Here is a 121,896-nt window from a genome sequence, read left to right as displayed (position 1 = left end):
AATGTGTTGCCCAAAAAAAAACCTCAGCAGGGTGCGTTGCTGTGCTCCCAAATGTGTTGCCCAAAAATATACCTCCAGCAAGGTGTGTATCTGCACTCCCAGATGTGTTGCCCAACAATATACCCCCAGCAGGGTGTGTTGCTTTGCTCTCAAATGTGTAGCCCAAAAATATACCTCCAGCAGGGTGTGTATCTGCACTCCCAGATGTGTTGCCCAAAAATAGACCCCCACAGGGTGAGTCGCTGTGCTCCCAAATGTGTTGCCCAGAAATAGACCCCCAGCAGGGTGCGTACCTGCACTCCCAAATGTATTGTCCAAAAATAGACCCTCAGCACGGTGCGTACCTGAGTTTGTGTACCACACTGTGTGTCCTAAGCCCCTTCCTAGGGGAGTGCATAAGATGCTGAGCATTTCTAATGAACTTTTTTATAAAGCACTTTTATGTCTCAATTATCATGTCAGCATAGAGCAAAAGTTGTTTACAGCTAGCGAAGCCGGAAAAGTGTTCCGTGATGATGTCATCAAGACTGTGATGACATATATAACTGCCAGACAGGCAAGCAGTTCAGTTGCAGCCAGGCAGCCAACCATGTAGGTAGCAAAGGTAGGTAGTTGGTAAGGAAGATGCAGGTAGGTACAGTTCATACCATTTAATTTTGATATTTTGGGGGCCAATCTATGCCTCTGCATACCGCTATAGTTGTGAGACGTTACCATTGTTTTTTTTTTAGAATAGCTAATTTGTAGCTATCTATATGGATGGATGGACATACTGACAGAGATAGAGAAAGATTGAAAGATAGAGAGAGATGGATAGGAGATAGATAGGCAGGCTGACAGCTGCATGCGTAAATGCTATCCATGGTAAAGCATGTGCGGTGTGAATGCGGGGCGTGGTAAAAAAAAGAGGGTGGTGTTGCTAGGTAGATGAGACATGGGGCAGTGATAGGTATTAGATATGCAGTGAGAAGGGAGAGCCGCCAGCCACCAAAGGAAATCAACCATGTCAGACGTGTGTCGTCTGATGTGGCTTGCATGGCGTCTCCTCAAGAAGTTGCAGTGGGTAGAGGAGTATGGTAATTTTTACCAGAAGCCACTCCCTTATTGCTTCTTCGCCTTTTGGCTAAGATGAAGTGTAAAGTACAGTGGTACCTTGGTTTAAAAGTAACTTGGATTGAGAGCATTTTGCAAGAAGAGCTCAGGTTTTTCAAAATTGTAACTTGGTTTAAGAGCATTGCCTTGGTTTAAGAGCTCCCTGTACTGGGTGGGAGGGGCATGGTCTGCATAGTGGGGTCTACAGCACTGTACTCTTACCCAGGAAGTCTCCCTCACCTTCTAAATCATAGCAGATCCACTTTAGGCTGGGGCTTGCATCAGGGAACATAACTGTGGAGGTAATCTCTCCATAGCTGTAACCCCTCTCTCCCCGGACAGAGAGTGCTGCTATACTGCGCCCATATCTGCCCTGCTCATTCCTTCATGCTCCCTGCAGTCTCTATCAGCCCTTGTGTTTCCCATCCTCTCCATTCCTGCTATAATCTGCCTGCACTTACACTCAGCCATTCACACTGCTGTATAGTAAAGTCCTCCTGCACAGTTCTGTGATTCTCACTTCCTGATTGGCCCATGCTGAACACACACCCCTTCCCCATTGTGATCATGTGACCACACCCACCTCTGTCAGCAGACCTGCTTCTCTATTCTAGCCTGTTGTACTACATTACTGCATTATAGGAATCTGCAGCTCCATCCTTTATCTACAAACTGCAGCTGTTTTTTCATTCTCATGCACTTACTTTACATTATACACCACATGTTGCTTGGCTATACTCTACAGTAACCTATAATATAACATTTGCACCTTTTAAATGTTTGTTTTACTTGTTATTCAGAATATAAGATCATTATATTTGTGGTGTGGAACCAATTGTCTGCATTTTAATGATTCCTTATGCTTTGGTTTAAAAATTATTTGGATTACATGCACGGCCCTGGAACGAATAATGCTCACAATCCAAGGCACCACTGTATAGTACAATGAATGATTGTATCTGGGGACCTTGTGTTGAATGGATTTTTATAACAGGGAAATGGACAAGCAGCTTGTTCTGTCCTATGCACCCAGCTGGGTGTGTAGCTGTGCTCCCAAATGTGTTGGCCAAAAATACACTTCCAGCAGGGTGCGCATCTGCACTCCCCAATGTGTTGCCCAAAAATAGACCCCCAGAAGGGTACGTAACTGAGTTTGTGTACCACACTGTGTGTCCTAAGCCCCTTCCTAGGGGAGTGCATAAGATGCTGGGCATTTCTAATGCACTTTTTATAAAGCACTTTTCTGTCTCAATTACCATGTCAGCATAGAGCAAAAGTTGTTTACAGCTAGCCAGCAGGGAAGGTGTTCCATGATGATGTCATCAAGGCTGTGATGACATATATAACTGCCAGACAGGCAAGCAGTTTAGTTGCAGCCAGGCAGCCAACCAGGTAGGTAGCAAAGTTAGGTAGTTAGCAAGGAAGATGCAGGTAGGTACAGTTCATACCATTTAATTTCGATATTTTGGGGGCCAATTATGCCTCTGCATACCGCTATAGTTGTGAGAAGTTACTATTGTTATTTTTTAGTTAACATAATAAACAATTATTATTTACCTCTCTGCCTTAGGGCTATGTTCACATAATGTATTAATTTAATTAATGACTGTTCTTTTTAGGATGTCTGTTGGTAATGAAGTTAAAGAGGAAGTCAGAAAGAGAGAAAGCAGCAGGCAGGGGTGCTGTCCCTGTGCCTCCGCTGCACTCCTCTAGGGCAGTGCATCTCAATTCCAGTCCTCAGGCCTCACCAACAGGTCATGTTTTGAGGATTTCCTTAGTATTTCACAGGTGATATAATTATACTCAGTGCATCAGGTATTATCACTGGTGTTCTTCGTATGGGATATCCTCAAAACATGACCTGTTGGTGAAGCCTGAGGACTGGAATTGAGAAGCACTGCTCTAGGGTCCCGTTTCAGGCTGCAACCCGGCCTCCTCCAGAATGATAACAGTCGTCTCCCGTTGAAATCTAGCGCAGTTGAAGATGAATCGGCAGTAAATTATTCCGGAGGAGGAGGGACAGCCTGAAGCCAGTGTCTCAGACCCACCTATGTGGCGGCCATATTGCCGCGTGGGGAGCCAATGGCTTCTTACCCTGTTAATCAGAGCCTGCATTTAATTGCCAGCGCACATCAGGAGCACTTGCAGGTGAAGGGCCAGGACAGTCAGTACGCGACTATCAGTACCCGGGAGGACCACTGCAAGTGATGTCAGATGGGGCTCAGGCCATTACAGTGCCGGACCACAGGGCCACCTACTGCTATAGTGCTACGTCTTCTCCTGTCTTTTTTCAACCGTATTAACTATGATGGAAAGGGACTAGAATAGGGCAATGTAATGCAGATAATAACAAAGGCTTTCTTAGGGTGCGTTCACACCTAAAGGATCTACAAGTAGTAAAACAGAAGAACTGCATGAAAAGCTGCCGTGCAAAGTCGTATAACGCTGTGTCAGTATAACGCTGTGTGCCCCCCGCCCTGTGCAGCTGGTCTGCCATCAGTTACATAACATGTATTAGTACATTGTACATCTAATATATAGGATGAGGCTGCTGTACAGTGCCCGCCTCACAGACACAGCCCGCTGCGGACTCCCACCACTCCTCAGCACACAGTACAGCGGCGCCTCTCTACCAAAGAATCCTCGTTTCTGGGGGAAGCATTTAGCGGATGCACCGGAAGACACCCGGCGGCTGCAGTCCTGGGGCTGTGCTCCGTGAATAGTGACCCCCGTGTGGTGATGTATGAATCTCTCGTGGTAGCGATGGTTACTATGGCGATGAGCCGCTTCCTTTAGGCAGGACAGGCCACCCTGTGTAGCTGCTATGATTGGGAATTTGCAGAGCACCGTGTACAGCAGTGACCGCACCAGTGTGTATGAAGCCTTAGAGGCGTCCTGCTGTGTGGGTCACTACTCAGTACACATCTAGTGCTGTCACAGCCCTCCTATATAAGACTGTGCATATCTGCAATAGATACTGTGGTAGAGGGGATGTTCCTGTAACCGTATTACTATATGGGAGGGCTACCACATGTAACTCAGATGGGACCACAGCCAGACTAGACATTGTGAGGGGGACGTATCTGCTATGTGTGCTGGGGCGCCCCCTGCTGGATGCTCATTCTGGTGCAGTTTGCCTTCGGTGTCAGTATAGGACAGAGGGCTATGGCTGCTAGAGGGTGCTCCTCATCCCTTCTATCACATGAAAGCTCCCTATATTCTAAAATGTGTTTTCTATGGAGAAGGGTGGGGTAAGCTTTTTCCAGACTGCGCTGACGCTGGCTTATCCCTCAGGGAACAAAGGGGTGCAAAAATCCAGCACACCTGACCCAACATCTGTCAGTGGAGAGTCGCTATACTGTTGACTGAACCTGCAGCAAGCAGTAGGTTTGGCTGATTTTAATATAAAGTGTAGGGACACCATTAGTCATAGTACACATTCCCTCTAACCCTCTAAGTGGTTTCCTGTCTAGTAGGTAGGTGTTTTTTTATTTTATTTTGTGCAGTGAAGATAAAAAAGGTGCCTGACAGCGCCTGATCCCCTCTGCTCTCCACTTCTTCTTCTTCTTCAGACCTGTGATGTTCTATTCTTGTAGGAAATGTTACCTCGTCACAGTGATTGGCTGAGTGGGCATTTCCTGCAGGAACTAAACATCACAGGTACCAGGAAGCAGTAGAAAGAAGAGGAAGGGGGTATAGGGGCGCTCTGTCAGAATGGCATCAGCAAAAGATGAGGGCAGCATCCTGAGCCCTATTCCCTGCCTAGACAACTCCTTTAGGGTGCCCGGCTCCCTGGCATCCCACTCAGCCAATCATTAGCTGCGGCATGATAGCGCACTGATTGGCTAAGTGAGACTCCAGGGAGCGGGAGTGCGGGCAGGTAACGTATTAGCCCGGCAGCGGTATATTAAGTTGGAAGGGGGTACAGAAGGATAAATCCGCTGCGAGAATGTAAAGCCATAGAAAATGACAGTACAGCCCCCCCCCCCCCCCCGCTCGGGCAGCATCTGTGATAAGATGCTAAGAGCGGGGGGATATGCGCCGCGCTGTAATGACAGTGCCACACGGCTGATTCATTACAGCACCGCGCATTTTTTTCTGGAATAAATGCGACTCTTTTCCATGGACCTTGTCTAGCATTGCAGTTTAGCCTGAATGAGGTGAATTTGGTTTAGTGGATACAGGCAAAAGTCACAAAAGTCCCCCCAAAATCACACTAAAACTGGCAATGGTGCAATGGCCACAGAATTTTAAAGGGGTTGTCGGGAGCATACATTTTATTAAATATATATTTAGCTATGGCTGTTGTAAATATAAAAATTTGTCATACTCACCTACCCCAGTCCCCCTTAGTTCCCAGTCTAATGCCATCTTATTCCCTGCCTGTCACTACTACTTTTTCCTTGTGAGACAAGTCATCTCAGCAGAAATTACCCGCTTAGCTAAAAATTGGCTGCATTGGAGTCCATCTTCAGTCAGCTATTGGTTGAGTCGACAGTTCCTGCTGAGACGATTTATCTTTGAAGCAGCGAGAAGTAGTTATGAGTGGGAACTGGGTGATGTCAGACAAGGATATACAGGGAATTGTAATGGTATACAACAGAAGTTTTTTATTGCAGTACTCTCACTGTGTTTTAGCATATGTGCTGTTGATTCTGTGGTTGGCCACATGTTTTATTATACGCATCCGCATGTGGAACTTGAGCAGTTGAGTCTGAGACAGTATTCATGACACAACTGCATTGTATAGCTTGACCCGTATTAGGGTATCTATTAGAGATGAGCGAACCGGGTTCGTGTTCGAGTCGATCCGAACCCGAACATTCGGTATTTGATTAGCTGGGGCTGCTGAACTTGGATAAAGCTCTAAGGTTGTCTGGAAAACATGGATACAGCCAATGACTATATCCATGATTTCCACATAGCCTTAGGGCTTTATCCAACTTCAGCAGCCACCGCTAATCAAATGCCGAAAGTTCGGGTTCGGATTGACTCGAGCATGCTCGAGGATCGCTCATCTCTAGCATCTATGCATGTACCGATGGCGGTGTGCAAAAAGCCCCTCCACAGCCTCACAATAATAACCAGGACTAATAGCAAGCGAGTACATGTGGTTTCGCAGAGATTGCAGCTGTTTTCAAGACCATTCTTAGAGCTTCTTCAATAGAACTCGTAGTCTTGCTTATTAAAAAAGAAATTGCTTAAAGACACATAGCTCACATCAATAATATGTACCAACGCCAAGGGTGGCTGGTGAAATACTGAGGTTACATAGAGAGATACCATTCTCATCTGGCAGGCGGGTAACGGTATGATCAGACTAAATGGTTCCCAGATAAGAGATATACTGTGTAATACTGGGAGGTGATAGAAGCAGCTAGGTGCAGCACTTAAAAGGGTTATCCACTACAAAAACATGGCCACTTTTCCCCCTTCCTTGTCTCCAGATTGGGTGGGGTTTCAAACTCCGTTCCATTGAAGTAAATAGAGCTTAAAGGGGTTATCCAGTGCTACAAAAACATGGCCACTTTTCCCCCTCCAGTTGTCTCCAGTTCAAGTGTGGTTTGCAATTAAAGGGGTTATCCAGCGCTACAAAAACATGGCCACTTTTCCCCCTTCCTTGTCTCCAGATTGGGTGGGGTTTCAAACTCCGTTCCATTGAAGTAAATAGAGCTTAAAGGGGTTATCCAGTGCTACAAAAACATGGCCACTTTTCCCCCTACAGTTGTCTCCAGTTCAAGTGTGGTTTGCAATTAAAGGGGTTATCCAGCGCTACAAAAACATGGCCACTTTTCCCCCTACTGTTGTCTCCAGTTCAATGTGGTTTGCAATTAAAGGGGTTATCTAGCGCTACAAAAACATGGCCACTTTTCCCCCTACTGTTGTCTCCAGTTCAGGTGCGGTTTGCAATTAAAGAAGAAGTCCGGCCAAAACAATTTTTTAATATGTTATTACTAGGGATGGTCCAAACCTGCCGAGGTTCGGGTTCGTATGAACCCGAACGCTCGGCAGTAGACTCCCCCTGTCTGCCCGCTCCGTGGAGCGGGCGGATACAGTGGGAGGAACGCCTAGAAAACTGGGATACAGCCTATGGCTATGGCTGTATCCCAGTTTTCCAGGCGGTCCTCCCGCTGGATCCGGGTATCACTACCGAGGGTTCGGGTTCGTACGAACCTGAACCGAACTCGGTTCGGACCATCCCTAGTTATCACTTATGGAAAGTTAGACAAATTTCTAATGTACATTAATTATGGGAAATGCACATATAGGGCTATTTCCCTTAATTTAGTAGATCAGGGAGACTTCAGATTCAATAAAAAAACGTGACGTCACGAACTGGGGGTGTAATTACAATGGAGTGTTCGGCAGGGGGCGCACTATATATAGACGTTAATGAGTACCATTGACTTCTATATATAGTGCGCCCCTGCTGGACACTCCATTGGAATTACAATGGATGTGTATGTAAATGTAATAGACAGTATGTTTTTGATTGCATACATTTATGAAATACTTTGGGGAGCAAGTGTCCTTGCTCCCCAAAGTAATCCATAAATGTATTTAACCAGTACGTTTGGAGGGCACCGAGCAGGGAGGGAGAGAAGTGAATCTACCTCCCCCCTCTCTGCTCGGTGCTGCTGCTGCTGCTGCCATATATACACAGTACTACTCCCCCATTATCTGCTCATATTATGTGCAGATAATGGGGGAGTAGTACCTGTGCTATCCCCGTAACGAACGCCGCCGCACAGCTGCTTGTCCCAAGAGCTTCCCCCCCTCCTCCCAGCTGCTTGCCCCCTCCACCGCTTCCCCTCCTCCTCCCAGCTAACAAGTTCTTACTATCGCGCTGATCATCGCCGCCGCTTACCTCCTCTTTCCGCTGCTCACCACTGCTGCTCTCTGCTCGCACATACTTGCGGCCGGGGAAAGGAAGCACCGGGAGCGCCGTGCTCCCTGCGGGGTGGGGGTGCTTCCTGTCCCCGGCCGGCAGGCAGTGCGGACCGGGAAGCGGTATGTGGGAGCAGAGAGCAGTGGCGGAGAGAGGCGGTAAGCAGTGGCAAGTGACGGCGATGATCGGCGCAATAGTAAGAACTTGTTAGCTGGGAGGAGGATGGTGAGCGGCGGAGGGGGCATCCTGAAGCCCTTGTGACAAGCAGCTGTGTGGCGGCAGCTTTTGTTATGGGGATAGCACAGGTACTACTCCCCCATTATCTGCTCATAATATGAGCAGATAATGGGGGCGTAGTACTGTGTATATGTGGCAGCAGCACCGAGCAGGGAGGGAGGGGGGAGGTAGATGCACTTCTCTCCCTCCCTGCTCGGTGCCCTCCAAATGTACTGGTTAAATACATTTATGGATACTTAAGAATTCCATAAATGTATTCAATCAAAAACATACTGTCTATTACATTTACATACACATCCATTGTAATTCCAATGGAGTGTCCAGCAGGGGCGCACTATATATAGAAGTCAATGGTACTCATTGACTTCTATATAAAGTGCGCCCCCTGCCGGACACTCCATTGGAATTACACCCCCAGTTCGTGACGTCACGTTTTTTTTAGAGAATCTGAAGTCTCCCTGATCTACTAAATTAAGGGAAATAGCCCTATATGTGCATTTCCCATAATTAATGCACATTAGAAATTTGTCTAACTTTCCAAAAGTAATAACATATTAAAAAATAGTTTTGGCCGGAGTTGTCCTTTAAGCTCCATTTACTTCAATGGAACTGAGTTTCAAACCCCCACCCAAAATGGAGACAACAGTAGGGGGAAAGTGGCCATCTTTTTGTAGCGCTGGATAACCCCTTTAATTGCAAACCACACTTGAACTGGAGACAAGAGAGGGGGAAAAGAGGCCATGTTTTTGTAGCGCTGGATAACCCCTTCAACACTAGAAGGAACTGTGAGGTTCTTCATAACGGTACTATGAAATGTGGATGTCATCTGACAAGTCAGATAACAAACAACAGCTGCTGCGTTGTCATGATAAACCACCTAGACGAGAAGCACATTGACCAGACCACAGGCCAGGGTGTGCCTTCTTGGCACAAGATGTTTTTATATGAGTAAACTCTGCCCTATCATGCCTGGTACATTGTTATTTATCTGTTGTAAGGAAGTAAGAGGTTGTCCAGCAAAAATCTTTTTCTTTTAAATTAACTGGTTTCAGAAAGTTCTATAGATTTGTAATTTATTTGTATTTAAAAATCTCAAGTATTCCAGTATTTATCAGCTGCTGTATGTCCTGCAGGAAATGTTGTTTTATTTCCAGTCTGACACAGTGCTCTCATCTCTGTCCGAGACAGGAACTGTCCAAAGTAGCAGCAAATTCCCATAGAAAACCTCTCCTGTCTGGACAGTACCTGTCTCGGACAGAGATTTCAGAAGAGAGCACTGTGTCAGACTGAAAAGAAAACATTTCCCGCAGAACATATAGCACCTGATAAGTATGGGAAGACTTGAGATTTTTAAATAGAAGTAAATAAAAAAAATCTATATAACTTTCTGAAACCAGTTCATTTGAAAGAAAAAGATTTTTTGCTGAATAACCCCTTTAATTGAGCAAAACATTGGTGATCCTCCATAGCAACGGCCTCCCCATTAGAGCTATTCAAAGTGCTCCTATTTGCCACCAGCCAAAGTGCTCCTATTTGCCCCCAGCCAAAGTGCTCCCATTTGCCACCAGTCAAAGTGCTCCCATTTGCCACCAGTCAAAGTGCTCCCATTTGCCACCAGCCAAAGTGCTCCCATTTGCCACCAGCCAAAGTGCTCCCATTTGCCACCAGCCAAAGTGCTCCCATTTGCCACCAGCCAAAGTGCTCCCATTTGCCACCAGCCAAAGTGCTCCCATTTGCCACCAGCCAAAGTGCTCCCATTTGCCACCAGCCAAAGTGCTCCCATTTGCCACCAGCCAAAGTGCTCCCATTTGCCACCAGCCAAAGTGCTCCCATTTGCCACCAGCCAAAGTGCTCCCATTTGCCACCAGCCAAAGTGCTCCCATTTGCCACCAGCCAAAGTGCTCCCATTTGCCACCAGCCAAAGTGCTCCCATTTGCCACCAGCCAAAGTGCTCCCATTTGCCACTAGCCAAAGTGCTCCCATTTGCCACCAGCCAAACTGCTCCCAATAATGCCAACTTCCACATTGCCTCCTTCTTTAATACCTATGCATCTTCTAGAGCCTACGCGAGAGATGGGGAATATTCAGCCCTCCAGCTGTTTCAAAACTACAATTCTCATTATGCATTGACAGTCGAAACTAAAACTTCAGCTATCCAGGCATGATGGAAATTTTAGTTTTGCAACAGCTAGAGGGCCGGAGGTTCCCCATCCATGTCACCTACACTGATCAGTGCAAAGGAGCAAGGACAAAGCTATGTGCTCTGGTGCAGATCACAGGTAACGCTCTGCAGGTCACAACAAAATTGCCTTTCATGACATACTTTGCTTTCTGTTCTGTGAATTATTTACTAGTGGCATCAGTTCCAATGTCCTCTCCCTTATATACTATATGGCAGATATGCCATACTAGTGGGAGGGAAAAAAAAAATTTTTTTAACGTAAAGCACACATTTTATGAAGTGTCACACCATTAAAGCAGTTCTATAAATTGTAGGGTGGGGTCATCATGACACTTGTTTTTCTGGCACATCCCACAGATGCTTGATTGAATTGAGATCTGGGGAACTTGGGGGCCAAGTCAGCACCGAGATATAAATCTTTTTTTGCTAATATCTAAATGAGGCTCAAAAGCCCAGGGAGTATTCCTCAGCATAGTAAATGCCCAGGTAAATTCAGCTCATGTCCTCTTTATCTAGTTGCTGTTAGTCAAATAGGGTGGGTAAGCAGATACGGAGGTGGTGAATAAGAGGTCACAGGCTGGACTTGCCTGGGCTTTTACCGAACTGGGGAACACCCCCTGGGCTTTTAAGTCACATTTACACATTAAGCAAAAGGTTTATATCTCTGTGCTGGAAAGGACTTTAGCGATAAAGGTATGCCTAAGATCATAATAACTACAAGCCCTACCTGACCATGGGCTTATTTACACCCCTGTTTTCCTGCTGAGAGATCCTCTTTAAAGTTAACATGGTCTGGTGCCCACATGCCCATTGTAGTGGACAAGGGTCAGTATGGTCACTTTGACCACTCTAGGGCAGGCTGCAATATAGTAACTTTTTTGCACTTTGTGCTACAGTAGTTGGTCAGTGGGATTGTACCAGACAGGCTAGCCTTCTCTCCTGATTCGTCTTAAGGAGTCTTGGGGGCTCATGACCATGTCTGCGGTTTACCTCTCTTGGCCATTCTTAATAGGTAAGAACCACTTCATACTGGGAACACCCACAAGACCTGCCAGTTTGGGGATACTCAAATCTAGTTGTCCAACTTACATCCGAACAGGGCCGTATTTACCACTAGGCATCCGTGGTCTGGTGCCTTGGGCAGCACCAGGGAGCAGAGGGAAGGAAACAACTTTTTAAAACATTTTTTTTTTAGTATCCCACCTCATGTTCAGACTTGCCAGTAAATCTGGTGTCTTTTCGAGAGGGGGTGGTATGGCGGTATTGGTCAGGTTTGGTATGGCAGTGTTATCCAGTCACAGTATGGCGGTTTTGGTCAGGTCTGGTGTGGTAGTGTTATCCAGTCACAGTATGGCGGTATTGTTCAGGTCTGGTGTGGTAGTGTTATCCAGTCACAGTATGGTGGTATTGGTCCGGTCTGGTATAGCAGTGTTATCCAGTCACAGTATGTTGGTATCAGGTCTGGTATGGTGTTTTTTTCCAGTCACAGTGTGGTGGTATTGGTCAGGTCTGGTATAGTGGTGTTATCCAGTCACAGTATAGTGGTATTGGTCAGGTTTGGTATGGCAGTGTTATCCAGTCACAGTATGGCGGTATTAGTCAGGTCTACTATGGCAGTGTTATCCAGTCACAGTATGGCGGTATTGGTCAGGTCTGGTATGGCAATGTTATCCAGTCACAGTATGGCGGTATTGGTCAGGTCTGGTGTGGTGGTGTTATCCAGTCACAGTATAGCGGTATTGGTCAGGTCTGGTGTGGCGGTGGTAAATGTAACGCCTGGAGCTATTAGCTACGAATCCTGTGGTGAGAATTCCTTCAGACAATATGCAGACTGCTCTAACTTTCCGCTTTATCTGGTCGGTATAGACCCTCAGTATATTCTGCAGTGCCATTCCGGAATCTACTAATTCAATTATGTCTTTTTGGAGCTTACTGTCACAATGATATTAGCAATCATTTATACCAAACCAGTTCCCCCTGTCTGTACTGTATGTCTGTGGATGGTAGGGGAGAGATTTGGAGGAAAACCATGCTCTAGTGCTGCAAGACCAGAAGTGAGCTGAGGTCAGTCTGTGAGAGATGGGTCCTTGTGATTCTATCTATATACCCAGCAGGATGTGTATAATCAGAGATACTTTAATGCAATTTCCCAAGGGCACTTTGAATGTTTAAGGGGAAACAGGCTGGAACAAAGTTTTATGTTGTTAATGGTCACTACATTGCCAGTAATAGAAGTATCAAGGACAGCCTCCTCTCCATGACAAAGGAGCCTTTCAGAAGGATTTCTCTAGTCAGCATGTCCCTGCAAATGTTTCAGTTTTCATCACATCTCTGAACTATCTAAGAGGCCTACTTCTCCCTCAGGATGAAGGGAACCAAGGTCCTATATAAAGCAGCTGTATGGGTGTATTCACACTTTACACTACACTTATATATGTCAGCAAAGCAGCATAACAGTATGCCATGGTATACCACAGCATATTCTGGATTCATGTTCTATGGACCAACGTAGACTAAAAATGACTATGTTCGGTCCATTTCTAAGCGTATACAGTTTTTTGCAAGGCCACAGCGTCTTATAGCATGTGTCCAGCAGGCAAAGGTGATTGTTGGCTTGATAGCAGTTCCAGGACTAGCTGTTAGCATATGCCAGCTATGGCAGTGAGAAGATTTAGTGTGTTTGGTCTATGCAGATGCTTTGCATTGCTTATCATTACGTTTTTATGTTTCTCCTTAGTAACATGAAAACTGTTGTCTTTGTCGTAAATCTTTTTACAGTGCAAGGCCATATTGCCCTTATGGAGGCAGATGAAGACTGCCCAGAGCTTGTTCCCATCATAGATTTGGTACAGAATGAACAGTCACAGGACAAGATTCCAGTAACTATCATAACAGGTTACTTAGGTAAGTGCACCTTTAGTTCTAATACTTGGTACTGCAAAACAACCTTTCCTAAACTGAGGGAAAGCATTGCATTCTGGAACCAGTACTGCATTCTGGGAACTGCTCAACCAGGAAGTACAGAAACACAATACAGAACAACACCCTTCCCCAAACAAATGGATTTTTAGTTGTTTTAAAACTGGGATAGATAGGTAAGTAATGCTATGTATAAAAGTTTTTTTTTTTTAACCTCTACCTGGAGTTCCCCTTTAATTGACCCCATCTATACGTCCCCTAGGGGCACTTTAAAAAAGAGTAAAAGAAAAATCATTAAATAAAGTAATTTAAATTTCTTACATAATTTATATAATTGGTATTGTTGCATGTAGACAAGTCCCCACATCTCAGAAATAAATTTTAAAAAAAGTTTAGAAAGTTCCATGTACCTCAAAATGGTACTAATAACAACTTCAGATCACACAGCTGAATACACAAAATAAAGAATTTATAGGGGTCAGAATATGGTGGTGTAAAGCAGTTTGGTAGCAGATGTGGTAGTACTAGGTACAGTTTTTAGGTAGTAAAACATTACAAAAATGAAACCGTTCAAAAGTTGAGTTTTTACAATTTTACCCAACAAATAAGTTTTTGGGTTTCTCTGCAGTGAAAAAATAAAAATGTTAAATGAAAATTGGCTGCAACTACATTAGGCAGCTGTTGAACATCGCGTGCAAGTGTATTTTCAAACACACAGAATGCTTGCGACATGCACCCACCATCTCCTGACTCTGAAACTATACTACCAGAGACTAGCAGAAAGAGGATATGGCTCTCTTTGGCAACTTCATAGACACTGAAGAGGTGGTAGGCAGGTGAGTTCAAAACAAAAGCATTGGTGTCCCATTTTGGAGATTGTGGATTTCTGACCTGAGCATAGGGCACAAGTTAAAGGGCTAGTCCCCCAAAAAAAGTTTCTTTCAAATCAACTGGTGACAGAAAGTGCCAGTAATTTACTTACAAATACACAAGCTGTATTACCTGCAGGAAGTGGTGTACTCTTTCCAGCGTGACACAATGCTCTCTGCTGCCACCTCTGTCTGTGAAAGTAACTGTCCAGAGCAGTAGCTCCAGTTGGTTTGAAAGAACACATTTTGGGTGAACTACCCCTTTAATTTGACTTAAAAATACTCCTTTAATTGTAGAACTGTTGTGTCTGTTTTTCACACCAAACATACACTCACCGGCCACTTTATTAGGTGCACCATGCTAGTAACGGGTGGTCTTCTGCTGCTGTAGCCCATCTGCCTCAAAGTTCGACGTACTGTGCGTTCAGAGATGCTCTTCTGCCTACCTTGGTTGTAACGGTTGGCTATTTGAGTCACTGTTGCCTTTCTATCAGCTCGAACCAGTCTGCCCATTCTCCTCTGACCTCTGGCATCAACAGGGCATTTCCGCCCACAGAACTGCCGCTCACTGGATGTTTTTTCTTTTTCGGACCATTCTCTGTAAACCCTAGAGATGGTTGTGCGTGAAAATCCCAGTAGATCAGCAGTTTCTGAAATACTCAGACCAGCCCTTCTGGCACCAACAACCATGCCACGTTCAAAGGCACTCAAATCACCTTTCTTCTCCATACTGATGCTCGGTTTGAACTGCAGGAGATTGTCTTGACCATGTCTACATGCCTAAATGCACTGAGTTGCCGCCATGTGATTGGCTGATTAGAAATTAAGTGGTAACGTGCAGTTGGACAGGTGTACCTAATAAAGTGGCCGGTGAGTGTATGTTCCTCTATGTTCTGTAAACTAATAAATCTATCAAGTACTTTGTTACAGATACCCTGGTGTTGCCTGGATGTTTATAGTAAAACTTAAGTCTTCCCCTGATGTATTTCTGGAACACCTCCCAGATAGATCAAATTTGCGCAGCCCCCATTTAATTGTAGACACATGTATTTTGAACCTGTATTCTAGAGCTCTTTAAGACCTTTTTTAGAATCTTGTTTTCTGCTTTTGGGTGGGGCTTAAGGTAAAGGATGGAGATTGGCAACAACAGCTGTGGTGCTTCATGCCTACCTGGCAGAGGGGGGTAATCTACACTGGTATCTCCCAGCATGGTACAGAGCTGAGTGATTGGCTCCATTAAGCCTGGGTATTATTTCCATTTGAACTCTATTGTGACCATCTATATCTTGTCTGTCTTGTGTACTATTTGTACTGGTTGTATCAATTCACTTTACGAATCGCTTACAGGTGATCCTAATCCATGCATGCTTGCTACATACGTGTCATAGAATTTTAGTTTATGATTGCCATTTTGGCTTTGGTTCAATTTGCCTTGGGTCTTTTGCTGAACGCTTATTGTTGGGGGAAACGCATTGAGATTGTGAATTGCTTTTCCTAGCAGTGGGGTAGGTTTAAGATTGGACTGTTGTGTTTTTTTTTTTGTTTTTTTTTTTGCAGAAATCAGTAGTACAGGTGATTTTAAGAAACATTGTAATTGGGTTTATTAGACAAATATGCCATTATCTGCATTCAAAAAGACTTTCCCCAGGTCCCCCCCTCCTCCCTCCTCTCTCTCATCCAGTGCTTATTATCAGGAAATCTCGACTCGAAATCTCGGGCCCTGAAACCTATGGAGGGGGGAGGAGGGAGGAGGGAGGAGGGAGATTAGTCACCAGCAGAGAACAGAGAACAAAGGATTGCACAGTGGGAGCTGTGTGAAAGCCGGTATTCAGAGGTCGGAGAGGTCAGTGCTGACTTCAGAGGAGAGAGCCCGGTGATGTAGCTGTAAATTAACTCTTTGTTGTCCTGTTTTGGTGCCTCATCTCCCTCCACCCCTCCCCTCTCCATAGACAACCATGAAGACAGGGAGAGAGCTTCAAGCTGCTTTTTCATGATAAAAATGCATTTTTCGGCTAATAAACCCTATTACAAAGTTTCTTAAAATCGCCTGTACTATTGATTTCTGCAAAAAATGTAAACAACAGTGACACTTTAAAGCGAATCTGTACTCTGTGTCTGTATCTATAAATAAAGCTTTAAGAAAGGTATAACTGTAATTGCTAGCCCAAGGGTTGTGTATTATTTCTTTTGTTCTTTTTGCACATTATTTACTTGGACCACAGACTGTTATGAATTTTAAGTATATGTAATTAATTTTTATATCCTTCCTCTCAACATAGAGATTACTGAAAGCTACATCACCTCAGCATAGCGATAACCTACTGCCTATGGAGGGGGTGGCGCTATAAGGGGGAACATGATAAAAAAGCTCTACTTACCAATGGTGGCCAGTGAGCCTGTGACATGGTGCTGGGGGGCGGCACAGGGAAGGATAAGTACAGCGTTTTTATTATTTTCTCCCCTGCCTGCAGCCAATCTTTCATTTTTGGTCAGAGTTCCCCTTTAAATTTGGGTTAAGGGGACTACTAGGACCCTGTAGAATATAGACTGACTAAATCAACCTCAGGTTTTTCTGTCTGGTTTTTCTTTCATGAGTCAACTAGATGATCTGTAAGATGAAATCTGTAAATCTCGACAGCTTCTTATGTTATGCTGAATTTGTTATGTGCTTTAAGTTTGTGTATAAAACACCTCTTATCTAATCAAAGAGTCTAGAAGTTTACAAAACAATTCACAAGTGTCCTTTTTTTCTTTTTTGACATCTCATCTATCTCCACTGTGAGCACTATAGCAGGAACAGCTGGCAGTATTAAAGCTATTTAAGTTTTTTCCTAGCTTAAATTGTATGAGTATTAACAATTATATGACCAGTTACTTAGTGATTATTCCTTTTTTTTGTAGTTGCTATTGCTTCATGTAAAAACTATCAATAATTTTCCCTTTATTTGTTTTGACTTAAGTGATTCCCCTACACTTCCTGGTGTTTCAGTGTATTGTGGTGCAGCAGCGCATTCTTGTGGTGACTTCTGATATAACATGCTTTGTAGCTGACTCACTATCACTTGCTAACAGTAACTTACAATTGTTATTTTTTTAAGTGACTTGTGTATAACTCCTTACGTCATCTGTTAGTTAGCTGTGTAAGACTAGCTATTTCATGCAATTAAGCGGGTATGATTGGTATTTGGATGATATTCATGCATATTATTTTTCCTTTCGTATTCATTTAATGTCTTTATGTTTTAGGTGCTGGAAAGACAACACTCTTGAATTACATTTTGACAGAACAGCACAACAAAAGAATAGCAGTTATTGTCAATGAGTTTGGTGAAGGTAAAATATATATATATTTTTTGAGCATTATTCAGAGCATCATGGGGAACATCAATGATAGTACCACTTGTGTTTTGTAATTTCTAAAGTTAAAAAAGCAAACTAATATGGCCACCATTACATTTTCTAAATGGGTTGCTACGCTGTAGTATATGCCTACTTAAATAGGTATATTTATTTGGCAAAGTAATGTGTGTGGTGATAGATCCTGTGTCCATTTTCATCTCAGAGTGAAAAATGCCCATGAATAAAGTATAGTTGGTCCAAAAATCATTTAAGTATTAGGGAACTGTAATTAATGTTGTGGATCTTTTTCAGTGACCATGATCAGCACATGCAGGTAGCTGATCTTGCCGTCCAGGATCCTCCATTAGAGGAACAAAACATCTGGTGTACTTATTACAGTTTCTATTACCCTAAAAAATATGGCTCACTGACAGAATGTATTACCTATCCGCAGGATAGGTGATAAATGTATGATTGTGGGGTTTCGGACCACCAACAATATTATTAAAGAGGTATTCTTTCATAGGATATGCCATAAAAGTCTGAGTGTAGGACCGGCATCGATCTCAAAATTAAGGATTCCTAGTCCTCTCTAGCTTGGTTAACCCTAGAATGCATACCTGGGGCCTCTCAGGCCCGCTCTGTCAATTGTTTTACTATTTACTGCAAAAAACAGTGCTGCATCACACGCTATGGTTTCTTAAACTCCTGCATTACTTAAACAGCGTAGCTAGAGATACTACACCGTTTACACAACTCCCATTAACCTCTAGATGAGTCTTTAGGCTATGTTCACACACCATGGGGGAGATTTATAAAAGGGTGTAAACAGGGCCGGGACAAGGAGTTTTGGTGCCCTAGGCAGAGAAGGCAAATGGGGCCCCCCCCCAGTGTGGACTGTACACTATGCGGGGACAGCCAGGAGGCTATACTGTATGTGGGTCATCACAGGCTCTGCAGAGTATTACCACACTGCAGACTATATGGGAGAGTCCAGTATGTATACTGTACCCCCTGAATGTAACAGGACCGTGTATACTGTACCCCCTGACTGTAACAGGACCATGTATACTGTACCCCCTGACTGTAACAGGACCATGTATACTGTACCCCCTGACTGTAACAGGACTATGTATACTGTACCCCCTGACTGTAACAGGACTATGTATACTGTACTCCCTGACTGTAAATCACTGGTGTCAGGGGGATTAGCCTGTACACAATAAACAGAATATAAGTGTTCACCAACCTGTGGCTCCCAAGCTGTGGCAGGACTACAACTCCTATCATACTGTGACTGTTGTAGTTTTGGAGCAGCTGGTGACCCACAGGTTGGGGAACAATATGGGAAGTGCTGTGTATAGAGGATCAGTGCAGGGATATGGGGCAGCCCTGTGACCTAGGTGACCTCCCTCTCCCAGCATTCCCAGCTCTCCCAGCATTCCCAGCATTCCTACACCTAAAGAATGATGAGTCAGTCAATGAACTCACCAGACAGCAGCCCAGCAGTCGGTACAGCCTCCAGCAGTCAGACAGAGAAGAGGTCACATGGTGAGGAGGGTGCGGAGCCTCTGTAGGTCCTGGCAGGTCAATGATTTTTTTTTTTTTTTTTTTTTTAAAGAAATTGAAAATGCGCCCCTGTAAATTACCACTAGATGGCGCCCTAGGCCATCGCCTACCCTGGCCTACCCTTTGTCCCGGCCCTGGGTGTAAAATTTAGACTGGTGCAAACTACCCACAGCAACCAATCACAGCTCAGCTTTAGGCAGTGCTGAAAGGAAAGCTGAGCTGTGATTGGTTGCTGTGGGCAGTTTGCACCAGTCTAAATTTTACACCCTTTGATAAATCTCCCCCCATATGTTTTCGTAAAACCACGGCCGTTGTACAACGGCCGTGATTTTTACGGAAATATACATGTGATTGCTGCCTAGGAATCCCAGCCGGAGCGTATACACATAGTATACTCTCCGGCCAGGATCTATCGCGGCGCTGCAAACAACTGACATGTTCAATGAATAGCGGCCAAAGAAAACCCTGTCAGTGCACACTATGGAGCGAGTGGATCCAGCCGCTCGCTCCATAGCATGCAGTGGAGAGTTCTGAAGCGGGCTTGCACGGATGCGCCCGCATCAGAACTCTGCGGCCATAAAGATCTTTTCAGAAACCGGACGTTCCATGACCCAGCCGGGTCACGTAACGGCCGGTCTCATACGTTGTGTGAACATGGCCTTAAACTGCATAAAACTTAGGCTGGAGTGGGCCAGGAAATAACTCATTAGGTGCTGTGGACTTCTATGGGGACTTTCTTTCTCTGGCACCTACTACCTTTTTAGTTGCATATTGGCTATAGGATACTGTCTAGTTTTCTTAACACCTAACAAGCAGATTATGTTTATTTTAATTTACCGAGTTTATGCCTTCTTGACTTTGTATTCAGTTTGTTCATTTCTAGAATTGTACCATAGATGGGAGCCATGTGAAACTTTCATAGTCATTGGAAAATCTACCTGAATGTGTGCAGTGTGGCTCTCACAACATGTTACTTACGTTTCATAGTTCTTTTATTACGTGCTTTACAGGAAGTGCTGTGGAGAAGTCTTTGGCCATAAGCCAGGCTGGTGAATTGTATGAGGAGTGGTTGGAGTTAAGAAATGGATGCCTATGCTGCTCGGTAAAGTAAGTCATAGGAAGAAAAAATATATATTTGAGACCCCTTTGATATCTTAAGATTCACATGAGATTCATGTGTAATAGCTTGGTGTTCAATCGCTAGTATTTCAGAAAATAAATACTGTATATTGTGAAATAGATCACAGAATTATGACATTTATCACCTATTTTCTTTAATTTTATTTATAAAACCAAGTACTGATATGTATTCTGTTTTTCTAATGAGTTTTTTTTTTTTTTTCCTCAAAACAGAGAGTGTCAGCTTACTATTAGGCTTAGTGGCCAATGTGAAACACACAATTTCAGAATTATTTTTAATATACAGTAGGTAGTGACAAAAAGAAATAAAGAAAAATAATTTACAAAACAAATCTTAAAAAATAGGTTTAACATAAAGTTGGATACAAACAGATTCCTTTAGAATTTGTTGTCTCTTAAAGGGGACTTTCAGTTTATTGTATAGAAAAGCATTGTAATGTTTACAGTATGTCACTTATACATACTTTATTCTTCTATTTTTGATGATGACATAAGATGGCTGCACATAGAGCATGTGACATACATGTCCTCCACTGCACCTGCACTAGTTTCTTGTGTGCAGTGTATTGCTATGGAGGACACTAAGTGACATATACATCATGTACATCTCCATTTCAAGACATCTTATTGACAGGAGCCTCACAGAAAGACAGGAGCTGCCTTCACATATATATGGATAACAGGATACAGCACAAATGAAGTATGTCTAACTAAGTGACTGGGGTAATTTCTTTGTATAAATGTGCTCAAAATCTTTACTTTCTCATTACCTTGACACCACTGCTGCCATGGAGCCCTGCTCTCAATGCGCAGCACTTCCTGTGTTTGGCTGAGCAGCCTCGGGCCTACCCTAATCAGCTGCTGCAGTGGTGTCCTGTCTCAGCCAATGGCTTATGGTGACCCCAATCCTGGAAGTGCTACATGGCGAGAGCAGGACTCCATAACAACAGCAGAGGTGTGGAAAAGGGAAGTATTCTGAGCTGATGGACTTTTATTTGGTAGTCAACAGACAGACATAGCTTCTCTTCCTTAAAAACGATTAATTGCCGCAGACAGAAGAATGCAGTGTTTCTTAAAAAGAGTTGTTGAGACAATCTCTATAAATGCACAGTCACACATATAATCTACCTCTGTTTTGACAAGATATTTGTAGCTCTAACATGAACTGAAAATACAGCATTGTGAATGTACTCCAGGGTCTAGTCACACAGACAGGGTCTGCAGCAGATTTGATGCTGTGTTTCCATAATTACATTTACATTGATATCTGCTGCAGATCTTGTACGTGTGAATTGACCCTTAGTTTTTTTTTTTGTAATAAAAGTTTACAGTCCCATAGACTTGAATTGAGAGTCATGCAAATGCATAGCCACCTCTTCATTTAGCCCCGCTTGGATGTGGTTGCTTCATGAAATTTAGAGTTAGTGGGCATCATTCTGTCTCCTATAATACATTGATTGCATATCCTGTTATTATTTAAAAAATGTCTACAATCAAAAAACTTCAGAAAAGATAAAAGAACAACAACAAAAAAAGCCAACCTAAAGAACATTTGAGTCTAATAATAATCATACTTTCATGTGAGATGATCTGTTTTTGAATGTCTAGCTGCATGGAGTCATATGGAACCAGCAATCTAGTGTGTCTTTACTCCAGTCCTCAAGTATCTCCCCCCAATACTGGTGGCGATTACTGACCTACACTAGATATACAGAAGGAATTCTTGCTTCTCACGTACGTTTTGCCCTAGCTGCTTTATTATCATAATGCCCACATGAGAATTGTCAGTGCTTCTTTTATTCTTTATCTTCATTTTGTATCCATTCCTGGCTTCAGCTCATATAACTGATATAAAATCTGCCATAAAAACTGCTGTATATTGAAAATTCAAGGTTAATAGTCTTCAAACATTACATTTTTAAGGGACAATGGGCTGAAAGCAATAGAAAATCTAATGCAGAAGAAAGGAAAATTTGACTACATATTGCTGGAAACCACAGGTTTAGCAGATCCAGGTAATTGAATTAATCTTAGATTTTCTTGTAAAACTTGTAATAGCAGGGGCAGTACAGTATATGGCCATGTTTCTCAATGAACATTCTTCTGTCTACATTTCTCTATGGAGGAAATTTATCAAAGTATGCATGGGTGTACTTTGTCCACAAGGTGAAGATTATCTGTGCCTTTTCCCTAACATACACCCTGCTCACTTGATGGGTGGGTGGAGGCTGGCTCAACAAGGCGGGGAGGAGGGGTCCTCTCCTCCTGCACCTGATTAATGATGTTCTCCGCCTGCTAGTTGGTGTAAAGGATGGCAAAAACCTGCAACTTCTGTCAGGCCCAGGTCTGCTGGATTTACTAAGAGGTGTGTGCCTGTTAGTAAATCTGTCGGGGCTTTATTTAAGACTGACATATGGGTACACTGGTCTTGATAAATTCCCCCCTATGTCTTTACTGTATTTATTATTCTTTCATACACTTACTTTTATTTACTATGCAACATTAATCCTGAACTTTTGCAGGGCATGTAATATACAGTATGTAATCTTTGTTAGAGGCCACTTTTGTCTGCATTTAGAGATACCCTTTACTTCAAGTTTAAACTTTTAGGGTCTTTCATACGTTAAAGTGATTGTACCACCAGGCCCAGGCTAAAGCACTGGAGGCGGGATGACCCACCCCCAGTGGGAAGAAACCCCAGCCCCTCCATGACGTGACTCCATTAGAATCAATTGAACCCTATCATAGAGGGGCTAGGGTTTCCTTCCGCTAAAGGTGGGTCGGCCCACCTCCAGTGCTTCAGCCTGGGCTTGGTGGTACAGTCAGTTTAAGACACATCAGTTTAAAGTGTATCTTACATATGACAGATACACTCTAAAGTAGATCTGTTAGAATAAAGGTTAAGTTCTATTTTCATATATGGCTAGTAATATAGGTTAAAGCTGTAGTGCGGCGCTTAACAATTATTCACAAAATAACACACATTACAAAGTTATACAACTTTGTAATGTGTGTTATGTATGTGAATGGCCCCCTTCCCCGTGTTTCCCCCCCCCACCCACGCTGTATAACTTTGTAATGTGTGTTATTTTGTGAATAATTGTTTAGCGCCGCACTACCCCTTTAAAGGAGTTATCCAGGGAACAGAAAAGAATAAAATGAGGGGTCACATTGCTTCTTGTCTCCAAAGGTATACTTCCACAACATGCCAAGGGCAGAAGTGGAGTGCTGAGGAGCAGAACAGATAAGATACCGGTGTAAATAACTGCCATTATTTCAATATAACAGCCATTGTTTTAAAATAACAGCAAATATTTGCTATTAAATGGCGGCCATCCACTCAATTTCAACAATGTGTGAACAGAGCCTTTCTGTGTTTTTAATCCACTCCTGGTTTTGGTTGCAATATGAGGACCACAATACTGACTGAAATATATGTAGTGTGAACCCAGCCTAATGTATACCTTATTAAAAATAGCTGCTGTCATAGTAGTACAGACATAACCTGTCCTAGTACACAGCAGGCTGGGATGCGTTGTGACACAGAGCACAGGACTGCTAAAAGCTGTTCTCACTGCACTGCATGCTATTCACTAGCACATTACACTTCACATACATTTATCCTAATATTTAACTGTAAGATTGCACAGCTGTGTACCCACAGTTCCTCCACTGTGCCTGTTTGCCACTGAGATACTGGAGGAGCTCAGCACAGTCACAGCTGAAGGGCCACAAGGTTCTAGATGCTGGCGTTAATATTTTCATCAGTAGTGTCTATGTAGTTCTGCATAACCTTACAGATGGCAGACACAGCTCTACTAAGGAGGGATATGCTATAGTACCTTTAAGGGAACCTGTCACCCCCCGTGCCGGGGTGACAGGCTCCCGACCCCCCGTTAGAGCCCCCTATACTCACCTAATCCCGCCGGGTCCCGCTTCTGGAGGTGGTCGGGTGATGAAGATCTCAGCCGCTGCAGCCCGGTGCGCGCACTGAGAGATGAGTCCAACACCCATAGAGAATGACGGAGCGCTGGACTCTCCTGTCATTCTCTATGGGTGTTGGACTCATCTCTCAGCGCGCGCGCAGGGCTGCAGCGGCTGAGATCTTTATCACCCGACCACCTCCAGAAGCGGGACCCGGCGGGATTAGGTGAGTATAGGGGGCTCTAACGGGGGTCGGGAGCCTGTCACCCCGGCACGGGGGGTGACAGGTTCCCTTTTAGCAGCCTGCATCACCTTCTCCTCACTTCAGCTGAAGTTAGATGCCTGTACCCTGTTGCTCTATTACTTTGGGTGTGTTTGCATGTGTTCTTTTCCTGCAAAGTCACAGACATAGTGGAGGTGTAATTCGGCAAAGCTATAGCATAATATTGGGATAAATGTAGGTTGCATCCAGCAACCTACTCCTTTCCCAGTATAAAAAAGTGTAATGTGCTGATAAAGTGACAGCCAGAGCAGGGAGAACAGCTGAAGTGTGTCATGAAAAAAATCCTCCTTTTGTGTGCTAGGATGGCTAGCATCTGTATTAATTTGACTGTGGCCAATTTTAAATAAACTGTACAATACACCCTGGACAAGATTAGCAGGTAAAATATTATAAAAGCAAAATCCTAATGTACTAACATACTAATGTATGTTTAATATCTTAAAGGGAAACTATCAGCGGTTTAGAAGTATCTAACCTGCTGCTATCTCTCTATAGACTACGATACCGGATGCTGAGGTTAATGGTAAGTTTCTTACCTTTATGCTTGGTGCCATCTCTGTGCTATTAGCAGTTTATCTTCTATGCTAAATAGGCATTTTGATGCTCTAAGGGAGGGACAACCTCCCGCAGTGCCCCACTCTACCCCGCTAGGCCCGACCCTCCTAATGAATATTAACAGTGCGAGCAGGTTGGGGGTCGGGCAGATTGGTGCACTGGGGGCAATAGTCCCACCCCCATATTACCAAAACGCCTAGTTAGCATAGATAATAAATTGCTAATATCATGGAAAAGACACCTAGGATGAAGGTAAGAAATGTACCTTTATCCTTAGCATCCTGTCTGCTATAGGAAGATTTTAGTGGTTAGGTAAAGAGAAAACCTCTTTAAAAAAATCATGGGGTCAGCCATGTATGCATATTTATTTCAGTGCAGGATGGGGGATAAACTACTGTTAGGCACCCAGGGGAGCAGAAGATATTTTTTTCATACGATGCCAGTCTCCAAGGAGAGCCACCAGTAGAAACAAATGGGGTAGATCTCAGCTGAACACTGCAGCCTGTATGTTTTAACAATTTGCAGGGGTCTCAGCAACTGGAACCCAACCAAACAAAACTTCTGCACATGGGTGAATTTCTGTAATAATCATCTGTACCAATATGACATTTTATGTTTGTGGTAAAGATTTTCAGGAGTGATGAGAGTGTGTCATTCCTTCTCTGTGCAGGTTGGTGAATCTGGACCTGCCTCTTTAGCCCATTGTTTTATTAATTTAATTGTATTCTTTTGTGGTGATAAATATTAAAGAGTTGCATGTCCTCCTGGCACTTCTGTTACGGCTCATTCCAAACGGTGACATACGGGTTCCTAGCCAAATAATTGTCATGCTACAGTAATTCCTTTTAAAGGAATAGACATTGATTTGGCCCCCGTTTCTTGTAAAGTCCATTTCAGCCAAATTGGAAAACGATTAAGCTTTATGGGACAGAAATCAATTGGTATCTGGACACAATCAGGTTCTGTAGTCCTTGCAGGGAGCTGCTCAAGCACATGACAGGTATTACAATGTTGACACAAAGTGATGGTCTGAGGAGCACATGTGATCATGTCAGATAGACAGCTCCAGACGCCTCAGCGAGCCCCGTTACTATTGCCTCTCATCTGTTTGGACAGGCCTGTCATGCACGTGTTTGTGATTCTTTTCAGAAAGCGCTAAAGCTATCTGTGCTGTCAGTGTTTCTCTCCCAGTGATGTTTCTGCAAAGAGACATCCTAGAGCAAGTTATTTAAATACAAATGGCAGAGTTTTATTATTTACAAGAGTCCTAAAGAGGCAGCTGTCACTCAGATCTCTGAGAGCTAAGCTTATTCAGCGAAGCTGTAAGGGCAAACATTGGGAATAAGATAAATAGGCTTGCACCAGTATAATGCTATGTATTCATATGTGGCTACTGAAAGTTCTGTAAGAGCATATGGTTGTTTCTAGCCATAACCATTACCATGGACCTGCATTCATTTAGCTAGGAATATCAAGTGTGTTTTAAAGGGAACTATTCACCCCGTGGCCCCCGTTATAAACAGACAAACAGTCACATAAAGGTCAATATACTTACCATATCGCTCCCGGTCCCGTCCCGGATCTCGTTGTTGACACGGAGAAATCGCCGAATCTTCTTCTCCCGCCCATTATGGTAATGAGCTGAGATGAGTCCAACGTCCATAGGAAACGACGGACGAGTCCAACTTATTCATGAGGTCCTCTTCTCGTCGCCGCCCATCCACGCCTCCTGGAACTTGATTGACGTCTTCAGTCTTCAGTCTCCTCACGAATTCCCGCGCAGGCGCCGTTGCGAAGGTCTCGTCATCTCTTCTGCGCCTGCGCGGTAAACAGGATACGTGCTCTTGACGTTCCTGTGTACCGCGCATGCGCGAAGTCCAACACGTCACCAGCTCTGACAATCGGCGCACGCGCAGTAAACATTGAAGCTGTGGAGCGGCTTCAATTGTGAACTGCGCATGCGCCGAAAACGACAGTCACGGCGCCTGCGCGGGATCCGGCGAGAAGAGAGAAGACGAAGAAGACCCGGCGTCAATCAAGTGTCGGAGGCGGGGAGAAGGCTGGACTTCGGGCCGGCGGCGCTCATTACCATAATGGGCGCGAGAAGAAGATTCGGCGATTTCTCCGTGTCAACAACGAGATCCGGGACGGGACCGGGAGCGATATGGTAAGTATATTGACCTTTATGTGACTGTTTGTCTGTTTATAACGGGGGCCACGGGGTGAATGGTTCCCTTTAAGGGAGACTTAGGGTCCCATTACATGGAGCGATTTGTAACGATTAACGACTAATGATAAACTATCGCAAACGAGATTGTTTATCGTTAACCTGAACTCGTTCACCAAATTACGCAGAACGATAATCGCTAGTTACGATCGTTAAAAACAACAACAACATGTGCCAGAAATTTTGTGCATTTTTTATTAGTAAACTCACCCTATTGTTTACTATTAGTTAGTTATCCTGTGATGCACATGTTGGCATATATTAAGCCATGGGGGAAGGTAAGGTAGGAAGACACTTCTCTATGTGTTGGAATATAGTTAAACGGGGTACTCTGGAGACAAAAAAGAATCCTCTGTATACATGTGTATACATTTTCTTGAAAAGCATCTAAATTTAAAAAGGACATTTAGGTCAATGGCAGGAACTGTCCAGATTAGTAGAAAATCCCTATAGAAAATCCCTCCTGCTCTGGACAGTTCCTGACACAGACAGAGGGGGCATCAGAGAGTAGAGATGCCGAACCAGATTTGTTTTGCTTTGTATGATGCAAAATTAATCTGCGCTTGTATCCCTCAGGCTGGTCACTCCACACAGAGGGAGGATACCGCTCCAGGCGGTCCCCGGGTGGTATCCTCCCTCTGCATGGAATTGCCAGCCTGAGGGATACGAGCACAGATCAGTTTTGCTTTATACAAAGCTAAATGAATGTGGCTCACTCGTCTCTAGCAGAGAGCACCGCGTCAGACTGGAAAGAAAACACCACTTCATACAGCAGCTGATAAGTACTGGAAGACTTGAGATTTTTAAATTTAAGTAATCTGCAAATCTGTGTTACTTTCTGACACCAGTTGATTTGAAAGATCCATTCTCCAGAGTACCCCTTCAAATGTCCATTTTGCTTTTTACGAAAATGTGTACAACAGGACATACTTTTAGCATGGTAGTCTCTAGGTGACATAACTGTATGGCATACTATTGGTCCATACATCATGAGCATTACCCACCACCTATGCCACATATAAAGCAAGTATGTAGTTGGAACAGAGCTGAAATAATCAGACTTGATGTGCCACAACCAATCACTTTATATTATGTATGCTCTTAGGTGCTGTTGCGTCCATGTTTTGGGTTGATGCTGAGCTGGGAAGTGACATCTACCTGGATGGTGAGTGCATTACATGGGGAAGAGGAAGTTAGGTACTGACCATAGTAATCAATCACAGCTCCCCATTCATTAGAAGAACCAGACATTTTTGTTTCATGCAGATTGCTAAATCTGGGCCTGTATGTTTAGAAGAACATTACCTTTATTACACCCTTATTTTTCATCTCCATTAAGGTGTTGTGGTTATAGTGATGTGTAGTTTTTATGAATTTGTTAAACACTTACCTCCCAGTTTCAAATATGCATGAGATTAGTGTTTTTTTTAATACATTCTCATTAGGGGCCCATTCACACTGAGCAGAAGTGGTGGAAAATGTTACATGATCTTGTGGTAACCCCCCTGTGTTCTCAATAGGATCACCATCTCAGTCAGCAGAACTTCCTGTATTATTAACCTGCAATAGAGTTTCTGTGACTGTATACTTATGGTCTCAAAGCATATTTAGGAGTATATAGAGATGAGTATTATTACACTGTCCTCCCAGCAGGCAGAGATGCTACAGGCTCCAGCTGCCCATGTGATGTAGTTGTGATGTATCATGGGATTGTTAGTAGATTTTAATGGTGCGTTCACACCTACAGGATCTGCAGCTGATTTTCTGCAGCAGATTTCATTTAAATAACTGAACACAGCATCAAATTTGCTGCAGATCTGCTGCAGATCCTGTAGGTGTGAACGCACCCTAAAGGTAGATAATGCGTGGGGCATATGGACATGATGCTTTTTCCCCCTCCTCTCTCTCTATCTCTTTTTTTCTTTCTTTCCTGCTCTCCCTCCCAGCGGTGGGGGGTGGATTAAGGGGTATTATTGGATGGTCTTAGATTTTGATATACAATATGAATTAAGGCTAGAGGTGATATGTCTGTTTTTTCTGGCATGTGATTAGTTGTTTTTATAAATTGTTTTGCTTATTGTCCTTAAAGGAGAAGTCCGGTGAAAATTATTGTACAAGTATTGTATTGTTCCCCAAGAGTTATACAAATTACCAATATACACTTATTACGGGAAATGCTTATAAAGTGTTTTTTTCCTGCACTTACTACTGCATCAAGCCTTCACTTCATGGATAACATGGTGATGTCACGACCCGCCTCCCAGAGCTGTGAGGGCTGTGTTTGCTGGAGAGGATGATTGCAGAGGGACACTGAGGGACACAGGGCACTGGAGGGACACGGAGAATCCCTCTGCCATCATCCTCTCCAGCAGGCACAGCCAGCACAGCTCTGGGAGTTGGGTCGTGACATCACCATTTTATCCAAGAAGTGAAGCCTTGATGCAGTAGTAAGTGCAGGGAAAAAAAGCACTTTATAAGCATTTCCCGAAATAAGTGTATATTGGTGATTCGTATAACTTTTGGGGAGCTATACAATATTGTAACAAAAATTTTCGCCAGACTTCTCCTTTAAGGGAAAAAATAAAGGTAGATAATGCAGTTTGAAATATGAAAGTCAAGATTGTGGCTGATCAGAGGTCACATGACCCAGATACAGTCATGAAACGTATGGATGTGGCAGAGCTAGGATGAAATAGATGACACTGATGATGGTAGTAGAGATGGTGACTGTGCATTAAATAGGCAAGAAAAAAAAGTGATTTCTTTTTCAAATGAACACATACATAGTCGTTATTTTGTAAAATATCCACAATACTTTAAATTATTGCAACAAATCTGTATTTGCCTGCAAAATTGTTTTCAAATATAGAAATGTATGTTCTTTCTACAGGCATTGTATCAGTGGTGGATGCCAAATATGCCATGCAGGTGAGTATCCTCAAAGACTATAAATTATAGTGAAATCCCAGATGAACAAATGGACATTTGATCACTAATATTTTGCTGTTTACAGGCATAGGTTATATCAAGCATTACTCAAAATCATGATGGGGGGGTGGAAGGGGACAGTTATCTAACTATGACTGAGTGCCAAGCTGAAAGGGAAAGGGAAGGCCTGTCTGTGGGCCTAGAAGAACGGCACTATGTAAAATAAGATGTCAGCCAAGGAAAGACAGTTGCTTCCGTTCCTATCCTGGAAACAGAAGAGTCTACTAGAGAAGTCTCTACACAGTGAGAAGAAGGCAAAGAAATATGTTTGCTTGGTGCTAACCACTGCACACTTGGTACAGCCCATAGGACGTGATGTTTTGGAGATGCTCAGATTTACTGGTTTATTATCACAATTTGCTGTTTGTTGAAGTTGCTCAGATCTTTACACTTGCCCATTTTTCCTGCTTCAAACATCAACTTCAGTAACTAATGACAAGTTTTTCATCATAGTATCACAGACTTTTTAAACTATAACACCATACGTGCCAACATTTCAGACGGAATATCGGGGAGATGACAAAGGGAGGAATAGAAAATAAAAATTGCCAAGTTGGTTGGGCTGCTCAACATTTTTGGGTCTTCCCCATCCGTTTATAGGGGACAGACACTCTCTAACTTACAGGTTGCAGGTACTCAGTTGTCTATGGAATGCCTGCGTACCCACGGAGATCATGTCATGTCATCCAGAAGCTGATGGTATATTCACTTACTGTTGGAATACACTGAACACTTTTACTATAAAGTGGCCAACCCCTTTAACGCTTGGTATGTCTGGTGCTTTGCTGCATCCAGTAGTCAAAAGATGCACTAAATGGCAAAAGATGCATCAATAAGGAGTAATTGGGATGTAATAAAACTTTATATGTGTGAATGTATTGATAATATATGTGATTCCACCATTAGAGTAAAAGCATAAGTTTATTGGGGAAAACTGTCACTATTAATAGGAGGCTCTAGTACTCTGTTGGGCTGCCTCTAGCCTGAACACAAGATGAGATATGGTATATAGGTTCTGTATGACATCCTGCTGTACATTTGCCCACAGATGTTGCAGCTGGGGCTTTAGATCTTGCAAACTTGTAGGTTGCCAAAGCTTGTGTCCCAGCTGGTCCCATAAATGCTCAATTAGTCTCCCAACCAGGTAGGCCAAGAAGTTCTGCAATCTGGTTGAGACATTCCTTGGAAACCAGTAAATCTCAAGTCTTTCAGTACTTATCAGCTTCTGTATGTCCTACAGGGAACCTTGTTTTTGTTTCCAGTTTGTCACAGTGCCCTCTGCTGTCAGACCGTGACCAATCAGGAAAACAAGACCGGACACGTTCTATCCTAGCTCTGTGTTATGTGACCAGGGTGGTCGCATAACGTAAGTCTATGGAGGCGCACACAGACCTCTCCCTGCTCATTCTTCTGATCAGTTTCAGTCTGAACACTCAAATGTTTTTTAATTATGACAGGTACACTTTAAGTGTGTCATGAAGGCATGTCTAGTAGTGAACGATCTCTCTTGCAGCAATCTGCCATTAGCATTATTGTTGAGTATATTACGTATATATATCAAGTTTGTGTATGTATACTTCATAAGGTTGCTCGGTAATTAATGCTAGGTAGAAAAACAATATACGCAGGAGATAAGTCTTAAAAGTTGAACATCCTTGTCAGCATCTTAAAACCCATCAGATCCTGTAACTATCAGTCATGACCAAATTGGAATTCTGTCATCAGAATAGAAATCCTTAAAGCTCAGCTGCCGTAGAGAGAAGTAACTTTCCACTTTGCTGCAGTAGATTTGCTAACTCGTTCAATTCCTTTGGCTGTACGCCTTGACCTCAATAGTTGAATATCACTGGATTTCTTTCAAGCCAATACAAGCAGTGACAGTAGAACAATAAGGAGCAATTTAAAGAGTGTCATGCTTCACAGAGCCGGCTCACCACAGGCCGCTCCGAGAGACGTCGCTATATCACCACATTGCTAAATTGAAACTGAAGTGGTAATTGATATCATGGGCGATCACTCTAATGAGACTGTCACCTACCAATCTGAAATATTTATTTTTCCATCATGGACAAATGATTGGACAACGTGACGTGACAGTCGCCTTCTTACTAGACCTGACATGTACAGAATTAACATATATTTTATTTTCTTGGTGGATAAATACTATTCAGTGGGTTAGTTTTGCACAAATAGGATCTAGGAAAGAAGACATTGAAGGAGACTTCTATATTAGATGACACATATGCATGCAGATATTTTATATCTGCATTGGGGCTCATGTACTAGAATTTGTAATCTACTGATTTATTATCTTAAACACGCACATGCATACATTATCTTACCAATGATATCTTTCCTTAGATGTGATGGTTGACTTTTACTAGGCATCCTAGTGCCTACCATACTTCTCCGTAGGTTGTGTTTTGTATTAGCCTATTCACTTTAGTAGGAATAGGCTCAAACACCAGACTCAGTCCATGCAAAAAAGAGTGGTGATAATTCTTTTATTCCATTCTTGGACAACTACATTCATTTTGGTGTATTGCTGATTAACCCCTTTGTTGCCATGGACATACTATGTACATTATGACTTTAAAGGGAAGAAATAAAATTTAAATGGGCGCTGTCACTTAGACATGTCAGTTTTGATCAGCTAGGGTCTTGTTGTTCAGACACCGATCTTGCTAAGAGATGAGCAAACTAAGTGTGTTCTCGCACAGTATTATGTCACATGACCAAGACAGACTCCTAATGTAAGTCTATGGGACCATCTCATGCGCAGAGAAAGTGGGGAAAAAAATGTTCCGCCATGGGCTTCTCTCCCTGCTTGTTCTACTAATCGTGGTTTAAACACTCTGACCCTGACCAATTTAAAACTTTTTACATGTAAGGTGACAGGTACACTTTAATTTAGTTTTTTTTTCCCTTGGGTTTCTTTATTTGATATGTATGTGTTTTCATTTTCACTTCATTAAGGTTACAAACCCACTTGGCGGGTCTGCAGCGAGTCTCCATGCTGCGTTTTTGCAGCGAGACTCGCTGCAGATCCCGGCCCTATACTTTTAATGGCAGACAAACACGCAGCAGGGGCTCCGGGCGGCTGGCTGGAGCATATACTTCACCTGGTCCCCGCTCCGGCTTGCTGAAGACATCGGGAACCGCCGGGATCAGGTGAAGTATCAGCTCCGGCAGCCGGGGGGTTAATGGGGTGGGCTGCAGACAAACTCGCAGCAGGGATGTACATCCCTGCTGCGTGTTTGTCTGCTATTAAAAGCATAGGGCCGGGACCTGCAGCGAGTCTCGCTGCAAAAACGCAGCATGGAGACTCGCTGCAGACCCGCCAAGTGGGTTTGTAACCTAACAGAGTTTTATAGGGAACCTGTCACCCCCTGTGCCGGGGTGACGCCCGCCTGACTCCCCCGTGGAGCGCCATATACTAACCCCTTCACCGAAGTCCCGGTCCCGCCGCCGCGATATCGCTATCGGAAGCCGTTCTCTATGAGCGTCGGACTCATCTCTGATGAGCGCGTGTACAGCTTCCGACAGCGACATCGCGACGGTGGGACCGGGTCCAGGACTTCAGGGAAGGGGTAAGTATATGGTGCTTCACGGGGGGGGGGTGTTTCCTTTTGTTTTCAAATCAGCTGGTGTCGGGAAGGTATACAGTTTTGTTAATTACTTCTGTTTAAAAATCTCAAGTTTTCTAGTACTTAGAAGTTGCTGTATGCCCTGCAGGAAGTAGTCTGTTTATTCCAGTTTGACAATGCTCTCGGCTGCCATCTCTCTGTGACAGGAACTGTCCAGGGCAGTAGAGGTTTTCTATGGGAATTTACTACTGTTCTGGACAGTTCCTTACATGGACAGGGGTGGCAGCAGAGAGCACTGTGTCAGGAAATAATTCACCATTTCCTGCTAGACATACAGCAGCTGATAATGGAAGACTTGAGATTTTTAAATAGAAACAATTTACAAATCTGTATAACTTTCTGACACCAGTTGATTTGAAATTTTTTTTTTCTCTGGAGTACTCCTTTAAATTCATGCTTATACACAGCAGCCAATAAAATCAGTCAGAGCAGCAGTGTAAAGCATGAAAGAGAGACAGAGCCGCAGCCTCAGCCAGTCATTAGATAGGAGTGCTTCAGATTATGTCAGACGCCATCAGTAGTTTACACTACCGTACAGCTAAGCTGCATTTACAGATTGACATAACTGCTATGAGAGGAGAGAAGTAGACACTAGATATCATATTCATGAACATTCTACCTGTACATTTGTGATAGTACTTCATGTTGCTCTTGGCCAATAACTTGAAATGTAAAATGATTAAAAATTCAGACGCTGTCTTTTTAAATTATTTTAAAGCACTTACTGGAAGAAAAACCAGAGGGTCTTATAAATGAAGCTGCAAGGTAAGTGAGTATTTTACTTAAAGGGGTTGTTTGGGATAAAAGTACATTTAACTATGCTGTTGAGGCTGCGAGGAAGAAGTGTTATACACTTACTTATTCTAGTCCACTGCCGCTGCCAAATTCCAGACCGCCTGCTCTCCACTGCTGTCAGCAATTTTAAAACATCCTGTCATACACCGTTCCCTTTGGAAATGGTAGTTAAAGGGCTTGGCCACTTTATAGTAAAATTGCTCAGTGTACAGTATTAGTAAGTGTACTCACTGTATATACTGACAGCAGCTCCCTGAGTACCTCATAGAGCTAATATCAGACTCCCCTCCTCCAGGCTGGGCTGCCCTGCTCTGTGGTATTTTGGTCCATAAGATTGCTGACATGGAGGAGCATGTGACCATGCCCCGCCCCCCAGTGTCCACCACTGTGCCTGTATATGTATATGGAGCACAGTGGACAGGGCATGGTCACATGCTCCTCCATGTCAGCCATTTTATGGACTGAAACAAAACAGAGCAGGGCAGCTCAGCCTGGAGAAGGGAGTCTGGTATTAGCTCTATGAGGTAAACAGGGAGCTGCTGTCAGTATATACAGTGAGTACACTTACTGGTACCTTGTACTGACCTATTTTACTATAAAGTGGCCAACCCCTTTAAAGCGTAACTGTCATGTTTTTTTATTGCAGAAATCAGTAGTATAAGTGATTTTAAGAAACTCTGTAATAGGTTTCATCAGCCAAAAAAGCCTCTTTCTGTACTCAAGAAGCAATCTCCCAGCCTCCCCCCCCCCTGACTTCTTATCTGTGCATTATCAGGCAAACACGTCTTCATTACAGAGAAGCCAGTGAAGACGGGCTCTGCTCTCTCCATTGTAAGCCTATGAAGGGGGGAGGGGCTGGGGGAGATGAGGGAGCAGGAAGAGGTGACATGAAGGTCAGCTGTTTGTAGACTCTCTGGGCACATAAACCGCAGGATTCTGGGGTCAGAAAGGTCAGTGCTTATCTATGAACTTACTGAGAGAAGATTGCGGGGTGTTGTGCTGTGCAGGACTGCTCCGTGCTCAGTCACTCCTAACAGCCCCTCCCCTCTCCATAGCCACATAATGGAGACAGAAATCCTGCTTCATTTGATGTGAGGGGGGAGGCTGGGAGATTGCTTTTTCAGTACAGAAGGAAACTCTTTTAGTACATAAAACCTATTACAGAGTTTCTTAAAATCGCTTGTACTGTTGATATTTAATGTTTTCAGAAAAATGACAGTTACTGAAATGACAGTTACGCTTTAAGCATAGCCAGTAAAAAGCCTATGCGGAGATTCCATTTCCCAGCGGCAGCATAATCAAATGTTCTTTGATCCTGATCACCCCCTTTAATGTCTTGCAGTATATGCTAAAACTGTATTGTCAAGAAAACAGGGGTGACTTCGGAGCGGGGCTGTCTGAACTGACAGACCGCTAAGCCAATCACTGGCCGGAACCGCCACGGCCAGTGATTGGCTGAGCGGTCTGTCAGTTCAGACAGCTCCACTCCGAAGCCGATGCTGCCACGCAGGACTGGGAGAAGAAGACCTGCAGCCCGGAAAGGTAATGTATGAAACAAGGGCTGCAAGGACATCGGTAACGATGTCCCTGCAGCCCTTGTTTCACGATCATCGGGGCCGTGGAATAGGCCCAGTAAACGAGCGCCAATCTAGCAGTTCGTTTACGCCGTTGATCGGGTCCTGCTTGTCCGTGGGTTTAGGACCCTAATGACTAGTCGAGGGCAGCTCCGCGTTCAGATGACTAGTTGCCGCCCCTCTCCCATCCTTGCGTGGCAGAATAAAACTACTTTTACTTTGCTGTAACGCTTCGGGAAGTTGCACAGCAACAGCAACTTATTTAAGAAAAGAGCTAAGCATTGCTTGCTTGGCTGTTTACATAACTCTATAGATTTCAATGGCTATGGCTATGGCTCAGCCACTGCTCCACTGAACATGAAGCAGCATCAGTGAGGGCCACAGAGGTGAGACATTAATCATATGGCATGTCCTGTGGATATGTCAGAAATGCCATTAAAGTGAATGTACCACTAGGTACATTGCTTTGTGTTTTTTACATCACACTGGGAGCTAGAGAGCCCGCTACCAGTGCTTCATGGCGGCAAGGAGCTTGGAAATAGACCGATGCCGTGCGTAAGAATCGAGCAGCGGTTTAAAAAAAGGACCATGGCAGCAGCATTATTGTGCCTGCACTGGTCAGTTCATGTAAAAAACACAAAGCGATGTACCAAGTGGTACATTCGCTTTAAGATGAGAATGCCGGTATATATGAATAGAGGAATCTTAATTTGTTCTTCAGTGCTTTTTACTAAACAATCTTATCACTGAGGAGTTGAGCTTTGGGTTTCCAGTTGATCTCCACAATGGGGACCCCAGTCTTCAATTAGTTATCCTTTAGTTATCTATGGTCTCCTTTAGTTATCTATGGGAGCTGCTGGATGTTCCTGGCTATTTCCGTGGTCAGAGTCTCTGCAATCAGATAGTTATGCCCTATGCTTTGGATAAGGAATAACTTTTCAAAATGGGAATATTGTTTTAATAAAACCTATTGGAAAATCAAAGGTGTCTATTAACTCTAGCCTTATGTGTATTCCAGATTTATAAACAATAAAAAATCTGCAGCTATTTATTTATTTATGTATTTATTTGTTATTGCAGGCAAGTTGCACTGGCGGATGTGATTATTATTAACAAAACAGATTTAGTCTCTGTAAAAGAATTGGAGGAAGTGAAATCTGTTGTCAGGTAAATACAAGCTTTGCACTTTGCTTTGTACTGCATAGTTAATACCAAAGTACATTTTCATGTGTGAATTCCACATTGTTTGTTTTACTTTGGCCACATGGTTTGAGGCAAAAATACAGCCACATTTTCAAAATAATAATTTACTCCATTGTAATTGAAAAGTATTCCATAAATGTATTCATTCAATAAAGCACACTATACATAACATTACATTAGTTTACATAGACATCCATAGACACAATAAAGTCCCATAGATTTTTACATATAGAGCGCCCCCTGCTGGACACTCCATAGGAATTACACTGTTCATCGTGACGTCACTGTTTCTGAGAGAATTCTAACACTCCATAATCTAATAAATTAAGGGAAATAGCCCTATATGTGCATTTCCCATAATTAATGTACATTAGAAATTTGTATAACTTTCCATAAGTAATAACATATCAAAAAATAACTTTGGCTGGACTTCTCCTTTAAATAATAAGAATAAAGTATAAAGAACCCTGTTATTTCTAATTTACTTAAAGGAGGTTCCCCAGAGAAAGAAAATAGTTTTCAAGCAACTGGTGTCAGATTTTATATAGATTTGTAAATTACTTGTATTTTAAAAACACAAGCCTTCCAGTACTTATCAGCTGCTGTATGTCCTGCATGGAGTGGAGTTTTCTTTTTAGTCCTACACAATGCTCATTGCTTCCACCTCTGTCCCTGACCAGAAGTTTCCAGAGCAGCAGCAAATCCACATATAAAACCTCTCCTCCTCTAGACAGTTCCTGTCTGGGACAGAGGTGGCAGCAAAAAGCCCCATGTCAGACTGGAAGAATGTAGTACAGGTTTAGAAGACTTAGAAGATTTACATTCAGTTGAATGGGTCATACATATAGCACGACTTAATGAAGGGAATGTAGTGAACGGGGATGCGGCTGTCTACTGTTCGAGCAATTGAAGAAGACCCAGTGGGATCCAGTAATTTGGAAATCTTGAAAAGCGGTGTATTTTGTGTGGTGCAATGGACTGGAAAGAATATTCCACTTCCTGCAGGACATCTAGCAGCTGATAAGTAGCTAGTAGCAGCAGATAGGTTCTTGCCATGTACTGCAGATAGGGCACCATAACTGTTGTTTATGTCACTGTTTCTATGCGTGTTTCAAATTGCATTAATGATTTTATTCTTTGAGTAGGAGGCCTCACACTAATAATTACCACAGTTCATATGTTGTGTGTATTTGTCAATGATATTTCTCTTTATTTATTTCTTTTTTTTCAAGGTCAATAAATGGACTTGTCAAAATTTTGGAAACTCAGAGATCTAGGTATCATATTCAACATTTATACATGTTTTCTGTGTGAAGATTGCTGTTTGTGATGTCTATGATTATAATATCTAGGGTCATATTGTCTCTAGGGTTCTCCGGGAGATGATTGTTAGATAGATAGATTATTTTTATATAGTGTTCTTATTATAGAAGATTAGGAGAGCTTTGCAATGTGTTGCTTATAAAAAAAGGGCATCACAGCACTGTTACTACATAAACCTTTCATCTTACTTCTCCTTACTCTCACTATCTGTGCAATATATGTGACACCCAATATTCGATCACCATAGAACCCAATAATAATCTTATGTTCTGGCTGTGTATAAACATGCTAAGGAGGAAAATATCCCAACTCAATCCAGTATCTGATTGGTAAAGGTCCAACCTCTTTGACCCCAACAGATCGCATTATACAGTGGTCCCTCAACTTACAATGGCCTCAGGTTACAATATTTCCAAAATACAATCGCCCTTTCCTGACCACTATAACTTTAGACCAGACTTAACGTACAATGCTGTAGACATTCAAGATCTGTGAAACATTTGAGTGACTAGATAATCAACCAATACAAGTAGCCATTTTACTGGTAAAACCCCAGGATTACTGAAGTGTATGCACCGATCGGTTGTGTAGTAGCATCTCTCTATAGTACAGTGTGATACTACGTGTCCTGTACTGCGCTTACCTGGGCCAGGATGAGCCGCTCCTTTAGGCACCAGGTGAGGGCGGCTTCATTTTATTTTCCTGGGACCCTGTGTGATCTGTACAGCAGCCTGAAAACGCTCTGGTCCTCTACATAGAAAGTAATTTACAGCTTCCATATTTTAATACTTTATCCATATTAGGCGTCTGATTATTTTTCTTTAAATCTTTTTTTTCTTATTGTGGAATAATATTATGGGGCTTCAGAACCAATTACTAGTTTTCCACAGAGTTTTGGTCTGAAGATAGAATATTTTCCACATACAATGGTCTTCCTGGAACCAAATAATATAACTTGAGGGAAAACTGTATGTGACACCCAATTTTGGTAAACCATAGAAACCTATATTCTACATTCTAGCTGTGTATAAACATCCTAAGGGTAAAAATATTCCAACCCAATCCACCGGATAGATGATAAGTATTTTTTTGGTGGGGTTTGACTGCTGGGAACTCCACTAATCATGACTAAGATGGTTTCTTGTTCCTCCATATAAATGGAATGTCAGTCTATTGCAGACTACTCTTCTGTTCACACTCGCTGGGGCTGACAAAGATAGCGGAGTGTGATGTTTGACTATTTTTGCAGTTCTATAGTGAGTAGAGAGAGTAGCAGCTTGAATGCTGCACCACGACCTCATTTACAACCTAGGAGAGACAATGGACCACCATTCTTGAAATCTGTGGGGGTCCAAGTGTCAGATACTTATCACTTTTCATGTGGATTGGTGAGAAATGTTAATTTTGGGTTAACCCTTTTTAAGTTTAAATTAGTTGTTAGGTAATAGGTATCCATTTTTAGCAGTCTGTGTGTCTGTGCTGTTAAGCTCATATCTTAGCCGGAATAGCGGTGGCAGTAGCTATGCTGGGCAACTCCTCGTTTTAGCCTGTGTTATTCAGATTTTATTAACAGTTATGTGGACAACTGCTTCAGGCTTCACAATGACCATCTTTCATAAATTTGCCAAAGACGCTCTTTCTCCTAAAGTCTTGGCAATAGAGAGGAGCAAACTTCCGGTAAGTCTGGGTTTGTGAACTCCCAAACTATCACCATTTGACTCCCGTTGGCTGGAGAAGATGGCTGCAGACCAAGGACTGTCTTGAAAACATGGACACAGCCTACTTTTTCTCAGTACTCAGGCTGCATTTATCTTCTCCATCGGGGGTCCAATGCCCATAGTTTGGGAGTTTGCGAACCCGGACTTTTAGCTGTACAGTTTAACAGGACATGTAATATGAAGAATAGCTTCTTGTAGGCTGTGTGGATAGGGGTGCCATATATTGCAATCTCCTTCTACAGAGCTTGGTGCTGGTACAATATGGACACAGGCCTAGAGTCTGGCACCAGTTTATGTGCAGAAGGTGAAGGTTGGAGTAGAGTTTTCTGCTTGTGGACTTCTACAGCTTGTAGTGTATAACCCTTTACATTAAAATTAGTATTCACATATTTTGACATAGTGTGAACACACAAGCCATAGATATAGATAAAAAATAGATTATACATTTCTGACAACAATGCCAATGGTAATCCGATAGAAAGATACCCATTGAAGGATTTATTAAAGTGTGCATGGTATGTTGTAGCAGTCTGCCGCTTTACTGTGTGGAGACTTTAGTCCTGGTGCATCCTACATATGTATTGTTTCCAACCCGTCGCTTGCTGGCAAATCAGTATCCTGCCAGCATGGCTTTCCAGAGTTTATTTCAGTTTTTACACTGGCTGTCATGTCCATTTACACGCAATACTTCCATGCTGTGTTTAAGACTTTAACTTAAAATCAATGTGTTTAATGCCTCCTAATGTATCTAATGCTCTATGTCAATAGCATTCCCTCTGTATTTAAGAAGTGCAAGCTGCGTGAAAAGCAATTTTCTCATTAAACATGCTGAATGTTGGGTAACCGGATAAAGACTGAGGATTACACAGACAGCATCATGCTAGATGTGTGAATGACTTAAGAAATAGCTCAAATATTTGGCACTGTCTGTTGTAGCTGTCCAAGCCCCAGTCATTGGTCTACTGATATTGACATTATTTTGCATTAGTGAGTAGTTCTTATACTTACCCACTCCTAGGTACCGGGCATATAGCATATCCACCAGCTGCAGCACATGTGAAGTGACTACTAGCTATCTATTAGGAAGACCCCTAATGCTAATGACCATTCCCCTGTGAGGTGTAATAAAACCATTCTGAATTGTAATGCTCTTGTATTATGTTTTCTTTTCAGGGTGGACTTAACAAGGATTTTAGATTTACATGCATTTGATAGTTTGTCTGGGAAAAGGTAATGTATGGCATATATTGTTCATTCTTTTCTAGGCTAAAGGGGTTGTACAGGATTAGAAAACATGCCTGCTTTCATGCAAAATATGCTACATCAGTCCATGAGTTGTGTTTCAGCTCAGCTCTATCTATATTATAAAAGTGAATGTCTGTCTGTCCGTCTGTTCTCTGGCATCCAAACACCTGAACGGTTTGGGCCCATTTGGCATGTAAGTACAACAGGTGTCTAGGTAGGTTTTCATAAAAGTCTCAGCCTTGCCAGACCTATACAGCACTCGCTATGTGTTCATCTCTGTTATCGGCCATTATCACAGCCTGCCCTCTATAGGAATCCAAATGCCTGAACTGTTTGGCCCCAAATATAGCACATAGGTACATTGGGTGTCCAGGAAGGTTTTCGTTAAGGATCTTTCTGGACATTGCAGTGCTCACTAACAGTTGTTTGTTTTCAGCTATTATAACAACTTGTCCTTTATATGCATTCTAATGCCTGGACTGTTCGGTCCCAAATTTGGCACGTAATTACATTGAGTGTCTGGGAAGGTTTTTGTATGGTTGCTATGGGAAAATTTTGGTAAATCTGTCTTGATGTGTAATGTATATCAACTATATAACAAGAGCATGGGATTGACCTCCTAGACACCTTTGGGACAAATGCAATGAACACACTGACAGACAGACTGACATACTTCCTTATCACACATAGGGACAATCGCATAGCAAGACCATTATCTTGGCTATGTTTTGGACTGTGGGATGAAAACATGAAAGAAAGTTACATTAACCCAGGGAGAACATACAAACTTCATGCAGATAGAATATTTGGTATGATTAGAACCACATCAGCCTCTCACTCAGAATAATGGGGGGGGGGGTGTCAAGTCAATGGTGGCAGCTGCTGTTTTCTGCACAGGCTAAACCTGTCTTCTTCCTCTTACAGTTGGGGTTCCTTAAGGATCAGTTCTGACCTTCTTTTTTTTTACTCTATACATCCCCTATTGGATAAACAATCAGCAGATATATTTTCACATAGTTACATATTTTCAGCTTACATATAGCATATTCGGGTGAACACACCCCACTATATATATTTAGTAATGCTCCCCTCTGGATCCTGTAATATCTAGGAGAGATGGTCCAGGACTCTACTTTATGTATGCATACATTAGCTCACACTGTAGAAATACTGTGAAAAAAAACTTTTCACATCTTTAGGCCATGTTCACATGGCACATAACACAGAACGGCCAGTGTTACTGGACATCATCCCGGCATTCCATTCATTCCAATACAACATATGTTAACCCCTTAGTGACCGCCGATACAGCTTTCTACGGCGGTCACTAATGGGCTCTATTCTGTTGCCATCAGCTTTTTACGGCGATGGCAGAGAATAGAGCAGGGGTGCCAGTAAGGATAAAAAGTGCTCTGTGGTCCCCCAAGTGCCCCCCAAGTTTTGGGGTGAATGTTCTCTCCTGTTCCTCGGGAAATTGAGAAATTTTTTAATTAAAAGAACATATTATTGGAAAAATTCTAGTTTTTCGTTTTTACCGGCCAATTTTCAATATTTTCCTCAGAAAGGAAGGAGCGTCAATTTGCTGGACGTTTTCTCTTTTGTTCCTGTAGGGTCATAATGCTTACCACACCCCCAGATGAATTATTTGAGGGGTGAACTTTCCAAAATGGGGTGACTTATGTGAGGGGTTCACTCCGCTGGCACTAGAGGGAAGCTGCAAACGCACCTGGCACTCAAAGTTCTTTAGCAAAATCTGCACTGATAACGCTAATTGGCGCGCCTTCCCTTCTGAAGCCTGCTGTGTGCCCATACAGTTGTTTATGGCCACATATGGGGTACCGTTGTACTCAGGAGAACCTGCGTTACAGATTTTGGGGTGTGTTTTCTCTCCTGTTCCTCGTGAAATTGAGAAATTTCAAACTAAACCAACATATTATTGGAAAAATTTTAGTTTTTAATTTTTACTGTCTAATTTTGAATACTTTCCTCTCATACCTGTGGGGTCAAAATGCTCACCTTACCCCAAGATGAATTCTTTAAGGGGTTTACTTTCCTAAATGGGGTGACTTATGGGGGGATTTTACTCTGTTGGCACTACAAAAGCACTGCAAACGCACCAGAAACTTCTTTAGCAAAATCTGCATTGAAAAAGCAAATTGGCGCTCCTTCCCTTCTGAGCCCTGCTGTGTGCCCATACCATGTTTTATGCCCACATATGGGGTACTGTTGTATTCAGAAGAACCAGCGTTACTAATTTTGGGGTACGATTTCTCTCTTGTTCCTCGTATAATTGAGAAATTTTAAACTGAACAAACATATTATTGGAAAAATTCTAGTTTTTAATTTTTACTGTCTAATATTGAATACTTTCCTCTAATACCTGTAGGGTCAAAATGCTCACCAAACCCCAAGATGAATTCTTTGAAGAGTGTTCTTTCCAAAATGGGGCGAATTATGGGAGTATTTCACTCTGCTGGCACTATAGGGGTACTACAAACTCACCTGGCGCTCAGAAACTTCTTCAGCAAAATCTGTATTAAAAAAGCTAATTGGCACTCCTTCCCTTCTGAGCCTCGCTGTGTGCCCATACAGTGGTTTACGCCCACATATGGGGTACCTTTTTACTCAGGAGAACCTGTGTTACAAACTTTGGGGTGCTTTTTATCTCATGTTCCTTTTGAAAATGAGAAACTTTAATCTAAATGGATATATTATTAGAAAATTAAAATTTTCCATTTTTTTACGGCCTAATGGTAAATAGTTTCCTCAAGCCCCTGTAGGGTCAAAATGCTTATTATACCCCTAGATTAATTCTTTAAGATATGTAGTTTCCAAAATGGGGTCCATTTAAAAAAGAAGTGGTCCCTAAAAAAATCAGTTTTGGAAATCTTCACAAAAATGTGATAATTTGCTGATAAATTTCTAAGCCCTACGGGTTACCAAATTATGCCAGAATAAAGAAGACATATTGGTAATGTGACTTGGTAACTAATTTATGTGCTATGACTTCCTTTTTTAGAAGCAGAGAATTTCATAAAATACTAATTTTTCATGATAGTTTGATGTTTTTCACAAATAAAGTCATTCAGTTACATTGATTTACACAAAATCAAATCTGTACCATTGAACCCGCAGAGTCTAATCTACAGCAAACACAGTATTTGTCAATGTATACTTGAGACATTTATGATGACCGGCAAAGAGTACACTGGTTTTAAATTAGGGCTCTTCCCCAATTACCCTGCTGGATTCACTAAGAGGCGCTGAGGGGGATCTCCCTGGTACTACTACTCCCATCATCTGATCATACTATGAGCAGATGATGGGAGTAGTAGTAGTGTCTATCTGTCCCACTGCACCAAGCAAGGAGGAAGGGAGGAGGTAGTTAGATGCACCGCCACCTCTCTCCCTCCCTGCTCGGTGCCCTTGCTCCCCAAATTATTCCATAAACAAAGTCCATCAATAAAGGGTAGTTTTTACATTACATTACATCTTCCATAGACTTCAATACAGTCCATAGACTTCTACATATACTGTGCCCCCTGCTGGACACACCAAACCCCTATGGACACTCCATAGGAATTGCACCTGATTCGCGACATCACGGTATTTGAGAGAATTTGAACTCTCCATGTTCTACTAAATTTAGGGAAATAGCCTTATATGTGCATTTCCCATAATTAATTTACTTTAGAAATTTGTCTAACTTTCCATAAGAAATAACATATTAAAAAAAACTTTTGGATGAACTTCTCCTTTAATGCAACAAGTCCAGGTCTTGCTATAAAGTAAGGCATGCATGTTTTTGCCCCAACTGGTAGCGCTAAATGTTAGAGTGCCCTCATAGTGTGCATTAGAAATAGGCAAAACTACAGTAAGTTCGGGTTCGCAAAACACTGAAAGCTCCACTTTTGACTCCTGGTGGCTGAAGAAGATGGATGCAGCCCAAGGGCTGACTGGGAAAAATTGATACAGCCTACTGTAGTTTCACCTGATGATGGCTGGAGGGGACCTGTGTAAATGGAGCAGTAGTGCATATATGCAGGCCTGTATTTAGAGTTCATGCTGCCCTAGGCACTTTGCACGCAGAGGCGCCCTGGAACTTGGGTGCCGCTCTGCTTGATGCCCGCTGTTCTCATCAAACAGACGTGATGGAGGAAGGAAGGAGGCCGGGGACGTCTTAATTTGGGGACTGGTTCTGTCCAGTGTTGGACTGGGGTACGTGGCGCCCACCAATATATAACCAGTGAGACACGACATGCTGACCCGCTCCTTTCCTGAATTCATCTATATCTGTGATAAATCTCAGAACACCCTCCATTTATACAGCTCTCAGGGTATGCTGGGAGTTGTAGTCTCTGAGAGGACAACCCTGTAATTAATTACTGTGTGCAGAGTCTCCTGGTGGCTGCAATCTGTGGGTGACAACCATCAGCCCTGAAGGTCCAGCAATACATCTGTCTACAGCGGCAGCTATCAGAGGATTGTACTACAACTACCAGCATATCCTGAGGGCTGCAGACTGTCAGTACATGCTGGGAGTTGTAGTGCCTGCAGCTGTTGTAGTGAATGCTTTGTGGCATATAAGAATACATAGATCTGTGGGGGCTCAGTGCAGGGAAGTGACCCCAGAACATCACTAATAGGGGATAGAACAAAAACATCTCCCCCTATCCCCTATTAGTGATGTTCTGGGGTCACTTCCCTACACTGAGCCCCCACAGATCTATGTATACTTATATGCCACAAAGCATCCAGTGTATGATGCACCTAGGACCCAACTACAGCAGCTGCAGGCACTACAACTCCCAGCATATCCTGAGGGCTGCAGACTGTCAGTACATGCTGGGAGTTGTAGTGCCTGCAGCTGTTGTAGTTGGGTCCTATACACTGAATGCTTTGTGGCATATAAAAATACATAGATCTGTGGTAGCTCAGTGCAGGGAAGTGACCCCAGAACAGCACTAATAGGGTATAGAACAAAAACATCTCCCCCTATATCTTATTAGTGCTGTTCTGGGGTCACTTCCCTACACTGAGCCCCCACAGATCTATGTATACTTATATGCCACAAAGCATCCAGTGTATGATGCACCTAGGACCCAACTACAGCAGCTGCAGGCACTACAACTCCCAGCATATCCTGAGGGCTGCAGACTGTTTTGGGAGTTGTAGTGCCTGCAGCTGTTGTAGTTGGGTCCTGGAGGCATTGTGGGAGATCAGAATACATAGATCTGTGGGGGCTCAGTGTAGGGAAGTGATAGGGGGAGATGTTTTTGTTCTATCCCCTATTAGTGCTGTTCTGGGGTCACTTCCCTGCACTGAGCCCCCACAGATCTATGTATTCTGATCTTCCACAAAGCATCCAGTGTATAATGCACTAGGACCCAACTACAAGCTGTGGGAAAGCAGCTGGGGGGCAGGGGAGCAGCAGGGAGGGGCAGCTAGGGTGGCAGGGGAGAAGCTGGGGTTCAGGGGGGGCTGGGGCTCAGGGGAGAAGCTGGGGGTCAGGGGGAGAGGCTGGGGGTCAGGGGGAGCGGTAGGGGGGCAGGGGAGAAGCTGGGTTTCGGGGAGAGGCTGGGGGTCAGGGGGAGGAGCTGGGAGGCAGGGGAGCAGCTGAGAATACAGGGGGGAGAGACTGGGGGCAGGGGAGAGGCTGGGGACCAGGGGAGAGGCTGGGGACCAGGGGAGAGGCTGGGGACCAGGGGAGAGGCTGGGGGTTAGGGGGAGAGGCTGAGGGTTAGGGGGAGAGGCTGGGGGTCAGGGGAGAGGCTGGGGGTCAGGGGAGAGGCTGGGGGGGGTCAGGGGAGAGGTTGAGAATGCAGGGGGGAGAGGCTGGGGGGCAGGGGGAGAGGGTGGGGGCAGGGGGAGAGGCTGAGGGTTAGGTGGAGAGGCTGGGGGGCAGGGGGAGAGGGTGGGGGCAGGGGGAGAGGCTGAGGGTTAGGTGGAGAGGCTGGGGGCAGGGGGAGAGGCTGGGGGGGGAGGGGAGAGGCTGAGGGTTAGGTGGAGAGGCTGGGGGCAGGGGGAGAGGCTGGGGGGGGAGGGGAGAGGCTGAGGGTTAGGTGGAGAGGCTGGGGGGGCAGGGAAGAGGCTGGGGGAGCAGGGGAGAGGCTGGGGGTTAGGGGGAGAGGCTGGGGAGGCAGGGGAGAGGCTGGGGGCAGGGCAGAGGCTGGGTGGCAGGGGGAGAGTCTGGGGTTAAGGGGAGAGTGTGGGGGGCATGGGAGAGGCTGGAGGTTAGGGGGAGAGGCTGGGGGGGGCAGGGGAGAGGCTGGAGGTTAGGGGAGAGGCTGGGGGGCAGGGGAGAGGCTGGAGGTTAGGGGGAGAGGCTGCGGGTTAAGGGGAGAGGCTGGGGGTTAAGGGGAGAGGCTGGGGGCAGGGGAGAGTCTGGGGGGGGGGGGCAGGGGAGAGGCTGGGTGGCAGGGGAAGAGTCTGGGGGTTAAGGGGAGAGTGTGGGTGGCAGGGGAGAGGCTGGGGGGCAGGGGAGAGTCTGGAGGTTAGGGGGAGAGGCTGGGGGGGGGCAGGGGAGAGGCTGGGGGGGGCAGGGGGAGAGGCTGGGGGGGCAGGGGGAGAGGCTGGGGGGGGGAGAGGCTGAGGGTTAGGTGGAGAGGCTGGTGGCAGGGGGAGAGGCTGGGGGGGAGGGGAGAGGCTGGGGGGGAGAGGCTGAGGGTTAGGTGGAGAGGCTGGGGGCAGGGGGAGAGGCTGAGGGTTAGGGGGAGAGGCTGAGGGGGCAGGGAAGAGGCTGGGGGGGGGCAGGGGAGAGGCTGGGGGGGCAGGGGGAGAGGCTGGGGGGGCAGGGGGAGAGGCTGGGGGGGCAGGGGGAGAGGCTGGCGTGGGAGAGGCTGAGGGTTAGGTGGAGAGGCTGGGGGCAGGGGGAGAGGCTGGGGGGGAGGGGAGAGGCTGGGGGGGAGAGTCTGAGGGTTAGGTGGAGAGGCTGGGGGCAGGGGGAGAGGCTGAGGGTTAGGTGGAGAGGCTGGGGGGGAGGGGAGAGGCTGGGGGGGGAGGGGAGAGGCTGAGGGTTAGGTGGAGAGGCTGGGGGCAGGGGGAGAGGCTGAGGGTTAGGTGGAGAGGCTGAGGGGGCAGGAGAGAGGCTGGGGGGCGGGGGAGAGGCTGGGGGGGCAGGGGAGAGGCTGCCCCCCAGCAGGGGAGCAGCTGAGGATGCAGGGGGGCGGGCAGACGCTGGGGGGCAGAGGCTGGGGGGGTGACGGAGCGGCCAGGAGCAGGATGGGCAGGCAGGCTGGTTCCCTCCCCCCATGCAGCGCCGGGGTCCGGGGCAGGTGTTGAGCTTCCGGCACACACAGCCTGACAGAGGTCGGAAGCTCACAGCTGCAGCGCCGCGGTCCCGGATTTTCCCTCCTGCTCGGCGATGACGTCACATCGCTTGAGCGCCGCCGAGCAGGAGAGAAGATCTGGGACCGCGGGGCTGCAGCTGTGAGCTTCCGGCCTCTGTCAGGCTGTGTGTGCCGGAAGCTCACCCCCTGCCTCGCACCCCAGACCCTGGACCTCAGCGCTGCATGGGGGGAGGGAACCAGCCTGCCTACCCATCCTGCTCCCAGACGCTCCGTCACCCCCCCTCCCCCCCCCCCCCCCCCGGCGCGGACTAGGCACCCGTGGGCCGGTGCCTACGGAGGTTTTTTTTTTTTTTTTTTTTTTTTAATAATAAAAAAAAGGGTTCCCTGCGGGTGCCGCCCCCCGCAGGGCGCCGCCCTAGGCACCGGACCACGGATGCCTAGTGGCAAATACGGCCCTGCATATATGAACTCTGTGCCCTATTCATGGACATGGCAAACAGCCAACAAAAATTTGTTCCGAAGTCCTTCAGTGTAAACACTAGTCGTTCACAGGGATCAGCATTATAATACGATCATATTTAAAATCGTATTAGTGATTTTTTTTTATAAAAGTGTAACTTTCCATCTAAATGCTGATCGGTTAAAAGTAAAACGTCATTGCTTGTTGTTCACTAAATGAACGCTTAAGTGATTTATCTGTACCCTAACCTTTTTTCTTGTCAGCCCCTTAGTTAACTGAGAGGTGGTCACACACTGCATCATTCAGTCAGGACCCTGTTGTTGTGATTGGTGGGGTCCCAGCATTCAGAACTAGAGCAGTCATATATTTATCACTGATAGGTGATACATGACGCTTGTGGGCCAGACCCATCAATGTCTTTTTTATACAGCAGTCTGTTCCTTCTCTGTAGTAGCTGCATGACTGGGATGCAAGTTGTAATGTAGAGCCAAAGGAAGCTTTGGCCCACAGAAATAAAATCTACATACAAATCAACGTCACATTAACATTTTCTCTGTGAGAAAAGACAAAAACGCTCAGTTATACAACAGAACTGAGTCTACCCAAATGAAATTCCTCAGTAGACAGTATAAAACCTTCACGGTGGGATTTGCAGCTAAATATTGTCTAATAGATTACGGCCATTTGAACTGGAGAATACCCTCAGCAGCAGGGGGCTGGCAAGGACTTCAAAAGCAAACATCTGCAAGGACTAAGCAGATCGGTGAGGGGTAAATTGGGAACAGTGGGTTTAAAAGAAGGGAGGGAAAGTGTATGTGTAGACAAGCTGCTGGAGTGAATGACACTCTGCAGGGATGGAGGCAAGAAGAGTGTCAAGTTTAATCCTACGCAGCTGGTTAATCTTGAAAGGATTGCTTTAGTTATTTAGTACCTGCATCTAACCCAAATCTATGCTTGGGGAAATCCAAGGGCTGCTGTTAAAGAGTGAATAGGTCACACAACCCAGAAATGTTACAGAGGCAGGTAATGTTTCCTATAAGTACCTCTATATACAGTTTGTATGTGTATGTATATCCACTGTAACCTGCCGATGAAGGATCACTAGTATTAAGAAAACTTAATTTACTAGAACTAAAACATGGTAAAAATCTGTGAATAATGAAGCAGCAGTTATTCATGTAATTGTGTACTCAATCGTGTACGAGGGTGCTTTTACACAGGATGGATTCGCTTCAGATTTCCTGTTAAAACTTATCAGCACATGTAAATCTGCAAATATGGACAATTTGGTGCAGGTTTTCTGCTACAGATATACATGTGGGCCCGCTGTAGATTTTCCACAAAAGATCCATGTCGGACGCATCCGAGGTGAAAACATCTTTACCCTTTACAGCTCTGTTTTGTAGGCAGCTAGAACTGGGTGCCCATAGAGTCCTCTATTCTACCTCTTTATGCCTCCAATTTTATACAGAAAAGGAGCTTTACTTAGATTCCATATGAACCCAATATAAAGCATGGAGCATATCTCTGTGTGTGCAGTACCTGAAAGGACAAGTGTGGCGATACTTTACATTTTTCTAATCTATTTCTGATTGTACATTTTTTAATTTGTAGTACAATAATATCAGAGCAGCCATCTTACCTAAACACCACCGGAGTTCTAATTTGTCTTGTAGAAACCTATTACATTTTTTCGTTCTAATTTTGTACATTTCATTAAAACATCCCTTCAAGGGACGAAATATACAAAATTTAGAACGAAAAATGTAATAGGTATAAATGATGGCTTACCGTTATTGAAGGTGTATGGACACTTTTACCCGGGCACCACGAGGCGCTCAGTCAATCATTGAGCTCAGTCGAGCAGCATGCTCACTCAACACCAGTTGCCTTTAAATGAATGTCTACCCTTGAATACCATTTATTTTCTTTTATCCTTTGTAGGTTCACATTTCTCTGCAGACTTATATTTTACTAGTTTGTAGTGATTAACACACCCAAGCCTCTGCATAGACATAGATTTCAATGATTACTTACACTGTATTCAAATATAGGGCCTAACAAAATAGCAATGATTGTATGCTGTAGTCATAAAAATGTTTTTTTTTTAGTTTGCAGGACAAGCTGATCACCAGTAGTGCTCATCCACATTTGGATAAGGTAATTGGCATGGTTAGAAATGTATCTTTTTTTAGGAGTAGAAAATGTACTTTTAGATCAGTATTAATGACTTCATGAATTGAAGAAGTTTTAGGGTAAATTCACACGGGCGTCTCGCATAAAAAAAAACGCAGCTAATCAGCAATACACATATTAATAATAATAAGAATAATAAATGTATTGCGGATTAGCTGCGGTTTTTTTATGCGAGACACGCCCGTGTGAATTTACCTTTAATAGTTTTTTTCCTTAACTAAAATCATGGGACTACAAAAAATAGCAATCTTAGATGAATGGTTGAATGAATGAATGAACTCTTGCAATGGTAACCCAGATCTTTAAATTCCACCAGTATACAGCATTTGCCCACTTGCTGTGACAGTTTAAAATGTATGCTGTGTACCCAGATTCTCGTATGCACATTATATCTAGTGGTCATTTGTCGTGCCCAGCAGTGATGGTTTCTGACTAAGTGTTTCTAGAACAAGCTTTTTTAGCTGTTTTACCTGTTTCTATGTGATACTAGTGACAATTTCCTTCCCATTTGTAAAATCCTGTTTTGGCATGTAAACTCTTATCAGCTGCAAATAGAGCATTACGTATAGGATTCTTAGATTGTGGAAGTGTTTTCTTGCTAGCCACTTTTTTTCTTTTTCATTGTAATGAGACTCACATTACACATGTACAGGGTCAGGTACAGAACAATGTGGAACATGATTAGAGGCTTCCTGGATATCATGGCCTTAGCATCTCAATGCCTCTACAACTGTAGAAAGCTAACAATAAAGCATATGCTTGGTTTTTTTTAAATTCTCACTAGAATCAATCATTTTACAGGCAGCAGCAATTGGGGCAGAGTAAGGCCACATTCACACATCCATGGTTCTGTGGACCCGCAGCTACTGACAGGACTACTGATGTGTGTCCACAATCATCTACAACCTGTCCGTGGTTGCACGGACCTCATCATTAACAACAGGGATCTTATTATGGCTCAACAGTATTTTTTGTGGCACAGATCCCGCCACAACATGGACCTGTAACACGTATAGTTGTGTGTATGGGGGTATGGGTATACAAATGAATGGGTTCGCAAATGCGGACAAAATTAACACGTGTGTGGCTGGCTTCTTTAGCAACATTAATCAGAGTCTGGCAGTGAAGAAAGGAGAGAGGTGTCTCCTTGCCCCTCAGCATGCCAAGACAACTTTCTGTTCAGAGATCTGGGGATCACTCTTTGCACATATTGCTGACAATACTGCTGCTCAAAATGGGAGTAGGAGATATTTCCGTATTTCTCTTATACAGTTCTTCCTTTATCACCTGTCCCTGGCTTTGGCTTCAACAGCTTCTGAAAACCTAAATGTGGGAACATTCCCTAATAGGAATTATATACCAAAATGTTTAAATGTACAGGTACTTTTTTTTGGAACTTCATTTTCTCTAAGAGGTCCCTCACCAGCAGGTTCCAGTTATGATGCCATTCTCAGAACACTCCATTAGAGTTGGTTGCAGTTCCGATGTTAGCACAATGTTGCTGTTGTAAATCCAATCAGTAAGATATAAAGCACCATTTGTGGTGTTGTTTTTGGTGCAGTCTAGTAATATACATAGCAAAAGCACCTATGAGAACGTCATTTATAAAGCAGGATCACATTGATGAAACTGCCTATTTTTATATGACTATGTTGGCTACATGTTGGGATGATTTTACACAGGCTGGATCTTGACATATATTCCTATGGCTGTGGGGAAGCTTTTGCCACAATCAGATCTTTTGCACTTTAAAAGCTCAGATTAGCAATGTTTATTGTGCATGTACTTTTCCCAGCATTAAGAAGGCAATGTGTAGCCCGTCATCTTTCACAAAACTGGTTTTAAGGTAGAACTACATCCAGGCATTGAATCTGGCTCATTATGAGCTACTTACATCACAATGCATGGGATGTTTTTGTTTTTTCACCTTCCTTTTGTTTCAGTTAAATTGACTACCCTCCCACTGAGTCATCAACTAGCAAGCCATTATGAGAGCCCATTTCTCTCTCTTTTTTAACCTATATTAAATTGCAACAAAATACATTGGCCCACACACAGAAGCCAATAGGTTAGCAGTAGCTGTTCCCTCCATCTTGTCACTCCCCTATTTTAGCACTTTGCAGTGGAAACAGTAGTATAGAACAACACCAGACATTTCATTTAGGTACTTTTACATACATTTTAAACTGTATTATTTCCATATGTAAATTGGAGGAAATGTATCCCTTCTGTTCCTTCCCCTTGTCCGTTTTACTTGTGTTAATATAATATGGAGGGAAAGATCTGACAATATATCACTTACTGCCTTATAGAAGCCTCCATAATTGTTATGGGCTGTTTGACTTTGTCATTTGTGTTGTTAAAAATATATATATATTTTTTTTTTTAAACTTTAATAAAAATATATTTAAAAAAAAAGATGAATTTTATGGCCATTTAAACTAGCAGAAAGAATTGGTCCATGGTGGACAAATATACAGCATTAAACTTTTTAAAGCATTAAACCTCATTTTAAGGGGACCTATATTTTTAAATCTGACCTACCTCACTTTACTGTATGTGCTAATAACTTTGTAACGCTTTAAATGTGAGATTGTTTTTGTTGTGAAACACTGAATTTTATATTCGTGATAAATATTGGTCAATAGCTTTGGTGATCATTTGGGGAAAACTCCAAAATTTTGAACAATCAACATTTTTTGAACTTTGACCTTCTCTGTTTTTAAGAAATATAGTAATGGCACATTAATGAGCTAATAATTCACATTTACAATGTCTACTTCATGTAGACATAATGCGGTAAATGTTAATTAACTTTTTTAACCCTTTCATGACCAAGTCCAAAATGGCCTTAATGACCGCACCGATTTTCATTTTTGCATTTCCATTTTTATTTCCTCACCTTCTATAGAGCTATAGCGTTTTTTTGTTTTTTTTTCGCAACTAAAGGGTCACATAAGGGTTTGTTTTTCTCAAAAACAAGTGTAATTTGTAATGATTCCTTTCAATCTACCATAAAATGTATGACGGAACCTTAAAAATATTATTTATTGAGTGAAATTGGAAAAAAATGCAATTTTCTAACTTTTGGGGGGTTCCCATGTCTACGTAATGCACTTTACGGTAAAACTGGCAGCTGCGTCTCATTAACCCCTTAAACGCCGCAATCTATAGCAATCGCAGCGTTTAAGGTACTCAGTAGGGATGGTCCGAACCGAGTTTGGTTCGGGTTCGTACGAACCCGAACCTTTGGTAATGATTCCTGCTGTCGGGCGGATCCAGCGGGAGGACCGCCTGGAAAACTGGGATATAGCCATAGGCTGTATCCCAGTTTTCCAGACGTTCCTCCCGCTGTATCCGCCTGCTCCACGGAGCGGGCAGACAGCGGGAATCTGCTGCCGAGCTTTCGGTTTCATACAAACCCGAACCTCGGCAGGTTCGGACCATCCCTAGTACTCAGTGACAGAGTGATCACATGTACCGACGGGCAGGGGTAAGTCTCTTACCTCCGTCCTGTCGGTTCGATGATCTGTGCATAGAGTCTGCTCTCAGGCAAAATAAAGGGAAAATACTGTTCAAATGGACCAAAGAAAAACCAAAATGGCTAAGGATCATTAGTGATCACCTCTAGAGGGATCAAAGTTCAATTTGCCAACGAATATATTGCTTGTTCCAAAGAGAAATTTTGTAGAAGAAAGCAAAGCTGTTCCTTTTGTGTCTAGTGGCTACAGACATGTCAGTTGACACCCAAGCACTGCATTCAAGCCAAAGTACACTATGTAGGCAGTAAAGCACAGTGCTGCAAAAATCATGATTTGTAGACTTTTCTCATGCCATGGGGTTATGCCTCTTTATGGAATACAAGGGATCACGTGTCAGTTCTAATACGGTATATCAATATACTGTACCTGAGGAGATCATGTTGCATCTTCTTCCAGCCATTTTTGCTCTTAAAGAGCGACCTGGGTCCCTTTTAAGAGCTTCCTGGGTCCCTTTAAGAGCGACCTGTGTACCTTTTAAGAGCGACCTGGGTCCCTTTAAGAGCGAAATGGGTCCCTTTAAGAGCGACCTGGGTCCTCTTAAAGGGACCCAGGTCCCTCTTAAAGGGACGGGACCCAAGTCGCTCTTAAAGGGACGCGACCCAAGTTGCTCTAAAAGGGACGCGACCCATGTCGCTCTTAAAGGGACGGTTAAAGTTTCTCTTAAAAGGAAGTCACTGGTAAAGGGGCGCTCTTTTCAAGCACTATGTATTTCCCTGGAAATGCAAATCTAGTTTGTTTTCCTTCTTGCCTTTTCCTCTTCTCTTTTACTTGTGTGCATTAGTTACTTGTTATCTACATGTCTTACATCACATGCTATGTTCTGTGTTTTTGCTAATTGCCATGTTATATGTTGATGCCGTTTACCTTGCATCGTTTTTTTTTCAATGTCTATTAAAACAAACAAAAAAAATTCAAAATAAAGAATTTACAAAACAATCCATGAATAATTGTCATGAATATTAATTTGACGTCTGCGCAAGCAAGGTCTGTTATTTAATACATTATTTGTATTGGACGGCCGTCATTCCATTAACTTACATTCCATTGTCGTCAATTAAAAGTCTGTAATAACAGTTGTTGGTTTTTTTTTAAAAAAAAGCCTTTTCACAAGTTATTAAAAATACACCTTTAGGGTAGCTTCACACGTACCGGATCTGCAGTGGATTTCACGCTACGAGTTTGCAGCGAAATCCGCTGCCTGTATGGGACCCGGCCTTTCCCCCCAACCGCCAAACCCCGCCCCCCCCCCGCCGGCGGCCGCCCACCTGCAGCCCTGGCCCGAAGCATACATTACCTGCTCGTCGCCGCGGCTGTGTGTGACGCTCCTGGCTTTAAGGGGCCGGGTCCCATACAGGCAGCATATATGGGACCCCATTGAGCTTCACACTACAGGTTTCGCAGCGGATTTCGCTGAAAACTTGCAGCATGAAATCCACTGCGGATCTGGTACTTGTGAAGCTACCCTTTCTCTTTTATTTCACTTGTGTGGATATAGCCTAGTTCTGTAGTTTAAGGTAAAGTGAAACTTGATTTTTTTTTTTTTCAGTTAATACATTATCATTAGGCATTGAATGTGTAGTATTCCCAGTGCATTTGCCTTTAGGCAAATAACAGTAGCTAGTGGTAGACCCATTTTATTAGTTCTAAATATATATATATATATTTTTTTTTTTTTTGTATTTTTCGGCCTGTAGTGTTAATAGTCATTGTTAAATTTACAGTTTTTCTTTGTCTTCAGTTGCAATTTAGTAGCCTAAACTTCCTGTGTACAAATGTGTCCCCTTTTACAGCATGAGGTGTAAAGCGGGATTAACAGTAAACTGAGCGTGTTAGTGTTAATATGTCTCTGATCTGTAGTTAATTATCTGTGTGTTTGTTCCCAGTGATCTCCAGCTTTTGGTGTTTGTTCACATTACCTACATCACAACTCCACAGATAACAAACTCCTTAGTTTCACATTGGCTATTTTGGGGAATTTCTCCCCTTTTTTTTTCTTTTTTCTTATTTCAGGTAAAACAATAGCAGGCAGCTGTGTTAGCTGTTGGTACATGGCAAAATATGATTTTCCAATCACACATGCAATTGTCTATATTGCATTTTTTTTGTAACATAATATTTTAAATATATCTGGTTCGATTTATTTATTTGTCCAGAAAAGTAGTTCTTTGTAGCGACAGTGCGGCTCCAACAGCGGGACTCAGATCAGATAATGCATCAGAAATAGAAGAACAGCCGCATGTAAAAAATAGTCCAAAAGTGAAGAGTCATATATTTACCTATGTTGCCAAGCAATTTTCAGCTTTTACTGAGCCTTTTTTCACATCAAAATGTTTTCTGTAAAATGCGCTCTAGAAGCACACCAAAAACACCTAATGGATTTTTTGGGTAATTTGTAGCGTCGTTCCCTGTTATCACATCCATTCCCTATATACTGTATATACCTAAGCTTGTCCTAAAAAGAGAAAAAAGTTGTATTTTGGTTTTAATTTAATAATTCAGTTTTCAAATTTAGACTTGTAAATAATCTTTATTTAAGTTTCACTACTGGGACCCCAACAAGATCCCCAGGAACGAATGGAGAATGCATGCATGGACAGCATTTTTAGTTATTCTCTATAGGGCTTATCAACAGCATTTAGCTTGTCAATGTTTGGAAGCCCCATAGACAATGAATGCAGGTCAGGCTTAACTCATTTACCTTTGTTCTACGGCTAGGGGGTAACATGCTGAGATGGGAATACCCCATAAACTTTGAAACTATTTCCTATATCCTTTCATTACCCATTCTAATGTGGTCTGTATAGGTATCCATGTGTGAAGCATCTACCTCAATATTTTGCCGTCAATGTTCATCAGTTCATGTACATTGGCACAGATGCTGTTTACTTGAAAAAGTTTAATATATCAACTAACATAGATGAACTTGTAAGGCTCATCAAAGTAAATATTTTTGCAAATACATTTATTAAGCAAATCAGCATTTTTGACAGCTCATTGCCTAGTGGTCTGGCTGGGCTAATGTGCTAAATAAAAGTATTTGCAAAATTATTTATCTTGATGAGTCCTACAAGTTAAACTATTTTATTAAGATGAGAGTACCCCTTTAATAAAACATAAATTTTTTAAACATCACCAGCACAACTCCTGAATGTTTTCAGAACTTTATGCTGCCTCTCTCCAAGTAAACGGCAGACCCTGCAGATTTTAGAGTTGGGGGTCTATTGATTTGCTGTTAGACGGTCCTGGACAATTTAGTATATGCAAGATTAGTGTGATTATGCCTCCGAAACAATATTAGATAAATATATGTATGGGAGTGCAAGGCCAAAATGCATTGCTACTGGTGTGTTGTAGCTCTTTTTAAAGAGGCATCGCAGTGTGCTATGTTGTCATGACGGAGTATATTTAGGAAAAAAACATAGCACCAAAAGGTTTAGAGCATCTATTCTGTGAAATGTCTTTTAGGTTCTTGAGGAAATGATTTTTGTTTATTTAGCAGCCACCTATTTAGATAGCAGTTCTTTGGTCACTTGCAAATGAGTCTGTGAGTACACATTACTATTTACTTTAACGCCCAACAGATTAAAGGACATAATTGCTTCAGATGAAGTGTAATGAGGGCAATATTTTCTCACTAAAGAAAATCTTTCTATAATACCGCTTAACAAGTACATAGAATGAGAGTGCGAACTACTGTCACAACAGGTCAGTGAATGGTCTGTTCCTAAACCCTCATTGATCCTTTACAGCTCCTTAAGTGAATACAATATGGCACTAAAATCGACAGCTCTACTTCCTTGTAGTAAATTCACACTTGCGTTTGAAGGTATTGGGGAAATAAACAGCTGGCTCTCGATGGGGCATCTCATAAGAAACCGAGTGGGAAATCCGTGTGGTCTTTTCCTACAGACAGCCTTACTGTTATCACAAAATGTGCAAATGTTGTGGTATAGCAAAACCGGTTGACAGCTTTCAACAGCTCTTGTCACCTAGAATCCATAGAGTTCTGCCTGGCAGATCTGGCTAGGTTATCAGTTATATTTGAGCCAGGGGTATACCCATTAGATAGCCAAACCTGCTGATTTTAGCAGAAACCAGCTAACGTTTATCTGATGTGGATGGCCAACTTAAGTACGCTCTTTGTTTGTCAAGCTGGCAGTGTAGTAGAGGTGGTAGGAGATAACACATATACACGCAGAACAGGCATCCAGCAATATAGTGCATGTGTACACAGGGCAGTCAGATGCATAACAGTGACAGCACCCAGAACAACAGTGACAACATATAGAATAGGGGCCTAACATATTAACAACACAAAACATACACCCAGTATACTGACAACACACAGAACAGGCACCTAACATAGTGACAACACACAGAACAGGCACCCAATATACTGACAACACACAGAACAGCACCTAACATACTGACAACAAACAGAACAGGCAACCAATATACTGACAACACACAGAACAGGCACCCAATATACTGACAACACACAGAACAGGCACCTAACATAGTGACAACACACAGAACAGGCACCCAATATACTGACAACACACAGAACAGCACCTAACATACTGACAACAAACAGAACAGGCAACCAATATACTGACAACACACAGAACAGGCACCCAATATACTGACAACACACAGAACAGGCACCCAATATACTGACAACACAGAGAACAGGCATCTAACATTACTGACAACACACAGAGACACAGAACATGCACCTAATATATTAACAACACTGAACATGCACCCAATATACTGACACAGACACACAGAACAGGCACCTAATATACTGACAGCACACATACACACAGAGCAGTCATCTATCACACAAAGATTATAACGATAATAAATGATCAGCTCCTCCATGGTACGGTATATTTTCTTTAAAATCCTGACATGCACTGACATGCACAATTATTCTATGGTTTGATTGTAAAATCTATAAGATGTCTTAAAGATATTGAGCCTTCCCACTACATTTGCATGTATTACTGAATGATTAGGACATCCTGGCCTTTGCAATTGCATTACTGCTTATCTGGATCATTTTCCCCTGAAGAATGCGTCCCAGACCCTAATCTCTAATTCCGGTTTAATGTGTAACTTAATATTCTGATGTTTTCCACAGAGTATTGTCACTGTTACATTTGAAGTCTTTGGAAATGTGATTGAAGAAAATCTCCATTTGTTTATACAGGTAAGAGCCAAAAAGCACATTAGAGGATTTATCTTTTCTTAGTTTGTAATAACTGTTGTCTGTTTGGATTTACAGAATTTGCTTTGGGAGAAAAATGTTAAAAACAGAAATGGTGTGTGCATGGAGGTGATAAGACTAAAGGTAGGCCGGCAGAAAAGGAAATAGACTTTTATAATTTATTCTTAGCAACTCCCAGAGTTTGACCAAAGCCTTAAGTATGACTCGTGTTAACATAGATGTACCTCTGCTTATTAAACTTGCAATGGTTTAAAAAGTTCAGCTGTAATGCTGTTTGGTGGGGTTATTAATGCATGGTATTCCTTGTGCGTTGCTTTACTGACATGGGGTTGGGAAGGTAGAGGGTGCTGGTAATTTTACTTCACATAAAATGTTCATGGATTTATAGAAATTTAAGACTGTGTTCACACTGCGTTTTTGCAATCCGTTTTTGCAAAAAACCATGACCACTGATGGCCAAACCTTAAAAACAATCCAGAATAAGCCCTTTACAGTATGATTAATACACAAACTGTGCCCATGTTTAGTTGAATATTTCTTTCTGAACTTCTGTGTCTACACAGGGTTTAATAGCGATAGACACGAAGCACCATCAGGTGATTGTACAAGGGGTTCATGAGCTTTATGACCTGGAAGAGACACAAGTGATCTGGGACGGAGAAAGGCTAAATCGCATGGTGTTTATAGGTAAATGCAGATTGTTAGGTCTCATGCTTTGATGTGATAGATGCCTGCATACATGTTTGACTTCATATTATCAGTGGCCTATTCACAACTATTTTTCATCCAGAAAGTAGCAAAATCAATATGTAAGACCATAGGCCGAGATCTGTCAAAGTGCCTAAAATAGAGACTGGTGTAAACTGCCCATAGCAGCCAATCACAGCTCAGCTTTCAATTTACCAGAACTAAGCTGTGATTGGTTGCTGTGGGCAGTTTACACCAGTTTCTCTATTAAATACTTTGATAAATATGGGCCATACTGATTAAAGTTTTTTCAATACAATGGTCCATATTTACTAATACTGTTGATTTTAATTTTGATAAATGTGTCCCAATTTAGGCTGTCTATTATAAGTTTAGACACACTATTTGTTTGCTTCCTTTACAGCAATATTTTGCAGAGAAATATTGGCAATATATATATATATATATCTATATATATATATCTATATATATATATATATATATATATATCAGATAGATCACTGTTTTTACAGCAGAGTGGTGGTCTGTAACTTAGACAGCGAGCTGTCAACAATGGGATGGAAAGAGCAGCATATCAGGAGAAGGAGACAAGTTTGCTAAAAGAATTTATTAGCAAAAATATAATTTGACAAGCTGTATGATAATAACTATATTATTCTACATGGGACTATCACTTTAAGGTCCAAAATAGGTATGTTCTTATCCGAAAACTTTTAGGATAAGTGATATCCACAGGATAGGGGACAAGTTGTTTTGAATACAGATGCAGTTACGGCACGTGACCAGGGGCCGCATTCATTCTCTATGGAGTACAGCAATCGTCTCTTTCCGGTGGCTCTGTAGAGAATGAAAAGAGCCGTCGGTCATACCCGCAACTCTATTTAAAACAAAGCAGCTGGAGGCTGATATGGGGTTCGCTGGGGGGTACGGAGGTCGGCCCCTCTGCAAACTCTTACTTATCCCTATCCTGTGGATAGGGGACAAGTTAGTTTTAAGTTGCAATACACCTTTAGTGCTGATTGCATGTGCCTCATGATATCATAAATATCACTAATAAATTTCATTTTTATTTTTAGGTAGACATTTGGATAAAGACATTCTCCAACAGCTTTTTGAATCTTCTCTGAAAATTTGACACTGCCATTCCTATTAAACATAATAATTAGTATTTTCTTGCATCTCTTGTTACTGTTGTTTAGACAGATTACTACATTCTATATCTAACAAGGTAGAAAACCGCAGCACTCCGGATAAATTCAAAAGAAAGTAGTGTTTATTTTCACCCAAAAACTTGCGACGTTTCGCTCTCGCTGAGAGCTTTATCAAGCAGTGTAACAACATGTGCTCCAGTCAAAGTATAAATGTGTTCACATACAAATAAGATGATTGACAAACAATCAATAAATCAAGTGAATAAAAGTATAAAATTCATATGGCATATAGTGACAGTGATTGACAAAAAAATAAAGTATAGTTATATTTTATATTGTGCATATGTGGCAATAATGTGAATCCATTTTAGTGTAATATAATAATAGATATAACAAATAAATCTTCATGATACATCAATTGGGTACACAGCGGGGGGTCACTCACCAAGGAGACAAGTACAGGTGTGGCAATAAGATCATAACAAGATACAGAGAAAGTCATGGCGATTGTATCCATTCGGCAGTAAACAACGGCGTCTCTGCGGTACAACTGCGCATGTCCATGTGGCAAGCCAATCGGATCACCCTGTATACGTCACAGGGTAATTCGGACAGTTCATTGGTGGAGCCGACATGTATAGTAAACAAAACATCATGTGTTGCTGTAAAAGCTGTTGCTGGATAAAAAAACATCAGCGAATAAGTGGGCATATACTCGGTATTGTAACACTCACACCTCCGTTGCCTGGCTCTCCAATTAACATGGGAAACAGATGCAGCCCGCCGGCGTGCAGCCAGCCAAAGGTCAGCCACGTACCGGTACGGCTAAACTGTAGAACGTAGCAGTAAGAACCGCAGGAGCGCCGGCACCGGAACACCTTGCGATCAACCTAACATTCACCCATGGGGGCCAAGGCTTAGGAGAAACCACACACACCACCGAGTCGGGAGTGGAGCATTAAATAAGCAATGATGAACAAAAAGACGCAACAGTGTGTACAGCAACCGAGTTTTGACAAACAGATTTTCATGCCACTGTCATCCTGGATTTTGTTAACCCCATGTGTCCCACAGAAAAATTGCTTGATTCTTTACATCTAAATAAAAGAGAAAAAAGGTTTTTTAAGTATACATAAATATATACAAGTATATACAGAGCATCATGTCTATACAAAGGTCCAATCGTCACTAGAGTAAGAGACCACAGGAAAACACAAAGGCAGGAGTAGAACGACTATCTTAGGTACCTCGGTATAATTTTATAGTCGACATTGAGACCCTTAGGCTTAAGGGAATCAAGTTCGTGGATCCAACGTAACTCTTTCTTCTTAAGTATAGCTAGCCTGTCACCACCCCTAGTGGATGCAGGGACCTGATCGATGATCATCACCGTCAGGTCGCCTTCATGATGTTGCATCTCAGAAAAGTGTTTAGGCACAGGAAGATCCATCCGTTGTGCACGGATGGTGTACCTGTGCTGGTTAAGTCGCGTCTTAGCATCGTACGTTGTCTCACCAATATAGAGAAGAGGGCAAGGGCACCAAAGGGCATAAATAATCCATGACGAATTACAGGTAAGATGTCCCTTTATCTTGTATGTTTTACCTGAATTGGGATGGATAAACACATCTCCTTTAACAACATGTTTGCAATTAACACACCTCTTGCATGGAAAACAACCATCCCTAAGTGGACCAAGCAAATGTTGTGTAAGGGGTCTGTCCTTGTGTATACTGGCTTTAACCAGTTTGTCCCTCAAGCTAGGTGGCCTTTTGTATGACAATAAGGGTTTGTTTTGAAATTCTTCAATGTTAGGAAAACTCCTTTTAAGAATAGACCAATGTCTATGCAGAATCTGTGCTATCTGTCCACTAATACCACTGAACTCTGACACAAAGGGAATACGCTTGATGTCAGCACGTTTCTGGCTTTTTTGTAGGAGACTACTGCGCTCAAGGGACATAACTTCGTTTTTGTACCTCGAAGTAATTTTCTTGGGATACCCACGTGAGTGAAATTGTGCAGCTTTAACATCAATGGCAGTATGCCCTTTGGTGCCCTTGCCCTCTTCTCTATATTGGTGAGACAACGTACGATGCTAAGACGCGACTTAACCAGCACAGGTACACCATCCGTGCACAACGGATGGATCTTCCTGTGCCTAAACACTTTTCTGAGATGCAACATCATGAAGGCGACCTGAAGGTGATGATCATCGATCAGGTCCCTGCATCCACTAGGAGTGGTGACAGGCTAGCTATACTTAAGAAGAAAGAGTTACGTTGGATCCATGAACTTGATTCCCTTAAGCCTAAGGGTCTCAATGTCGACTATAAAATTATACCGAGGTACCTAAGATAGTCGTTCTACTCCTGCCTTTGTGTTTTCCTGTGGTCTCTTACTCTAGTGACGATTGGACCTTTGTATAGACATGATGCTCTGTATATACTTGTATATATTTATGTATACTTAAAAAATCTTTTTTCTCTTTTATTTAGATGTAAAGAATCAAGCAATTTTTCTGTGGGACACATGGGGTTAACAAAATCCAGGATGACAGTGGCATGAAAATCTGTTTGTCAAAACTCGGTTGCTGTACACACTGTTGCGTCTTTTTGTTCATCATTGCTTATTTAATGCTCCACTCCCGACTCGGTGGTGTGTGTGGTTTCTCCTAAGTCTTGGCCCCCATGGGTGAATGTTAGGTTGATCGCAGGGTGTTCCGGTGCCGGCGCTCCTGCGGTTCTTACTGCTACGTTCTACAGTTTAGCCGTACCGGTACGTGGCTGACCTTTGGCTGGCTGCACGCCGGCGGGCTGCATCTGTTTCCCATGTTAATTGGAGAGCCAGGCAACGGAGGTGTGAGTGTTACAATACCGAGTATATGCCCACTTATTCGCTGATGTTTTTTTATCCAGCAACAGCTTTTACAGCAACACATGATGTTTTGTTTACTATACATGTCGGCTCCACCAATGAACTGTCCGAATTACCCTGTGACGTATACAGGGTGATCCGATTGGCTTGCCACATGGACATGCGCAGTTGTACCGCAGAGACGCCGTTGTTTACTGCCGAATGGATACAATCGCCATGACTTTCTCTGTATCTTGTTATGATCTTATTGCCACACCTGTACTTGTCTCCTTGGTGAGTGACCCCCCGCTGTGTACCCAATTGATGTATCATGAAGATTTATTTGTTATATCTATTATTATATTACACTAAAATGGATTCACATTATTGCCACATATGCACAATATAAAATATAACTATACTTTATTTTTTTGTCAATCACTGTCACTATATGCCATATGAATTTTATACTTTTATTCACTTGATTTATTGATTGTTGGTCAATCATCTTATTTGTATGTGAACACATTTATACTTTGACTGGAGCACATGTTGTTACACTGCTTGATAAAGCTCTCAGCGAGAGCGAAACGTCGCAAGTTTTTGGGTAAAAATAAACACTACTTTCTTTTGAATTTATCCGGAGTGCTGCGGTTTTCTACCTTGTTATACGTCTGACACGATTGGTCTCTCGTGTCTACCGCTTGGCACCAATTCATATTACATTTGTGGAGTGCTGCAGGATTTTTGTTTTTTACATTCTATATCTAGATATGTAATATATTGTTAATATTAAATGAGTTAGAGACTAAATAACAAGGACGGTAACTAGTACTCTTCATTATATGCATGTGCTCAGTAGTCCTAGATATTAATGAGCACCAGCACATTCTGCCTAGTGGCCACTGATTGACAGTCGTCTTCCTGTGCTGTGTATAGGCAGACAGTTGTCAATCAGCAGCTGGAGGGAGTGGTGCAGCATAAAGCCTATTCTCCAGCATATCAGGAGAATGGTTGAACAGAATGATTTAAGTAATACATTCATCTGCTCAATATTTCTGTCACTAATTTATGCTAACCTCATTTTAAGGGGTTGACCCCTTTTATAGTAAAATATTTTGTGTGTAGTATAAGTAAGTGTATTCACTGTACATGCTGGCAGCAACTCCCTGTGTGTCTCATAGAGCTAAAATCACACTTCCTTTCGTCCAGACTGGGCTGCCCTGCTCTGTGGTGAGTCTGTCCATAAGATGACCGACATGGAGGAGCATGTGACTATGCCACACCCACCAGTCCACCTCTGAGCCTGTGTACGCCTATGGTGGACACTTGGGGGCGTGGGGCACAGTCATATGCAGCTTCCAACAGGCATCTTAGTGGGTGTCTGCACCCTGATGTTAATAATGACTAATTCACAGGTTATGCCATAATGACTAATTCACAGGTTATGCCATGAATAATTTTACAATTCAATGAGCTGTACCCACTTAGTGGGTCCGGATTATACCAACGGCAAAATATTGAGGATTCTTAATATTAAAAGTTAAGGTTTAGAGTAGCGTACACTCCTTTCTGGATTCTTCATCAATCATTTTACTCCAGAAAACCTATTTATAGGTCTGAAAATTGTCTGTTACGTACTTTTCCAGAATTTATACTGTTTTTGTAAAACCCAAAAGCGTGTTGTGCTTGAATATATTAGAGAAAAGGACTGAACATAGTCACTAGTAGAGTATGTTTGCTCCATTATACTCAGTGGTCCCTTAGCGAGTATCAGTTACAGTATATATCGGCATACCGTTTTTGCCCCAAATATGGTTTCCCCAAATATCATGTAAATGGAGTCTGTTTTTCATGCATCTGAAAAGTGAAGGACAGGTACAGTAAAGGTTACACTTTTTATAATGTACAAAAGTAAGTTCTGCACACTAATGCTCTGAAGTCTGCAGAATTGTGAAATCAGCTCTAGTCTGTAACTTTAGGATCATTATAAAAAAAAAGAGATATGCACTGGATGTAGAACTGTACTTTAATATTATTTGCTGAACAAGTTCAGTAATCATTCATTAGTAACTATAGTCTTCTTTCCTTATATTGGCATCTGTATTTCTTTTGTGTATATAAAGGACAGAAGAGATGTCATTTTTGAATTATACAGACTTTATAGGGGTGAGGCTGTAATGTCAGTTTTGGTACATACTTTGTATTGACTTCTGTCACTCCTTCCGGCAGCAGAAACCTGAATGCCCTCAGTAGAGTAATGAAGAAAATGGTCAATTCAGAACGTGCCAATTGCTCTCCCAGACATACTCTGTGCCCTGGAAAAATGGAATTATTTAAATATGTTGAGAGTTCACTCGATACTGTATTTAAAAAGAAATGGTGGGTTAGGCTTTAGTCACGGTTTTTCAATGCATCTTCTGCATACATGCTGGTTAATGCTCCCAGCACATGCATGCGAAACACATTGGTCAGAGTTTTTATCCCTTGATGAAATTAAGTATTTATATTTAAATTTTTCTTTTTGTGGAGTGCTGGAACCAGGTGCGTACTAGGATTCACGAGGCCCCATAGCAAAAAACTGTAGGGGCTCCCCTACGCACGACACAAAGCTCTGCACACACACACACACACACACACACATATATGTATAAATATATATATAGACTACAACCTTTTTCACCACACGGATGTGCCGCAAAATTCTTGGACTTATTTAGTTGGAGACATTTATCTAATCTCCGTTGCTTGGCACTCCAACACTGGAACTGGGAGTGTGCTCTATTGTGGAAATTACATACATATACACTCTGTGATTTGGCCAAAAAATAAAATCTCTTGTGGCCAGAGGCGGAATCCTGCCTGCAGCTACACGAGTGACTGGCAGAGCAGAGATCCAAAGGCTGCTTGCTCTGTCAGTCCACTGTTTTTAACTATAAGGGCCCATTAGGAGCCATTTTGGTTAAGTACATAGGTGCAGGAGCAGACTACCTTCTACTTAACCCCTTATGTACTGCAGTGTGTAAGTGACACAAAGTTCAGAAGACAAGAAGATATCTGTGTTACGGCTGGTGCACTGATAACCCCTTATCAGAGAAGTGAAGCGGAGATCTCTTTGTCTTCTGCTTATTAACCTTTTTTTTTTTTGTTGCAGCATGTAAGTAAACATTGGGTCACTTACACAATGCAGTACATAAGGGGTTAAGCAGAAGCACACAGGACAGCTTTTACCTTCTCTTTGCATCCCTGGGCCCCTCTACTGCACTGGCCCCATAGTAGCTGCCTATCCTGTCTCTATAGTAGCTATGCCACTGGCTGGAACCATCACCATTTCTTTTCCTTGTTGTAAACCATTTGGGGCTTTATCAGTAGGTTATCACCTGGTCTTTTGGTATTATTGATAATTCTGCAGCCGGGTGATCGACTGCAAGGCATTCCCCTGCAGTATCACAGTTTATCCTTCCATATATGTGGGAGTGTGCCATCAGGCCTTTATTCAGCTCCTGATGAGTGAACTGAACACAGTGATTTGAGACTGGGATAGAGGTTCACCTCCCTACAGGACGATCACTCAAAGCATAGTACTAAAGCAACACATACATGGTTTAAGGGGAGACATGTAAATGTATTGGAATGGACTAGTCACAGCGCTTAACCCCCCGCCCCCCGGCGCTCACCCGCGGCCCCACCCCGCACTGTGCCCCGGTGCTCACCTGCGTCTCCCATGCTCTCCCACGCCTGAATAACCCCCTGCCTCAACGCTTCTACCTCACTAACTCAATTCTGCTATTTTACTACCTCAACTCTACTATTTCGTTCCAACTCTGGTATTTCTCTACCTCAACTCTACTATTTCACTACCTCTACTCTGCTATGTCACTACCTTAACCCTGCAATGTCTCTACCTCAACTCTGCTACGTCACTATGTCAACTCTGCTACTTCAATATCTTGACTCAAGTCAGACTTCCCTACTTCAAGTCTGCTACCTATATACCTCACCTCTGCAACCTCACTACCTCAACTCTGCTATATCTTGTGGATATCAGCTCTTCATCATAGACCAATCAGGCATAAGCATTGCATGATGGGTGGTGTAGTTTTTTGGCCAGCGCCATGTTGGGTATAGATCACCTTTTATAAAAACTTGTAATTATGGAATGGCAGCAGCTAGAAAGACTGGAGATGGCTAGGAGCATTTTTTTAAGCTCTTGGGGGGGGAAATACCCCTTTAACCAGTTACAAAACTATGTCTAAAGTCAATTCAAATGTATCTGTTAGTTATGTAAGGTATTCACCTTATATAGCATTGTAAAGTACTAAACACTAAACTCACCTGCAGAAAATGGTAAAAAAGCCACATTTGATTTAAAATTTCCATCCTTGTCTAAGAAATGTTTAGGGTTGAATTTATAAGGTGTTTCCCAGTACTGAGGATCATGTAGCACAGAGTCCAGATTGGGTAAAATATTTGTGTCCTAAAAAATGCAAAAATAACCAGAAATAACTGTCACACATATATCTGAATTCACCTATAATAATCCAGGCGTAAGTAACTTATTGGGCTTGTGATATACTAAGTTTTTGTCTGTTATCTTGTATTGAATTAAAGGAGAGGTCCAGCCATTTTTAAAATGTTGCAGGGGCAGGGGGGAATTTCATAACTAGTAGGAACTTACCTTTCCCTGTGTTCAAGGTCTGCAGCGGGACTGGCCTCAGAATTCCCCATGGGCTCCGGGATCTCTGGCACACGTCACAACCCAGCCAGTCAGTGACTGGGGCAGGACGCCATTCCAGTCACTGCTTTGCTGAGCGGCCAGTCTATCAGCCAGGATAGAAATTCTGCCCCCCAAGTAGTGACGTCATTACAACTCGGGGGAAAATTACTTCTGGCTGGGGTCCTGAGACTGATCCCGTCACTCACCCATGCGCTTGGGGAGAGGTTAGTTCCTACTTGTTATCAACTTCCTTTGAGGAAGTGTCCTTATTTGAAACAAAAGTACATGAGTAAACGTGATTATGTGACAGAGTGTATTCACATATTCTTTCCAACGATTTTGCCTATATGACAATACTGTATGAGCACAATGTAAAGTAGAACAATTAGTGCATACATGAATCAGCTAGTCATGGAAGAACACCTTATTATGAGCCATAACCGAACTAAAAGTCTTGTAATATACTACCCCTTCCTCTGCTCTGGCCATTTCTGTCTTTGCTGTTCCAACAGCTAGTGTGATGATCTGGGAAGCCATCCCATACAACAGTCGGTCACCCTTAGTAGTGATGCCAGGGACACAAATTTTTTTTTTTTTTGTCTGAGTGTATTTGCAGATCACTTACAAATGACTTTACCAAAAATGACTCTCTACTCCAGAAGAACAGCCTTGAAGTCATGGCCACAAAGGGGCAATTTATTAAAGATATGGAAAAGGGTGCAAAGTTTTGTGGAAACGACACAGGGTGTGAGGATGGGGAATTTATGTAACACTGGCATACGGCTACACTGATCTTGATAAATTCCTCCCAAGGTGTCTCACTTTTCTGCAATCTGCTATTCACTGTTTATTGTTATAAAAAATCTGTCTCTAGTAACAGCTACATCAAAACAAAACCATTGGTGGAGGGTCTTGGTATAGGTATGTGCAGGAGAGCGAAGCCCTCGTGGGCAGGGCCCTCTTCCCCCATGTACCAGTCTGGCATTCACATTCATGTAATGAGTTTTTAATCTTTTAATTTTCCTGTTTGTCACCCTTATCGCTTGTATACTGTAGCACTCTGGAATTAAGGGTGCTTTAAAAAAAAAATGATGATGAAAATAATAATAATAGAAAAAGAGAGCATGAGAGACCCTAGGCAGTGTACCATCAACTGAGGCTGTCTGTCTGTTGATGATCTAAACTGTGCCTGAAAGGTAAATCAAGGCTTCCCTTCTATCTCTGACCACAAAGAAAGTTCTGGACAGCTGTGTAAATTCCAATGTCCCTACTGTTGTAAGTTCACAGTGGTGGAGTGCAAGATCCAGTCCCTCTTCCTTTAGCTTCTCAGCAACAGTATAGTGCTTATTGTAACCCCTTCCTTGCTGAGTAACTAGAGTTCCTTTTATATCCGCTTACATAGCACCCTGCAAATGCAGTGCATAAACAGCAACCTCTCCTCCAAATACCATCTATAGTATTTTACTGAATAAGTCATCCCCCAGCACAGTGCCAGTGCCTTTTTTTTACCAGCACTATGTCATAGTATAGCAATGAGGAGTATGTGTTGTGCTGGGATTGGCCAGAGAAGTAAGGGAGAGGAAACCTATGCATACAGTATGAACTACTGGCAAACAGCCAAGCTCTGGTCCTGCACCTGAAGAGAATAATAAATAGCTGTGTATCATGAAGGAGACTCTTGTGCTCTCAATGCTATTATTGAGCCTCTGAAAGTCAACACTTGCCTTTTTTATAGAATAGCCATCAAGCGTAATGTCCTTTATGTTACGCCTTAAGGTTCCGACAGATGCAATGTTCCCAAAACGTTGAATCTCATGAATCACAGCATTGGTGTAAGGAAGCCTCTTTCTGTCTTCATATGTGATGGCTGAAGAGTCTTGAAGAACCATTTTTAGCTCTTTATGAATCTTCTCTGTGGTTAGAAATACAGAATGTTAGGCTAATTTACCGCAGGTTTTCACAGAGGTCAAAAGTGTACTTAGAGAGATGGTCTCTTGGACAGGATTATTTAATTTACTGTTAGAAACATTTATTAGTACATTTCACAGGTAACAGGACCAGGAAATACTTTATGAACGTTTACGAGAGTTTCCGAAAAGGACTCACACCTCCCACTCCAAAATAGGTTTTAACAGATGGGCAATTTTGCCTTCTGGTAAGAGATTCTGTCTTTGCTTATATTCCCAGGTCATATTTCAAGTTCATACATTGGCTGCCACATGCAGGTGTGATTAAGCCCTCACCCATTGATTTTAATGTGGTATTGCCCCACCATTTCAGCCAGCCCCCTTCATGCCAGGCTAGACGGTCTTTGGACGCTATTGTCTTTGGAGAGAAATAGTGCTAAGCTGAGTGCTTCTCCCCATTAATTTTAGCGATTGATAGGGTCATATGTCAATGCCATTATATGCTGATGTAAAATGTCTACAGTACATCAGTTTAGTTAAAAAAAAAAAAAAACTGCAGCCATTCAGTATCCGTCTACTTGGGATGGGGAGAGGGAGCCTAGGTGACAGAAGTGATAAGTGACCTCAGTTAGATATTATAATAGTAGTTATTATCACAACCCTCCAGTAACTGACTTTAGACAATAGTTATTTCCAATTTATACATATAGTTTGCCTAAAGCTTCTCTTTAAAGATTCATATAATAACTTTATTATTATTAAATTATAGTTTTTTTTAATTAGTATTTATATTATCTTCTACAGAATGAGATGTACTTCAGTATTTACAAACCCTGTGTATCAGGATAAGCCAACATGAGCAAAATCGCCCACTGTAATGTGGTGGCTGTACTTTCTGTCCCTGCAGTAAAGAAATCGACCACTACTTGAATCAGATTTGCCATATCATATGTGGAGGTGGGATCGCCGTTTGTCTGCAAATAAACATTAATTGTGAATATGAATTTTGATACATATTGCATACATATAAATGAAATATACAATGCAATGAGAAAGCCTTCAGACCATTTCACTTTTTCATATTTTGTACAGTATGTTGCAGCCTTTTGCTAAAATAAAAAAAAGCTTTTTCCTATCCATCAGTTATCCTATAATGAGAATGGAAGAACGGAATGTTAGATATTTTATTAAAAGTATTCAGGTGTTTGCTATTACATGTGAACTTTATCTCTCCTCCGACTGAGGTTTCTACATCATAATTGGAGTCACGTGAGGTAAATTAAGGTGAATAGACGTAATTTGGAAAGATGCACCCTGTCTAGATCACAGCAAATCACATCAGTGCAAAGACCAAGCCATGAGGGGGAAAGAACTTCCTGTAGAGCTCAGAGGCAGGATTGTGTGGTGGTACAGATCTGATACCCAGTGCAGCCCTGAGGCACAGCTGGTTGTGGTGGGATGTATGGTGTGGTGTGTGGCAGAATGCTTCACTTTCAAATTGCAATACTGCTATAGCATAATATTTGATTATCTAGTGTATACCATCCCACCACGGTGACCTCTATGGGACAAACCTTATACTATAGATGTTGATATACAATACAGAAAAACAAAAAAATTGCCAAGTAAAACTAATACAACTATGGAGGCGAACACCACCATGGCTGAAATACAGAAGCAAACACATTGTTTTGTGTGTTTATATCTGAGGACATGTCAAATATTAATATAAATGACGGTAACCCTTTCAAATAAAGAAGTTTGGAACATTCAGTACTCTTTCTAGGGCTGGCCACACCACCAAACTAAGTCATTGGGGGAGAAGGTGTCCAAAAACCCAATGGTCACTTTGGATGATCTCCAAAGATCATGAGTGCAAATGGGAGAAAGGCCCTGAAGGTAATCCATCCCTGCAATAAAGCATGATGGTGGCAGCTTCATGATATGGGGGTATTTTACAGCAGCAAAGACTGGTTGAGTTGAGGGAAAGCTGGACAGATATTCCTAAAGAAAACCTGATCCAGGGGGCTGTGGACCTCAGGTTGGGCCATAGTTGCACCTTCAAACTAGACAATGACCCTAAGCACACAGCCAAGAGAACACAGGAGTGGCTCAGGGGCAAGTCTGTCAGCTCTGAACCTAATTGAACATCAGTGGAGAGACCTGAAAATGGCTGTCCACAGACGATCCCCACCCAACCTGACAGAGGTAAAGAGGATCTGCAGAGAAGAATGGCTTGAAATCTTCAAATCAAGGTTGCTTTGTACAAAGAAGACTGGAGTCTGTCACTGCCAAAAAAGCTTCGATTAGGTACTGAATAAAGGCTCTGTACTTTGTGGATAGATATAGCGATCGGCATTACTGTCAAGAAAACTATTTCTATAGTATAGCAGTTTTGCGCACGTCACTCTGTACACTCTGTTATTGCAACTTTACTATACCTTTGCAATCTGTGCCAAATAGTGGTATATAACATCGTCAGGCTCCTTTGGTGATTCATTTTGTTGGTGAATTCTGATCTCATTCCTCACAAAATCATACATATATTCGCGATTTTTAAACGCTGTCTGATGAGGACCAGGTAAATGCTTCATCAGCCAGGGAAATGCATTGTAAAGCTGTTAAACAGAACCAATGATATTACCTACATTTATAAACATCTATGGAGATACATGCTATGATACAATGCTAAGACTATGGACAAAGTTTTGCCTAGAGAGGACACTATTTATACGGTAATTTTTCATTCTCAAGAAAACGTTTGGACATAATTGCTTTTGCAACCACAGAGCAAGGCATGGAGTGCAGCTCAGGACATCCACCAGGTGCTTCCTAATTCTCTCTCCTGTTTCTCTGGAAAGCGGTGTCTAAAGAACATCAATGTTGGACTGAAAAATCACACACTTATTGTTAGATTGCTGTCACAATAAACTGCACTGCTTGCATCAAATAACATTCCTGAGTATGGAGTAATTTCTTGATTGTTATTCCTGAACTCCTTCTCCATCACCAATCCTGGGATTGTCACTAGAGGGATTCTCATGCTTTTGCACCATTTTTTGCTATTTCTGGTATGACCTGTATGTGCCTGACCATTCCTTATTGTTTTTGTCTGTCTTGTCTTGTTCTGTGTTTTACTTGCCTAGTTAAGGGAATGTCCCAAAGTTGTTGCCAACCACCTAGGGTCGGGACAGCAAGTAGGCAGGGACAAATGAGGGGGCCTACTACTAGGGCTAATACTGCCTGTCTTTCCCTCTCTTTCCATCCAGGTCCTGGGATCCCTTACAACACCATAAAGAACAGAAAGCAACCAAATTTTCTCCTTTTTTATGGGACTTTATTGTATCTTTCCCATGTGTAAAAGTTTTTATGCCTATTGTGTATTTGTGTCTATCTATCTATCATATACAGAGACAGCAGCAAAACTTGCAGCAAGAGTTTGCAAAAAGTACAGGTCAGGATCCAAAGGCCACAATAAAAAAAATCCAGAGAAACTGGAAAAAGTCTTTTGGCACCTGATAAAAAAAAAACACTAGTTCCTGTATTTGTAATCTGTATTCTATATTTTACCAAAATAACATGGACTTTAAAGGGGTATTCCACTCAAACATTACTTATGATGTTGCTACCCATAGTGAGACTAACAATTCCTTTCTTCCTTCCATTCATTCATTCATTCATTCATTCTTTCTCCTTATCCGAGTTCTCGTGGCAGCTTTCTGCCAGAGGCACAAAAATTGGTGTGTGGGCTTTTCTCTCTGTCTCCCCCCGCCCTTCTAAGACGGCTCATGTAAACAAGTCCCTATCTGCAACTTTGCAATGCCAGAACAGTTGATCACAGTGAGTTTACCTGCAGCTTGGTCTCAGATTAACCCTCTTAGCATTACAAAGAAGCTACAAAGTTGCGTATCTAGCCTGCCAAGGACTTGTTTCCATCAGCCGTCTCGGAAGGGAGGGGTAATGGAGTGTTTCCCTGCCCAGCATGATGTATCAACATCATGCCGAGAGCACTGTAGTGACAGAGACGAACGGCTGGGAACAGATTCCTTTTAAGTGGTTTTTTAGGATTTTAACATTGATGGCTTGGCCTTAAAATTGTCTATTAATATGAGAGATCAGAGGGTCTCTAGATCAAAAGGGGTTATCCAGCATTATAAAAACATGGACACTTTCTTCCAGAGACAGCCCAACTCTTGTCTCCAGTTTGGGTGTGGTTTTACAACTCCATTCCATTGTTCCATTCAACTAAAAGGAGCTTAATTGCAAACCACATCTAAACTTGGGACAAGAGTGGTGCTAAAAGAAAGTGGCTGGATAATGCTGGATAACCCTTTTAATCTAGAGACCCTTAAAGCGACTCTGTACCCACAATCGGCCTCCCCAAACCGCTTGTATCTTCAGATAACTGCGTTTAATCTAATATCTGTCCTAGGGTCCGTTCGGCAGGTGATGCAGTTATTGTCCTAAAAAACAACTTTTAAAGTTGCAGCCCTGAGTCAAATTGGCGTGGCCTAAAGTGTCTATGCCCTAGGCTTGCACCGCCTCTCTGTCTCTCCTCCCCGCCCTCTTTACCATTAGGAACGCCCTTGGGCAGAACTTCTCCTATTCCTCACTTGTCTGAACCCTGCGTAGGTGCCTTAACGATTAAGCCCATGTGCAGTGTTCAGACAGGTGATGAATAGCAGAAAACCTGCCTGGAGCATTCCTATTGATGAAAAGGATGGGGAGGAGGGACGGAGAGGCAGTGCAAGCCTAATGCACAGACACTCTAGGCCACACCAAATTGACACAGGCCTGCAAGTTTAAAAGTTGTTTTTAGGACAATAACTGCATCACCTGCCAAACGAATTAAAAGCAGCTATCTGACGGTTCAAGCAGTATGGGGAGGGCAGATTGTGGGTACAGAGTCGCTTTAAAATAATTTATTAATAGTCTATTCTAAGGATAGGCCATCAACAATAAAATCCTGAAAAAGCACTTAAAATGACTCTGTCACCAGAAGTTTACAATCTGTAGCTAGTGGCAACAAGGTGTAAGCAGTTAAAAACCTATAACTAGCACAGTGGTGCTAGTGCAGTCTCAATAATGGTTGTCCAATTATTATTCTTTAATCCTGCCATGTGTCCTGCCACATGTTAACCAACCACTCAGGATCAACCGCTCAGCCTTTCCCAAGTAATTCTATATAAGAAAATTTACTTACTCTTCCCCACTTAGAGCCCAAGCTATCAATGAGATGTTGATTTACTGCCACCAATTTTTGGAAAGTTGGATCATCAATGGAGAAACGATGTCCAAAAACAACAGACGCAATGACATTTGCAACAGAATGTATAATGAAATTTGACACATCAGTGGGTTTACCTATATGTGAAAGAAATCCATTTAGATTTACAACATCATTCATTAACCTTACATTTTACTATTGACATGACAATTTGATCAGTGTGAAATCAACGGAGGTCCAGAGTTGTAGGCACTCACTTTGAGAATGAGAAGTCTGACCAGTAAATTTTGCAGTCTCATCATCTGCATAGTGTGCCACCTGGGCGGGGATTCACAGTCCCATCGCCACTTAGCCATGCCCACATCGCCACCGTAGACCCGCCCCTCTTTGACATCATTGGTGCATAGGCCCCTCAGCTTCCATTGGTATGGGCTGACCTAGAGGGGGTGAGGCCTAGATCTCTAGGACTGCCTGTTCCAATAGCCGTTGAGAGGGCGAGGCCTAGACGACGATTACGTCACAGAGGGGCGTGGTCTATGGCACCGCTGTGGGTGGGGCTAAGTGGCCCTACGGTCGAGAAGCCCTGCCCAGGAGGCACGATTCACAGATGATAAAAGATCGCTTTATACTAGAACAAGCACCATGACGTATGATATAAAATAAGGTATGAAAACTGCAAAATGTACTTTTAACACCTATGTAGAGGTCAAAATGCAAAAAGGGGGTGATAGTGTCACTTTAACCCTTAGACGACCCTGGACGTAACCGTACGTCCAGGGCCGCCCACAGGTGTTCAGAGCGGGGCCGCGCTTTGAACCGCCATGGTCCCGGGTGCCGCATGTAGCCCGGGACCGCGGCTATTAGCGGGCACGGTCCGATCGCGTGCCCGCTAATTAGATAATTCGATGCAGCTGTCAAAGATTACAGCTGCATCCGATTACCTGATGCAGCCGTTCCCTGGTGTCTCGTTGTCCCGGAGGAGCGATCCCCGTGTCTTGTCCCGGCTGGGGTCTGTGCCATAATGACGCTGATCACGGCTCGGCATCGAGTGCCTAGCTCATCGATCTATGCTATATATCTATGCAGCATAGATCGCAATGAGAGATCAGTGTACTTATACTAGAAGTCCCCCAGGGGGGCTTCTAGTGTAAGTGTAAAAGTAAAAAAAAAAAAGTGTTATTATTAGTAAAAAGCCCCCTCCCCTAATAAGTGTGAATCCCTTTTTAAATAAATAAACATGTTTGGTATCACCGCGTGCCCTAACTATTAATTAATCACATTCCCGATCTCGTACGGAAAACGGCATAAGCGCAAAAAATCCCAAAGGGCAAAATTGCGCATTTTTGGTCGCATCAAATCCAGAAAAATTTTAATAAAAAGCGATCAAAAAGTCGCATATGCACAATCAAGGTACCGATAGAAAGAACAGATCATGGCGCAAAAAATGACACCTCACACAGCTCCATAGACCAAAGGATAAAAGCGTTATAAGCATGGGAATGGAGCGATTTTAAGGAACATATATTTGTTAACAAGGGTTTGAATTTTTCCATCAGATAAAATAAAAGTTATACATGTTATATATCTTTGTAATCGTAATGACTGGAGGAACATATATAACATTTCAGTTTTACCCCAGGGCGAATGGCGTAAAAAAATTACCCTCTAAATAAAAGAAATGCGTTTTTTTTTCCAATTTCACCACACATTGAATTTTATTCTGGTTTCACAGTATACTTTATGAAAAAATTCAGCATGTCATTGCAAAGTACAATTAGTGGTGCAAAAATAAGGGCTCATATGGGTTTCTAGGTGAAAAAAATGCAAGTGTTATGGCCTTTTAAGCACATGGAGAAAAAACGAAAATGCAAAAATTCAAATTGGCCCAGTCCTCTAAGGGTTAAGCTTAAATGTCCTTATTAAAAAAAAGTAAAAATTCAGATGATTTATTACTGTCTGTAATTTACTTGGTTAGCCTAATCTGAAGCCATCAAAAAGAAAACTGCATGCAAACAGCCCCCAACCCTAAACTATTGATATGCTCTGTCTTTACCAGGTGCCGTACCTAGAACAGTTTGTGCGATGGCTGTCAATCATTCAAATGAGTTTCCCACAAGACTTGTTAACCATGAGATATTTTTTAATCCTTTTCAAATTACTCTTGTATGTGTTCCCCTTTAGATGTTTTACATTAAGATTTCTTCATTTAATACTACTAAAATTGTAAAGTGCTGCGGAATCTGTTGGCGCTATATAAATAAAAATTATTATTATTATTATTACTATTAATGATAAATGTTTTGCAATATGAAATGTTACACACATACCTCCACATGGCTCTGTGTCATGCTGCTGGCACAGAGAACATCTTGTTTAACAGGATTTTGTCTCATGAACACATCCAGTTTGTTGGCTTTGTGAGTGCATAAACTGTAATTTTGTACTTGTACTACAAAAATTGAACCTTCACAGTGCTCAGAATTTTCATGTAAAGCATGTTTACAGTGTACTTTATATGGAAGCTTAGCACTTTTAAGCGCAGGATCCGAAACAGAAGGAGCACCAATTTTGCTTGGAAATCTGTTAGGCCCCATAAGCAGCCAGAACGATAGAAAACCCTTACAAATGATGCAATTTTGGAAACCTTTGGGAACCCTTAAAGTGTCCATGTTATTATAACGTTTAAAATCTAAATTAACAGTAGATATAAAGCAAGTTTGCAATATACATTCATTATTTTTTGTTGTTTTCATTGTTATCATGCTGTAAAACAAAGTTATACTTATTTCTATCCAGGTCAAGTCTCCTGAAGGCAGATTTTTAGACTTGTGCTGGTTGAATAAAAAAGACTTAACACAGGAATTCCAGCCAGTACAGAGAGTCACGGCTCTATGAGTCCATCAGTCACATGACTGCCTTCTCTGGGAGTGCTCATATGACCTGGGAAATACTGGACTTCCTGTTTTTAGACTAAAAAAAAAAAAAAAAAAAAGGTCAGAACACAGGAAGTGTTGTTTTTTCCATGACCACTAAAAAAATAAAATAATGAATGTGTATTGCAAACTTGCTTTATATCACATCTACTGTTGATTTAGATTTTAAAAGTTATAGTGACAGTTTAAGAAATTTATTTAGATTTGTATTGAGTATTTTGACCGCACAGTGTTTGGACAAAACGAATGTAAAGCAAGTAAAACAAATGTGAATTTCATTTTTTCCATTAATGTGCCTATTTTAAGATGTGGCCCTAACTTGATGTATGGACACACAGGAGGAACCAAAATAGAAATCATGCAATTTCGGAAACCTTTGGGAATCCTTAAAGTGTCACTGTCTGCACAGGAGGAACCAAAATAGAGGGAGGACCCATGCACTTTTACAGACATCACTTTAGCCCGAATAACTCATAGGCCCTAGCATAGGCACTGGATCCTTTTATATGAGAAAATAATGGGAATTATGGGAATACGGGTATATATTTTCTTTTATTGGCAGGATAGAAAAGAGACATGAAGCTGTCTATTCCTAAGGAGGCATGCCCCTAAGACTAAGGAGGGAATTTAACAAGCCTGCGCTCAGCATACTTCAGGAATAAAGGCCACTCTATCACAAAAATTGTTGCCTTTTTCCCAAAGTACGCCTTGCCTACCAGTAAAAATAATTATGTAATTCTCTTGAAATAACACTTGCCACTCCTCATTCTCCTGCCTATTTCTCCTGGGATGTAGAAGGAGAGAGAAAAAAGATAGACAGCTGGCACAGGCGCCTTATGTATTACCTTAGGAGAGGGATAAAAAGGAAAAGTTGTATAGTTGCTCACTTATTTGCCCCTTGGGCTTTATGCATTTCACCCCTAGCTGGTCTGCAGGGGGTACATGGGTTCATAGGATCATACGATCCCTTGGTCCAGTGTAGCTTTGGAAGGTCAAAGGGGCATCTGATAGACCACAAGCAGCTGATATACCACAAGCGGGATGCTCCCAACAGGGGCCCGTAGCAGTAATGGCAGAAAAACATATTAAAAAATGGGTACTTGAATTTACCAGCGCTATCGCCCAAGACTCTCCACCTGGGAGTCGGTCATGATATCACCATGTTATCCAGGAAGTTAAGCCTTGATTCAGTAGTAACTACAGGGAAAAAGCACTTGTGCATGTCCCGTAATAAGTGTATATTGGTGATTTGTATAACTTTTGGGGGGCAATACAATACTTAAATAAAAATTTTCACTTGACTTCTCCTTTAAGGGGCTTTCTAAATGTATGATATACATGTATCTGCTTTTCTTTGCACTTGGTACCATAAAGTGATAATTTCAGCCGCATCTTGAGCATAACAATGAAATATAACATAAAAAACTACCGTTCTGGGCTGCTAAGACTTCTACAAGCCCCTGAGCTTCTTTTTGTATTCTTGACTCCATGCCACATTTTCCTAATCCAAGGTTTCTTAAGGTCATCAAGCCAAAACGTCTCTGCTGTTTCCAGCTATGTCCATTTGAAACCACAATTCCTTAAAATGGGTGGAAAATAAAAATAATCATTAGTTCAAAATCTTGGTATGGCTTTTTAAGTTAATAAAAAAACGCTCTGCCCCTTTAGCAATAAATTTTCTCCTACACATTACTTTAGATAAAACTTTTTATTATTTTAAGCATAGTTATATTTTATATAAAATAGGGCATCACTTGTATCTTTTTAAAAAGTCAGTCTTAAAGAGTCATTCCTCACTCAACTAACATAATAGTTACACTTGTCAAGTTAAATCTTTTTGCCAATACATTCATTTAGCTAATTGGCCTCCTTCTCCTGATATTATGCTCTTTACCTCTCATTGTTGACAGCTGGTTGCCTAGGTTAATATATTACTGATAGAAACATATAAGACTGTCGGCAGAAAAAGATCACCTGGACCATCTAGTCTGCCCTTATATTGTTTCTTTTCTTATTATCTTAGGATAGATATATGTTTATCCCAGGCAGGTTTACATTCAGGTATTGTAGACTTAGGCCCTTTTCCACCAACAGATCTGACGACAGATTATCTGCCAAAGATTTGAAGCCAAACCCAGGAGTGGATTTGAAAAGAGGAGAAATCCAGTCTTTACCTTATGACCTGATCTCTGTTTATAGTCTGTTCCTGGGTTTGGCTTCAAATCTTTTGCAGATAATCTGTCGTCAGATCTGTTGGTGGAATAGGGCCTTTACATACCATATCTGCTGGAAGTTTGTTCCAAGCATCTACTACTCAGTACTCACTATTCAGTAAAGTCATGTTTTCTCATGTTGCTTCTGATCTTTCCCCCAACTATCCTTAGATTGTGCCCCCTCTCTGATCACCTCCCTGCTCTAAAAGCAGTGGTATGGTTGGTATATAAAGCTATAGTAGATACAGATAATATATATGTATACATGTATATGTATATTAGTCTGACCTCTGCTGTTAGAGCAGTTTGGTGGTCGGTAACCTAGACAACAATGGAAGGGAAAGATCAATATACGAGGACAAGGAGGCAAATTTGCGAAATTAATGTATTTGCAAAAATAATACATTTGACCAGCCCTAAAAGTGTAACTATATTGGTTAAGATATCATTTTAACTAGTGCAGTTCGACAGTCATTGCTTCACCATGTGACAAAGGAACCCACCTTTCCCATTTGAAACGTCTTTCATAAAGTCAGAAACTGGGCGACCAGACATCTCTTCCGAGTGAGAAACAATTGCATTCTTCACAGCCTTGTATCCATGTAGCACTATGAGAGGTGTCTCTCCAAGCCAAACGGTATAGATATTTCCATAAAGCTTAGCCAACTGTGAGAACAAATTGACATAATAAAAAACAAAAAGTCTGCTATAAAGTGAGCAAGGCTTTATAGTATATAGATTCACACTACGTATTTTTTATGACACGAACGGCCATTGTTAGCAAATAAAACAAGGGCCATTCTTGTCAGAAAGTAATGATCGGCATTGAAATCAATGCAAAACGGTAGCCGTTGTTCACACAGTGTATTGAACAACGGAAGTGGATTGACAACAGACTTTGTGGCTGTCATGTTGGCCGTAGCGTGCCTGGAAATCAATGGTTAACTGATTTCCAGGCACACCCATACAGTGGCCGGATTTTAATGTTTTTAAAATAATGATTATCCAGTCGATAATACAGTATTGGCCAGATGAACATTAAAAACAGCGGCCATTGTTTGACACCAACAACAACGGCCGGGTCAAATAATGGCCGTTGTTATACATTGTATGAGCATGGTCTTATAATCATAGCAGTACCTTATTAAGTGTTTCTGGATGTATATTGAAGCACAAGGTCCAAAGATTGCCAATTATTGGAAATGGAGACGGTCCAGGAGGAAGACTTCTTGCCTTCCATTTTATTTTTAGGTACTTGCTAAAAAACAGGAAAAACAAAAATACTAACAGGAGCTGCTGAACAAACCACATAGTCTATGGATGGAGAGAAAACCACAAGGATACTTTTCCTCACTGGCTGTGTCCTCAAGGATGTTGGATGTGTTTTTTATACAGTTTTTTGTCTTATCAATGATTAACACAGTTTAATATTGAAAGAGCTTTACACTGTGATGAACCCTGTTGTGTCAATAATCTACAGCACAACATTTGACTGTATTGTAAATAAGCCTACAAACACAAGTTTGTAAAACTTTCTAGGTAAAGGTAGTTTGGCATGTAACTGCTAGATTCAGAGGTTTATAGGTATTAGGCCTTTTAGAGTGCATTCACACAGTCAGGGTTTTAATTGCACTTATTGAAGCCGAAGCCACAAACAGAAAATAAATGGAGGACAGGTCATAAAATATGAACTTTACTGTCCCTACCTACTTGCCACAATCGGCCCTAGGCAGACGCGGACAACCACAAAGACGTTCCCTATACTGAATACAAGCAAACAGAACAAGACAGACAAACACAATATGGGATAGTCAAACAAGCAAGGTCAGAACCAAATGGGCAGCGTAGTACAAAATCAGGTAACAATCGTATAGTAAAAAAGTCAAGCAAGAGGTCAGGTAACAAAGTCGAGAAAGCAGAGGGAGTTAGGACAGGGATCGCAGGAATAGACAAGGGGAGCTGGGACCAGGGTATGAAACCTAATAGCCAGTGGTGGGAGACTGGCTTTGCTTTCTTTTATGATGACCAAGAGCCCGGTCCGGATCCCCATCGGACCAGCGCTCTGTTCTTCCAGGTTTCAGACAGGTAGAGAAACCAGTCAGTCAAAAGACTTTCTCAGCTGCATAAATCAAGTCTAGCATTGATCTGTTTAACTCCTACACTTGCTAGGAGTCTAAGCGCAAGCAGGTGTGTCACACAAAAGTAAAAACAGGCCCAGTTCACACCAGGCTACTGCACAATCCAGACATCGCTAACCTGAAATTTTCATAGGCAGCACAAACTACAGTATGGGATTTAGTTTCTTCACATACTGTAGTTTAAGCTGCCGCAGACGTCCAGAAAAGTCTAAAATTTACTAACCTGAAATGTTTATTTCCTGGCGTCCATAGGCAGCACAAACTACAGTATGGGAAGAAACTAAATCCCATACTGTAGTTTGTGTTGCCATAGGACGTCCAGGGAAGGAAAGGTTTCTTCTCTTTTGAAATCCATACCTGTTTTTTTTTTTATTAATTGTAAACCTGAATGTGTTAACTTACCATTCAAGTTATCCAATTTGTAATTCACATTCATTAATATTACACATTTGCCTATTGGTCCATTTACACAGAAAAATTATCTGACAGATTATCTGCCAAAGATTTGAAGCCAAAGATAGTAGACAATAGATTGAAAAAGAGGAGAAATCTTAGGTTTTCCTTTATAACCGGATCTCTGTTTAGAGTCTGTTTCTGGCTTTGGCTTCAAATCTTTGGCAGATAATCTGTCAGATAATCTTTCTGTGTAAATGGACCCTTAGGGCCCTATTACATGGGGGGATTATCTGCCCAATTAGGCCAATTCTGGCAGATATCACCCCGTGTAATAAAGACAATGATCAGCCAATCAGTCCAGTCAGATCAGACTCTGCTTACGGAATCTTCACAACTTAGTTTACTGTGGTTATGTGCAGACGTCCGTATTTACAGAAGAACTCTGCAAATCTGTCACATGATACCCAGGGGGACGCTTGCAGGAGAATGATGACCAACATAAATGTCAATGAGCACCCACACTGATGTGAGGCCTAGGAACAGACCATTGAATGCCAGAGTGCCTTAGAGCAAAAATATATCCAACCATGGACTAGAAGAAAGTTGTAGAAACTTGACGATATCCTCACATTATGGACTGGTAATAGTGATTCCGAGGCACTAGAGGTAAAATCTTCCCCTTTGGCGTGACCTTTCCAAACTAGAAATATAACTATAAGGTTGAGCTCAGAGTGACTAGCAGGAGCTCCGCTAGCAGACATAAGCTCTGACCAAAGCCAGACTTTTAGGTTCACCCCTTTTCAGGTTAACAGGGGACTGAACTTCGGATTCTCTCTCTACTCTTTACCTGAAACTTCTGTAAGCTGCTTTTGGCTAGAAGAAAAAGCGTTACCGAAGCCTCCTATTTCTATACAGAAATGTGAACCTTTGCGCTTCAATACATGTTATTGTATTCTGAGAAATGTTTAGCAGTGTAGCAGAAATAAACAGTACATACAAGAAACACGCAATATCCAAACAAAGGTGCTTAGTAAGATATTCCACAGCCAAATGACAACTCTGAGCTGGGATAAGGGTAGCTGGATACGGCACAGGTATAGCAGGTGGACTAGGGTCCTGGGTCAAAGGTCCCTCTGCCACATATAAAGACACCACATATTGGGCTTTTTTTTTTTCTCTATTTTTTTTAACAGATTTTGTCTTAGGGCCCTATTCCACCAGACCATTATCGTTCAGATTATCGTTAAATCGTTCGAATCTAAACGATAATCGTTCGGTTGAAATGCAGTTAATGATTAACGTCCGAACGAGAAATCGTTGATCGCTTTATAAAACCTGGACCTATTTTTATCGTTGCTCGTTCGCAAAACGTTTGCAAATCGTTCGCATTGAATAAGACGTCGTTCGGTTGTTCGCAGAAGATACGAACGCAATAGCGAAGAAAAAGCGATCGCAAATACGATCATAAGGAACGATTATCGTTCCATGGAAATGAGTGAACGTTTTCAGGTCTTTCGCAATAGCGGTCGTTTGAGATCGTTAATCTTTAGCGATTATGCGAACGATAATCGTCCGGTGGAATAGGGCCCTTAGTGTCCCGAAGCTTCAGCTAGGAAGTCATCTGCTTTATTGGAATGATTGAACACTGCATATTGAATTTTCATCAAGCTGGTCATGTTATAACACATATCGACCAAGAGTTTGGGCCTCTAAAGATATAGACAGAATCTCAAAATCACCTGCAAACTGATCTGTGCTTGGATTGGCAAATGTCCTGTTCAATTGAGTGATCCAAATGTAGTTAGCTAGTGTCCTTTCCGAGTATGTAGTCATTATCTGACTACATTTGGGCCATTGAAGTCACTGGGGACCAATGCAGTAAATTTTGATACTAAACTGAATTAGCTAGAACCAATCTTATTACTCTTTATGAGGAGGTACAGTAACTTTTAGTAAGGATTCATATGAATTAGAAATGCTGTATTATTCCTAATGTACAGATGAAAAGTGACCCGAAAGAACAGGTTTCCTTAAAGGGGTACTTCAGGAAAAAGTATATATATATTTTTCAAATCAACAGAAAGATATATAGATTTATAAATTACTTCTATTTGTCTTCCAGTACTTATTAGTTGCTCTATGTCCTACAGGATGTGGTGTATTATTTCCAGTCTGACTCAATGCTCTCTGCTGCCACCTCTGTCCATGACAGGATAACAAATCCCCATAGAAAACCTCTCCTGCTTTGCACAATGCCTGCCACAGACTGAGGTGGCAGCAGAGAGCACTGTTTCAGATGGGAAAGAATACACCACTTCCTGTAGAACATTTAGCAGTTGAAAAGGAATTGAAGACTTGAGAATTTTAAATAGAATTCATTTTCAACTCTGGCTGGGTTCACACTATATTTTTCCCTATCCGTTTTTTTTTTTTTTTTTAAACAGATGAAAAAAATGGATGCATTTGTGTGCATCTTTTTTCATCTGTTTTCCCATTAACCTCTATTATTTAAAAAAAAGGATCAAAACGTATCCCTTTTTTTTTTAAACAGACACAAAAATTAGGTCGACTACGTTTTTGTGAGTGCTAAAAAAAACTGATCTGTTTTTTTTTTTTTATTTTAGAAGTCAGTAAAAAAAGGATGTTATTGAAAAAAATGGCTAAATAAAACAGACAGGAGAATCGTAGTGTGAACCCAGCCTAAGTTTCTTGCACCAATTGATTTGAAAATAACTATATTCGTTGTTTTTTGTTTTTGTTTTTTTTGCTGGATTGCCACTTTACCCCATATATTAGTGTTACACCTTGTCCTTACGTTGTTTATCATTCTGATAATAAATAGGACTGGGTCAAGTCACAGGCATACTTGGCCCAGTTTCATGACTCCAGTTAAACTTTAACCCTCAAAAAAAGCACATGCACAAAGATAAACTTAAATGACCGTAGCTTACCAAGCCAATAAGAATGTGGATGCTGCCTATGGCTGTATCCATGTTTTTCAGGACTTCCTAGGACTGCAGCCAACCTCTGCAGCCGCCAGGCATCAAATTCCAAGCATTTGGACCAATGCTAAGTTTACACGGAGCGATAATTGGCCCGATCGCACGATTAACGATTTCAAAGTAACAAATTTTTTTTATACCGATCAGCGTTTAGACGGTACAAAATCGTTTTGCGATCACATGCCCGCAGCCCGCCCCCCCGCAGCCCCCTGCGCCGCCCCGATCGCCACCCCCGCCGCTCCGATCGCGCTCCCCCCCCGCCGCTCTGATCGCCCCCCCGGCCGCCGCTCCGATCGCCCCCCGGCCACTGCTCCGATCGCCCCCCGCCGCCGCTCCGATCGCCCCCCGGCGCATTGATTGGCTGAAGAGATGAGCCGCGAATTTCAAACGGCTCCTCTTCAGCCAATCAGTGCTCCTCTTCAGCACTGATTGGCTGAAGGGGAGCCGTTTGAAATTCCCGGCTCCCCTCTTCAGCCAATCAGTGCTACCGTGCATTGATTGGCTGAAGAGGGGAGCCGGGAATTTCAAACGGCTCCCCTTCAGCCAATCAGTGCTGAAGAGGAGCACTGATTGGCTGAAGAGGAGCCGTTTGAAATTCCCGACTCATCTCTTCAGCCAATCAATGCGCTAAAGAGGGGAGCCGGGGATGTCGGAAGACCTGCTGTGCGGAGCAGGTAACGTATGCTCTTGGCCGCGGCAGTGGGGGCGATCGGAGCGGCGGCGATCGGAGCAGGGGGGCGATCCGAGTGGTGGCGGGGGTAGCGATCGAGCCGGCGCAGGGGGCTGCGGACTAGCGGGGGGCCGGGCGGTGCGCGGCCGGACTATCGCGCGACGACTGTTTACACGGAACGATCAGCGAATTTTTTTGCGAACGACGATTTATGAACATGTTAAAAGATCAAAATGAACGATTTTTCGATCGTTTGCCGCATTTACACGTACGATTATCGTTTGAATTCGATCGTTATCGCCAAAATTCGCCCGATAATCGTTTCGTGTAAACGTAGCATTAGGGCCCTTTTACACAGAAAGATTATCTGACAGATTATCTGCCAAAGATTTGAAGACAAAGCCAGGAATGGACTATAAACAGAGATCAGGTAATAAAGGAAAGCCTGAGATTTCTCCTCTTTTCAAATCCATTCCTGGTTTTGGCTTCAAATCTTTGGCAGATAATCTGTCAGATAATCTTTCCGTGTAAAAGGGCCCTTAGGGTCCATTTACACAGAAAGATTATCTGACAGATTATCTGCCAAAGATTTGAAGCCAAAGCCAGGAACAGAGATAAGGTAATAAAGGAAAGCCTGAGATTTTTCCTCTTTTCAAATCCATTCCTTGCTTTGGCTTCAAATCTTTGGCAGATAATCTGTCAGATAATCTTTCTGTGTAAATGGACCCTAGCCTGTCTGAATCTGAACGTTCACCAAGCTCGCTTATTACTAATTAAAAGGTAATTTAAATGACAGTAAAGATTTATATAAAACTAAGCTGGAGTTATACTTACCCTTTCCAACGAGTCCCGTTCCTGGAGCCGGTCCCGTGACGAAGATATCAGCGCCCGAAGCCGTGCGCACGCTGCTGAGATGAGTCCAATGCCCATAGAGAATGATGGCTCCATTCATTCTCTAGGGGCGTTGGACTCATCTCAGCAGCGCACACGGCTTTGGGCACTGATATCTTTGTCCGGGATCGGCTTTAGGAGCGGGACTCCGGGGGCCTCACCGGGAGGTCGGGGGGGGGGGGGGGGGGGGGCTCTCTGCCTGCGTCCCCGGTGACAGGTTCCCTTTAAGGGTCCTCTTACACATACAGATAAGTCACAAACGTATAGCGATTGATGAACAATGATTTGTTGTCTTGAATGATAGACATTTCTATAAAAATAAGTAGTATTGTAGTGTACTTCCACTGATACCTGCAAACAACATTTGTTTACATCGAAAGACTCGCAAAGATTAACAATGATGTTTATTTCAGCACAAAAGATGCGATTAGGGACAAATGAACAACTTCTCCTTCATGGTGTAAAGGGAAATGTGTACCTGTAGCTGAATAGTTGGTGATTCCGGTGCTGCATTCATCTGCCCCTTAGTGCACCATTATGCTTGCTTTTCGGCTTGTATGCCTGTCATCTGATCAAGGCCGGACTGGGATTAAAATTCAGTAATGGCATTCGAAAGCTGTCTGGTTTATGTCAAACATGTTTTTTTTTTTTTTTTTTACTCAATTTTTTAAGGGGTTTTCCTGGTAAAATAGACCAATGAGTTATTCACAGGAGAGGCAATCAGCCACTGATCAGCTCCTGTTCACTTTGATGGGAGGTGAGTTACAGGTTGCCACTGCTACAAAGTGAATAGAGAGAAGCTATTTCCAGGGTGCATGAATATGCCATACTTATATGCCATGAGAACAGCAGGGAAGACTATTTTATTGCACACTAGACCAGCATAATTCAGATCCCACAATTATGTCCCCAGAATCAAGCTCACAATATATTATAGATCCCATTATCAGGCCCCCAGCATAATAAAGACCCCAGTATTGGGCCATGTATATAACACAGACCACATAATAAGACCCCAGTATCAAGCCTCCTGCATAATACAGACCCCAGAATCAGGCCCCCAGCATAATACAGATCACAAAACCAGGCCCCTAGGAAGCCCCTTGGGAAAGCTGACTGCGGCATTGTGAAGCAGAGCGAATGAGGATAATTGTCAGCTGTCATGCTGTACAAACCTGCTCCCTCTGTATTGTCCCAACTGTACGGTCTGTATAATAAATAAGAATTTATAAGGAAAATTCAAAAAAATTACGGTGACAAGCCACACCCCCTACACACAACACGTTACCCACACCCACAATAAATCACACCCCTAGTTGTCAAAGCCAAATTGTCCCTGGTAAGTATATAACATGGTATGATGTATAATGTAGAGATGCCGTTATTGTAGTTTCATGCTATGTGTGGAATTTGTAATAATTTATGATATACTACCTCTTAGCCGGTGTGGTTGCACAGTACATTGTATGTATTTAATATCAATTAGTTGTTAATAAAGTTATTTTAGTAAAAAGAAAAGTGATTGTGCAGTCACAGAATGCTGAGGTCATCGACCAACTGCCACAGTCAGGGGAGCTGTAAACAAGCCCTGTGGCCTTTTGTGGTCTCTGAGGGGCAATTTTCTGCCCTTTTTCCCTGTCACAGACGCCTGATAGCCAGCACAGCTCCCCGGTACATTATCCCAGAACATCTACTGGTAAGTATTACTGGTACTTACCGCACACAGGACAGCGGGGAGGGACACTGATGGTAGGGGCCATGTAATTAGCTGACATTTATAAGACCAATCTGTACAGGACAAAGATGACATTAGTAATGGCGCCTATAGATGTCTGTAATGAAAAGCTGTCATCTCCAAGACACAGCAGCCAGTAACCTGTAGTGTTATATGGCCGCAATTCAGTTACTTTATATATTCATTGATGTAGAGATCCACACACCCTCTATCCATTACTAGACTCCTCCACATCACAGCAAAATATGTTTACAAGCAAAACTCTCCTTGTTTCCCATAGCAACCAATAACAGCTCTCATTTCTAAAGAGCAAAATACAAAAAGAAAGCTGCACAGTGATTAGTTGCTATGGGCAACATGCAGCATTATCATCAATCTACCCCAATTTATTTATGGTAGGTAAAAATACAAACCCTTTTTTTTCCTCTCCAATAATGAAAGCTGGGTGGTAGAGATGAGCGAGTACTAAAATCCCCGGGTGCTCGATACTCGAGACAAATATTTCCCGATGCTCGGGTGCTCGTTTCGAGTAACGAACCCCATTGAAGTCAATGGGAAACTCAAGCATTTTTGCAGGGGACCAAAGCTCTGCACAGTGAAGGTTGCCTGAAAACCTGGAAACCTCAGAAAATGATGGAAATAACACGTGAATGGACCAGAAACAGCAGGGGCAGCATGTATGGACGCCTCTGGGGCTGGCTAATCGCAACATTACGCCAAATTATGGGCTTCCGGCTCTCTCCCCATGTTCCTGTACCTCTTCCCTCGCTCCAACTTCTGTTCACTGTCGGGCCAGTAATCTCCTGAGTTGATTGATGTCTATCAGGGGTCAAAGTACAGCATTGGACACACTGATGCAGTAGCTGTACTCAGTGTCGGACTGGAGTCCTTGGGCCCACCAGGGGAAATCATTCATGGGGCCCACCCTTCAGCCACTATACTTATCTATGGTAACATTAATAAGGGTCCATTAACACGGTGTGATATGGGGCAGCATAGGGCTGCAAACGATTGCTAATCAGCAGGGCAGGAATACACCGAGATGTGCGGCCAACAACAATGATTTATACAGCTGCACAAAAGATCAAATCAGCCGACTAGCGGGCATTTGCTTGTCAGCTGATCTCTGACACTTTTACATGGGGCTTCCTAGGAGCTTTTGTTACCTATAATTGCCCTGTGCAATTGGCTATAAGACAGGTTTCTTTGCATGATAACACTTTATACAGATACAAAAGTCATACAGCTACCAATAACACCAGTATATAAAGAGCAAATATCCCCACACATATTACCGCCATACTGTTACTGACCAGATCCTGTATACCAAGACTGATATTACCAATAATACCAGTATATAGGAGGGAAATAGTATCACCATACATATTACCGCTATACTGGTGCTGACCAAATCCTGTATACTATGACTAATATTACCAGTATACAAGGGGGAAATATTACCGCCGCTACTACTGACTAGTACCACCACATACTGACTTACACCGTCACCACTGCTACTGAATAAAATCCTCTGTACACAGACCACTATCACCTCATACAGTCATATAGAGGCAGACCCAGCTCTACACAGGCTCTATACACCATATACATTACACTGCAGTTACATCAGGTGACTCACAGGAGACGTCTTCTCTGATCGGAGTTCTTCGCTTTTCATTTTCTTCTCCATCTGCCCTGGGCCATTAGAACTTCTCCGAGCCACGAATCCACAGAATCTGCCAGACAGACATATTAGGCTTCACACTCTGGCACCATCCTCATCTCTCTACACACTGCACATCTGTATTGGCCCCTTTACTGGTCCCTTGTTCAGTCTTCCATACAGATGGCCCCATGTGCATCTACTATAGTAGAAATCCCCCTATGCGCAGTCCCCCTATAGTAGATGACAACCTCTGTGCATCCCCTATACAAGGGGTAGGGAACCTTGGCCCTCCAGCTGTTGCAAAACTACAACTCCCATCATGCCTGGACAGCCACAGCTAAAGCTTTAGTTTTGCATTAGCTGGAGAGCCAAGGTTCCCTATCACTGCCCAATAGTATATGACCCCCTCTGTGCATGCCCTATTATATACATCCCCCCTGTGTTGTCTCACCTATAAATGGCTCCCCTATGTTGTCCCCCTTATAAATGGATCCCCTGTGTTATCCATCCCGCATATACTGTAGATAGCCCCCTTTTGTTGTCCATCCCCCTATACAGCCCCCTTATGTTGTCCATCCCCCTATATAGCCCCCTTCTGTTGTCAATCCCCCTATACAGCCCCTTATGTTGTCCATCCTCCTATATGGCCCCCTTATGTTGTCCATCACCCCAAAACAGCCCCCTTTTGTTGTCCATCCCCCTATACAGCCCCCTTTTGTTGTTCACCCCCCCTATATAGCCCCCTTCTGTTGTTCACCTCCCTATATAGCCCCCTTCTGTTATTCACACCCCTATTTAGCCCCCTTCTGTTGTCCATCCCCCTATATAGCCCCCTTCTGTTATTCACCCCCCCTATATAGCCCCTTCTGTTGTTTACCCCCCTATATAGCCCCCTTCTGTTGTCCATCCCCCTATATAGCCCCCTTCTGTTGTTCACCCCCCTATTTAGCCCCCTTCTGTTGCCCCCCCATTTAGCCCCCTTCTGTTGTTCACCCCCTATATAGCCCCCTTCTGTTGTTCACCCCCTATATAGCCCCCTTCTGTTGTTCACCCCCCTATATAGCCCCCTTCTGTTGTTCAACCCCCTAAATAGCCCCCTTCTGTTTTTAATCCCTCTATATAGCCCCCCTTCTGTTGTTAATCCCCCATATAGCCCCCTTCTGTTGTTAATCCCTCTATATAGCCCCCCTTCTGTTGTTAATCCCCCATATAGCCCCCTTCTGTTGTTAATCCCTCTATATAGCCCCCCTCCTGTTGTTAATCCCCCATATAGCCCCCTTCTGTTGTTCACCTCCTATATAGCCCCCTTGTTTTTCACCCCCCTATATAGCCCCCGTCTGTTGTCCATCCCCCTATACAGCCCCCTTTCGTTGTCTATCCCTCATATAGCCCCCTTCTGTTGTCCACCCCCTATATAGCCCCCTTCTGTTGTCCATCCCCCATATAGCCCCCTCCTGTTGTCCATCCCCCATATAGCCCCCCTTCTGTTGTTAATCCCCCATATAGCCCCCTTCTGTTGTTCACCCCCTATATAGCCCCCTTCTGTTTTTCACCCCCCTATATAGCCCCCGTCTGTTGTCCATCCCCCTATATAGCCCCCTTCTGTTTTTCACCCCCCTATATAGCCCCCGTCTGTTGTCCATCCCCCTATACAGCCCCCTTTCGTTGTCTATCCCCCATATAGCCCCCTTCTGTTGTCCACCCCCTATATAGCCCCTTTCTGTTGTCCACCCCCTATATAGCCCCCTGTTGTCCTTCCCCCATATAGCTCCCTCCTGTTGTCCATCCCCCATATAGCCCCCTCCTGTTGTCCATCCCCCATATAGCCCCCTCCTGTTGTCCATCCCCCATATAGCCCCCTCCTGTTGTCCAACCCCCATATTGCCCCCTCCTGTTGTCCAACCCCCATATAGCCCCCCTTCTGTTGTCCATCCCCCATATAGCCCCCCTTCTGTTGTCCATCCCCCATATAGCCCCCCTTCTGTTGTCCAACCCCCATATAGCCCCCCTTCTGTTGTCCATCCCCCATATAGCCCCCTCCTGTTGTCCAACCCCCATATAGCCCCCCTTCTGTTGTCCATGCCCCATATAGCCCCCTCCTGTTGTCCATCCCCCATATAGCCCCCCTTCTGTTGTCCATCCCCCATATAGCCCCCTCCTGTTGTCCATCCCCCATATAGCCCCCCTTCTGTTGTCCATCCCCCATATAGCCCCCTCCTGTTGTCCATCCCCCATATAGCCCCCCTTCTGTTGTCCATCCCCCATATAGCCCCCTCCTGTTGTCCATCCCCCATATAGCCCCCCTTCTGTTGTCCATCCCCCATATAGCCCCCCTTCTGTTGTCCATCCCCCATATAGCCCCCCTTCTGTTGTCCATCCCCCATATAGCCCTCTCCTGATGTCCCCCTAAAAATAAACAAAAACAACTCACCTTACAACACGCTCCCCCGTCGGTCGCGGGTGTCTTCTTCTCTCTTCACGACAGATCAGCCGCATCCTGTTGAAGTCCCGGGCAGCACGTCGCCTCTGAGCTCTGTGTGCGCCGCGGCGGCTGAGACTTCCGGTACACGCTCCCAGCCGGAAGTCCCAGCCGCGCAGCGCACACTGAACTCAGAAGCGACGTGCTGCCCGGGACTTCCCCAGGATGCTGCTGATCTGTCGGGGGCGGGAGCGGAGGTGACACTGACACTCTTGTGATCGCAAGCAAACGCTGCTTGCGGTCACAAGAGTGATTGACAGGGCGGGAAGCCTATGGCTTCTCGCGCTGTCAATCAGCACACTACATTTAACTGGAAGCGATTGTTGCGATCGCTTCCAGTTAAAAAGATAGGTGCCGCACCCGAGTGGGCCCCCCGGGAGCACGGGGCCCCGGCTGGGCTTGCTGGCTGGAGACCACATGTCTGCAGTCTCCAGCCCTGTGTCCTCTGACAGGGGGCGGGGCCCACTCCAGCTCGGGGCCCACCGGGGGTTTCCCCGGCCCCCCGGTGGCCCAGTCCGAGCCTGGCTGTACTTCACTGATCCCTGTCTTTCTTCCCATACAACAACTCCCCCTCCTTCTCTCCTTACTGCACAGCCAGCAGACCTCCATGTGATTGACGGCTGTCAGGAGGTGAAGACGCACAGCACTGCATACACGTATAGAGTAGGTGTGTAACTGGTGCTTTTTTTTTTAAAGGCACCATGCGCATAGGACACTGCACAGTGAGGATAGGTATAGCTGAACTACAGATCCCAGCCAAGAGAATGTCAGCAACAGGACAAATTAATAATTATGATAATAATAATAATATTGATATTGTATAGCGCCAACAGATTCCGCAGACAAATTGACTACTGACAGCTGCACTACAAGTCCAAGCCAGCAGCCAAGAGTAGCAAATAAAATATGTTTTGAAAATTTTAAGCCCTCAGAAGGACTGTTGGGTTCTTTGTGTCGGATTCCTGCCTAACCGCACATTAATTACCTGCCTAACACTCTACCTGATAGACAGCAGCTCTCTCCCTATGCTCATCCAGCCGGCGTCTGAAGCGAGCAACACAGGACCTGATTCTGATATGCCCAGGTCATCTGATCTGGCCAGCCAATTGTTGCTATCGACATGTAGGGTTCCCAGGTGATGCTACAAGCTCCCAAAGACCCTCCTGATGATTGGCTGAAAAAAGCCGCCAAACATGCAGGGAGGGGAAGATGCCATTGTCTCGAGTATCGCGAGATGCTCGTCCAAGTAACAAGCACCATCGAGTACCCTAATACATGCTCGCTCATCACTACTGGGTGGTGATTGGTTACTATGGGCAACAAGGACCATTTTATAAATCTCCCCTATTATATTCAAGCTGTTCTGTGTTGGACATTGCAGATAAAGCGATACCCACAGAAAGGACAGAGCCATGATGGATCCAGGATGGATCAGCAATGGTGGCGCTGGGAGGGTCTGTGTTAGGGGCCTGGGCCCAGGGCTGTATTTACCACTAGGCACCTGTGGTCCGGTGCCTAAGACGGCACCTTGCAGGCATCTTTTGTTTTTATTTTTTAGTCTTCTGTGATACTCGGCCAGTTACTGTGATGTTGTTTGTCGTGACGCCAGTACTGTAGTAATACACAAGTGTGATGTTGGTACCTGTCGTGGCCGGTTTATGTCCCCAAATCTCCGGTAACTTCTGGGCTTGTTGCGGGACCCTTGGACACGTGTCACGGCAACCTGTAGTAGTAGTAGTAGTAGTAGTATTAGTAGTAATAGAACCATCCGGGATGTTGGTAGCGCCATTCACAGAGAGGGGAAAAATAACCCGAGGTAGACTGTGTGTGGGTGCAGAAGCAGGAAGATAAGACAGAGACCCGTGCGTTTAGTACAAAATAGAACACTTTACTGGATAACATTGCGGGTGAACAGTACACTTAAGACAGGTAGTGCAAATTTTGATAAACATAGATGCTGACAATAGAGTAAGAACCAGTGCTGGTAGAAGTAGGTGCTTGTAGAAGTAAGAGCTTTTGTAGAAGTAGTAAGTACTTTTGTAGAGAAGGAAGAGGAAAGGATTTGCCAGAGGAGCCCTGCCCAATGTAGATTCTGTGCTCTGTCGGAACTAAAGTGTAGATAAGAAGTAAGTGATAAGTGATACTCGTACTCACCTATAGACTGTGTGACTGCCTTCTGCCACCTAGTTGCATAGAACCCATCCTAGGTGGGTAGCACGAGCCCCAGTCGTCAGTTATCTGGTTGTAGCAGACTTCCAAGGTTACCCGGTTGTCTTGAACTGCACAGTAGGGCATGTAGACCTTTACTTTTGGTAGCTTTGTCCTACTTGGGTCAGCTCCTCTTGTGTTAGGAGTCTGCCCTGCACATCTTAGACGCATTCCTGGTTTGGGCTACGGTCATCCTAGGTGGCTTCTCTCCCCTACTTGGAGCTTATCACTGCATAACTGTAGTAACTGTAGTAGCTGCTAGCTAGCTTCTCACACATCTGTTCACACTGGAAGACTAGTCTGAACTGCTTTTGTCTTTGGTCCCTGTCAGGGGTCCTGGCTGGAGCCAGGCCCTGGCTTATCTTCTGCAGGGACTGTTTTGTCCTGTCCTCTCTCACTTGCCATTGAATCTGGTGTCTTTTCGAAGGTGGGGAGGGGGTGTATGGTGGTATTGGTCAGGTCTGTTTTGGCAGGTCTGGTGTGGCAGTGTTAAATGTGACACCTGGAGCTATTACCTACAAATTTACCAATTCTGTGCTGAGGATTCCATTAGACAATATGCAGACTGCTCACATTGATCCAATGTGGAAATTTGTTAACGTTTTAAGCAGTTAAAAACCATGAAAAACATGAAAAGCTTGCATGTGGCCGAAACCACACTGCCATTTCTTCCTCGGTAGTCATGTGCTGTTACCAGAATTATTGGCCATATGCCTATTGGTTACCGCACAACGGTCTGGTTTCGGCTGCATGTGGTGACGTACAGTAAATGTGGGAACGTGGCCTAAGACTGATCAGCTATAAATATGATGTTCAGAAACTAAAAAATGGTTTAGTGCCTAGGACAGCAGCAGCTGTTAATACGGCCCTGCCACGGCCTAGGTGGGTTTTAACAAAGAAAAGGTTAGGGCGGAGGGGCTTCCTCTTGGTGCCTTCACCTTGATGTGGTGAGGGAGCTTGCTCAACTTGTACTCCTGGCGGGGTCACCCTTGCCAGACAGGTTAATGGGGATAGGCCAGACTAAACAAGGCACCTGGAAGAAAGGGCTGGCATTAGAGATGAGCGAACCTCGAGCATGCTCGAGTCCCTCCGAACCTAAACGTTCGGCATTTGATTAGCGATGGCTGTTGAAGTTGGATAAAGCCCTAAGGCTATGTGGAAAACATGGATATAGTCATTGGCTGTATCCATGTTTTCCAGACAACCTTAGAGCTTTATCCAACTTCAGCAGCCCCAGCTAATCAAATGCCGAACGTTCGGGTTCGGATGGTCTCGAACCCGAACCCGGTTCGCTTATCTCTAGCTGGCATCCTTTTTCTGTACCTTGCCACAAAATATAGATCTGGAACATTAGCTGCTGTGGTCAAAAGACTAGCAATGTGTTAGTGAAGTGCTTCCAGCTGAGTCAATTAATGCATGGGTACACCAGAGAAGCTGAGAAGACCAAGCCAACCTAAAAAAGACCTAAGTATGAGTTCAACCTGGACTGGGACTAAAATGCAGCCCTGGCATTGGAGAGGCCCTCTTATACCGCTAACAGAGGCCTGATTGCTGTCTGGTTTATGCTAAACATGTTTGATGTTTTACTTGCTAAATATCTTGGTGTTTTTGCACAGTTTCAAAGAGATTTTTTTGACAATATAGACTGATGGGCTATCCACATGATAAGACATCAGCCACTGTTCAGTTCTGTAGTTACAGGTTTCATCACTACATAGTGTACAGAGGGAAACAGGGAGAAAAAACTCCTCTGCACTCTTATTCACGCTACATTGTTCTAGACCAGAACTCCAAACTGGAACTCAGCACATGGCTCTGTCCACCTCTACTTATAGGTTTCTAGGTAGCTCACTATTGGTGGGGAAGAGCCTGAAGTAGCTCACCAAAGCATTGACCAGAACTGGAGGGAAAATTTTGCAAGGCTGTGATAGGCCCAGAGATAGAGAAGCGTCTGGCAAACTTCCTAGACACTTAAAGGGGTATTAACAATTTATTCCATACTTATTTTTACCTAGTCTCCTTCCCATAGTTCTGAGTTGCTGTTTTCTGCTAAAAACCCAAAAAACTGTGTGTGAGCTTTTCTCTCCATCTTCCCCTCCTCCCTTCCAAGTCAGCTGGTTTAAACAAGCTCTATCTGCAACTTTGTAGCAACTTTGTAATGCCGAGGATTAATTACAGTGAATTCATCAGCAACTTGACCTCAGATTAACCCTCCCAGTATTACAAAGCAGCTACCAAGTTGCAGATAAAGCCTGCCAGGGATCTTTAAATCAGTCATCTCAGAAGGGAGGAGGAAGGAGGGGAGGACGAAGAGAAATTCTTACAAAGTGTCTTAAGCAGAAAGCAGCAGCTCAGTACTGGGGAAGAGGACTGAATAGATAATAAAAAGTATGGAATGAATAGTTAGTCTCACCATGGGCAATAACATATGAAAAGTTTTGTTTAAAGGAAACCAATCAGCATGATTGTGCTGATATGGTTCCCAGCTGCAAAGTATAGATCTACTGCACAGCTCCCTGAGGCTACCAGCTGTGTCTGCAGCAGTAGCTTTAGGAAAAATGTAGTTTTATTCCGGTGTGCAAGGCCGGGAGGGGGGGTAGGAAACTAGTTATCTAGTCAGGGAGCTGTCCATGACTAGTCATGGCTTTCTGCCTATCAGTGCGCTCTGTGGGGATTGCTAACAGGCAGAAAGACCTGCCCAGCCCAGATGACTAGTTGCTGTCCCAATCCCAATCCAGAATAAAATTACTTTTCCCCCCTATGTAAAGCTACTGCTGCAGACGCGGCTGGTTGCCTTTGGGAGCTGCACAGTAGATCTATACTGTGCAGCTGTGAACCATATCAGCACAATCGTGCTGATTGGTTCCCTATAAGCAGAATACTCCTTTAGGGTGCCATCAGAAACCGCTACGATTCCCCTGTCACGTTCAATAGGATTACATACTAGCAGCATAATTGTCATCCCACTTCAAGTATGTAATCCCCCGTGGCCTGATGTATACATTACCGGGTCCGCGCTCTAGCTTATTCTATGGCTCCCGGCATCTAGACATCCCATTCGGCCAATCAGTGTACTGTCCTGCCGCAGCCACTGATTGGCTGAGCGGGACGTCCAGATGCTGAGAGCCACAGAACAAGCCAAAACACGAACCCGGTATTGTATGCACCAGACCATGGGGGGTTAAGGGGGCTGCCGTTTACATACTAGCAGTGGGATTACAATTCCGCTGCGAGTATGTAATCCCATTGAAAGTGACAGGAGGGGAAGTACAGCAGATTTTGCTGCAAGTTTGCAGCGTGAAATCCGCTGAGATTCCGTTACATGTAAAGGCACCCTTAGGGTGCGTTCACAGGTGCAGGATACGCAGCAGATTTGATGGCACAGATTTGATGTTGCAGATATCAATGTAACTAACTGAATGAACACAGCATCAAATATGCGCCTTTAAATCTGCTGCGGATCTGCTGCAGAGTACGTGTGAATGTGTGGTACTCGGCCAGTAGTTGAGCTAGCCAGTGATGCCAATTATGTGGTGTACGGCTAGTGATAGTAGTTGTCATGTCGCCAGTGCTAGTCCAGTACACAAGTGTGATGTTGATACCTGTTTTGTATATGGCCGGTAGTGTCCCCCAAATGGTCGGTGACCTGCTAGGTTGTTGCGGGTCCCTTTTGTAAAGTAGATAAATTTTCGACACAGACTTCAGTGCTTAAACCTTAAGGAGGTGCTGGAGAAGTAGAGTAGAAGAGAGGTAGCTGTAGATGTGCTTAGAGAGTAGAGTAGAGGAGTTTGTCAGAGGAGCCCCAACCCAGTGTAGCAATGTACTCTGACGGAACTTGAAGAGGTATACTTTATAGTGAGATACTTGTAATTGTAGTGTTTAGATTGTGTCTGACCACCTTGTGCCCTACAGTGTCGAGCTACCCATCCTGTCAGGGTACTACAAGCCCCAGCCGTGGTTATCTGGGCGTAGCCAAGTGCCTGAGGGTGTCCCTGTTACCTGCACTGCGAGATAGTATACATAGACCTTCTTTACTGTAGCTTCGTCCTATAGAGAGCAGGCATAGGTTGTGAGAGAAAGAGCACCTCCTATTGGCTGGCACAGAACACATGGTATAAACCAATGGCGGATTATAATGTGGGCGGTTTGGGCGGCCGCCCGGGGCCCGAGGCTCCGGGGGGCCCGTGCCACGGCGCCCACATTATAATGCCGCTGCCACCCGGTCCCCCCTCGCCACTGCAGGCTCTTGTGACCGCAAGCATTGTTTTGCTTGCGGTCACAAGAGTCCTGCTCTTACTGTCCCCCGGCCGTTGCGCAGCTGCCGGAGGTGTCCCGTCCTATCCCCAGGCAGTGCGCGCATCACAGAGATCCCTGTGCGCTTGTGGCTGTGACTTCCGGCGCACGGGGAGCTCTGTGATGCGCGCGCTGCCGGGGGATAGGACGGGACACCTGCGGCAGCTGCGCAACAGCCGGGGGACAGACGGAGCCTGCAGGACAGGAAAGGATCGACAGGGGAACGGGTTGTAAGGTGAGTTTTTTTTTTTTTTTTAAATCTGCCTACACAGAGGGGGGGGAGGGGGAAAGAGGGGGGGGAGGGGGAAAGAGGGGGGGGAGGGGGAAAGAGGGGGGGGGGAAGAGGGGGGCCATCTATAAGAGGGGGGGGGGAAGAGGGGGATCATCTATAAGAGGGGGGGGAAGAGAGGGGACCATCTATAAGAGGGGGGGGGGGAAGAGGGAGGACCATCTATAAGAGGGGGGGGGGAAGAGGGAGGACCATCTATAAGAGGGGGGGGGAAGAGGGGGACCATCTATAAGAGGGGGGGAAAGAGGGGGGACCATCTATAAGAGGGAGGAAAGAGGGGGACCATCTATAAGAGGGGGGGGAGAGGGGGACCATCTATAAGAGGGGGGGGGGAAAGGGGGACCATCTATAAGAGTGGGGGGGAAGAGGGGGGCCATCTATAAGGAGGGGGAAGAGGGGGGCCATCTATAAGGGTATAAGGGGGAAAAGAGGGGGACCATCTATAAGAGGGGGGGGAAGAGGGGGACCATCTATAAGAGGGGGGGAAGAGGGGGACCATCTATAAGAGGGGGGAAGGGGGACCATCTATAAGGGGGGGGAAAGAGGGGGACCATCCCCTATAGGATTAGCACCCTCCTCTCCTGACATCCTCTGTGCTGCTGTGACCCTCCCCTATAAGATCAGCACCCTCCTTTCCTGACATCCTCTGTGCTGCTGGGACCCTGCGACCTCCCCTATAAGATCAGCACCCTCCTGTCCTGACATCCTCTGTGCTGCTGTGACCTCTCCTATAGATCAGCACTCCCCTCTCCTGACATCCTCTGTGCTGCTGTGACCTCCCCTATAAGATCAGCACCCTCCACTCCTGACATCCTCTGTGCTGCTGGGACCTCTCCTATAGGATGAGCACCCTCCACTCCTGACATCCTCTGTGCTGCTGTGACCTCCCCTATAAGATCAGCACCCTCCACTCCTGACATCCTCTGTGCTGCTGTGACCCTGCGACCTCCCCTATAAGATCAGCTCCCTCCTCTCCTGAAACAAGGTGGCAGTATGTTTATTGAGGGCAGTGGAGGTGGGGTGGACAATGCTTACTGGGAGCAGCAAGGGACCAAACATTATGTTTTTTGGGGCCAGCAGGGAGGGGAGGCAGGCAGTGTTTATTGGGGACAGCGTGAGGGGGGGCAGCGGAGTATAATGTGGGCGGGATGACTGGGGGGGGCCCAGGTTGGGTGGACAGCCCGGGGTCCAGGGTACATTTAATCCCTTACCGACATCGGGCGTAAGTATACGCCCCCGCAGGGTGGGCTTTAACGCAAACGGGCGTATACTTACAGCGGTCGGGGAAGATGGCCTTGTTGATGGCCTTGTCGAGGGGCCATGTTGCATTTAAAAGGCCCCTGTGTTGCCAAGACAGTTGAACCCCCCCACAAGTGACCCCATTATGGAAACTACACCCCTCAGGGAATGTAACAAGAGGTGTAGTGAGCATATGGACCCCACTGGTGACGGGCACAAATGTGGAACAATATGGCGTGAAAATGAAATATTACATTTTTTACACTATAATGTTGGTTTAGCCTTAAATTTTTCATTTTCACAAGAGGTTAAAAGAGAAAAAAACACACAAAATGTGTAGAGCAATTTCTCCCGACTCCCCACATGTGGACATAAAGCGCCATGTGGGCGCAGGGCAAGCCTCCGAAGGGAAGGAGCGCCATTTGGATTTTGGAGGTTGGGTTTGGCCAGAATGGATGATGAAAGCCATGTCGCATTTACAGAGCCCTCGTGCTGCCAAAACACTGGAAACCCCCCACAAGTGACCCCATTCTGGAAACTACACCCCTCAAGGAATCTAACAAGGGATGCAGTGAGGATATGGACCCCTTGATGATGGGCACATTTGTGCCGTGAAAGTGAAAAAATGAAAATTTTCACTTTCACGTCACATTGTTCCACATTTGTGCCCGTCACCAGTGGGGTCCATATCCTCATTGCACCCCTTGTTAGATTCCATGAGGGGTTTAGTTTCAAGAATCGGGTCACTTGTGGGGGGTTTCCAGTGTTTTGGCAGCACAAGGGCTCTGTAAATGCGACATGACCCTTGAAATCCATTCCAGTAAAATCCAGCTTGCAAAGGCCAATTGGCGCTCCTTCCCTTTGGACGTTGGACGTCCACCACATTGTTCTGAAAATCTGTGAAGCACCTGTGGGGTCCAGATGCTCACTGCACCCCTTGTTACATTCCTTGAGGGGTGTAGTTTTCTAAATGCTGTCCCTTTAGGGGTGTTTTTTAGGTTTTGGCACCCCAGAGCCTCTGCCAACCTGAAGTGGTACAGTCAAAAATGACCAAATATAACGGAGGCGTTGAAATTCACTAGGCGCTCCCTTATATCTGAGGCTTGTGGTTGCGTCAAATAGCGCAATAGGGCCACATATGGGGTATTTCTATAAACTGCAGAAACGAGGCAATAATTATTGGGGTGCATTTCTCTGCTAACATACAGTTATCCCGGAGGAGCGATCTCCGTTTCTGAAGCCGGCCGGGGACCACTCCAAGATGGCGCCGTCCCCGACTCGGCACTCGTTTACTTCCGGCTGCAGCAGCCGGAAGTAAACGAGTGCCTATCTCATGGATCTCTGCAGCATATCTATGCTGCAGAGATCTCTATGAGAGATCAAAGCACTTATACTAGAAGTCCCCTAGGGGGGCTTCTAGTATAAGTGTAAAAGTAAAAAAAAAAGTGTTGTTAATAGTAAAAAGCCCCCTCCCCTAATAAAAGTCTGAATCACCCCCCTTTTCCCAGGTTATAAATAAAAGTAAATAAATAAATAAATAAACAAACATGTTTGCTATCGCCGCGTGCGTAATCGCCCAAACTATTAATTAATCACATTCCTGATCTCGTACGGTAAACGGCGTCAGCGCAAAAAAATCCCAAAGTACAAAATTGCGCATTTTTGGTCACATCAAATCCAGAAAAATTGTAATAAAAAGCGATCAAAAATTCACATATGCGCAATCAAGGTACCGATAGAAAGAACACATCATGGCGCAAAAAATGACACCTCACAAAGCCCCATAGACCAAAGGATAAAAGCGCTATAAGCCTGGGAATGGAGCGATTTTAAGTGACGTATATTTGTTGACAATGGTTTAAATTTTTTACAGGCCATCAGATACAATATAAGTTATACATGTTACATATCGTTTTAATTGTAACGACTTGAGGAACATATATAACAAGTCAGTTTTACCCCAGGGCGAATGGCGTAAAAACACATTTCCCCCAAATAAACAAAATGCTTTTTTTTTTTCAATTTCACCACACTTTGAATTTTTTTCTGGTTTCGCAGTGTACTTTATGCAAAACTTCAGCCTGTCATTGCAAAGTACAATTAGTGACGCAAAAAATAAGGGCTCATGTGGGTTTCTAGGTGGAAAAATGCAAGTGCTATGGCCTTTTAAGCACAAGGAGGAAAAAACTAAAACGCAAAAATCTAAATTGGCTCTGTCCTTAAGGGGTTAAAATCCATTCCTGTCAGATAAATCTCTCTGTGCAAAGGCACCTTCATGCAATTACATACTGGCAGCGGGATTGTCATCCCGCTGCCAGTATGTAAGTGTCGGCCGTATTAACCCCCGCCGCCCGGGATCATACATTACCGGCACCACGTTCCGGCGGCATCTGAGGCTCCCGGTGGTCCCGCACAACCAATCAGTGCACGGCCCCGCCACAGTCACTGATTGGCTGCGTGGGACCTCCGGGATCCTGGAGCCTCAGATGCCTCCGGATCGTGGTGCTGGTAATGTATTATCCGGAGCGGCAGGGGTTAATGGGGCCAGCACTTACATACTGGCAGTGGGATGACAATCATGATGTGATGTAATCACATTGGAGTTCACAGGGAAGAGATCCGCTGCGGATTTAGCTGCGAGTTTGCAGCGTTAAATCCGCTGTGGATACGCCCATGGGTAACCCATTTAGATTACTAGACAAGCAGTTGGAGTGGGACTTGCAGTTGTAAGGCTGAGTTCACACTACATTGGAGGCTTTATTTAGAGCCACAGTCATTAAAGGGGTTATCCAGCGCTACAAAAACATGCCCACTTTCCCCCTACTGTTGTCTCCAGTTTGGGTGGGGTTTTGAAACTCAGTTCCATTGAAGTAAATGGAGCTTAATTGCAAACCGCACCTGAACTGGAGACAACAGTAGGGGAAAAAGTGGCCATGTTTTTGTAGCACTGGATAACCCCTTTAAGTCTGTTTTAAATTATCACAGTAAAAAAAGTAGCATGCAGCGCTTTTTTTCTGTTGTCTCAAGACTCCAGTAATTAGAGGGACCCAAGGGCAAAAACCAGATGAATGCCATTATAGTCAGTGAGGTCTGTTGGGTTCTGTTCTTGTCTGTTGGCACTGACAAACGTAGATAAATGGACTCTGCGACAAAGGCTCTGACATGGTGTGAACCAAGCCTGGATGAAAAAAACCCCACCTGTATTATGCCAGTGTAAATCTTGCCTATCTGTATATGTGTTGAAACTCCTACAATGTAGATATCTATGTATTGTGTGGGCAGATATCTGTATGTGGAGCCCTCTACTGCCCCTGCTGGTGTCTACAGTCTATAAAAGGCAATTAAAGACAGCTGGGAGTCTTTTATTACCCAGACTCCCTCTGTGTTTTAGGTAAGGACTTCATGTTCACAAACAGAAAGTATCCCTGTTTGTTAATCAGAATTACTTGAGAACCATAAATACAAAACCTATGCAGAGCTTTTATATATATATATATTATATATATATATATATATATATATATATATATATATATATATATATATATACACACACACACTGAGAATTTAGGCTTTATTTTATAATTTGTGGAGGGAGTGTTTATTCCTGACTGGATCTCATCCACTAAACTAACAAGCTTTTGTGCTGATCCCTCATACAAAACTGAGGTGTGTGTTTTTTTTTTTTTGTGTGTGTGTGTGTGTTTTTTTTTTACTATTATGTATTCTATGTATTTGTAGTGTAGCTTTTTAGGACTGTGTTTACACATTGCAGCTTCTGCAATGCATCATTGCATTGCAGCACTGTATAATTTCTGTGAAGATACTGCAGTTCTGCCACAGTACTGAGGCTCAGAGTGTGAATACAGCCTGATTTAGTTGTAGTCTGCAGAAACTCACTATGTAAAACTCACAACTGCCACAGTTGTCATTGTGTGTGAAAGTAGCCTTGACCTGATAGGAAATGTCTTCAGTGGGTGTGAAGACCTGTAAGGGTACAAACACACACACCGTATACGCAGTGTATTTTCTGCTGCGATACGCAGCAGATTAAATCTAAATAACTGAACACCGTATCAAATCTGCACCACCAAATCTGCTACAGACTTGCTGCGTATATGGTGTGTGTGTGTTTGTACCCTAAGGGTGCCTTTCCACAGAGAGATTTATCTGACAGATTTGTGAAGCCAAAGCCAGCAATGGAGAATCTCTTTTCTGTATGACCTGTTTGGTTTAGTCTGTTTTGTGGCTTTGGCTTAAAAATCTGTGTTAAGGCAGCCTTACAGAACTCTGCATTTGCACTTCAGGAGCTCGGAACAGCCTCTATGATGTCTTGCATTGTAGAGTTAAAGCATTTTTCTGTTATGGAAACACACAGATATAGGGAAAGTAATTGTGTATCCTTGGGGGGGGGGGGGGAGGAAGAGGTATAAAAAGTAGGATTTTAGGAAACTGGTGTTTTTGTTTTTTGTTTTTCTTTCCTTCATAAATTTGCATATCCACAATGAAAATGAGACCGTAGGAAATTGGCACAGTTGAGGGTTCATTCACACACATTAGATTTGAAGCTTCCGATATTAACCCCTTAGTGACCGCCGATATGGCTTTTTATGGCGGTCACTAAGGGGTTAAGGAAACCAAATGACTTAAAACAGCATAAAATCTGCAGGTCCGGTATGTGTCAATGGACCTTTGGGCTACGTTAACACACACTTAGTATTTTTTCAACAAAAAACAGGTGTGGGTTAAAAAGAAACTGTGCAATCTTTCCATTACAATTTTGCTCTCAGTTCCACTCCCCATTTTGGCTACAAATACTGACCAAAATACTATGGGGGAGATTTATCAAACATGGTGTGAAGGGAAACTGGCTCAGTTGCCCCTAGCAACCAATCAGATTCCACCTTTTATTTCCCAAAGAAACTGCGAGGAATGAAAAGTGGAATCTGATTGGTTGCTAGGGGCAACTGAGCCAGTTTCACTTTACACCATGTTTGATAAATCTCTCCCTATGTGTAAACATAGTCTTAGGGCTTATTCCCACGTTCCATATTTTACAGACGGGGAAGCCTTGTAGTGGAGTGTTATCATGTGGGAGCAGGGAAACTGTTTGACTCTTCCAGGTTCTGTCACTACAGTGCCACAGAGATTCCGTTTCCCTGCTCCTGGCATGATATTGATATATCCTGCTAGGCGGGGAAAGACTCCACTACAGGGCTTCCCCGTCTGTAGCATCCCCAATATATGGGACATGGGAATAAGCTCTCAGTGTGGATTTTCTGCTGTAAACTTTGGTGCAGAAATGCTGTTTTTGGAAAGCAGAAAACCTGAAATTTCCCTGCCCCCCAGCACACACAGCAGAAATGGACATACAGTAGTTCTAGAATCCATGTGGATGTTTGCTGGAATATTTTTTTTTCTGCCGAATGCGGATGAGATTTCTACAAATCTAATGCGCTTTGCATTTGGATCCACTCCAAGTTTTGTGTACAAAGAAACTTAATCAGAAACTGCCTACAGAAGTCAAGACTGTATACACATTTCGTGTTTTTTTTTCTAAAAACACTGTGCAGCCAGGAGTTAGCTGGGAGTCAGTAGGGATAACACTATACCTTTGTTTAGGCTTTTTTCACATTTTTTGTGTTTTTAGGTTCAGTGGAAGTTTTTGCGTGCTGCGTATTTGCTGCGTATCGCAGCAGTAAATATGCTGCGTATACGGTGTGTGTATTTATACCCTAAGGGTACAAACACACACTGCTTATACGCTGCATATTTACTGCTGCGATATGCAGCAGATACGCAGCAGATTAGATCTAAATAACTGAACACAGTATCAAATCTGCTGCGTATCTGCTGCGTGTGTTTGTACCCTAAGGGTACAAACACACACACACTGTATATGCAGCAGATTTGATGGTGCAGATTTGATGCTGTGTTCAGTTATTTAGATCTAATCTGCTGCGTATCGCAGCAGTAAATACGCTGCGTATACGGTGTGTGTTTGTACCCTAAGTATGCATTTAGAAACTTCTAGAACAAATGACACACTGTGCACAGGAAGGCACAAGGATCTTTTGATGTTCACCAGGGGGACATTCCTAATGTTGGCATATTTGTCATGAAAGGACAGCTGTTTAAGTTGTACAAAAGATTAAAATGCCTGAAAAGTGTTAAAATATAGTGTTAAAGAAAACTTCAGTAACTACAGTGAAACCAAGATGCCACTTCATTCCAGCACGTTTTAATAAGTACCTCTCCTTGTATTGACTGTTAGAGTAGTTTCCACATTGTAGCATCTTGATGCTGTTAATGTATTGACTAGAGATGAGCGAACCTGGAGCATGCTCGAGTCCATCCGAACCCGAACTTTCAGCATTTGATTAGCAGTGGCTGCTGAAGTTGGATGAAGCCCTAAGGCTATGTGGAAAACATGGATATAGTCATTGGCTGTATCCATGTTTTCCAGACAACCTTAGAGCTTTATCCAAGGTCAGCAGCCCCAGCTAATCAAATGCCGATCGTTTGGGTTCGGATGGACTCGAATCCGAACCCGGTCCGCTCATCTCTAGTATTGACTGATTTTTCACACCAGCAGTCGCTGTCTCATCGATTTTCTTTACCTCTATAGGGTATGTTCCCACTACAGAGCCTTTAAAGGGAATCTGTCAGCACCTATGGAGGGGAAGTGGTGATGGCTTTGTGTCGCACTTTGGCCCGCCTCACCACTACCTCCTCCCAGCTTGTATTGAATATTCATGGCATGAAGTTCTGCCTGTCCCATAGACTCAATGATATTCGCCGGCAGATATTTACAGATATTCTGTAGTGTGCACATACCCTAATGTGATACAGGAGTTTTCCCATCTGGGAAACATAGAAGATTGTCTGCAGAAAAAGACCATTTGGTCTATCTAGTCTGCCCTTTTTAGTATTTCCTTCCTTATTATCTTAGGATAGATATGTTTATACCAGGCAGGTTTAAATTGTGTTATTGAAGACTTACCTACCACATAAATACAGGTCTTTCCCCCTTCTCCTGATCAAGGGTTTCCGAGCCCCCTCTGCCCTGCTTGTAGAGGCCAGAGGTAGTCAGAAGCCAGAACCACCAAATGGGCTGTTTTATGCAGGTTACATAACGCCCACAGAAGTTAGAGGGGTTATCCAGAATAAAAAATAAAAAAGCACTTTCTTTTCAAAATGGCACCACCACTTTTGTCAGGTTGTGTGTAGTAGTACAACAAAGCTCCACTTCAATAGAACTGACCTGCAATACCACACTCAAACTGGGAACAAGAGTGGTGGTTTTCCAGATTTTACTGCTCAAAATGGTCCTAAATACTGCGTGTGAACATAGCCAAAGGCTGGAATCACAGGCTGAGGAATTAATGGAAAACTAAAGTATACTGTGGATTTTAAAGTGTCCCTATTAGAAAAAAAAAAACTTACAGTATGACGTGTCAAAGGCATGTGAAAAGTCTTTTTCCATCTTTTTCCGTCTTTTTTCTTCATTGATTACAGGGAAACTTTTAAAACCTGCGTATAAGTAATAAAACAATAAGTTTACCACAAGTTAGGTAGAGGACTGGAGATGCGCATTGAGTAGAGATTAGCTGATTTACAGTAATAATGAAGTGCTTCATTATCTCTGCAATCCGCTCATCAGCCGGCTCCCTTTTAACTGACTGCCGTTCCATGTGGCTCCTCCCAGGGTACTGGAAAACGTTGGATCCAGTCCTGGGAAACTTCTCCCAGTTTCCCAGGACTGGATCCAGCTTTTCCCAGCACCTGGGACGGAGCGTCAGTCAGTTAAAAGGGAGCCGGCTGATGAAGTGAAGTGCAGATCTTTAATCTGCTCATTATTACTGTAAATGAGCGTATTACCAATGACTAGGATGGGCCTGTACTGTTAATGGACATTTTAGTACCGTGTTTATTTTTTTTATTTTGCCTATTAGGAAATAACCTAATAATACTCTTACAGCAGACTGAAACAGTATTAACCTAGTGTAATAATACAAGCATATAGACAAATACCCATACATTATCAACTAAAACTGAAAGCGTACTTGTCATTAGGAATCGCTAAGCAATCGGTGTGCAGACGCCCTTTCTGACGAAATATTGGGTTACTGTGGATACAACCATGCCAGGTGAGTTCCGTTCACAAGTCCTAATGAATCAGAATAGGGTTTGTGTCTGGAACTCTCCCGACATGGTTGTATGCATAGTTGCTCAATCTTCCGGTGGTAGAAGCGGCTGCACACCAATCAGGTGAATATTCCTAATGACATATATGCTTTGAAGGGTACCTGTCAAAACTTTAATAACCTAAATCAATAGTAGATGTGATATAAAGAATATTTGCAATTTACATTCATTATTAGAGATGAGCGAACCTCGAGCATGCACGAGTCCATCCGAACCCGAACTTTCGGCCTTTGATTAGCGGTGGCTGCTGAAGTTGGATAAAGCCCTAAGGCTATGTGCAAATCATGGATATAGTCATTGGCTGTATCCATGTTTTCCAGACAACCTTAGAGCTTTATCCAAGTTCAACAGCCACCACTAATCAAATGCCGAACATTCGGGTTCAGATGGACTCGAACTAGAATGGATCCTTTGGGACAGTCAGATGTTCAAGTGGGAGCGTGCATAGAATCTGCCGGAGCTTATCCGTGCCATTTCCATAGTGTGCAAGGGCCCTAAGGGCCCTATTCCACCGGACGATTATCGTTCGCATAATCGTTAACGATCTCAAACGACCGCTATTGCGAAAAACCTGAAAACGTTCACTCATTTCCATGGAACGATAATCGTTACTTATGATCGTATTTGCGATCGTTTTTTCTTCGCTATTGCGTTCGTATCTACTGCGAACCACCGAACGACGTCTTATTCAATGCTAACGATTTTCGAACGAGCAACGATAAAAATAGGTCCAGGTCTTATAAAGTGATCAACGATTTCTCGTTCGGTCGTTAATCGTTCACTGCATTTCAACCGAACGATTATCGTTTAGATTTGAAAGATTTAACGATAATCTGAACGATAATCGTCCGGTGGAATAGGGCCCTAAGAGTCTAAACACAGGAAGTCCCATGTTTCCCAGGTCACCTGCGTGCTCACAGAGAAGGCAGTCATGTGATTGACAGACACATTGAGCCGTGACATTCTGGTTGGGACTTCATGCATTTAGACTTTTTTTATCTGCATTTTTTTGCAACTTGTACAAGACTAAGAAGCTGCCTTCAGGAGACTGGACCTGGATTTCCTAGATTTCTGGTAAATATAGATTTGTTTTACAGCATAACAAAAAAATGAATATATATTACAAATACGCTTTATAGAACATCTACTGTTGATTTAGGGTTTTCAAGTTGTATTTAAAGGTATTAATCCCTAAAGGGATGATAAATGTCTATGTCCAGAGCAGGGAAAACTTAGAAAGCAAATAAGGGCTGCAGCCCCCTCTATCTGGCGTAGGGGGGTCATCACATTTTGCAATCACCCTATTACAATAAATGTCCATAGAATTATGACACTTATTTCGTATTGTATTGTAGGGTGGGAATCCATCTCCTGAATTTGGAGGACCAGACTACAAATTTCTCCTACAAATATGCTACCCGTTTTGCTCAGGGCCTTGGCAAACACATCAGCCTGGAATACAAGCACCATGGAGGTGGATCAGGAGCGCATGACAGAAAGGTGGTGGTGCCCTGATAGTAACCACTCACTAAAAGTCGGCATTGTCACAGCACTGGGCTGTCTAATCATCTTGGGGAACTTTTTTGTTCTGTTAGTCATAGCGTCATCTGTTTCTGGCTGGTCCAGTAATAGCCGGTATATTCTTATCTCATTGACTGGCACAGATGTCACATTGGCCTTAATAGTGGTCCCACTCAATTTATATGGCAGCCTGGTTCTAGAACCTGGGGATGAAGAGGATATCGATTCCACCCTTGGGTCCTATTGTCACATAGTGGCTTTTCTCAATTCATCTGTGTTTGCATCATCAATATATTCCTTGGCAACAATCAGCTTAGAACGCTATGTAGCAGTTTTTTTCCCTCTACACTACAACAGAGTAATGAGCCGCCGCCGGGTCAAGTTATTGATAGCCGCTGCCTGGTTGCTGCCACCAATCTTCTTATTTCCCATTTCCATTCCTGGTGGGAGAGTAATACATGTGTATTTTTCCCGGGCCTCTCTTATCTGTAACCCAGATTATGCCAGCAATAAGATTTACTCTCTACTTCTCACAACCATCATCTTTTTCCCTTGCTCGGCTATAGTCACATTTGCCAACCTTCGATTGTGGCTGGTGGCAAGAAGGCAGAGCCGAAGGATGAGTGTGTGTTTATCTGGCAGAAATCAGAAGCCGGAAATTACCACAGTGAGTGAAAATGTACCTTCTGTTAAAATGTACGGAACAAATAAAAGTCTGAGTGTAACCAAAGAAGCCGGAGAAAAAGGACCAAGAAAGGGAGATGCTGCATCCAGGGTCCTGGTTCCAGTAGTCTGCGTATTCTATGCATGCTGGACACCATGCATGGTGACAATTCTGTATAATGGTAAGACGCATAATATAGCTTGTTTAATTTGTCCTCACTTTAATCTTACTGCACTGTTCATTTTGGGTTTGCCATCAGGTAAACCCCATATGATCACTGCTTTGAATGCTTCCACACTAACTTGTGCAATTCTGCATATAGAATTTGCCGATTTATTACATTTATGACTTAGTGGGCACCACACATAAAAGTGTTATATATAATTTTTTTTTATTTTTAGAATGCTATTGTTTTTCAACAACTAACATTGTCTTACATTTTCTCATCCTATGCATATCTCCATCTGCTGAGTAATGTACCTGCTAAAGCTTTACATAAATTGTTTGACCAGGTCTAGCAAAAGGCCAGCTTCACACGAGTTTTAGCATATATAATATTTTTTTTATTAGACTGGAAGGCAGAACAGGATGAGGCCCCCAATACCACGGGGGGAAAAGGAGGGGAGGACAGAGAAAACAAAGCTACCCCCCAAAAAATTTTTTAAAAAATTATGCAGATTTTGCTGGCGCTTTAAACCGCCACACTCCTGGGCCTATCCACTGCTATCTCTGAAATGACTGCATTTACCCACTCCTAGCCTGGCAGTGGGTCAGTCTATTTATCTACTTGTAAGATGCTTTATTTTTATATCCCAAAAAAGCAGGATCACCTTTAACACCTTTTAACTACCTTAAAAAAATAATAATAATAAATAAATAAAAATAATCTATAATAATTAAAAAATACATACACCTACACACATAAAAACACCCCCAAGATGGGGAACCCTGATCCCCACCATTTCAACATATTTATTACAACTATAAATCCTGGCCTGATGACAGGTCTGACCTAAAATGAAGGCATAGATCCCTGTAATGCTTTCAGTTTCAGTCATTAGACTTAGTGGGACATTTACTAAGGAGTCTAATCAGTTCAACTATTCTAATGGGGATTGGTGTGTATTTTGTTCTAATATCTTGTGACTGATAACATTAACATGTAGCACTGCTATAGTAAATGCATCTAAATAAAAAGGCGCAACTATGAAAAAATTGTGCAGTTTTATTCACCTGGTTCTGACCAGATGTAAGCTTGCGCCTATTTTAGGCGATTTTTTTTTTTTTTTTTTTTTTTTTTAGAAAGTCGCAAATGATAAATTGGGCGCTAATCCCGGATTATGCGAACTGTTGGTTGAATACTTAAAACAGGCAGATTAAAAAAAAGTCTCATTTAAAAATGTTCACCTGTCGAATACTGGTTCATAAATAGAACTTAGACCAAAAATGGGTAAAAAATGCAATTATTCTCCAAAAATTAGGTGCAAACCCCTTGATAAATGTCCCCTTAGTGTATTTAGCTAAAACTAGAAGTGGGTTCAGAGTCCAGAAAATGATGTAAATATTTTTTATTCTAGTTTGTCTGTCCGTTTCTCTCCTGATTTTGTCCAAATATTTTGTCAAATACTGAACAACAATATTGATCAAAATGCTGATATTAAGGTGTCTATATTAGACTAGGTTCATACTATTATGACTGTTGCAGGTCAATTTCTGGGATGGGAAAACAATCTGTCACATGTGGATGATTTTTGTAAAATATCATGCACATGCAGTAATCTGTAGTGACTTTTCTGTGTACAAATTCATATCTGTATCCTGATGTGTGTTGTAAAATTTTATAAACCTATATCCTTTAGAATTTTTTTTTCTTTCATTTTTGTTAGCTATTACCCATGAGCGAGTCCCTGAATGGGTGGAATTTGTGTCGTTGTGGCTTCCAAGTGGAAATGGCTTCCTTAACTGCTTTGTTTACTTCTGGATCAACAGAAGCTTTCGGCATAAATTTCGTCAACTTGGCCGGAAACTCTTTCCATGGAGATGGTGCTGTTGGTCTCACCGGAAAAGTGGTAAAAGGAAGCCCACTTTTCATGTCCCACATACTAATGCAATAGCTGCTTTACAGGAAAGGTCATGTAGCATGTCATCAACTTGTATGCTTCTTCCCCAAGCAGAGGACTCTGTTTTATGAGAAAACTATTTATATGGCGGTTTCTTATAACCAAGAAATGCACTTTAACCACGGAGCACTTGCCCGGTAATATGTAAAAATCTCTTATTTATTCACTGTTTAAAAATCTAACTATTAAATAATATAAATTGCTAACAGCTTGCCTGGTTGTACAATAACATATAGTATAGGATCAAAGACACTGGGCAATAAGATGCATGTACAAAAACTTTCTTAAAAGGGAAGGAAAATCCTTTAGTCTCTATTTGGCATGTCATATGAATATGTTCCTTCACCTTGGACCTGCTATTTCTTAAACATGGCAGTGAATGAGTTTGGATGATTTACCCTTTTTCAATGTATGATAAATAGGATATATGTATATATGTTTTTTTCAGACTGTAGTAATGCAGTCATAATGAAATAATGGGTCATGTGAATAATAATTAAAAATAGAAAAAAATCATATACACTAAAAAAATTTGGAGAAAAAAAAGGTTAAACACATTAAATACTTATAAACCTGGTTAGTGGCATTGTAGCCTGTCCATAGTTTGGTGCTGGCTCAAACTCCCAGTGTGTGGCAATAAGTGCCTTGGATATCTGTTGTCATGAAAAGAGCTGAATTTTGATTTTATTTAAAGTGACTCTGTACCCACAATCTCCCCCCGCCCCTCCAAACCGCTTGTACCTTAGGATAGCTGCTTGTAATCAGAGATCTATCCTGGGTTCCGTTCCGCAGGTGATGCAGTTATTTTCCTAAAAAAAACAACTTTTAAACTTTCAGCCCTGTGTCAAATTGGCGTGGCCTAGAGTACCCATGCCCTAAGCTTGCATCGCCTCTCCTTCATGCCCTCTACAGCATAAGGAATGCCCCAGGCAGGATTTCTCCTATTCATCACCTGTGTGAACACTGCACATGTCTTGGATCGTTAAGGCACCTGTGCAGTGTTCAGACAGGTGATGAATAGGAGAAATGCTGTCGAGAGGCGTTCCTAATGGTGAAGAGGGTGGGGCGGAGGGACAAAGGCGGTGCAAGCCTAGGGCATACACTCTAGGCCACGCCAATTTGACACAGGGCTACAAATTTAAAAGTAGTTTTTTAGGACAATAACTGCCTCACCTGCTGAACTGAACCCAGGACAAATCTTGGATCAAAAGCAGCTATCTGAAGGTACAAGTGGTTTGGGGGGGACAGATTGTGTGTACAGAGTCCCTAAAATTTTAGGAAACTAACTAAAATGTAATTTCTGTAGATAAATTCTACATTGATGTAGTAGATACAATTTTAATATTCTGGATATTCAGCACACAGGTTCAGCCTTTTTACCCAGACAGAAGGGCTAGAGTAGACAACATTTTGGTTCTATACATTTTTCCACATAGCCTTAGGGCTTTATCCAAGTTCAGCAGCCACCGCTAATCAAATGCCGAAAGTTCGGGTTCGGATCGACTCGAGCATGCTCGAGGTTCGCTCATCTCTAATAACGAATCACTCTCCTCATGACTCTCCCTAACCATGTGTGAAGACCGCAAATTGCTACTTTTGAACTACAACTCATGCCCTGACATCTCTAGACATTAGCCAGATAATGTGGTAACGGGAAAGAAACATGGTGTCTTTTGATTTGCAGCATGCATTAGGTATAGAGATGAGCGAACCTGGAGCATGCTCGAGTCGATCCGAACCCGAACTTTCGGCATTTGATTAGCGGTGGCTGCTGAAGTTGGATAAAGCCCTAAGGCTATGTGGAAAACATGGATATAGTCATTGGCTGTGTGCATGTTTTCCAGACAAACTTAGAGCTTTATCCAACTTCAGCAGCCCCCGTTAATAAATACCGAACTTTCGGGTTCGGATGGACCTGAAACCGGTTCGCTCATCTCTAATTAGGTAAAAAGTGATGGAGAAACTTGTTGTCATGTATAGGTGCTGTACGTTTCTTCTGCTCAGGATGAATTATTTAAAGTGTAGCACTTCATATGACATTGTGAAAACATTGTCTGTCTGGTTTGTCAAAGTCTGCATTATAGTTGATCAGTAAATTTCTTACTAAAATAAAAATAGACAAGAACCCTGTAGCAGGAAAGCAACACTGTCCTAAAACAGCCCCCCCCCCCCTAAAAAAATGTAAAAAAAAAAAAACCCAAATATGCCGACGATGTAGGTCATGTCATCAACCTCTTACTCTGTACAAAGTTCCAATTATTTTTGTTTTTCCTGATTTGCTTTATATTTTATTTTGGTCTGTTCTGCTTTTATTGTATTTTCTGTTTGTAAATAGTTATTGAGAATATGAAAAGATACATTTAAACTATTGAAATAAAGCTTCAGGCCTTTGATCGTAATGTCCTGCTGTGTTCATGTTGTGTATACTCACAACCTTGGTGGCTACAAGGTTTTACAATGAAAGACATTGACATAGACTGTTTTAAAGTACAGCACAACACGGGTCAACTGGTTTTAAGAAACCTCTATTCTGTGTGGTGATAACATTTGTGTGGATGTTAGCGCTAGAGATGAGTGAAACTACAGTAAGAGCTATTTCATGACACTCTGAACGATCTGCATTTGGAAAAGATGGATCTAGCCCTAAGGTTGACTGGAAGTCCTGGATACAGCCATAGGGACCATCAGGGTGAATTCATAGTCTGCAGATGCGATGTCTATATGTACTGTAAATTCTGCACAGCAAATCCACAGCAATTCACTGTACAATGCATGTGGTTAGTTCTGTCTAGGCAGAACATGTAAATATGTTTGCGGAACCAGCAAATGCAAACAACTCCTTGTAGGTGTGTAAAACTTTGAATACTTGTGCACTTGTGTTTGTGCAAATGTATTTGCTAAATCAAGCCTGCCAATTAGAATTTTTAAATGTAGCAGTACACTGGTGTGTCTAGTGTTGGGGTCAAATCTGATATGAGGCCACTTTACCATTGGGGGATTGATAACACAATTGTATCATTACAATTCATTTTTCATTTAACCCCTTAAGGACAGAGCCTGAAATGGCCTTAATGACAGAGACAAATTTTATGAATATGACCAGTGTCACTTTAGTCATTAATAACTTCGGGATGCTTTTACCTATCCGGCTGATTCTGAGATTGTTTTCTCGTGACATATTGTACTTTACATTTCTGGTAAATTGGAGTCGATACTCATAACAAATCTTTATGAAAAAAAACCAAATGTGAAAAAATGTGAAAAAATGCATTTTTCCAACTTTGAAACTTTTTTGCGTATACAGAAAGTGGTTATACCACATAAATTATATATTAAATAGCATTAGCAACATGTCTACTTTATGTTGGCGGCATTTATTAAACTATCTTTCATTTTTTTTAGACGATAGGAAGCTTAAAACATTAGCAGCAAATTTCCAAATTTTCAGTAAAATTTCAAAATCAGATATTTTTAGGGACCTGTTCAGGTTTAAAGTGTATTTGAGGGGCCTGTATGTTAGAAAGCCCCCACAAAGCACCCCATTTCAGAAACTGCACCCCCTAAACTCTGCAAAAGCACATCCAGAAAGTGTTTTAACCCTTTAGGGGAGTCACAGAAATAAAAGCTAAGTGTGTAAGGAATTTGAAAATTTTAATTTTCTGTGCAGAGATTTTATTGTAATCCAATATTTTTCATAATTATAAACCTATTACCAGAGAAATGCACCCCAATAATTATTGCCTCGTTTCTGCAGTTTATAGAAATACCCCATATGTGGCCCTATTGCGCTATTTGACGCAACCACAAGCCTCAGATATAAGGGAGCGCCTAGTGAATTTCAACGCCTCCGTTATATTTGGTCATTTTTGACTGTACCACTTCAGGTTGGCAGAGGCTCTGGGGTGTCAAAACCTAAAAAACACCCCTAAAGGGACACCATTTAGAAAACTACACCCCTCAAGGAATGTAACAAGGGGTGCGGTGAGCATCTGGACCCCACAGGTGCTTCACAGATTTTCCGAACAATATGGCGTGAAAAAAGAGAAATTTATTTTTTACACTAAAACGTTGTTCTAGCCTTCAATTTTTCATTTTCTTAAAGGGATAAGAGGCAAAAAAAGACAAAAAATGTGTAGCGCAGTTTCTCCCGAGTACAGAAATACCCCACATGTGGCGATAGAGTGCCAAGGGGGCGCAGGACGAGCCTCCAAAGGGAAGGAGCGCCAATTGGCTTTTGGAAGCTGAATTTCACTGAAAAGGATTTCAAGGGCCATGTCGCATTTACAGAGCCCTCGTGCTGCCAAGACACTGGAAACCCCCCACAAGTGATTCCATTCTGGAAACTACACCCCTCAAGGAATCTAACAAGGGGTGCAGTGAGCATATGGACCCCACTGGTGACGGGCACAAATGTGGAACAATGTGACGTGAAAGGGAAAAATTTCATTTTTTCACTTTCATGGCACAAATGTGCCCGTCATCAAGGGGTCCATATCCTCACTGCACCCCTTGTTAGATTCCTTGAGGGGTGCAGTTTCCAGAATGGGGTCACTTGTGGGGGGTTTCCAGTGTTATGGCAGCACGAGGGCTCTGTAAATGCGACATGGCGTTCATCATCCATTCTAGCCAAATCCAACCTCCAAAATCCAAATGGCGCTCCTTCCCTTCGGAGGCTTGCCCTGCGCCCACATGGCGCTTTATGTCCACATGTGGGGTATTTACGGACTCGGGGGAAATTGCTCTACACATATTGTGTGTTTTTTTTCTCTTTTAACCTTGTGAAAATGATAAATTTAAGGCTAAACCAACATTATAGTGTAAAAAATGTAATATTTCATTTTCACGCCACATTGTTCCACATTTGTGTCCGTCACCAGTGGGGTCCATATGCTCACTACACCCCTTGTTACATTCCTTGAGGGGTGCAGTTTCCATAATGGGGTCACTTGTGGGGGGTTTCAACTGTCTTGGCAACACAGGGGCCTTTTGAATGCAACATGGCCCCTCGAAATCCATTCCATCCAAATCCAGCCTTCAAAAACCAAATGGCGCTTCTTCCCTTCGGAGGCTTTCCCTGCACCCGCATGGCGCTTTATGTCCACATGTGGGGTATTTCCGTACTCAGGGGAAATTGCTCTACACATTAAATGTTTTTTTTTATCTTTTAACCCCTTGTGAAAATGAAAAAACATGACAAGATTAATGATTTAGAGTAAAAATTTTACAAAAATGACACTAAATGTTGGTCTAGCCTTGATTTTTTTTCCATTTCCACAAGGGGTTAAAAAAGAAAATGAACACAAAACGTGTAGGGTAGTGTCCCCTGAGTACGAAAATACCCCACATGTGGGCATAATGTGCCATATGGGCACAGGGCAAGTCACCAAAGGGACAGAGCGCCATTTAGAGGCTGGAATGGAGGATGGAGGCCATGTCGCAATTACAAAGCTCCTGTGCTGCCAGGACAGTAGAAACCCCCGACAAGTGACCCCATTCTGGAAACTACACCCCATAAGGAATCTAACAAGGGGTGCAGTGAGCATATGGACCCCACTGGTGACGGGCACTTACGTAGAACATGTGCCGAGAAAATAAAAAATACAATTTTTTTCATTTTCACGTCCCAAATGTGGCCGTCACCAGGGGGCCATATCCCCGCTGCCCCCCTTGTTAGATTCCTTATCGGGTGTAGTTTCCAGAATGGGGTCACTTGTGGGGGGTTTCTACTGTCCTGGCCGCACAGAGGCTTTGTAATTGCATCATGGCATCCTCTAATGGGAATGGCGGCCATACCTACTTAGCTGGGGAAAAGGGACAATTCTAATTTATTTGGGGGTATTAGGCCAATTATTAGTTTATAAGGTTGGAAATGACAGGTGTCCATCAAACTCAACCTGTGTTGATCCAGAGGAAGGCAAAAAAAAACCCTCGTAAGGCAGACGACAGTAGCCTCATCACAGGGGAAAAATTCCTTCCCGACTCCATAATGGCGATCAGAATAATCCCCGGATCAAAGTGACCCCTGAAATAGGAATAAGGGACAGAATTTAGATAATGTAGAACCCCAATGACTTGTGGTGCGCCTTGGAGCGATCCAGTATGCAGAGGCCGGGGTGATCAGGACAGGTGTCACACGGGAAAATGGCGTCCTTCCTGATCCCCCTGTTACGCCACACTCTGCACTTCTTCTGGGGTCTCCCTTTCTCCAGTGTGGGGGACGTCACCTG

The 121,896-nt window shown here is 43.1% G+C and overlaps 3 protein-coding genes across 8 annotated transcripts; 2 read left to right on the top strand and 1 right to left on the bottom strand.

Moving 5' to 3' along the window:
- Positions 1-592: 592 nt before the first annotated feature.
- Positions 593-62,314, top strand: LOC138785690 (zinc-regulated GTPase metalloprotein activator 1-like). 5 transcript variants are annotated; one of them, XM_069961886.1, is made up of 16 exons: positions 593-604; positions 13,179-13,304; positions 17,435-17,521; positions 20,107-20,203; positions 22,160-22,251; positions 28,331-28,390; positions 30,116-30,153; positions 34,579-34,625; positions 37,310-37,396; positions 38,665-38,709; positions 41,647-41,703; positions 51,579-51,627; positions 60,352-60,420; positions 60,496-60,561; positions 61,002-61,125; positions 62,223-62,314. In XM_069961886.1, the coding sequence occupies exons 2-16, from the start codon at positions 13,199-13,201 to the stop codon at positions 62,279-62,281; spliced, it is 1,083 nt and encodes a 360-aa protein (XP_069817987.1). In that variant the 5' UTR covers positions 593-604; positions 13,179-13,198; the 3' UTR covers positions 62,282-62,314. The 5 variants fall into 5 exon arrangements, with proteins under 5 accessions (XP_069817987.1, XP_069817984.1, XP_069817982.1 ...); XM_069961883.1 differs by lacking the exon at positions 593-604 and adding an exon at positions 3,704-3,833; XM_069961881.1 differs by lacking the exon at positions 593-604 and adding an exon at positions 3,863-3,962.
- Positions 62,315-67,164: 4,850 nt separating this feature from the next.
- Positions 67,165-91,213, bottom strand: LOC138785688 (cytochrome P450 2J4-like). Of its 2 annotated transcripts, XM_069961879.1 has the most exons (10): positions 91,188-91,213; positions 83,291-83,408; positions 82,654-82,816; positions 81,367-81,516; positions 76,981-77,141; positions 74,219-74,395; positions 72,610-72,751; positions 71,595-71,782; positions 69,489-69,630; positions 67,165-67,471 (listed from the first exon to the last, which is right to left on the bottom strand). In XM_069961879.1, the coding sequence occupies exons 1-10, from the start codon at positions 91,196-91,198 to the stop codon at positions 67,293-67,295; spliced, it is 1,431 nt and encodes a 476-aa protein (XP_069817980.1). In that variant the 5' UTR covers positions 91,199-91,213; the 3' UTR covers positions 67,165-67,292. The 2 variants fall into 2 exon arrangements, with proteins under 2 accessions (XP_069817980.1, XP_069817979.1); XM_069961878.1 differs by lacking the exon at positions 91,188-91,213 and having other exon boundaries at positions 83,291-83,515.
- Positions 90,796-116,402, top strand: LOC138785689 (D(4) dopamine receptor-like). The gene is made up of 3 exons (XM_069961880.1): positions 90,796-90,943; positions 112,720-113,730; positions 115,436-116,402. The coding sequence occupies exons 2-3, from the start codon at positions 112,776-112,778 to the stop codon at positions 115,738-115,740; spliced, it is 1,260 nt and encodes a 419-aa protein (XP_069817981.1). The 5' UTR covers positions 90,796-90,943; positions 112,720-112,775; the 3' UTR covers positions 115,741-116,402.
- The last annotated feature ends 5,494 nt before the right edge of the window (positions 116,403-121,896 follow it).

The sequence above is a fragment of the Dendropsophus ebraccatus genome, chromosome 3 (assembly GCF_027789765.1).
Source record: "Dendropsophus ebraccatus isolate aDenEbr1 chromosome 3, aDenEbr1.pat, whole genome shotgun sequence".
Taxonomy (NCBI): domain Eukaryota; kingdom Metazoa; phylum Chordata; class Amphibia; order Anura; family Hylidae; genus Dendropsophus; species Dendropsophus ebraccatus.
The sequence above is the reverse complement of the archived record's forward strand: the minus strand, read 5'-3'. Positions and strand labels throughout refer to the sequence as shown.

Bases quoted from the DNA above. Each gene is read 5' to 3' on its own strand.
- LOC138785689 (XM_069961880.1), top strand. From the start codon at position 112,776: ATGCTACCCGTTTTGCTCAGGGCCTTGGCAAACACATCAGCCTGGAAT. The intron at 113,731-115,435 runs GTAAGACGCATA...CATTTTTGTTAG, and splicing joins GGTGACAATTCTGTATAATG to CTATTACCCATGAGCGAGTC.
- LOC138785688 (XM_069961878.1), bottom strand. From the start codon at position 83,461: ATGTGGTTTGTTCAGCAGCTCCTGTTAGTATTTTTGTTTTTCCTGTTT. The intron at 71,783-72,609 runs GTTTGTAAATAC...TTCTAACCACAG, and splicing joins GGCTTATCCTGATACACAGG to AGAAGATTCATAAAGAGCTA. The intron at 67,472-69,488 runs GTGAGTTTAGTG...CCATTTTTCCAG, and splicing joins TTTTTTACCATTTTCTGCAG to GGCACAGAGTATGTCTGGGA.
- LOC138785690 (XM_069961881.1), top strand. From the start codon at position 3,917: ATGATTGGGAATTTGCAGAGCACCGTGTACAGCAGTGACCGCACCA. The intron at 20,204-22,159 runs GTAAGTCATAGG...TACATTTTTAAG, and splicing joins TGCCTATGCTGCTCGGTAAA to GGACAATGGGCTGAAAGCAA. The intron at 51,628-60,351 runs GTAATTGGCATG...TGTTTTCCACAG, and splicing joins CTCATCCACATTTGGATAAG to AGTATTGTCACTGTTACATT.